The 144179-nt window shown below is 38.0% G+C and overlaps 5 protein-coding genes across 5 annotated transcripts in view; 3 read left to right on the top strand and 2 right to left on the bottom strand.

The window, feature by feature from the left end:
- LOC139719179 (paraneoplastic antigen Ma3-like) overlaps positions 1–495 on the bottom strand; it is a 1889-nt gene extending 1394 nt beyond the window's left edge. Inside the window, exon 1 of the mRNA XM_071630611.1 lies at positions 1–495. This exon is cut by the window's left edge and continues 1394 nt beyond it. Coding sequence (XP_071486712.1) covers positions 1–138 — 138 coding nt within the window. The 5' untranslated portion in view covers positions 139–495.
- Positions 496–13151: 12656 nt separating this feature from the next.
- LOC139719178 (translocon-associated protein subunit delta-like) lies at positions 13152–23216 on the top strand. Its single transcript, XM_071630610.1, has 6 exons — positions 13152–13231; positions 14149–14267; positions 14785–14856; positions 18621–18710; positions 19606–19668; positions 22238–23216. The coding sequence occupies exons 1-6, from the start codon at positions 13165–13167 to the stop codon at positions 22340–22342; spliced, it is 516 nt and encodes a 171-aa protein (XP_071486711.1). The 5' UTR covers positions 13152–13164; the 3' UTR covers positions 22343–23216.
- A 1876-nt stretch (positions 23217–25092) lies between these two features.
- Positions 25093–56226, top strand: LOC139719239 (sorting nexin-5-like). Its single transcript, XM_071630669.1, has 11 exons — positions 25093–25207; positions 29018–29143; positions 36404–36505; positions 39786–39879; positions 42458–42570; positions 44019–44208; positions 46275–46362; positions 49019–49145; positions 49636–49725; positions 53277–53342; positions 55299–56226. Exons 1-11 carry the CDS (start codon positions 25199–25201, stop codon positions 55437–55439), a joined length of 1146 nt encoding a protein of 381 aa, XP_071486770.1. The 5' UTR covers positions 25093–25198; the 3' UTR covers positions 55440–56226.
- Positions 56227–74307: 18081 nt separating this feature from the next.
- On the bottom strand, positions 74308–107527 carry LOC139719210 (telomere repeats-binding bouquet formation protein 1-like). Its single transcript, XM_071630640.1, has 12 exons — positions 107413–107527; positions 97025–97153; positions 92589–92720; positions 92400–92460; positions 84596–84720; positions 82018–82140; positions 81540–81698; positions 80352–80483; positions 78949–79074; positions 75353–75510; positions 74845–75000; positions 74308–74472 (listed from the first exon to the last, which is right to left on the bottom strand). Exons 1-12 carry the CDS (start codon positions 107525–107527, stop codon positions 74308–74310), a joined length of 1581 nt encoding a protein of 526 aa, XP_071486741.1.
- A 5615-nt stretch (positions 107528–113142) lies between these two features.
- LOC139719209 (uncharacterized) lies at positions 113143–116912 on the top strand. The gene is made up of 3 exons (XM_071630639.1): positions 113143–113937; positions 114715–114917; positions 115888–116912. The coding sequence occupies exons 1-3, from the start codon at positions 113285–113287 to the stop codon at positions 116910–116912; spliced, it is 1881 nt and encodes a 626-aa protein (XP_071486740.1). The 5' UTR covers positions 113143–113284.
- The last annotated feature ends 27267 nt before the right edge of the window (positions 116913–144179 follow it).

Genomic DNA, 144179 nt, shown 5'->3' with positions numbered 1-144179 from the left:
TAACTCTGACAGTGCCAGTGCAAACACTTCTGTTGGCACTGCCTTTACACCTGTTGCAAGTAGGAGGGCATTCTCTACTCTAATCTCCTCCTTCTTGCACCATTCCTGTCCAATCTGCTTTAAACTTTTACCTGCCATCGCTTTGTTTCCTGCACACGAGTGTTGGCTCTTTGGTACAATAGAACAAAAATGGTGAATGTAACAGTAACAATCAACAATAATAATCAAGACTCAGTTTCGCCGGTAACATGTGTCACCAAACAAATGCAATTATACAATTAAGAAAACAATTATAGCTCCCGGACAAGCCCCCAATTTATGTAACCCGAATGTTACACTCCCGAGTTCATAAATAAAGAATATCACACCTGGGATTAAGTTTTGACAAAATAATCCAATGACAAACTTTATTAGCTTGTTTGTTGTTCAACAAAGTACATCATTCAATTCAATTTGTTCACAGACGCAATTGTAACCTTTGTTACATAAGCATTATTAAATATTTGCCAGTGTATGACGATAATTCGACTCGTTGCTGTCTCTTTGTCTCTCTCGCCGGTTATCCTGTCGACGAGCCCAGAGCAGTCACAAACCAGTCGTACACGGTAGCTGGTGCAATGCTCAGTAGCTGTCAGTCACGCTGAACCAAGCAAAGGCGGGCCAAAGCTCTCATCCAAATATGTATCTAGTCAAAAGAGTTTATAGACACAGGGACTTTCCTAATATTGTCTCTGTCTAATCATTAATATTTCTTCAGGAGTATGGAAGTCCACTCCAATATCTGATCTGATACATTGCCTTTACATACTTGCCTCACAAACCTATATGAGCGCATTAGACAATACAGATACAAACTCCAATCATCAAATGTTTGTCAATTTATTTTGACACACAAGTGCTTACGGTCAGTGTAGCCTCTCGAACTTCAGTTTAACATTTCAACATTCTGAATATTATGCAACACTGCTGCCACAAATAAAGCTTTGATCTATCTGATCAACTGGCAGTATAGTTTCTTCTTCTGGGGTCGACAAATATTTGTGACTCCCATTCAAATCTCATAGTTTGAGTGGAAATGATGCTCCACGCACACAATGATTACAGTGAGCAGTTGTACACTTTACCACGCATGTGCAGTTAACATGTATACATTCTAAAAAGCATGAATATATAACTTTTTATATTCACAGTCGCACAACTATTCCCCACATAATTCTTTGCAAGGTCTTTCACTTCTAGTGACTAGTCCTCCCCCTCTAGAGTTAAACATTCCACATTTCAATAGTGCAGTGACCTCTGCCACTCACGGCTAACGGTCAGTGGTCATAAATCTGTCAGTCCAAACGAGGGGGGGGGGGTGCTGCAAATGTAGACCTCAATGTTTACGAGCATAGCCTCACTTTCTCTGAGTGTGAGGGTCTACAGGGCATTTCAATATGTATGCAATCAAACATCTGACTTCTAATGACTTCTAATTCCAAGTCAGTTTCCCAATTTTGTCTGTCTAGCAATGAACTTGAGTCTATGCAAAATCATGTCCATTCATAAAACATTCAAAGGGCAAATACATTGTAGTGCATTGTAATATTACATTGCCAAGTAATACACAAGCATCAATCATCGATCATCAATTTGCATACCATAATAATAACTTCGGAATTTATATACATGATATCAAAGTCTCTCAATACGCAATCTCCAAATCTATTGTTTAGAGTTCTTAATTAACAAACACTCTCCAATGCAATACACATTATGAAAAATACAATGACTTACCTAGTCAAAAGAGCCAACACTCGTTTTCACTACAAGCTGCTCCACACGGCAGTCAATGGATGTACGTGCCACAACCAGTTGTATCACAGGCACATAAAACTTGTATATAACAGTACAGCTGATGCTTGTAAGGTTTTACCAGTGTTTTGTGGTAAACCTCTCAGCAGACAATATATGTGTGAGAAAACTTTCTGGATCACACAGTCGATGTAACAAGCAAAGTGAATGCAGGCCTCAAAGCGCTGGCAGGAAGCAGATATGCCTATTTGCTCCAAAGCTATGGGCTTTTATACTTTTCTGTCTCTATGTAAAATGTTAATATTACAAACTTTCTCGAGAAAATCAGAAACTTCCAGGAAGTTAACTGACCAGCAGAAATTTCATTGGTTCATGTTTCTATGACATCATTCAAAGTCTGCCTCATTGGCTAGAGGTCACTCATTCCCCTTGACTTCCAGGAACATTACTGACGTACTGACCATCCACTTGGCCAGACAAAGTCTTAACATTGACCAAGGGCAGTAACGACAGGCTTTCCAGTCACTCTCAAGCCTTCTGGCTACAGGGCTTTAAAGTTGCACTCCTGTGACCTTGGTCACAGGAGCTGCTGCCTAACCAGCACAGCTATATAACACATTGTTTATACTTATGCAAACACTGATCTACTTAACATAGTAGACAAATCATACAGCATAAGTCATAAAAGCACTCATTTAGGATATAGAGACATAATTATATCTCATTTGCATAAATGATGTATTAAACATAACCACTGCACATACATATCTCTTATGCTGAAGTGCGTGGATCACACTTTGTTCTGAACACATGACATATCAAATAATAATCTTGCAAAAAGTCATATCCTTACAGCCATTGTATATAGCACAACAGTGTCTGTAATATAAAATGTAACACAGGTAGAGTATTTAAATCTATTAATGTATGGAGCTACTCTACTTTAAGGCACACGCAGAGCTAGCCTAAACCGTTCATCGGAAATGGGGGGGGGGGCAGAGAAATGGGAAGGGAAAGGAATAAGAGAGGACAGAATTTGGGCTAGACGTGCACTCTACGTCATTGTCACAGAAAATGTTGGTCTACAGTTAGAACCAGTCCACTCTGTATAGGCTTTGCCCATGGTAGGACACTGTCCCTAAATCCCAAAGCAACTACTACTTTGTCCTAGCAAGAATGACCTTCCTCTTCTGAGACATGGTCCTTTCGTTTCTCTTGATGTGCCTACACACCAACAAAAGGGAGGGGTGCTTAAAACAATATCCCTAGACTGGCTAGCTTGCTCCATCCTTGAGTTTTATTACACCTACATAGTCTAACACCAGCAGGGGCATTTCACAGGGCTTGACCAGTCTCAATACACACAGGCTTACCATTGGACATTGGCTACTGGGGTCAAAGGCTGGAGGGGGAATCTTAAGACTAATCTTGGGGGTTACTAGTGCACTGATCGAGGGGTTGTTGGAAAACAGGTGGGGTACGGACGTCAGAGGAGGGATAAATGGAGGAGGTGGTAATAACAGTGACCATGGGTCTTCCAAGGAAGTAGGAATCTAGTCTGACGACATTTCTGGAGAAATCTTAGTAACCCATAATTTTGGTGGGGTTACATCTATATTTATTCCCACTAAATATTCAATTTTATACAGTATTATTATGCTTGTGTTAAATCTACCTTTTGAGAGAGACATTTAAACCTAAGATAACTTTTCCCATTCATATATGGTCGCAACCCAGTCAAACCATGCTTATGCTTACAGTCTTCCTGAATCAAATGTAGGCTTGTAGCTGCCTTTTATGATTATCTTATAAAACCAATGTTTTATGATATGCCAGTGGCGGATCCAGAGGGGGGTGCACCGGGCGCGCGCCCCCTCTTTATATTTTGGTTAAAACAAAGGAAATAAAAAGTAAAAAGGGGGGGGGGGTGCTTGCGCCCCCCTTTAATTTTGCAAAGGCGCCTCCCCTTTACGGAATTCCTGCTAGATCCGCCCCTGTATGCTAGTATTTCATTGTATACTTATACTTTTGCTCCTTTAATTGTAATTGTAATTTTTGGATTTTGATGTTGTAAATGGTAAGATTTTATGCATATTTGCGTGTTTTATCGATTTGAAACAGTCCCACTTGTTTAAGGTAGCAGTATATTTTGATGTACATTACATTGAACAATTTGCCTATTAAAATGGTATCATTTAACTAAACTTATTGTATTAATTCTTACAATGAATATCATGAACGCTGTCTGTTAAGCAATCAAACAGAAAAAGCAAGCACACGAGGGTGTAGATAAGGGGCATTTCTCCTTCCACACGAAGGTGATTTAGGATTTTCAGACCTGAAATTCAGCTATCTGGTGGAAACGTTTGGCGCAAAAAAAAAAAAAAAAATAATGGAATAAATAGGGCTTTTTCAGGAAAGTGTTAAAATCACGGAATTTAGCTCTAATTCCGAGTGTGCATCATCTCTGTGTATGTACAAAGTCTAGTGAGGTAGAGCTTTGGGGGAGGGTGTGTGGGAGGGGGATTCCCCCTCCCGCTCGACGGAGCTTTTGCGTTATTAGAATTGAAATAAAGCGATCTGAAGCACAATTTTTGTGGAAATTGTCATTCCCCAAAGTGTACTAAGTCTAAAGACAGGACCAAGCAATAGGAGGGTGGCAAGATACCTCTCCCATATTCGAGGGATCTTTTTTCAGTTTTAGAACTGAAATTCAACAATCCGTCTTGTACACACTTTTGTTGGAATGTCTGGAAATTTGTCAATCAGAGAAGGTTGGAGGGGATAAGCCCTATTCCCCCCCCCCCCCGTCTAACACGAGGGAGATTCTGTATTTTCTGATTGCATTTAAAGGGATCGTATAGTTTTGGTTGAGACCTAATTTCAAGTTTCTAAAATTTTTTGGTGAGGTAATGAGAAACCTCTTATGAAATATGAAAGAGTATGTAATTCAACGTTTATTAGATGAAAACTGGTTTTGAAATGGCTGAGATATCCAAAACAGAGCGATTCTAATAAAGTGTGGGACCCACCTTTTATTAAGATCTCTTTGTTTTACCACGTTTTTGGATGTTTCAGTCTTTTCAAACCCGATTTTTATCAAATAAACTTTGAATTCCTCTTAAAAAAAAGGTATGCTCTGTAGCCTTACTATTTCATAAGTGTTTTCTTGATATCTCGCAAAAAAAGTTAAAAGTCCAATTCTCATCTCCACCAATACTGTACCATCCCTTTAAACGTTTTGGTGCACACATTTTGTGGCATAGGCCTATATTTGGAAAACTGTCTGTGTTCAAAGTGTATAGCCACAGTCTACTTGTATGCATGGGGCGGGGGGGGGGGGCGAGCAGGGAGAAGGCTATCACCACCCTTCCCTTATACGAGGGAGCTTTTGCCTTTTTAAAGTTGAAATTGAGATATCTCGTATACGCATATTTCATGGAATATTTGGGAAATTATATAAATACAACTGATCTGGTGGAACTGAGATAGGAAAGGGTTGATTAAAAGGGAATATTCCCCTTGTACATGAAGGAACTTTCGAGTTTTCGGAATATAAGTGATAAAAAGTGCACTCAGAACTATTCAGATTTTTTTTTTGTGTGTGTGGTAAATCTGAAAAGTGTACAAAAGCTAGGGAAAGGAACACAGAGGGGGAGGGTTAGAGAGAGATTTTGCATTTTTTTTTAATTGAAATTCAATGATCTGGTGCAAACTTTGAATGAAATATTGAAAAGATTATGATCTTGCTTGAGGAAAGGTTGAAAGGGAGACCCGCTTTATATACATGCATACAGTATATGCACGCAATCTTTTTTTTTTTTCCGCCTTCCAAATCCCCGGTCCAAATCTTGGGCGGGGGGGGGGGGGGGGGACCGCCCCCATCGCCCCCCCCCCTGACTACGCCGGTGGGGCCTATACATAGAAGTTATGGGGGAGGGTATGGGAGGGGGTAGCCCCTTTCCACACGACGGAGCTTTTGCATTTTTAGGATTGACATATTATAATGATCTGATGTGCACTTTTGTGGAATATTCAGAAAATTATCCATCCCCAAAGTGTGCAGAGACTAAATCAGTGGATAGGAACCGAGCGGGCGTGGGGGGGGGGGGGGGGGGGGGAGTAAATTAGAGGAGGATGAGGGAATTTTTAGATTTATTAGAATTGAAATAATACATGTACATCTGATGCACACTTAATGAAACATTTGGAAATCTGTCAATCCAAATCTGTACTAAGTTTATAGGAAAAGGACAGAACGGGAGAGGGGGTGGGACGGGGTATTCCCCTCCCACGCGAGAGAGATTTTGCATTTTCAGAATTGAAATTCAGCAATCTGGTGCACAATTTGGATAAGATATTTGGAAAAAATGCAAGAAAATTTTCCTCATTTCGGGAATTATTGGGGGACAAAATGACAGGTTTGCCCCCCCCCCCCGTCCTCCAGGATCGACGTCCCTGCATATGAGTGGGCTTTTGCATTCTTAGAATACAAATACAAATGAAAAGTTTTGATGGAATTCGGAAAGCTGTCAATCCCCAAAGTGTACTAATTAGTGTACTAAAGAAACCAAGCGGGGAAAGGGTTGATGGAAAGAAGATATCCCCTCCCACCCGCGGTGGATCTTTTGTGTTCTTTTTTTTTTGTTTTGTTATACTGAAGTGACAGACCTGGTGCATACTTAAGATGAAACATTTGGAAATCTGTCAATCTAAAAAGAAAAAAGGAAAATGACCGAAAGTGGGAGGGGGTATCCCCCTCCCACACGAGAGATTTTTTTTTTTTTTCATTTTCAGAATTAAAATTCTGCAATCCGGTGCACACTTGGATAAGATATTTGGACAGTTTTCTGTAAAAACGCAAGATAATTTTCCTCATTTCAGGAATCTTTGGGGATCAAAATGATATGTTTGCCCCTTCCCCCCATACCTTATGTCGATATTACTTTCTTCGCGAGCGAGCGAAGCGAGCGAGCGCTTGAGAAAATTATGTATACATTATCCTATAAGATAAAATACTGTTCAGCTCTGTTACCTCTCTGAAGATGGGCGTACGAACGTCATGCAATATGCCAAAATTGATACAATCACATTTCTGCTTCCTCCATTTTTTTTTTCAAATTTCAGGGGGGGGGGGGGAATGATTGTACAGGCCATCCCCCCTCCTCCATTTCGGGGGGGGGGGGGGGATGCATACCCCCACCCCCCCCCCCCCCCGATTGAATTTTACGCCCATGATTTCGTACAAGTGGATTTCGATTTTCTTGCAAAAAGTTAAAACCTAAATACTCATCTAAACCAGAACTGCACTATCCCTTAGAATTGTGACATTTACAAACACAAAAAAGGCCGTCAGATGCACGTTGCAAATTCATTTTATTTCTGCTTTGTTGTGTTTTGTGTGTGTGTGTGTGTGTGTGTGTGTGTGTGTGTGTTTCGTATCACAATAACATAGCTACAGGACTTTAAGGGCTGAAGTGTGGTACCCACCTTTTTTTTTAACTTCACAGCTTCACTTTTGCAAAAAGTTAAAACCTAAATACTCATCTAAACCAGAACTGCACTATCCCTTAGAATTGTGACATTTACAAACACAAAAAAGGCCGTCAGATGCACGTTGCAAATTCATTTTATTTCTGCTTTGTTGTGTTTTGTGTGTGTGTGTGTGTGTGTGTGTGTGTGTGTGTGTGTGTGTGTGTGTTTCGTATCACAATAACATAGCTACAGGACTTTAAGGGCTGAAGTGTGGTACCCACCTTTTTTTTTAACTTCACAGCGAACGCAACTACATGAACGGTCTACCTTTGTTCATTATAATTTCGCATCTTATCTGCATAAAATGCGCTTAGTATTATGGTTAAAGTCAAGAGTACTTCCTTCGTTGCATGTTTATGTTCTGAAAATGACAACAGGACTTGATGTCTAACGTTTTGCATCAGGTTTTTGAATCACTGATCGGGGTTTGATCGGTAGTTTATTGTGTCAATGAACATAAATTTTGTCAGATACGTTACCATTGTTTATTGATTACAGACAGGAACAAAGGAAAATTGAATGCATGTGTGTCATTTGCATAAATCTTTTCCAAATTCATTTTTAACGTCTTCCGTGTATCATATTGCAAAATTTCAGAACTATATCAGAAAAAAAAAAGTATTGTGGATTTTGTGCTTGTTTGGTTCTCATATTTCACGAACATCTCAACGTTTTATTGAAGAGTTATCTAATCTTCTATCTATGACGAGAACATTCTTTAATTACGTTTAGAAGTGCGGTGTTTTAACGAAAATAATCATATTGTGATGTTCTTACAAGTTAAAATGAATATATTGGCATGATTGGTGTTGGGTTTTAAATTGTATGCAAACAGAACGTCTGATGCGTCAAATACGTACACCGTTCTTCTTTCGATCCAAAATGTATTTAATCTGGCACAGATGTTACCTGGCATTTGTTATTTATGAAAAGTATAATAGGCCTACTTGTTCGTTTAGTTTCATACATAATCAATGAGATTATTGTTATAATTCAAATGCAGGTAAAAAGTTAACTTAGGGTAACATATTTTAAGCCGAAATATGTGTTATGTTCTTGATTTTTATTTAGCCTTCACTTTATAAATTACGATCATTTTTATTACAGATTAGATCAAGGTTGACTCAAAAGGCTAAGAATTTTTTCATGATGTTTGTTTATGTTTAAGCTTGTAGTTTTACATAAGCAGACATCAACAGTTTTCTAAGATGCTACCTCTGAAAGGATCTGAAATGTGCATGGTTTTAACATGCTAAAAAGGACTCTTCGTTTGGAAATGTTTCTAGAAACAATATGAGCTTTCAAAAATCACCCATTGACTGTTTTGTATTCCTTGAATAAGGTATTGAAGTTTCTGAATCGACAAGAATGAATGAAATCTTTGATGTTGAATTTTTGTCATTTGTACAACGGTAGGCCTAATTGCACACTTTTTCTGAGAATGGCCCTAGTTCGCCCAATTGTAGAATACAGTTCTCTTCTAGTGTCTGGGACCCATAGGTTGCCCTACACCAATTAAGAACACATTCAAGAGATTGGCAAGGTCCAAAGAAGGGCTGCTAGAACAACGGCGTAGCCAGGATTTCATCTTGGGGGGGGGGGGGGGGGCGGTTAGTCTGCGAGGGAGCGAAGCGACCGAGCCCGAGCGAGCGGAGCGAGCGAGGGGGGGGGGGGAGGGTGTGGGAGGGGGGTGTCCCCCCTCCCACGGTAAGAACTTTTTGCATTTGGATGTTGTAAATGGTGCAATTTGATGCATGTTTTTGCGCGTTTTATCGACGTGAAACAGTCCCACTTGTTTATGGTAGCAGTTTATTTTGATGTAGATTATTATTGAACAATTTGCCTATAAAATGGTATAATTTAGATACACTTCTTGTATTGATTCTTTTCACTGAATATCATGAACGCGACTGAACCCGAGCGAGCGGAGCGAGCGAGGGGGTAGGGGAGGGTGTGGGAGGGGGGTGTCCCCCCTCCCACAGTAAGAACTTTTTGCATTTTGATGTTGTAAATGATGCAATTTGATGCATGTTTTTGCGCGTTTTATCGACGTGAAACAGTCCCACTTGTTTATGGTAGCAGTTTATTTTGATGTAGATTATTATTGAACAATTGCCTATAAAATGGTATGATTTAGATACACTTCTTGTATTAATTCTTTTCACTGAATATCATGAACGCGACTGAACCCAAGCGAGCGGAGCGAGCGAGGGGGTAGGGGAGGGTGTGCGAGGGGGGTGTCCCCCTCCCACGGTAAGAACTTTTTGCATTTTGATGTTGCAAATGGTGCAATTTGATGCATGTTTTTGCGCGTTTTATCGACGTGAAACAGTCCCACTTGTTTAAGGTAGCAGTATATTTTAGTGTAGATTATTATTGAACAATCTGCCTATAAAATGGTATAATTCAAATACACTTCTTGTATTAATTCTTTTCACTGAATATTATGAACGCGACTGAACCCGAGCGAGCGGAGCGAGCGAGGGGGAGGGGAGGGTGTGGGAGGGGGGTGTCCCCCCTCCCACGGTAAGAACTTTTTGCATTTTGATTTTGCAAATGGTGCAATTTGATGCATGTTTTTGCGTGTTTCATCGACGTGAAACAGTCCCACTTGTTTAAGGTAGCAGTATATTTTAGTGTAGATTATTATTGAACAATTTGCCTATAAAATGGTATAATTTAGATACACTTGTTGTATTAATTCTCTTCACTGAATATCATGAACGCGAATGAACCCGAGCGAGCGGAGCGAGCGAGGGGGTAGGGGAGGGTGTGGCAGGGGGGTGTCCCCCCTCCCACGGCGAGAACTTTTTGCATTTTGATGTTGCAAATGGTGCAATTTGATGCATGTTTTTGCGCGTTTTATCGACGTGAAACAGTCCCACTTGTTTATGGTAGCAGTATATTTTAGTGTAGATTATTATTGAACAATTTGCCTATAAAATGGTATAATTTAGATACACTTGTTGTATTAATTCTCTTCACTGAATATCATGAACGCGACTGAACCCGAGCGAGCGGAGCGAGCGAGGGGGAGGGGAGGGTGTGGGAGGGGGGTGTGGGAGGGGGGTGTCCCCCCTCCCACAGTAAGAACTTTTTGCATTTTGATGTTGCAAATGGTGCAATATGATGCATGTTTTTGCGCGTTTTATCGACGTGAAACAGTCCCACTTGTTTAAGGTAGCAGTATATTTTAGTGTAGATTATTATTGAACAATTTGCCTATAAAATGGTATAATTCAAATACACTTCTTGTATTAATTCTTTTCACTGAATATTATGAACGCGACTGAACCCGAGCGAGCGGAGCGAGCGAGGGGGAGGGGAGGGTGTGCGAGGGGGGCGTCCCCCCTCCCACGGTAAGAACTTTTTGCATTTTGATGTTGCAAATGGTGCAATTTGATGCATGTTTTTGCGTGTTTTAACGAGTTGAAACAGTCCCGCTTGTTTAAGGTTGCAGTATATTTTAGTGTAGATTATTATTGAACAATTTGCCTATAAAATGGTATAATTTAGATACACTTGTTGTATTAATTCTCTTCACTGAATATCATGAACGCGACTGAACCCGAGCGAGCGGAGCGAGCGAGGGGGTAGGGGAGGGTGTGGGAGGGGGGTGTCCCCCCACCCACGGCGAGAACTTTTTGCATTTTGATGTTGCAAATGGTGCAATTTGATGCATGTTTTTGCGTGTTTTAACGAGTTGAAACAGTCCCACTTGTTTAAGGTTGCGGTATATTTTAGTGTAGATTATTATTGAACAATTTGCCTATAAAATGGTATAATTTAGATACACTAGTCTTCTTATATTAATTCTTACACTGAATATCATGAACGCTGTCTGTTCAGCAATCAAACAGAAAAAGCATGCACACGAGGGTGTAGATAGGGGCATATCCCCTGTGGGAGGGGGGGGGGGAGGGTGTGGGAGGGGGGTGGGGAGGTTGTCCCCCCTCCCACGATGAGAACTTTTTGCATTTTGATGTTGTAAATGGTGCAATTTGATGCATGTTTTTGCGTGTTTTATCGACTTGAAAGGGCACCACTTGTTTAAGGTAGCAGGATATTTTGATGTGGATTATTATTGAACAATTTGCCTATAAAGTGGTAGCATTTAGATAAACTTCTTATATTAATTCTTGCAATGAATTTCATGAACGCTGTCTGTTAAGCAATCAATCAGAAAAGACATGCACACGAGGATGTACATAAGGGATATTTCTCCTCCCACACGAAGGTGATTTTACATTTTCAGACCTGAAATTCAGCGATCTGGTGCAAACTTTTGATGCAATACTTGGAATTTTTTCAGCTCCCCCCCCCCAAAAAAAAAATAACGGAAATAATATGGGCTTTTTTTTCACGGAAGTGTTAATAGCAAAATCACGGCATTTAGCTCTTATTCCGCGTGTGCATGTGTGTATGTACAAAGTCTATAACAATTGTCTAATGAGGTAGAGGGGGAGGGTGTGGGAGGGGGATGGCCCCTCCCGCTCGACGGAGCTTTAGCGTTTTTAAAATTGAAATAAAACGATATGAAGCACACTCTTTGTGGGAAATTCGGAAATTGTCATTCCCCTATAAAGTGTACTAAGTGTATAGAGGGGACCAATCAATGGGAGGGTGGCAAGATACCCCTCCCATATTCGAGGGAGCTTTTTTTTTTTTATACTGAAATTCAACAATCTGGCGCACACTTCTGTTGGAATATCTGGAAATTTGTCAATCAGAGAAGTGCAAGTCTGTGGAAGGAGACATAACAGGATGATGTGGGAGGGGATAACCCCTATTCTCCCTCCTATACGAGGGAGATTCTGTATTTTCTGATTGCAAGTTAAACGTTTTGGTGTACACATTTTGTGGCATATATTGGGATAACTCATAGTGTAGCTATAGTCTACTTGTATGCACAGGGCGGGGGGGGGGGGCAATCAGGGAGAAAGCGTGGGAGAGTGCTATCCCCACCCTTCCCGTACGAGGGAGCTTTTGCCTTTTTAAAGTTGAAATTGAGAGACGGTGTATCTCGTATACACATTATTTGATGGAATATTTGGGAAATAATAAAAAAAAATGATCGGGGGAACTGAGAGAGGAAAGGGTTGATTAAAAGGGGATATCCCCCTTGTACATGAGGGAACTATTGATTTTTCGGAATGTAAGTGATAAGTCTTGTGCACTCAGAATTATTCAGATTCTCAAGGGGGGGGGGGCACCACCCCATCGCCCCCCCTTTTTTTTTTTTGCTATATACGCTCTTACTTAGACGGGAACTTTATGTAAGGGCGGAATCTTTGAAAATTCAAATTCATGGGTGTTGTGATTTTTTCCCCTATTTGTTTCCTTTTTTTCTTTTTTTCTTTTTTTTTTCACGAACCAAAAGTGTGTGTGTGTGTGTGTGTGTGGGGGGGGGGGGGGCTGCAGCCCCCCCCCCCCCCCCCCCCCGATTCCGCGGCCCCTGTTAGCGACACTTCTAAACTTCATTCAAGCAACCACTTTTTTTCCGCAACCAAGACTCAAGCTACAAGGACTAACAGAGCAATATCGCGCGCTCCCCATTTCCTCCTCGTTTGGTTCCATACAGAACGTTGAGGAGTATCTTGAAGAAGAAGAAATACTTATTATTACTCCAGTTCACATGGGTATTGTAATATCAAACACGTCTTTGAGCTGTCGGTGAGAACGCACCTTTTTCCAACGGTATTATCGCTTGCATTGCCATTGTTCATCGCCAGCTGCCCCACACCGCACCATGGCCATGCGACAATGAAATGGGAGGCGGTATGAACGTGCTCTGACAATTTTCTACGTGTCGCTTTGTGATCGCTTCCTTTCGCCATGGCTTTCCAGCGTGTGCTTATCGTCTGTGCATGTTTCATCGCCTTTGCACCTTTTTTCAGCCTTGGTATGTCATGGATTGGCAAAATTTATGTGACTTTAATATTTAAATCATATTTTGCAGGCCACCGGTTGTTGCACAAAAGTTATGTGTCTAAATTACGCTACACAAAAAGATTTGGTTCCAAATGCATGAATACAGCAGTACAGTAGTGAGCAAATGGTCCCATACGTTGATTTCAGTGTACGGTACGGAGTATGTGAATGTGACGACGGTTTAGAGTAGATTGACGTAGCTAGACCTAGTTTGACTAGGTTCTAGTTGTATTAGGACTAACGTTAGGAGTAGGAGAGTGGATCGTATCAAATTTTTTGTGGCTCTGAATTCCGTATTCGGAGGAGAATTTTTTCCCCAAAAAAATATCAAATGTCCGTTTCGCGTAATAATAAAAATAATAATTAATATCACTTAGGGCCTACTGTAATTAGTAAAGTTTACAGTCACAGATCTATCACACAGTATCTATCATCATCGCTACAATAAGCACAAGTAGTGAAGTACAACCGATCAGATTGCTAGAAATTGAACCACATCAGTCTCAGATTATTGGAAGTGGAAAGTGCAAAGTGTCCATTTCAACTACAATGTTTGAAGTTGTCTGTGGCATACACTAGGTCTATATTGATGTGTGTAGAAACCTTTTCTATTGCATGTTTAGAGTGAAGATGCCAAAGTCTAGTCTAGTAGTCTGTACTGGACGTCTGCTACAGTAGTGACACTGACAGTTACAATTGTAATGTATTGCGTATGCCCACGAGTAAATTCAAACTGGTAGTGATTGACTGTATTGTATCATCAATTTAAAAGAACTAGATCTAATTCTGATTTACAACAATCATGTTTGTCTAATGTCTACATTGTACATGATAAATTTGTTGAACCAAGGAAGTTACTGTGACCATTTCCTCTTGTTTAATTCATAGCTGAAAGTTGCATTGGTGCAAGCTCAACAAATCAAGTGTACACCACAACAGATGCAGCCCTGTCTTCAGAAACTGTGTTCCTGGTGGAATTTGGGCTTACCTGCAAAAATGGTGTTTCAGTAAGTAGACCCTACAAACGTGTATTTGTTAGTACAGATAGTGTAGTTTCTATCTTCTTGATGTAAGAAATGATGCAAATCTTCTGCAAGCCGTGGTCAGGTATATAAACTCAGGCTGTCTCGCTTTTCTTTTCCTTTTTTTTTTTCACCATGACCTAAGCCTTTATTGACCTTTTAGTCCTTAGTTGCATTGTGAAATGTAAAAGTTACTACATTTCAAGCTGTAGCTTTTTTACTTTGTCTTACCTTTTTATATCAAATGCAACTGTATGCATGCTAAACAATCCTTCATTATGAACAACATAGAGGACAACCAGACGATAAAGAATGAATCAACTTCATTTTGCATCTTTAAAAACAATAAAAACTGGTGAAGCAACTTCATATTTCAAACATACACATTGTAGCTATTGTGTAGCTGATTATTTGATGTTATTCAAAAGAACAATATTTGTTGTATATTTTATCTATGCTCCTCCCATTCTCCATCTATTATTGTCTGTGATGTGTTTTGCAGAATCTTTTCCTGTATGCAGAGGTGGAAGGAATGCAGCTGCCTGTATCTAAATCTGGTGACAACAAATATCAGGTAAAATATCATAATATCTCATTTGTCACATTTAAGGAGTTTGAAATGATTCCCACAACACAATACATTTAGCCCCTTACTTACTTGGATGTAGAAACGTAAAGTGTTGCTTATTTGCCCCTCCAGGTTTCACTATCCCTCTGATATGGGCTGTACTTTAGGGATGGCTGTTCCAGTGTTTCTCAAGGATAGTTTTGAATTGATTTACACTTGTTGCTCTGACAGCTGCGTCTGGCAAGGAGTTCCAGTTGTTACAACTGCGAACAGAGAAGGACTTGTGGCGTAACATATATCTGGATCTGGGTTTTCTGACTTTCATGCTGTGGCCTCTGGTTCTGGAGCTATCTACCAATTGGAAAAATTTGTGTACATCAAGGTGATCAATCCCGTTCATGATCTTATAGATTTGTAGAACCTCTGCTCTTTGTCTCCTGTATGCAAGAGTCTCCAAACCCAGGGCTTCCAGTCTGTCTGGATATTCCACATCGCAAAGATGTGGAAGTTGACGTGTGGCTCTTTGCTGTGCTTTCTCTAACAAATCCTCATCTTTTTTTGACATTGGACACCATACCGAGTTGCAATATTCTAGTGTGGGTCTGATGATAGACTTGTAGAGTTTTACCAGAGTATCTGTATTTACTCAAATGCCCAAGGGCAATTCCACAGTTAGGAGAACATGACATCAATAAAAGAAATGTCTTCATTTTAATCTTTGATATAGGTATCAACTAATTCCATGGATGTTCAGAAATCATAAAGGTTTTTCAAATTTAGTAGATGTTATTGTATCCCCCGAACAGAGTTCGGAGGATACTATGGATTTGGCCTCGTTGCGACGCGTCCGCTGTGTCCAGCGGGTCCGCCGCAGAGATTTTCTTTTGATCGCTCTACTGGCTGCAATTCTTCTTCGATCATCTTCAAATTTGGCATGAAGGTGTATTATGGTAAGACGAAGAAGCCTATTGTTTTTGGTGATGGCGCCCTTGCTTGTTCCGTCTTTATACATGAAAAGGTAAATTTAACAGGGTCTGCTTATGTGTCCGACGCTGGACTTGTTTCTCGACCAATTTTTTTCAAATTTGGTATGTAAATGTATCATAGTCAAATCTATACACCTATGCCTATTGATAATGCTGCCCTCACTGTTCCACCTTTTACAGGGTCAAAGGTCACCCTGATCATTTCAAAATTTGCAGAAGTGCTTATTTATGCAATAACTTGATTGTTAGTCAATGAATTTTATTCAGACTTGCTAAGGAGATGTGTGGGTGGTCATTCTACATGAAGGACACAACAGTTTGTGGTGATGGCGCCCTCAGTGTTCCGACTTGGATGCCAATGCACATTTTTTGTGTGTGCTCTAGATATCAACCACATTTCTTATCAGATTTTCTTCAAATTTGGCAAGAAGGTGCATTATAGTAAAATGAAGATGCCCATATTGTTTTTGATGTTGGCGCCCTCGCTTGTTCCGTCTTTATACATGAAAAGGTAAATTTAACGGGGTCTGCTTGTGTGTGCAACGCTGGCCTTGTTTCTTGACCGATTTTTTTCAAATTCGGTATGTAAATGTATCATAGTCAAATCTATACACCTACACCTATTGATAATGCTGCCCTCACTGTTCTACCTTTTACAGGGTCAAAGGTCACCCTGATCATGTCAAAATTGGCAGAAGTGCTTATATATATATGCAATAACTTGATTGTTACTCAATGAATTTTATTCAGACTTGCTAAGGAGATGTATGGGTGGTCATTCTGCATGAAGGACACAAGAGTTTGTGGTGGTGGCGCCCTCAGTGTTCCGACTTGGATGCCAATGCACATTTTTTGTGTGTGCTCTTTCAGCCACATTTCTTATCAGATTTTCTTCAAATTTGGCAAAAAGGTGCATTATAGTAAAATGAAGATGCCTATATTGTTTTTGGTGGTGGCGCCCTCGCTTGTTCCATCTTTATACATGAAAAGGTAAATTTAACGGGGTCTGCTTGTGTGTGCAACGCTGGCCTTGTTTCTGGACCGATTTATTTCAGATTCGGTATGTAAATGTATCATAGTCAAATCTATACACCTACACCTATTGATAATGCTGCCCTCACTGTTCCACCTTTTACAGGGTCAAAGGTCACCCTGATCATGTCAAAATTTGCAAAAATGCATGCTTATAATAGGCAATAACTTGATTGTTACTGGATTTTACTCAGACTTGCTAAAGAGGTGTATGGGTGGTCATTCTGCATGAAGGGCATAACAGTTTGTGGTGATGGCGCCCTCAGTGTTCCAACTTGGAGGCCATGTCACATTTCTTGTACATTACCTGTATATGCTGTATAAGCCACATTTCTTGTCGGATTTTATTCAAACTTGCTATGGAGGTTTATTGGGAGTTATTCTAGGTAACAAAAGTTTTCATTGCCAGCGCTCTCATTGTTAAAACTTTGATAGCATGACATGCCATATTCCTTGTATGTGCTATAGATATATACTAGCCTCATTTCTCATTGGATTTTATTGTATCCTGCGACAGTTGCCATATTATACAACATTCTGGCCTGAAAAGTGATCCAGATGGGGTATGGGACGGGTTCGGGGGATACATGTGCTCGATTGCGAGTGCTCTAGTTTGTTCTTTTCGTTGATTTTGCAAGATCTCAAACCATCATTTAAAATGTACGTGTGGGATTGGAGACAATCAAATTCACTTTAATGCAAATGACAGTGGATTCCTTTGATAGTTTTTCCTCCAAGTGTTGTTATTAAGGGGAAAAAGATGAATACATTATGTACATAATCGTGGAATTTCCCCAAGCTTGCTAGATTGTTAATATAGCAATGGTCTTATATGAATTCATAGATTGTTTTTCCTCTAAAAAGTGTTTAATTTTTTATGTTTCTGTCAAACATTGAACTCTGTGTGCCATACAGTGATAAGAACACTACCATTACATCCATCATCACTGTGTATATCTATTTGCAATATTCCCGTATTATCAAAGTGTGTTCACTGTGTATTTGATGCATCATGCGTTACCCTGGGATACCGTAGTACCCCGGGGTACCATGTTGTGTAGCGCCACCTCACGTCCACTCGAGGACAGCCGCAGAGAAATGCATGCACTGTGTGTGCGTGTACATAGTCATTCCCATGCCACTGCATGTCATACTATGCATGCACGGTACGCTGTGCTACCAATAGCGTGTGCTTCAGTGCAGTGCAGTGCAGTTCAGTGGCTAGCGCGCGCTAGCTCCAGCACCAAAATGATTTCCACTTTTTGGCAACCCAGGGTACAACCTTAAAAAAAAAATAATTCAACAAAATGGCTGATTTTTATTTGGTACCCCGGGATACCATTTATGTCATCATTTTCTACTCGTTAGCATTTTCATATATCACTTCTTGTTCATTGTTTTGTACAATCTTTTAACATGATTTATTTGACCTTGCATATGATTATTTCTTACAGCTCTTATCTTTTAATTTTGTATCTTTTTAATTATGTAGATATCACATCTTGTTTGTTTCTACATGTTCATTTCATACTCTCTCTTTTGTTGCTGTTGTATTATGTGATTTTTACTTGCAATATTTGCTATTTGTAACAGGGATCACTTGAAAAGCAGGCCCTTGGGCCCTGAACGTGACTACAATGTACTTTGTTCTCTCATTAGATATAACTGAGTAGATAAATAAATAAATGTCTAAGCTCTGTTACAACTTCAGTGGCCTGTCATATACCTACTCTGATCATTTGAAAATTGTAGGTGAGCTGGACTGAGGAACATAAAAAGGCTCCATCTGGAACCTACAATGTCCGCATTTATGACGAAGAAGGATTCAGTGCACTTAGGAAGGTATGGCATTGAATTTCCTTGTATTGAGAAATGCTGTGTGGTGTCGTGTAGAGCCAAATACATCATGTGCATATTTTCTTTTACCACATACAAGTTTCTCTCATTGTATTTGAAATTCTAAGAAGTCTTCCTTTTACAGAGGAATTTGGACCAGTTTGAAGCTAATCAGAAAAGACAGAAACACAATTTACAAGCACAAAATAAGAATTTGATTTGAAAAAAAAAAATATTACAAGTAAGCAAATTTTGAAATCTTATAGTTTCACTAACTTTTGCAGAACAGTTCCTGAACAGTTGATATGAATATGAGAGTTACATGTAGCTGATGATGTCATCACCTCACAATTTTCCGTTCATTGTGTGGAGGGGAAAAAATGGCAAAAAATTGAATTCTTGTGATAAGAAAGGGAAAAGCATAATGGTATTTTGTGACTGAATGATTTCAATGTAATGATTAGTCAGATATGTTAAGATTTGAAACTGGGGCAGGACTGCTCTGGAACATAAGATTTGAAATTACAAGATTTTACATACAAACTCTATGGCTTGTGAGAATTAGAAAAACTTCACAATTTCATAACTTCCCTAACTTTTATCCAATTTAACCAAAGTTTTTTCAGTTGTGTTTGTGAAATTTACTCTTTTTCAGACAAACTTTTAACTTGTATAATCCTTTTTTTTTAAAGCCAAAATTGAATTATGACAGTTTAATACCTATGAGTTATAAATATGATTTGACTATTGTGGTTCGAAAAATGATAACCATGCTAGATTACTAGTCAATGGATGCTTTCTGAGACTGCTGGCAATGATTTTGAAATTATGAGAAATGATTTGAAGAGTGTGTAAGATCTATCAGCAACTACAACAACAAAATTGTTGTTGTCATTCACAGGCACAAAGAGCAGGAGAAGAATCAAAAGTGAAGCCTCTTCTCACCATTCCAGCTGAGCACCCTGTAAGTATTGGCTTTACATTTGTATGTTCAAATAGGAAATGATCCAGTGTGATACATAGTGTGAATTTACAATGACCAGTGAGGTAAATGCATGTTTGCTTAGCATATATTTGTAAATGGTACAGGACCCAAACATCAACAACTGCCATTTCAAATGTCATTATCCTCTGATTTGCGAAAGAGTAGATATGACCATCTGTAGCATGTAATACCACAGAGTCTTCTTTAAGATGTTTGCCTGTAAAACTAGACTCTAAATAATCAATAAACTAATTTCAAACACATGTGTCCAAATTTTAAGGCAATTTCATCAATATGATATCTAGCTTTCTGTTGCTGGTGTGGTGGCAAAATAAGTGGAGAAATCTGTGTAGTCGTAATGGAAAAAAGAATTTAAAGCTGTGTGTAAGTACTGGCCCATACTTAAAACTCAAAATGAATACACAACTCCATTTGCATGTCATGAACAACTACTATACAACTTTCTAAGTGATTTGTCCTCCTGGAGTATAACTCTCTAAGGATATAACCAAAAGATAAACTACATGTATTAGAACAACAGAAGAAATGTATGCCAGATAATTGTTTCTCTATCTGGATGATGGTGCTAGCATATTTGCACTCTGTGTGTCAAGCATAGTGTTGAAGAGGAGAATAGTTTTTTTGTTTCGTTTTGTTGTTGTTGAAAGAAAGGAATCTTTCCTACTGTTTGCAAATTGACAATTACGTTCCACATAATTTTCCTCTTCCTCAACATGGAGAGGCTCCAGTTTGTCCCATTTCCATGATCATTGATATGTACCTGGACATGCAATATGTATTTTATAGGCATTTGAATACAAATAGATAGTGAAAAAATAAAAGTAAGATGTGTACATACTACTAGGTGTTTCAAAAAACATTTCCCACTTTTGATTCTTAATAATTCAAAAACTATATATCAGATAACACTGTCATTGATATGAGTGATAGCTGAATAGTGTACAATTTGATTGAAGGTGGTTTTAATATGAAAGCATAAATAAGTTTCATGAAATCCATGATTAATTTCACAGTTAGGATCCAGACTTTGCTCTATTTTCAACCCTCTGTACAAAATTTCACTTTCCACAGGGGTCAATGGGTGTGTATGGGAGTGTGTGGTTAACACCCTGACAATGGTCCTGAACAATGGCCAGGGTTTGAATGCTTCATTATTCATTCATGAGAAATTCCACTATCGCAACTAGTCTTTATTCAGCCTCTGGCAGTATCTGTGTAAAGTCAAACGCCTGTCGATACTGTCGTTGAGTTGCATCAGTGCTCTCCCTACTTCTGAAAAACAAAATTACAATGAATACCTTCTGTTCTATCGTAAACGTGGTGACAGGAAGTAAAGAAAATCAATTAGAGTATATTTACTCTTGTGTATATGGAGACTTAAATAAATCTACTCTGAAACAAATCGCCCCAATGATAAATGCTGCTGAACTCTTTACCAAAAATGATCTCTTTTATCGAAAAAGCAAACAAAAATATCAGACTATCAGTAGACAGTTGTATTAAAATGAGGAACTTTAGATCATTTATGCTTATTTATATCCCAAATTTAGTGATATGTGAAGCAAAATTTGAAAATGAGTGCCAGCTGAAATGAAATGTGGTGTTTACAAGCACTTTCCCGTGCATGAATTCAGACTAGCAGTGCCCAGGGGAATCCACATGAATTATTGATTAAGCATTCATGTGCCAGGGAGCGCCAGACTGACGCCTAGTCAACAGGTGGTTCAGGCATGTCCATTGTTCAGGGCCATTGTCAGCACACACTCACATACACATCATTGGTTCCTGGGCGAAGTTCAATTTTTGTACAGAGGGTTAAAATTTGACCAAAATCTGAAACCTTACTTCAAAATCAATCTTAGATTTAATGAAATTGATTTATGCTTTCACGTGCAAATCACCTTCAACCAAATTGTACACTATCTAGCTATTACTCATATCAATGACAATTTTATCGAATCAATAGTTTTTGAAATATTTATGATCAAAAGTGGGAAATGTTTTTTGAAACACCTAGTATAACTAAGTATCATAATGGGAATGGAGAGACTGTGCGTTTACTATAGTTTTCAAGTGTCACCAACTCCCTGAAAAAGAACCTGGGTTCACAGCACATTTATTAAAAAAAAATTTAATGTCGCTTTAGAATCATTCCTTGAAGAAAAAGCTTTGAAGAGTACATTCTACTACTGTGTGATATGAATTGTTAAGAAATTTAAGGATTTGCTTTTCCTGGAAGCATTTTCATAAATGTATTTTAACATTTCACATTAAGGTGTACAGTGGACTCCCGTTATAACGAAGTCCTCGGGACCGGCAGTTTTTTTCGATATATTGAAATTTTGTTATAACCGAACAAATAAACAATAAAAATATATAGAGCCGATAATGTTGCGGCCTGAATTTTTATTTTGTTGTAAACAGAATTTCGTTATAACCTTGTTCGTTATTATGGGAGTGCACCGTATATTGTTTGTACATAACTATATGTGACTTTTGAATTGTTTTTCCTAATTCCTGTTTCCAGGGTGTGTCCAAGGGACCATGGGTCAGCACTGAACTCGTTGCCACAGCAGTAGCAGGACTTGTTTGGTATACAGCATACAGTGCCAAGAAGAATATACAGTCATAACAGTGATGGAGAAACCGTAGATCCTCCCCTAACCCTCTTTCTAAAACAGATAGTCAACATAGCTTGCATAGGCTATCAGTAATTTCAAACATTGTCTCAGCAATACTAGGATTAGCAAGTATAGGGTGACATGAATTTGGATGATTGTGTTTAATGAGCATACCTCTTAAACTGGGTTTAGATTTTATGAAGTGTCAATTGTGACATCTATGTCATTTTGAGGTCAAGATAAAGAAAAGCCAATATTTGTTTGTAGTGAATGCTGACAGGTTATATTGGATTTTCATCTCTGTTAAAAAATGAGAATGTTATTTCTTCCGAAGAACTCAAGGCATTTTTGTGTATACGCTGTACACATATTTGAAGCCAACTAGGAAAAAATTAAACTTACTCTTGACCGTTGTAAGTTTGAAAGACATTTCAACATCATAAAGACATAATCATTACTAACTTGGTTGAAAAGTGAGAAATTCTCATTTGAATTGATCTAATACAAATGACAATTATATAAGAGTTACCTGATATCCAGATGGCAGACTTAAGTATTTTTTTTCCACATTTGACTGTATTGTATAAGATATCTCTGTCATACTTCTTGTTGAGCAACATCCCAAAAAACAGTGATTTATATAAAGTGGCTTCAAGAATTTAGAATGGCTTCCTCTCTTTTCAGGCACAATGTTCATACAATAAACACTAAATATGAATTATCCAAAAGTTTACTGTCATTCCTATGTACTGAGTGTAACTTTGAGAAGAAAGAACAATGAAATTCCCTTTGCTATGGAGTCCCCAAATATATGGCTATTTAAAGGTACGTGTGAAATGACAGGGTGCTTGAATAATATGTGTTGCAAAACATGAGTAGAATAGATGCACAAATGAAGAGGAAGGGAGTGGAATAAAAAAGTACTCCTGAAATTGGACATGTGCATTTATTTGTCTATTTCTAAATTATCAACAGTTGACTAACAGAATTTACAAACATAAAGGCACTGCAAAATATTATGGTAGCTACAGTTATCTCAACATTTAGACAAATCATGAAAGACTTGATATTTGATACCAGATATGTGTGTGTGTGTGTGTGTGTGTGTGTGTGTGTGTGTGTGTGTGTGTTTGTGAGTGCTTGGATCAGAGTAGCAAGATTTCATGCAAAACACTAATATCTCTCTGTATATTATTTTTATGTATTTTCCCTTGTTTTCTTATGGACATGGGTATGAGGGATTCATTTTTAGTAGGGCCTACATTATTTGTAAGAGATGAAACATAAAGGTGTGCATAGAAAGGAAATAGAGCCCTCTTCCACGTGTGCATGGGTGTGCACACTTGAAGATGTTGGCTCTCTTGGAAAGGCGAAATAGTTTGATGTAACTAGTTAAAGCACTCGGAAAGTACAGACCTCCACCAAGCAGCTCATTTCCACCCATGCACACATGTTGAAAATCCCCAAATTTCCCCAATATAGAAGCCTTTTGTTTTATTAACGTCATCAGTTTCTAGCTGTGCGACACCGAACAGAGCATGTGCTGTAGTGCATGTATGCAAACCTCAGATACGCGCAACTTGAACTCCCAAGTTCATTGACCCTATCTACCGAAAGAAAAGAAATCCTTCAAAAAGTTGCAAATATTCCTGGAACACTGCTTACATTTAATCATCTGTTCCTTGTGATATACACATACCTATACAGTGTACATGTATTTACAAGCAAAGACCTAAAACTGTCAAAAACAATGAAAATAAAAAACAAAAGTGGGACATAAATAGGATTCCAAAAATAGAGAAGGGAAGGGGAAAGGAAAAGAGAGGAGAGAGAGAGAGAGAAAAATGATCAACAAAAACAGATAGATAAAAAGAGTGAGCAGGAACAGAGGGAGAAAGAGGAGGGAGATAGAGAAGAACGAAGGCAAACAATGCTAAATCCTGATTTCAAGTTTCAACACAAAACATCGGCTCCTATCTCCATTTTATATCGCGGTATTAATGAGCAATGGGGAAGGCTCCCTATTAGGAGCAGTATAACAGCAAATGAAGTATTACTACTGGTACGTCCCAATGTACATACTTTTCATCTATGACAATAATATCCGTGTAAGATACATCAATATCAATTGATATTATCATGGGGGGAAATTACTTCAGGATGCAAATCATTTGAAAATGTGATGAAAGATGCAAAAGATGATGATTGCTCTTTCCTAGACGCCAATTTTTAACACATTCATGAGCTCCCTCCTCCCGTCTGGGCCCTGTCTTATAAAGCCTTCAAATCAATCACGAGTCCCCAAATCAATCGCATCTTGCATTGCAGCTCACAAGAAACTTGTGATTGATTTCTATCACAAGTCGTTATAAGACAGGCCCCTGAGCTAGCTATCAGGTAGAGGTGGCGCTCTACTGGTACTTCCCACGAAACAAGCTACACGATTGTACTGTCCAAAAGATACTGTGATTGTGTACGGTCGTGATATGTTTCGTTCAAAAGTGGGCAGTGGCCGCGATTACAGATAGCATGAACCACCCCCACGCATAACAGCCTACACACTGCAACAATACGCGCACACACGTTGTGCTTGCACTACAGAGGTGCACGAAACAAGTACAGCCGTAGCCATATCTTTCCGTACGTTCACCTGCTCACTGATCTATGGGTGTTCGGCACTCCATTGAAGTGTGTATGTTGCGCTGAATGCCTAGCGCATTGCCCTATGCCTGTGCCTATCTATCACCAATAGCCTCTTGACTTCATAGGACTGGTGTAAACACTTTCCGGAAGTTTACCATAAGAAGTCACACACACAGGTGTTTACTCTGCAAGCCAAAAGTCTGCACCAGTGCTGCTCAGCTGTCATGTCAACGGTAAGCTCTCTAATTTAATCGTAACTTACGTTTTCTAGTTACAAGTTATTTTGAGAGATGGGTCGCTAGGCTGTGCAAGTCCAAAATGAAATTGGAGTCTATAAAATTACCTTAGTGAAACCAGGGTCAAAGGGTATGATGGGCAGACTTCACTCAAACAAAGCTAACGTTTTTTAGGCATTTTTAAATAAATTGAAATTTGATAACACCCCTCAAACTGAAATGGCATGCCAAGGACTGGTCAGGGGCCCGGGGCCATGCCATACATTGTCATAGCCATGGCCCCAGCAAAACGGAGGAAAAAAAAAGAAGAGAAAAAAGATAATTTCGTACGATAATAGTCTAGGATCTAGGCCCCAACAAGTTAGGGGGGTAACTAACTGCGACAGCCGCCACACGCAGTGTGGCGGCTGCGCCGTGCTCCCATTCATATCTTCATGTTGAACAAACGGGTGCCTTTGCGGCGCTATATTTCCTTAATTTTTCAACAGAAACTACTAGGAATACTTACATGGGTCGATGAAACCTAAATGACTATCATCGGCGACTGTTTGATGCATTTCATTGCTTGTGATGCACAAAATGATGTCTTATAAGCAGCTCACCGATGTTCACAGAATTCACAATCACTTGCACAAGCGCACAGAATACTTGAACTAACATAAGCGAAACTGCGGGGAAGCCGCCAGGACCGCGCCTGGCGGCGCGGTCTCCGGGGCTAGGGGGGTAACCAAGTGGTAAACTGCGACCAGTTCTCCCACACCACAGTTTTAATTTTATAACTGTGTGAAGGAGCGCCCCGGGGTTATCTAGGCCGCTGAGGGGGTAGACCTCTGCCTCTGGCGCTGAAGTTATGAATAGATATAGATCTAACTGTAGATCTAACACGTTAGTTTCCACCTAACTATACAATACACAGCCCAGTCGCTATAGCCTAGTCGCGTCTAGCGACAGGGCTGTATTTGCACAGCGTACTAGAGTCTAACAGCGTCTGGTCGGGCTAGTTTTCGCCAGACTTAAACCCTGACCAGCCTGACAACTGTGTGAAGGAACAATGTAAAGGTTTGAATAGTGCTCTACATGCTCTACGTGCTCTACACAGTGCATCTACAGTACAAGTATGTATGAGTCCAGGAAATCTGCTCACGAGTATGAGGGGGGCTTAGTCTCACAAGGCACTCTCCTTCTCATGAGCACCTTTGTAGTAGGTAGGGTAAGGGTACCAGTATTCGGTCAGCTACCGGTATTCCGTCACTTATCACTTGCCACCAGCCAGTATTAGTAAGTTCAACTGTCACAACACACTCAAATCACATCAATTCACATACTTGCACACTCATTCACAACAGGAAACTCCTAGCCCCCTCCAAAAATCCGTCCAAAATTTCTAATTTTACCATCAAAAGTGCAGAATCGGCGCTACTTTCCAAAAGCGCGCGCGGATTGAATCCAATTATAAGAGTACGGGTTGCCGAAAAAGCGCTAAAAATCGAGAAATATGCTGTTCTCTCGGGGGATTTTTTGCTTATCACAAGCTTGGAGTGTGATGGTATCCTCAAAAACGCAAAAGAAAAGCAGAATTTCCTTACGTGCCGATACAGACTGTGTCTCAATGTACAAGGGTTGTATGCAAGTGCCGATTCCCCAGTATTCGGTCACCAACGGGCGCCGCAACGTCGCCGATGCAATTTTGCGCCAACAAGGTAGCACGCGGCGCATTTTTCACCTGCCTTGAACACGCATTGACTTTGAACGCGCATATTGCGTGACTGAATACTGGTCGCGGTGACCGTATTCTGGGGAATTTTCAAGGTGATATATTTTGGGATTTTGTGAAATTCTGTGTGATATTTAACTAAATGAAAATTGAGATTAAAGAAATTTGATATATTTCACATACATTGCTGTAGATATGATGTAGTATTATTTTAGTTTGAAAAATATTGCAAAAAAGCTTAAAGTGACCGAATACCGGGGTGTTACCCTACTCAAGAGGCTCCCTCCCAGCAGTGCTCATGAGACCTCCTCTTCACTTCTCATCCATCTCACATCTGATATAAAAAAATGGTTGCGGCAAGTTCACACTGTGATTTTTTGTTACACACACATGTCGCTATGTCCACTCTCCATAAATGATGAGAAGAAGAAAATTTCCGTCTAGTTTTGATTAAAAGAAAAAGGGCACACCTTTGACCACAGGGGCATGACGGCCAAAAGAAAAAGGGCAGGTAAATTTATGGCCTTGAGAATTACTCTAGGGGTCATCACGACCAACCAAAGAGGCAGGGATGGCCATGGCTGTCGATTGATTACAGCCCTGCAATTAGATTAAATTTTAAAGAGAAACTTCTTTATTTTTTGGTATTCCATACATACATGCACATACACAAAACATTAAACTTTGGGTAAAAGTTGCATTTGTAGGTGCCTATGTGTAGGTAATTAATGAGATTTTGCCTAGATGTGCCCAAATTCTATGGAAAGAACCATAAACTATGTACATCATGCATAGTTCAGTTGTATTGCAATACAGGTACCATATCGAATTTTGCAATAAAGCCACAAATATAAGGAGACGTCACTAATTTTCTCAGTGAACCATAACTGTGTGGTTTATGAATTGTAATGAAACTATTGTTCACATAATATTCAACAATACTAAATTGATATGGTTATACTGATTAACATTTTTACATTCTTAAGTGGATGTTTCTATCGCTGTATCAGATCCCTACCCTAACTCACATTTTAGAACTATTTTGAAGCACTAAACCTGTTTTTTTTTTTTTTTTTCCATCTGCACATTGTAAATAATGGCTTTAAAGTGTCCAAATACACTGGAAATCATAGTGTGTCCAGTCAGAAAACACAAACACAAACACAAACACACACATGCACACACACACACACCCAGAAACAGGCATAATTCACATGATAACCCCTGAAAGTATACACATTTCAATAAGTCAGATCATATCGCTAACAATTTGGCACTTGAGCGCTGCGCATGTAAGTTCTGCTCTGTAAGCGCCAGTACTGATGTGTGCACCTTCTAGCTATTCGTGTACGTTTTTATGAATCATATCCATGATCCATGATTCCATGTCGATCAGTCACTCACATGCATTGCATACATCACTATCATTCAAGACGTATTTGGAAAATATATCAATAGCGCCATTGTTCAATTGAAAGAATGGGGTGATTGACTAGTCCATTTCAAGTTGTTTTTGTTTGTGTGTACTCTTAAATTTATATTTAAGCCCCACTTAATAAAAATTGGAGGGACAAGAATTCTAATATTTTGCAGAGGTCATGCCTCAGGTAGATTCTACGTGATATTTTTATGCAAACATAATACTCGTTGTTGGTGAGTTTCTTCAATCTGTCTCCCTCTACAAATGGAATTTGTTAAGATCGCAACTGCTGATCTGTAAATTAACAAACATGTCGGAAAGCAGTACTTAGTTCGAGTCCCACTGGTTACTTTTTTTGCGACATGTCTATCAATTTACAGATCAGCAGTTGCGATCTTAACAAATTTCATTTGTAGAGGGAGACAGATTGAAGAGACTCACACCTGAACCTTCACCCAGCTGTGAAAAATATCACTTTCATATATATAATACTCAGGGTACGGTATAGGTGAACTTAAAGCCATTAATTTTTTTACATTTACCGGTATTTCCCAATGTCTTCTGTCCTTTTCATTGGCTCTACTTCTGTCTCATGTTAATTACGTTCTGTGATTCTTAATGTTTACATGCTTCTCTTTCTGTTTTGATTTAAACATCTTTTCATCAACACCAGGACAAACCAGTCGAAGAAAATGGGGATGGGCCTTCAGCAGTGCCATTTGAACCATGGTACCAAGTTACCATCAGTGATGCAACAAAGAATGGGGAAAACATCAACTTCAAAATCAAGACGCTTAAGGTACAAACTTCATCTCTGTTCTCTCATCTACAATGCCTGTACAACCTTTTTTTTCTCTTCCATTTTAAGCAAATTGTGGTAATGTTTTATAAGAGGGGTATTATATGTAGAGTGTGTGTCAAGCTGTGCTTCAGAATAGTATTATTATGCAAAATACTTTTTAGCCTTGATCCAGTGATGATGGGAAGATTCACTGAGAGTATGCCTACTCAGGGATTTAAAAGAGCAATAAAGGTGGATGAAAAGTTATTGTGTGAAAGCAGAACTTTAAAACCAGTAATCTCTGAAGAAATGTCAATTGAAAGTATAACATTGATCTGCCAACCCCAACCCCCCCCCCCCCAAAAAAAAAAATGTTTTCCCGACATGGCTTTCATCATGATGCATCACAAATTTTTCTCAAACTTGGTAGGCATTATTGCCAGCTTGGTGAAATATGTACACATGTGTAGGCCTACATACAATGTTTACTAATCTTTTTCTAAAGAACCATCTGGAGGTGATAAGCTACAGCCTGTAAGTAGTGCTATGTGAGCAAGTAGATTGGTGACTATACTGTAGGTTCAAGTTTATTCATTGCAGATCCAGGGATGGGTGGGGGATAGGGTATGGGGGTTAAGTTGGCCAAGATTTTTCACATTTGTCATTTTCTTCTTCAAAATGTTCAATACGTGTATGGTCACATTTGTCACCAAACTTGACAAGCATTATCATCAGGGTGACAGAATTTATAGAAATGGGCACCATGACCCCAGTGCCATTGAGGCCAGAACATCCCCCTCCCCAAAATCATAAAACCTATAACAAATAAAATACACAAATGAACACCATACCCCCTTGAGGCCCTCAAAGCTGCCCCCCAAAGTTTTCTTAAGACCTGTTCTCTGGTTATAGTGTGCTAGAATGCGTGGAAGGGGAACTTACGATAGTCGGGTGAGCATGGCATCTTTTGTATCGGGTCTTTTGTATCAATGGAAACCTCTTTTAATTTTTTTTTTTTTTTTTTTTTGGGGGGGGGAGGGGGCGAAGACAGATAAAAAGTGTAGAATCCCACACAATGTCAAGGAAGCTTCCTCTAAAGTTCTAATATTCAGTCCTTAGGACCAGTCTGTGTATTGAGCCTGACAGTACAGCTGTAGTTTGTATTTAAGCAGGTTTAGCATGTAGTTCATGACCACACTAGAGAGCAAGGCTTGAGTCTGGCAAAGAGGAAGTGACATCCCAGACACATTGTGTGGATACTTCCTCCCAGATTGACAACAGATGAGACTGGCTCCCATAGAGGGATAGAAACACCAAGTTTGGAAGTATGGTATTCCTAAAACATGCCTAAGGTTTGAAAAATCACCAGGATTATAAACATTATGAACTACACAAACATTTTCTGATCATGATGCATATCAATGCAGATGTATGTGCAAAAGAAAAAAAAGAAAATAGAAAAAAAAAGAAGAGAATACAGTGTAGAAGAGCAGGGAATAAAAGAATGCAGTAGGGCAATTCCGCGGTAACGGAATTACAAATCAGAGAATTTTGGCTCATATTCTTTCACCCTGTATACAGGATTGATTACTTTGCCTTCTCTTGATACATTTAAAAGATGCAGAGGTACTCACACTGTCACCCCAAATACAAATTTGTTAAATGTTCTCACTTGGTTGGTTACAAAGGAGGTCTATGTGTGATGGTAACGGAATTACCAGAGAATTTAGTCACAACTTCAACTCTGACTTTGGGAGTTGTTTCTCTGAAATCTATAACACATACACTGTAGGTTGTTGTCTGATTTCATCTTTGATTGTGTCGACTTCAATTCGGTTGTATTGTTTTTCAAATATTTCATCACATTTTCCAAGCAGCATGCTTTTTCCCTGTAAAGTCAGTGGTAACGGAATTACACAAATGGTAACGGAATTACTCCTTCTGAAATACACTGTGAAAAATACACATTCTTGGTACTCATTTATTCTGAAATGTCTTGATAAAGATTGTTTATGCCTTTAGCTATAATATAACCACTAAATAAGTACTCTCTAGCCTTTGACCTTGAACTGCTACAAGTGTATAGGTGCCAAATGAGTTTTTATTGTCAAAAAACATAAAATGTTCATGCTTACGACTGTGATTTGAAGTCGTAACTATGTCAATCAAGATCTCGTAACTTTTAAGTACCACATCCATCAAAATTTGTCTACTTTCAAGTTAAGAATTTCACACTCTGCAGGTAAATGACATCTAAGACACATGGTAACGGAATTACGCTAGAATAGCCCTACACAAGTACAATTCTATAAATCCAGTCAACAATACTCAAATTTTCTTGTATTTCTTTTGTTGATATCATGCAAGACAGATTTCTCTGTTTTCTTCTTCCTAAATATGCCAATAATTGACAATATGTGTGAATTACTTACAAGTATTCTACATAAATATTATGTGCACATGCATAAGAAAATAATAAAAAACTGTCCGGATTGACACTGAATTTAAATCTAAATCATAAAGTGCCAATTTACAGTGCAAGAGCACAGTGTGCAGCCCCATCATTGAACACAATGTTTAATATTAAGGATGAACACTAAAGATGCTTGAAACTTTTAATTTGTTAAGTGAAAAGATGCAGTTGTGGTTCAATGACAAATACAACAAATTACAATTCAATCATAAGTAGAAAAGAAAATTTTCTTATATGATTATGGTACTGCACCAGTGCTTAATCATTATTATCTATATGTTGTGGCATATATTAATCACTAAAAACTTGTGACATCTTAATAATAGCTGAAGTTGCCCCCTGGTATATAATGTAGTGCATAATTTGATAATTCCCTTACAGTGTAAGTCCTACTTAAGCCCACCAAAATAAGATGAACTAAACTAAAAGGAAATAGAAAACAGCAAAATAACTTTAACAAACTACAACTTTTTGAACCATTAGAGTGAGTCCACCAAATTCTGTTAATTCATAGAAAGGTAAGAGGGCCTCTTTTATCCATCTGCAGCTCACTGTGTAAGAGTTAGATGAATCAACCTGTGAATAATGTTAGTATTTACTTCTGACCACACAAAAATTTCCAAATGACGTCTTCAGAAACACAACAGTGATTTGATCACTGACTGTAATCATGACTTGGCCTATAATTTTCCTACAAGTTTCCTGTCTCTGTCTTTCTTCTTTGACTTTGTCTATTTTCTCATCCTGAGTGTTGCCATATATTTACTCACAAGAAGTGTGCATCTTCTCTTTTGCAGTAAGTTGTATTTTGACTGCCTGAAAGCAAATTATAAAATACACTGTAATGGCACTTGTATGAAAGGAAACTGGATTGTACAGCAAATGGTAACATGAAGAGTAAAGGTAGAAGCAGAAGCCCATTGACTTTAATATTTAAAATCTTCTTAGGATTGGAAAGTATAGGCCTAAATGTTACATTTTAGAGCTGTATCACAATTACTGACTGGGTAAATGTTCATCACAAATGGTGTTTTTGTCTTTATTCCTTTTAAAAAGAAAGGATTAAAGAACAAATTTCAAAGGGTAGCAGATGCTCTGTATCAAATGGGCATGAAAATCAAAATACATGTCTCTGTGGAGGAAAGATCTAAGAAACTAAATGAAAGAAGGTAATAGTCATACACTTACCATTACAGATAAAGGACTTGAGGATGAAAACAGGACATGTTCAATAAAAGGTCAGACTATCGACTTGGTGATAATACATGTAAAGCCTTTTATAGCATACAGAAAGATCAAAGGTGTCACATTCAGTGGGCATCCCGTGTCAAGTTATGACTTCTATCACATTGTGTATGATCCTTCTCTTAAATTCTTGATCTTTCGTCACAAAAATTATCCTGTTCATTTCTCTCTGTCAGTAGCAGTGCTCTCTTTTCCTTTTAAAGGAATTTTATGTCCTTCCTCTTCTTTGTAACCTTTGTTCAATTTATGCTGCATCACACCCATTCAATAGTCCCTCATCACTATACTTAGATTTTGTATGAAACCATGAGACTTTTTAGCAAGAAAATATACAAATTGATATCTCAGAATTCAGTATGATTTTTAAAATTTGAGAATGAGTATCTGTAGCAAACCTTATAAAGTTATCAGTTAGCACAGTCTCCATGTACACATGTAGTTGTTGTACATGAGAAAAGGTGAAGGAAGGGAGGAGACTTTCAGCACAAGAAGTCTTGTAGAGCGTGTACCCTGATGTCAGGACTCACTGTCAGAGGCATCCAGCTACACTGTATGCTGAGTCATGTCAGTGTATCCATACAATATTTCAACTTTCACTCCTTTACTGCCAATCACTAACACTGTTAAGCTCAGTAATAATGCCCTGAAGCTATTTCATGGACAGTTCACATACATATTGGCACGAAAGTAGGATATGTCATTCTCTTCCATATTAGATGTGCGTGTAATTCCGTTACCATGTAATTCCGTTACCACAATTACAGAAGAACTGAAGGAGATATTTCACAAAATGTTTTGTGACTTTTCAGGGAGTCACATGTAGAGAAAAAATTTACAAGGGGAGAAAAAATCAGTGATTAGTTTGTTCAGGAGAAAACTTTTTTCAATTTTATGGTAACGGAATTACGTCAATTTGTCAGTAGATTTTGAAAATTTCTCCAAAAAATATCATAATGAGAGTGACTGAATGCTTCATTAAATGTGATTGTTGAAGCATAGGAATAAAGATGTGGAAGTATGGATAAAGCAGAGAGATATTTAAGTTGTTTCATTTTAAATTTTCATTTAATATTGTAAGATTTTAGATAAATACAATAAATAGTCTTCCAACTTCAAAAGTGTGTACAACAAAAACGAGGAAAGTTATTGGTAAAGGTTTTTTTGTTTCCGTAAATACAACAATCCGTCTGTACGGGAAACTGAAATTTCTGAGCATTTACTTAACTTTGAATTTTGCTGTTTTTGCCCTTCCCATACGGAATTGCCCAGTACTTAGCTCTGCCCATGTATGAACAAAATTTGAATACAAAGTTTACAGATTATTGGCAAATTAAAAACAATGATGCATGTCTGCAATATACATGTGAACATGCATGTTTTTTGGATACTGTAAAAGTGGTTTCTTTCGCGTACAGATACTTTCCCGGTTTCCATCGGTGCCGACTTTTTCGCGTGTGTTTAAATTCGCGGTCGGCAAAATCTGTGAATTCACAGTCAGCAAAAACTGTTTCATTTTGCACATGAAAACCCAAACTATAATCCAATTATTCTTTTATTTATTAAATAGAAATTAAAATTAAATGCAGGCTTACCTGAAATCCCGTCTCTTGAATACTTTATAACATGCTTGTACCTACATTGTGCGGTATCGCTGTGTATGTGTTGACCATCAATACACTCAATGCGATAACTAGCAGCGAGTTCAAAATATTTCCTTGCGTGGTTAATTTCGCGCGACTTTTCAAAACATTTTCGCGTGATGTTAAATTCGCGGTTCAACCTTAAAGCGCGGAAAGCGCAAAAATAAAACCACCGCGAAAGAAACCACTTTTACAGTATTTATTTCCTTGAGGAAATTGAATTTGATCAATATTGTCTCAGTCTACACAATCAAGTACTATATTTTCACCCTGCATAATTGGTTATAGAAAACTGAAACTACACATTTGTAAATTAGATTATTATTTATTTTGATTTTCAATCCAGTTTTGTTACAATGCAAGAGCTTTTAAACAGTACACTGTCCAGTGTCGCCAGAGGCATTGTGTTTTTGGGTTGTCCGTCCGTCCATCTTTCCGTCCATAATCCATTAGTGGAGAGCGTAACTTTGAAATTTGGCATATGAATGAACATGTACCAGTGCACAAAGCTGCCCCATCAACTTTTTGGCATGCATACCCAAGGTTAAAGGTCAAGGCCAAATTCTAAAATTTGAGGGGGGGGGGGGGAGGGTTTGGTCCTAAGAACCAATCCACTGCTGGTGAAATACCTGATAGCCGGTCTACTGTACATTGAATGTACAATGTACATTCATGCTTGAGCTGCAGATGAGAGGATTTCAGGCAGTGTCTGAAAACATGTGCTGTTTGAAATTCCTTGTGTTGCTGAAAGCACACCGGTATACAGTGCATAAGACTTGTAAGTGATCTTGCCTATTTGAATAACCCTTTTATGAGTACATGTAATTTTTTAAACATAATTCTAAAAGTTGGAACCACAGTAATGACGTCCATGTTTGCATGAAGTGTGTACCTGGTATATGGTGCGCAGATGAAAGGCTATTAAGGTAGGACAGATGAGGGAATTAGGCCTGAATATTTTTGTTTTCACTGCGTTTCACCTCAACAGACTTTATCTGTACATATGAAAGTGCTGAGAGAAGAGATGTTAGGTTGTATGTCCACGTCTGCTCAACTTATCCTGAAATGCTTCCATCGTGAAGCAAAACTTTCCTTTACTAATACATGTAGTTTCAATTCGATGGAGACCTAATTAACTTAGCAAGACAGGTGGCTGCCATTAAAGGCAGATTTGACTGTACAGAGCTTTCATTGGATTCTCTTGTACAACTCAAAGTATCTTGGTGAGGAGCTCTGTGTTACAAAAACAACACCTAGATAGCAAAAAACTTAATGAACCTAAAACCAGTAGGAAACCAGGAATATTGGCATGGTACAGGCCTGGTATTATCATTGAGTAAACTTTAATTGCCAAACATGTATCAGTGAGCTGATATGCTGATTTAACTATTATTCAGTCGTTCTTTTAATTATGAGATAATGCTATTTCATAATAAATTTCATATTTACAATCACACTCAGAGTGCGTGTGCCTGTATCAATAGACAACAACAGCAACAACTGCAACAACAACAAACAAAGACTTGATATAAATCTATGTGCTGAATCCCACTAGTAGTAGTTTATTACCATCATTTGTTTCATGCCTATGGGTATGGGTATAGGATTGCTTCGTTGATACCCACCAGTTAGGCATACTCCATACATGTTTCATGCATGATGCACTCAGCACACTGAGATACAGTGTACTTGTACACATAATAGTAATTTAGATGTTTGTCAGTGAACTTATGTAAAATGCATTGACTTTAGTCGATGAACAAGTCATTAGTCTTTTTGTAAGCTCGGTCATTGAGATCAGGTATTTGAAGGCCATGGTAAGCCTGTATGTAAATGTATTTCATACATGTATGTTCCTGTGTTCCCCCTGAATATGAATGCAAAGTATTAAACACATATAAAATTTGTATTGAATGACAGCTTGAAGAAGACCAGACAGAGGTGACAGTGGAGAGGATCTATGAAGACTTTGAGTGGCTTCAGCATTGTCTCAGCACAGACAACGACATCGGTGGTATCATAGTGAGTACAACTAGTGGCTATACACTCTACCAGTCTCTCCTTTTATAGTCTGCAATCAAGTAATGACTCAGTGAATCATATTCCATGTTATGCAAGCTTTCTGATTATGTTTGAAACTAAATGCGAAGCTTATGAGGTTGTCCTTACATTACTCTCCAATCATTATTACTTTTTTATTTATTTATTTTTTCAGTGAGTAGAGTGAGTGACATACAACTAGATAGAGCATTAAAATCCCAAAGTTGCAGCTCAAGAACAAAAAAAGAGAAAAATCTTATTTCTTTCATTCTTCACAAAGCAGTTTTTCACAGTTTGTTCTAATACACTACAATACACTCCTGTGTTTATTTCTTTTTCTTTTTTTCTTGGAGGGGGGGGGGGGGTCCATTAAAAAAAAAATCCGCGTGTACTGAAAATGCAACCCACACATTTTAATTTGAACATTTGAAATCTATTCCTCCCGTGAATGATTCTGTAGATAAATCATCCTCAAGAGTCAACATAAATTTGCATTGAGAATTCTGTTTATCATCCCTTGTACACTGATCATATGCGGTTTGATTGCTGGAATGCATGTAATGGAGTTGATAATTAAGGAGTAGCCCTGCTGTTTGCAACCAGCACCTGTGATGTACAAATAGCATTGTTCACATACAGCTGATTCAAAACACAATTTCTAGCAATTTGTATGCTCCAAGACCTAATTCTTGCCAGCACAGAAAATGCCTGGTTTTCAGTTTATCATCAGAATATTAAATGTTTTGTTAGAGGATCATGTAATCACCAGTGACTGAATCTAAAGATTCCTTTGATAATTCAAGTTGAAAGATCCCTGAAAACCAACAGAAATTATGTGTGTCTATTGACAGTGTTTATGTCACATGGAGGGAATCAAGAGAGTTTTATTCTCCTTCAGTCTACACTACACTGTAAGGTACTTCCTGGTAGAGCCCCTTTAGAACCTCCAGCCTACCGGTATTTGATGACATAAATGGTATCACAGGGTACCAAATAAACATCAGCCATTTTGTAGAATTATTATTATTTTTTTTAAAGGTTGTACCCTGGGTGCCAAAAAGTGGAAATTATTTTGGTGCTGGAGCTAGCGCACTAGCCACTGCACTGCACTGCACTGAAGCACACGCTATATTGCCAGCACAGCATACCATGCATGCATAGTATCACATGCAGTGGCATGGGAATGACTGTAGATGCACACACAGTGCATGCATTTCTCTGCGGCTGTCCTCAAGTAGACGTGAGGTGGCGCTACACAACGTGGTACCCCGGGGTACTACGGTACCCTGGGGTAATGCGTGATGCATCATTTTTCGTGCCATTGTGACTTTGATATTACAAATGCTAGCTTGGTTTAAACATTGTCTTCTACTGGAAATGACAGTGTGTTGTACCATTCTAATATTGACGTTGTTACATTTTGGAAGAGATTGCTAAGAAGGTAGAATTGGAATATACACTTTGTAGGTAGAAAAATCTAATGAGCTCTGCCTTGATCGCTACGTACATCTTTATATGGGCTTTATAGCAATATAAGCACACACTACATTGAAAAAAAAGGCAAATGATACTGTGATACACAAATTTTCATACAGGAAGAAAACTGATAGTGATAGAAGAAACACTGATCTTTCTATCAAAGCCATTTTTCTGGCAGCATATAACACAAATGAAATATGAATTTAGACCACAAATGCAGGCACTCTTGGTCTACATTTTGGGAAACTGGTATGCCAAGTTTTCATAATATCAGTTGACGCCACGGGAAGCTGGTATACCAGGTTCCCATAAGGTACGGGTTAAGTCATAATGTCTTCCCACCAATAATGTTGACAGTTTTCAAAATGTCATGATATGGAGTGAGTATGATTGCTTCATTTTTAGAATGGCGTCAGAGCTTTGTAAGACTTTAGGCAATTCCAACAATTACAGTACATGTACACACATGATATGTTCATTTTACTCTTTTTAAAACCCATTGAGGACAGACTGATTTTGCTATAACACACATTTCTCATACACACCTCTCCAAGTATACTCGGGACTAGTCTTCAACCCTTGTCAGTAGATAGTGTACTGTGCATAGTACAATGTAGATCATACAGCCACTCTGTGTGGTTTGGCCTACCACATGATTCTGATGACAACCTTGGTGTTCAGGTCAACAAAAATAGGTTATGGGAGTGGAGTATACACACTGGTCAACCAATCAAAATTCTACATTGACATGGATAGGAGTTCACAAACAACAACAACAGCAACATTGACATGGATAAGAGTTCACAAAACTTGCTTTCATATGCCTGTTGAATGTCTGTGTCCACGTCACATGCTCTTAGTCCCAAGGATGTCTGTTTATTGTAAAGAGTCACCTCTATGCTTATCACCAGCATTATACATACATTTATGCAGTGTGGTGACACTTCTTGGTTTCATTTTCTTTTCTTTTCTTTTTTTGAGTCATTTCTTGGCAACAATCTAATTGCAAAACCAGATGTGATATGATTTGTCTTTTTCCACCATTTGTGGCATGTATTCAATGCCTTTGTCTCATGGGCATACAGTTGTGTACACATTGTATGTCTCATAACATTCTTCAGTGAATGTACCATGCAGAATTTACATTGAAACAAATGACTGTCACAACAGTGTCATTTCTCAAAATCTTTAGTTATAGCATTATCATCTGAGGGTAGAACATTTTTTTTTTTTTTTTTTTTTAAACGTGGAGTAATATGTTGTAGTATTTGGCAAATATCAGATTTTTAGGCTGGTTGCTAAATTACTGAATATTGAATCAAAATGAATTCACCTGAACATTTAAGGTAGAGCAGTGATTCAGTACAAGGGTGGATATACGCACCTATAATTTTTGTTATTATTTTACATTCTCCAGTTGCTAGAATTATACTACAGGAATTATAAAAAGATGAAGAATTCTTGAATTTATGAGCAAAATGTTTTTGTTAATAAAATGTTGATGTTTGAGCCTTTCTTACAAACGTGTGATAGGGAAGTGAAATGCCAGACATTTCAGCACTAAACTCATTTTCATTATCCAGTGTGCTATCACATACTTTTTTTTGGTTGGATTTTTATTATGTGATAATTGATAATCTTTTTCATAGAGAGTATGAAGAAAATCTAAATGAATATAATGGTAGCGGAAAATATGACTTTACAGCCAAAAGTTACACACTGTACGTAAATGATTGTGCGTGCTGATCTCACATGCTTGCTTGTGGTTACTCCCCATGTATAGATGCCACCTTTACCACCAAAACCTGTCGCTTCAGCTGCAGACACAGCTGCTAAGTCAAAAAAAGAACTTGGAGAAGAGAGCACAAAGATGAAAGGTTAGTTCATGTATATTGTACACTTGGGCAAAAATGACCATGTCACCAAGTAAAGTGGTGTAATTCCAAAAAAACAAAAATGTGCCAAATTACATTTGTGCGTGGCAGATCATGCTTTCTCGTCTATACCGTCATGATTTACCAAATATGCCTTTGCTATGTTCTCCGTGTCTAGTGTACACAACAAAGAAAACTAGATTTGATTCCACACCTCCACATGGCATTTAAGTTGGTTTGAACAGTGAATTCAGTATCATTTCCATCAAAATTGGGCATGAAATTTAAAAGTTAAGGCATTCTAAAGTTTCCCATGGTTTCAGAAAATCAGTGATATTAGTTACCACTATATCATACTATAAAACATGATATATTTGCGGCATGAATTTTTCGCGAATTGGAGCCGACTGCCTTTTTTGCGGCATTAAATTTTCGCGAACTGCCACCAGCATTCAATGCATATAGTGTAGACATGAACTTTCGCGTGCATTTTAATTTCGCGAATCTTGGCGCTCGCGAAATTCGCGAAATTAAAATGCACGACTCACAAGACTCACACTTTTTGGCTGATGCAACACAACGAAGCACAACACTGCCAAAACTATGTAGCTTTTTCTCTCATGTTGGCATAGTCCCCTGAATCGCGAGATCGACAAGAAGCTGTAAAAAAACTTGAAATTGGGCTCATTAGCATACTGCATAGGCCTGAATTGGGCTCATTAGCATACTTCATAGGCCTGAATTGGGCTCATTAGCATACTTCATAGGCCTGAATTGGGCTCATTAGCATACTGCATAGGCCTGAATTGGGCTCATTAGCATACTGCATAGGCCTAAATTGGGCTCATTAGCATACTTCATAGGCCTGGATTGGGCTCATTAGCATACTGCATAGGCCTAAATTGGGCTCATTAGCATACTGCATAGGCCTAAATTGGGCTCATTAGCATACTGAATAGGCCTGAATGGGGCTCATTAGCATACTGCATAGGCCTGAATTGGGCTCATTAGCATACTGCATAGGCCTGAATTGGGCTCATTAGCATACTTCGTAGGCCTGAATTGGGCTCATTAGCATACTTCATAGGCCTGATTTGGGCTCATTAGCATACTGCATAGGCCTGAATTGGGCTCATTAGCATACTACATAGGCCTGAATTGGGCTCATTAGCATACTGCATAGGCCTGAATTGGGCTCATTAGCATACTTCAAGGGCCTGAATTGGGCTCATTAGCATACTTCATAGGCCTGAATTGGGCTCATTAGCATACTGCATAGGCCTGAATTGGGCTCATTAGCATACTTCATAGGCCTGAATTGGGCTCATTAGCATACTGCATAGGCCTGAATTGGGCTCATTAGCAGACTGCATATATCTGGGGACTGTAATACGTACATAATGTATGTTGGCATGACAGTCTTGTGCAGAAAGTGAACAACCACTGAGGAAGTTTCCGTGGAGTTCTACAATAAAAAAAACCCCAAAACCCTGAACTAAAGTTAACCCATAAGCTTCGTTAATCAGAACTTAATCAGGACCTATTTAACTGAAAAAGTGAAGAATCAACATACCTGACAAGCTGATATTACAGACTCATACATACGTGTATGGTGAGAAAATTTGCTAATTACCACATCCTATTGCCATAAGAGAATGATTTAAAGTTAACAACTGCATTTCGAAGATTTGTACACGGGCAGATACGTATACACAGTACGCACTGTTAAAATCTGTGAAATTTGAGCAGATTTTTCCGATCACCATTGCATTGCACGCTGGCTTCAGTAGATGAGCCGTTACTAGTCAAGCCACGGTACATACGATATTGTACGAACTGTTGAGTTATTTCAGACTAAAAAACTACCTGTCGCTGGAAACTAAAAAGTGTATGATTTAGTTCACACTTTAGTTTGGGGTCATGGCAAAAACTGCTATCGGAATACTAAAAGTTAGGCCTCGCCTAAATTTTGCCAGTTAATTAGCTGCTAATCTGGACTATAGTCTCAGACTAACTTACACATTGTAGTCTGCACTATCAGAATGCCAGCCATTGCCTCTTTCAATTTTCTGCATGTTGATAGAAGTGTATGATTCTTTTAACATTCCATAACTTTACTTGATTGCCATGATTATAAGTTTGCCAGATTTGATTTTTTTTTAAATATTATGAAACTGATTTGTGGTAAGCAAAAATAGAGGCAAAGGGTGAGGAGTTATAGAAGGTAAATGCTTTGATGTCTTTGGAATTTAAGTTGGTAACCAGCAAACATTGTGTAGTGCACAAAGTAGGTTCATCAGACTTCGTTGTAATCATGAGAGAACAATATTAAAATGGACTGGATTTTAACCAGGTGCATTTCTCCGAGTGCCATTATGACCAAGCTTCAGGGGATGAACAAAGTGCATTTTTTAGAAAGTTTTTACTTTCATGGCACAGTATCCTTTGTGTAGCTGTGCAGTGCTTCAGATGTTTGTGTCTGTCTACAGCAATACCTCCAAAATTGAGACTGTGATGCTTGGTGAGCTCTAGACTCACTCCTCTCTTTCTTTCTTCCCCCTCCCCGCCCCGCCCCACCCAGGAGATGAGTTCCACAAAGATTGTCGTCACCTAGAGAAATATCTTCATTATGTGATAAGACACAACGTGCTGGGCAAAGATTCCACCTTGGCTAAATTTCTGACAGAGATTGAGGTAAGGTCTGTATAGTGCATGCCTTGGATGGTATTCAGCTAGGGATGAAACACACAATATATCTTCTCTCTGTAGTATGCATCACAGTATTTACAGTAAGTCTTTTGATAGGATTACCCCATTTACATCATTCACACATGCTGTGCTAATTAAGATACAGTGCTTACTGTTCCATCCCACGTCAGTTCATGCCGATTCTTTCCAAGTTGTCTAGTGACCAGTGAGATAATATATAGCAGATGATATTCACAAAGAAATTCTACAAATTATGTAAAGATGCTCCTATCTATATTTTATTAGAGAGAGAGAGAGAGAGAGAGAGGGGGGGGGGGGGGGTAGGTGATGATGAAGATGCCATGAGAAATGTATGACTAGGAGAAAGTGGTTTTAAGTGAGTGGATTCTAAAAAGGCAACACATCAGTTTAAAAGAAAAATATATAAAAAAGTAATAAATCCAGTGCTCAGCTTGTTTTCTGTAATCATGTGCGCAGATTTCCAGAAGCCAGGTAACTGTAATGGAATAATGAACATGACTTTATTAACCCTATTCTAACTGGGCTATGGTCAATTTGACCCCCCCTTCAGATCTCGGCCGCCGATCGCGCGATTGCCACAAAATTTTGCCTGAACATAGAGCGGGATTTCAACTACAAGATTACATGGTCATACATAAAAGTTTTGATTTTCTATTTTAGTAAATTAATTATGCAAATTTACGCCTGAAATCATATTTTCACCTATAACTCCATTAAAAAGACTGAATGATTGCTAAATTTTTTTGTAAGAGTTCCTCAAGACCCATTGAACAATTTTCTTGTAAAAAATAGCACAATCAAAATCAGTTTCTTTTGTTTTTTATTGTTTTGTTAATTTCTTATGTATTTCATTTTTTTTGACCTTTTGTTTTCTACTGTTCTTTGGCCAAAATTTGTTGCAGGCACCTTTTCAAGCTTATCTACATTGAAATTGATTAATTTCAATGGTTAAAATTTGAAATAATCTAATTCATATCAATTTAACCCAAAAACACAATTTGCATTGGATTTGCACACGATATCATGAATTTGAGCCATTTTCGGGTTGACGTGCATACGCAAAACAGTTACGTAACTTCAGAACGGTGTACCCGGACATCGCAAATTTGGTCTCAAAATATGCGGGAGACTTCAAAGAAAAAAAGTAATGAAATGATGCGGCAAAATCTTTGCGCGTTGCGGAATCGCGGGGGGGGGGGGGGGGGGGGGTCAAATTGACCCCCCCCCAGTTAGAATAGGGTTAAAGTAGACCTAAAAAAAAACACCAAAAAAACAAACAAACAAACAAACAAAATATAACAACAATATTTTCTGTGACCAGAAAGAGAAACTATTTGGAAAATGCAAAACAGTGTGTGTCACCTAATATTCACAGTTTCACATTTGCTCATATCCTATTATTTCTTGCACAGCCTCCAGTGAGGGCCAAGGTGAAGCGAGGCCTACTATCTAACCTGACACAGAAGATGTCTGAAGTGATGAAAGGTAGTCACCAAGATAGTGACACGGAGTTCCAGAAGGACAGGGATAGAGCCAACCAAGTGCTTCCTATCATGAAGGATCTCAGTAGAGTTTTCAAACTGAGAACAAATCACTTGCAGCGTGAGTTTGGAGTGCCTCTTCATCCAAATCATTCTCATTTTGCTTTGCAATGTGTTCATATTCATGCCAGGTTAATGTGAAATTCTGTATCTATGATAAGGATCTTACACACTTGCAGGAAGATTATTTCCAATATGGATATTAGACATGATTGATATATGTGACCCTTCATCACAAAACCATCAAAAAGTCACTAGGCATAGATTTTAAGTTAAGGGCAGATTCTGAAAGAGCAGACTCTAAGCTTTAAAATGATGTATAACTTATTACAAATAGACTCTCCTAACTTATCTCAATATTTGAAAGAAAGCGCACACTCTGAAATAGTGTGTATTGAAAAGAGGCTTTGACATTTAGGGTGTAGTCAAGGGCTTAATCTCACCAAGCTGTACTCTGTGCAATGAATTGGGCAAAAACAGGATGGGATGCAAAATTCTGTAGCAACCACATTTAAAGGCACATGGTCCCAGGGGTTTAGTCGAATGCGTACGTGGGCGCACGGTGCAAGTTTCCTATAGAGACCAACGCTATCGACTCCTCTTTAGCGCTTACGCTATGACCCATTTCCCCGAGTCCGAAGAAGTCCGATCCACTGTAGTCAGTGGTCCGATCACAGTTCGGCTCATGATTCGGCTGAGGGGAATGACAGCTGTAGCAAACTTCTTTTGTGATGTCATAATAAGAAGCACATATATGCACGCACCCTGGCATTACTACAGACTGCGTGATGCGCAGAGAAGACAACGAAGGCAACGTTACCTAGCAAGACCTACACGCTTTACTCTGGATGACAGCTCAACTTCAGCAATCTTCGTATCAATGATAACGGTGATCGGCAGTATCATCAACAGCGCCCTCTACACTACCGGGACTATGCGCCTTTAAGGGATTATCAAATAAACTGAAGTTTTACGCTATCCATGCGTAGTACTAACTTCCAAAGCAGTAGCATCAGCGTCTGTCAAAAGTTATCAAGAGTTGAAAGTGAAGAGTGTGTATTTTTTTTGTGTTTTTTAAAGAAATCAAAGGGGGCCTCTAAGACTTACCTAATATATATTCTAAAATTTTTCGAGAAAACAATGAAAAAAAAAATGTTCTTGGTTGTATGATCCCAAACTTAAGAATTATGCCGAATTGCTCTGACTTTCAGATAACATAAGAAACTAAAGATTGACTAGGTTGACCCATTTTATGTATTTTGAGTTTTCATATGAAATTAGGGCCTGCAAATTTTGTTGTTTTTGTGATGCATGGCCCTTTACAATGGGGTAAAAACTTGAGTTTGCAGTAGATCTGTCATGTTTGGTCCCTAATTACTCATATAAAGATAGATACAAGGTACTTGTGTGCTTCTGTTGATTAACATTTTGGGAAATATATTAAGTTTTTGTTATAAGTTTTGGTTATGTTCTTCAGATTGGTTCTTGAAAGGAGAGACATCTTAGATTGCTGATACACTGTGCTTTGTAATACGCCATGTATTACACTTTGTTTTGTAATACACCATGCATTGGACTGACATTATTTCCTTTTGGTCGAGTTTTGGCAATTCTAACTACTCAGATAGTCAAACTGTCTGAAACATTAATAGTGCAGAATGCTATTCCTTCCTTTTCAGAACTCCACCAAGAAAGCATACTGAACACATCTTTTCAGAACTCCACCAAGAAAGAATACTAAGAAGTTCTTTTCAGAATTACAACCCTACATGATGCACTGCCAACCATCAACCATCAGTTTCCTTTTTAATCTCCCTTTCATGTAGACATCCTTCTACAGGAATAAAAGCAATCGTATCTACATGTAGGTAAAATGTCAATCTTTGTGATTATCTTGTACTTGAATCAATGTGAAAATGATGAATTTTCACAATGATTCAACTACAAGCTAATCACAATGACATTTCAAGTTAAGGGACAAAATCTAAAGGAAAACAGAGGCCCTTTACTGTGTTTCTCAGTGATATTTACTGAACTGTTTTTGTGTGAAGCAGAAGCTCATTTTGTGATCTCAAGGCATTGCTCACTCTAATCTCTTTGGTCTTGCTTTCATTCCTCCATATACAGGATTATCTTCAGCACTTAACCACTTTTCTACAGCTTTGTGTCTTGTCAGCAGTGCAGAGAAAGATGAAAAGCTCATTGAAGGAACCCAGTGAGTGTATATCCCATACATTATTGGGGATTCAATATCTTATTCATTATTATTATTTTGTTTTTGTTTTTTAAGAGAGAGATAGTAAATAATGAAGTGGTTGCATTGGTTAAACACAGTATGGTAATGCATGCTCTCTGTTGGGATTGGCATATCCAGTGTTGCCAATATTCATTAATTTTGTTGTGCTATTATTCCATGCAGTTGGGGCAGTGTCCATGTAGCATCGTGATATCTAAAAAATACATTTCATCATAACTCAATATTAATTATGCTATACATTTATTGTTTGTAGGCTTTACATTTGCATTGAGGCCACACATTTTCCTGGAAATTTTGTGCCATTCAGACTCAATTTCGATGAAGTTATTAAACAATATGTAACAGTGTCCTGTAGCATCGTGACGTGTCCACATAGCATCGTGATATTTTAAAATTTGGTCCTAAGAGACAAATTATGGCAATTAGCTTGACCAAAATTTGATGCAATATGCATATTTACAAGATATGAATGAGATACTGTATGCGCCAATATTTTCGCGAAAATATCTGTACGCGAATCACGGTATCAGTGGCATTTTCGCATGTTGTTAAATTCGCGATTGATAGTAGTAGTAGGGTCTACTGCCAAGCCCGAGAAACACGTTCAAACACTTGCCAACGTACTCGTAACGTTTTTCCATTTGCATTGTGACTCCCAAACATGAAAATAGAAACGACACAGTAGAAGATTTATAAAATGAAATAATTACGGCATTCACAAGTACTCAGTACCTACCAAATGTTGCAACAATAGACGACAAAGTTTCAGAGCTGCGCTAGCGCTAGCGAAAGTTTTACGTGCATCCTATATACATGGCCCTGTCGCTGTACACAAGTGTTGCGCTAGCTAGCTACACCTAGCTGCGCATTGGCGTCTGCACGGCCCTGCGCACACGGCGTCTGGTCGGGCTACATGCATCCCTAGGCCTCACCCGTGTACCCAACCATGTCGAGCCGGTGTTCGTTCGCGTAGGGTAACGTAGCACGGAGATTGCACATTTTAATGCACGTTTAGCATCGTACTGCATTTCCACAATTGGTCGCTCCGTTGCGTACGTACTAGTAATATAGTATGTGTACGTACTGGCCGATGTAACAGCCGCGTTCTGGTCCGGCCAGCGTTGGATGCATTTTGTCATCAATTTGCACATAAGGTATGACGGGGTAATATTTTCGCGTGTCTTTAATTTCGCGATCAGCCCGAAGCTTGCGAAATTCGCGAAAATAAAACCCTCACGAAAATAACTGCGTATTTAGTAGCTAAATATCTAAAATTTCCCGTACACAGTTTTGATTTTAAAAGAAAATTACAAACTTTATCACGATGCTCTGCAGTGTCCTTTTTTGTGACATTTGGTGGACACCGCGTAGCATAGTGACACATTGTGTAATTTTCTTGTAAAAGTAAAACTGGAAAGGAGAGTTAAGATATTTAGCCATCTGACTAATCTAGTAATTATGCATATTATATCAAATTTTAGTCAAGCTAAGTGCATTAATTTGTCTTTTAGGACCAGATTTTAACTATCACAATGCTACATGGACACGTCTCGATGCTACAGGACACCGTTACATATCGTTTTAATAACTTCATCAAAATTGAGTCTGAATGGCACAAAATTTCTAGGTAAATGTATGGTCTCAATACAAATGTAAAGCCTATAAACAATAAATGTATAGCATAATTAGTATTGAGTTATGCTAAAATGTCACACTTTGTGCCCCAACTTCACGGAATTACCCCTATATATGAAGAGTTTTATTGCAAATTGAGCTGAGCGCCATGTTCAAACATTTCAAAGTATTAAAGTCCATCATCAGATAAAGCAAAACAAAACCTCTCCAGTAATACCTCACTTGTAACGTAGCAAGGAATATTTTGGAAGTTATGATTAAAAATATCCTGTATTTTCTTGTTATTTTCTTCTTTTTTAAGCAGCTTTAATCACAAATATCTCAATTTATCGAAAATAGAGTTGGCTTGTTTTGCAATAAGACCCTTCATATTAATATATATATATATATATATGTATATATATATATACATATTTTATATATATATATATATATATATGAAAGCATATGAATGTAAAATATTGGATTATTGTATTCTCTGTCAACTACTGATGTAATTCCTTGATATTATAATTTGTAAAGTATATAATGTCGGTTACCTCCAACTTTTGGCAATGTCAGAACATGCCTTTGAGGCTTGATGACTTTTTACTTCTTGATTGTAAATTATAAGAAATGATTGATACATATTGTAGCCATTTTATTTCTTCTTATATTTAAATCATACACGTGTTTCAAACAATTGTACAAGGCTTGGTAGATTCCCGCAGTCAATGAATTAATGATTATTCACTTCTTGGAAAAATTCAAACTAGAGTAGAAAATTCTCATGAGGCCCTGAAAACACCTAGCTGTGAAAATATTGCAGCTATTAATCACCAGTTTCAGTAAATCTACATAATATAGCCATCAGAAGTGATGGTACCCGTAGTGAAACATTGGCTTTATGTTGCTTCTACCAGTATGATTTTACCCTCTCCATTTGCTGTTATATTTGTCTAATTCTCTTTATCTCACACTGTCTCACTTCCTGTGTTAGGACACAGCTTTTGTTTGCTAGAGCAATGGAGCATTATGCTCACGCCGTGGATGTGTTCACTGCAAACCACGAGTCTTCGTTAGGATTTTTCCTTGATGTTTATGCAAGATATGCAGAAGCTGAAAAGGTATTGCTAACATGTGCTATTGTCTCTTTCATACCTGTAGATATGAATTTGAAGAGAATTGTTCATTAAATTTTGAATAAAGTAGAGTAATAATTCAATCATATGTCTTGATTAAAATTTGATAGGGAATTTGCAAAGTAAGAGACACTTGTTAGATACTAGTAGCAAAGACAAGCTTCATAATAAGTGATAATACTCACTGTGATATTGTAAGGAGTATCTGTATTTATGTTGTGGTAGCATAGAGAATTTATTTACATTTTTATGAGATCTTGACTTGCATTAGAACCAGAAGGTCAGTATATTTTTTTTATTCCAAGTTGCTGAATATATGCCTTTTTGTTTCCCTGATGTCTTTTGACAGTTATCACAAGATTTTGATTTGAATTGGACTAATGTCTGTACAGTAACATGTTCCATGTCTGCATTAGTGGTCACATAGCCTTCAATTGTACAAATACAGTTGTTGTTTTTTTTTCTCTATTGAAAGGAAATGTTGCACAGAAGAACAGTCAAACTTGTAGAGTTTGATAATGCAGTGAAGACACTGAACAAAGCCAACCCTCAGAAAAAAGCAGTGGTGAGTAAAGTCATTTACTTATTTCCCTTTTTCTTTAGACATGCAGTTGTACAATATTGTGCTCTTATTGAGGATCAAGAAATTAATTGGAGTACCTACACATTTGACATGCATCGTATTCATATCTTGCCACTGAGAAAAAAAAAAAGAACAACAAAACAACTGAACAGTCTTACAACTATAGAGCCTGTTGGGCTACACTGATGGCATATATGATACACAGTGTTTTATTGTACAAATGATGCACAAGTCTCAGTGAGTCAGTAGAAATTTCGTTCATAAGGTACTGTTCAACCCATGAGGTAAGTGGAGTGGATTTAGTCAAAGTACCATTGATAGTTACTGCATGCACACTATTTCTACTGATGCATGAAAAGACATGTGCATCATCTGTTGTATAGAACAGGGCCAGCAATCCGTTTTTGATCAAGTGACCTGATGGCAAAAGTAATGGATGCATTTCCTTTTGGCTTGCCATCAACTCAAACCACAAATCCAGTTCATACATGCACTTCCAGCCTTACATCCAGTATAGTATGCTGGATGCAAGGCTGGAAGTAATGGACAAATTTACTGAATAGACTGGATGCATGTATGCATATGATGCATTTTAATAATGATTTGTGTTTATCTGGTACCTTTCTTTTCAGAGAGTGTGCCAACTGTATAGTTACTAATCCATTTATAAGGGGATGGGGGAGGGGGTTAGCTGTAAACCCCTTTTTATACCCCCGCCAAACGAAGTTTGAAGGGGGTATATAGGAATCAGCGGACGGTCGGGCGGTCGGGCGGTCGGTCCGTTGCAAATCTTGCGTCGCGAACTACTTCCTCAGTTTTCAACCGATTCCCATAAAACTTGGCACAGATGTGTGCCTTGGGTTGTAGATGTCCAAGACGTATTTTTTGACAGTACCCAAAAGTACGTTGCCATGGTAACGGCATATTATGGGCAAAAATGGGTACAAATCTTGCGTCGCGAACTCCTCCCACAGTTTTTGATCAATTTTTATGAAATTAGGTACAGATGTTCATCTGAATATGTTAATGTGCAAGACACATATTTCCGCAGTGGCAAAAAGTGCGTTGCCATGGTAACGGCATGTTATTGGTAAAATATAGGGCAAAATGCTTCATGGCAAAACTGCTTCATCAGTGTTCTTCCAATTCTCATGGAATTCATATTGAATGTTTGTCTTAGGATATAGGTCAGCATGACACATTTCTTGACAGTGACAAAAAGTATGTTGCCATGGTAACAGCTCACATATTATGAGCCAAAATGATGGAAAATTTTGTGTTGCAAACTACTTCCTCAGTTTTTGCCCAATTTCCATGAAACTTGGTACAGATGTGTGCCTTTGGTTGTAGATGTGCAAGACGCATTTTTTGACAGTACCCGAAAGTACGTTGCCATGGTAATGGCATATTAATGGCAGAAGATCAAGGAAAGATCTTGCGGATTTAACTACTTCCTCAGTTTTTTGACCAAAGCTTATGAAATGTGGCACACACCTTGATCTTGGTGGGAAGATGTGGAAGACATATTTTTCGGACGTGTTGGAAGCTGCGTTGCCATGGTAACGGCATATTAATGGCAGAAGATCAAGGAAAGATCTTGCGGATTGAACTACTTCCTCTGTATTCGACTGAAGCTCATGAAATGTGGCACACACATTGGTCTTGGTGGGAAGATGTGCAAGACATATTTTTTGGATGTGTCGGAAGCTGCGTTGCCATGGTAACGGCATATTAATGGCGGAAGATCAAGGAAAGATCTTGTGGATTGAACTACTTCCTCAGTTTTTGACAAAAGCTTATGAAATGTGGCACACACAATAGTCTTGGTGGGAAGATGTGCAAGACATATTTTTCGGACGTGTCGGAAGCTGCGTTGCCATGGTAACGGCATTTAAATGGCAGAAGATCAAGGAAAGATCATTCCTTGGGTAAGACTGTCGTCACGGGGCGGGGGTATTAATCACCTTCAGTGATATTTCTAGTTAATATCTATAGTGAAAAGAATGCCAAACACTTCAAAGATGCATGAACAGGAAATCTTGAATCTAAAAATTTTTGTGCATGGTGTATTTTGCAATGAATGAGATGTAACTCCAATGTTGCATACATTTTAAATTGATCTCACATTTATCTTCCTTTCTGCCGGTGAGATAGGTCTTGATGTGAGTGTATTAGTGGTCTTAATTGCTGGCCTCTGTGCTGTAATTGTAAACCCCATAGGTAGTGGAGCCTGTAGTTGAGACCTATCTCTTACCCTACAGCTGCATTGTACCTACTAAGTTATGTACAATGTACAGTGCGTATATAACCCCCCCCCCCCCCCCCCCCCGCAAGATTTCATTTCAAATTTGTGAAGATTGTGGTAACTTTACACCAAAGTGAGTAGCTACATATTAGAACCACATATCTCCTCTTTCCAATGACATCTTATTTATTCATACACAGTCATGGATGGCTGAGTAATCATTCTTTTTGGACAATGGGTCAAATTGGACTTGGGACCAGGTTTAGACACTGCAAGAATCAATGCACCTTATTAGGAATTAACTTAACAAATGGAATAATGAAATTAATAATCGCAACTTACCATTGTCTTCTTTCGGATATCTCTTTTTAACATTACATCCCATGCCCCTCTACATGGCCACCATTCCTTTCCACACAGAGATTAGCTCTTTTCTCCATCTCACGCACAGCCCTGCGAATCATTGAGGCTTGGTGGCGTAGAGCTTCAAACTCATAAGTGATTCTTTGTCTCAGAGTTGCAATGTCAGGTGGAGGGGTAATGAACACTTTGCTCTTGAGATAACCCCAAAGAAAAAAGTCACAAGAAGTCAGATCCGGAGATCGTGGTGGCCACTTCATATCATGATACAAGGCAATCACCCGATTTCCAAATACCTCAGCCAATCTGTTTCTTACTGCAACTAGTCGATGGGCTGGTGCACCATCCTGTGCCCACCATAGGCGTCTGAACACACCCCTTTGTTGCACAGGAAAATTTTCCATTAATTCAGCAATCACATGTTCATTTAAAATTTGTAAGTATCCATTTCCGTTCATGTTGTTTTCAAAGAAGAAGGGCTCTAGGAGCAAACGGTTTCCACTAAGTCCAGCCCAGACATTCAGCTTTTCTCTCACCTGTCTGAACATTCAAAAAAAAAAAAAAAAAAAAAAAAAAGAGAATTGAAAAGGATTTATGCTGGTCTTACTAACTGAGACTTGGTCCCAAGTCCAATTTGACCCATTGTCCAAAAAGAATGATTACTCAACCATCCATGACCATGTAAGAATAAATAAAATATAACTGGAAAGAGGAGATGTGTGGCTTTAAGATGTTGCTACTCACTTTGGTGTAAAGTTAACACAATCTTCACAAATTTGAAATTGAATCTTTTTTTTCTTTTTTTTTTTTGATACGCACTGTATATGGGGATCTCAAAACCTGACTGGGAATGAAACTGTTGGACCTTCATTCTCAAATCAGTGCATTGCAATACATTGACCCTGTACAATGCCTCTTTGACACACAGGCTGAGGAAGTGAAGGATCAGAAAGAGAAGGATTTCCATGACATTTCAAGCATAGCCAGGAAAGAGGTACAGTATAGTATCCAAACACTTTCCCATCATATAATCAGTATGAAATATAATAATTTGTATGTGGGTTTCTGTTATGATCATGCCATTTACAGACATCATATCACACAATTTCAGGTAATTTTGTTTCCAAGTTGGTTTTGACTTTCACAGTCATCTAAGTTAATGATATGCAAGTGAATTTATCTAGTGCAATAAAGTGAGTTTTGATAATGATTTTGCATTTTCTTTTTCATCTTTCCAGTGTGTGTATATGTTGCTCAATTTCAAGTTTCTAATTTAGGAGAATACCAATGCACTTATATTTGGTCACTTGAGTAATATTGACTGGAATCTTACCAAACTTGGTCCAAGTATAAAGTATGGTGGGGCAATTACTTGATTAGATTTTGGGTGAAATCGGCTAAAGGCCAAAGGTCAAAGGTCAAGGTCAAATCATGAAGTTGTATTTGTTTACGTGATAACTCAGAGTGGATCAAGCAAATTTCACCAAACTTTGTCCGTGTATGATGTATGATGGGACAATTACTTGATTAGTTTTTGAGTGAAATTGGACAAAGGTCAAAGATCAAGGTCAAATGCTAAAATTTATCTGTTTACGTGATAACTGAAAACTGGATGAAGCAACTTTCACCAAACTTGGTCCAAGGATGACATATGATGGGCCATTAGTTGAGTAGCTTTGTAATGAAATTGGCAAGAGGTCAAAAGGTCAAGGTCAAGGTCAAATGGTAAAAATGTTGAGCACTATTTCCCCCATATCTATGCAATGCCCGAACGAAGGTATTTTCTTGAAACTTAGTGTAGACATGTACAACTGCATAAAGATCCTGCAGGGAGAGTTTCATGTCATAAGGTCAAAGGTCAAAAGGTCAAAGGTCAGGTGAAAATGTTACTATTTCACTTTTCTCGCAAATGGTTCAATGTATCTTCATGGAACTTGGTACATATGCATGTACTTACTGGCAGGGATTATCTAGGGAATTTAGGGTCATGGGTCAATAGTCATGGGTCAAAGGTCAAGGTCAACTCCTCAAAATTTCACTATTTCCCTCATATACTAGTATGCATTGCTTGCAGGATTATTTTTAAAACTTAATATATACATGTATTACCTAATGGAGATTCTCTGGGAAATTTCCTGCCAGAAGGGCAAAGGTCAAAAGTTAAGGGTCAAAGGCCAGGCAAAAATGTAAAAGAAAAAATGCTATTCTTTACTGTAATTACACTTTTTCTTCATACCTTGAAACTTACTCAATGCATAAACTTATAAAAGGGTCGGTCAAAAGTTGAGTAAAAATCCTAAATTCCCCAAATACATGTACTGCACTCTTAGACAATTATAGCAAACCTAGTTCAAGGAAAGTGAACATTCAAGACATTTCTGACAAACCTGTCATTTCAATATTTTGCCAGTTATGTGAAACTGTCATCACACATTGTGAAGACATTGTACTATACACCTATTGGGAGAATCATGCATTATGGCGGAGGCATACCAATACAATGTATTTCTAGTTTTGTTTTTTTATAACGATCAAAACATGGAATATTAGTTTGGCATTAAAAACTCTGCCCTAGATAACGATTTGGGTAGCTGTCTCACAATGTAACTATGAATTGCATAACCACTGTCTAGGCAGAATGCATTAAAGTGTTCATTTGATAGTCTGTTTTATCTAGGGGGGGGGGGCGTGGCGGAGGTGTTGAAAACCACAAGTCTATTTTGAGACTGACTGTAAATCACACAAAAAAACCTTGATTTGCTTTTATTCTGAACGTCACAGAGGGTGAATTGTATCAGGAGGTCACTCAATTTTGCTTCCTGAGGATTATTAAACTTTATTGTCTTGGCATGCTGTATTTCAGCTGAGTGTAGAGAAAAGACATAAAGACATAGACATGATGCTTTTTGTTTTTGTTGTGAAGCACTTCCGTCTTTTGTTTTTTCTACAGCTCCAAAACTACAACAGGCAACGGGTTGTGGAATTTCAGAAATCTCTTGTCGTATATGCAGAAGCCAACATAAAGACTGCACGGGATGCATACGCACTGCTGGCCAAAGATTTATCAGAGATGAAGCACATCACCTTATAAAGTTCATGAGATATTGGTAGGGAGTTGGTTGTGACCTTTCCCTATCTCTGCCATTCATCTTATGCCATGTTTATATGGTAACATGTTAGAGATGTTATTTTTGTAATGTTTCTCAGGCCAGATGTAGAGTGGTAGGCATCATAGATAAATTTCATCAACCTTCATGTAAGTTGGTCTTTATATGTACCTTGCCTTCCATTTGTATTAATTTTGGCGATGACAGCTCCTCTTCTCCTCATCTTTTCATTATGATCATTTATGTCATTTCATATCTATACTTTCATCATCATTCAATTTCATCAAATAAACCATCCTGTGTAGGATTACATGCAACTCTCATACCACTCTGGCCTCTGAAGCTTGAATTTTATGCTTAGTTTAAATGGTAAATACAGATAGTGTATACCATGGATGAAAAATACCCTGCCTACGGGCTGTTCAAACCAAAATTATTTTTTGTTGTCAAGTTCATAGGCAAGCATTACATCCAAGGACAGCAGAAGTAATGTGGAATGTCTAAATGTTCTGTCCTTACTGGAGAAATTTCACTGGACTTTTTTTTTCTTTTTTGAGTGCTGAAGATACATTGACTAATATATTCCATTTGGTAAACCTACCTAGCTGTAAAATTTATTCTCTTTGGCATATTGATATTGAGAGCAGATGAAAGTAACTTGATTTGAAGTGAATTTATAGAAGTATACTACTGGTGTATTGAATGTGCAGATGCTCCCATAGTGTGAATGATACAAAAGGTGACAGGAGACAGTTGCAGTTTCTCTTCAAATACACATCAGATATTGTAAGAGGCATTGTATTCTGAAGAGCTCATTTTTAGATGCAAGGTCATACAATCAGTGTCAAATATCATTAATTAGACCCTGATATTACAGTGTGTGACTCTTTTCTCTTAGGCTTACTAGATCAAAGAATAATTACAATTCAAAGTCACTAATTTCAAAGTTAAATAGAATACAAATTGTGAAGCTGCAAAATCAGGGAAAGTGTAACAGAAGAATGAATCCAGTTAGCTGAGGTATACTGAAAAAGTTAAATACAAGCAACGAACTTGTGAATCTTCAAACAGACCCTTGCTGTGTGTGCCACATTGAATGTAAGGTACTCTAAATTATAATCACGCAGAGTTTTCAGATTTTACAAATCGATTGCTGATACATCGGTGCGTAATTCACAGTAAGTACTAGTTTGAAGGGATACCTGTCACCGTATCCCACACACAAGAAAAAAGAAGAAAAAAAAAAAGGGAAAATGTTCCAGTAAATTCAATGATGGTGTAGGAGTGTAAGAATATTGGTAGATATGCAGTGTTAGGTATTACAAGATACGTTATATTATAAAATCCTTTATATATATACGGAACATATTTACATAAGAGGTTTTACTCTGGTATCCTGCCATTCTATCTTGTATTCACCAGACTGGATTGTGTGCTAGTGGAATGAAATGTACCTCTGAAGGATATTTTCTCAAATGGGAACACTAATAATGCCGTGGTTACGTGAATACTACTAGATATCTTATAAAGCAAGATGGAAACAAATTCTGTCTGTAGTGAGACATTTTGCTTATTCTCTCAACCAAAAGTTGAATTAGAGGCTATTGCAGTTATGGAGCAAGTCTTGTTTATGAACGTACATGTATTGATATTGAAAAGTTGATCAACCATACTTGGGTTATTTTTCAAAAGTTTGAGCTGTTGCATAATGTTGCTGAATGAAGTAATTCTTAACTTTGCAGGTGCTGTTGTTTTATGTACACTGTATGCTCTGAATATGCCCATATTGGATTAATCATTTGGCAGTCCTTGTTAGTACAATAAATAGAGGTAACCTATCGCGACTTTGATGCATTAAATACTGATATCTCCTTCAGTTATAGGAACTGTGACTGGCTGGCATCACTTCAACAGCAGTATAGCTCTCAATGTCAAACACTACTTGGCTGTAGTGGTGCACTTGTGCAAATTTATGTCAAATCCGTTCAAGGTTTCCAAGCATTGCTATGGTGGGAAATATTTTCCTGATGAAAATGAGTTGATATGTAATGTTTATCGGAACTTTTCTTGAACAAGAGTTTTAGGCAATTTCATGTAAAATACACATGTATAAAACTTTGGGTACCAATGATACCTCTGTTGTAGTCATTGCAATTTATGACATTTTATAGCTATTGTTATCACATGGTATTGCTCAACGTTTATATTCAGCAACACAAAATCCAATTTAGCAAGATGTTAAAAAGAGAATCTCTTGGTCTAAATTTATGGTATAGCAGTTTCTGAGTATCAACTTATATAGATCACACCAAGCATATAATTTTATGGTCTTAGCTTAATTCTGTAATCATACTCCACTCATGTTCAACTTTCCATTATTGTTTTTATTGTTTCATTTATTTGCTATTTTACTATAGAATCATTGTATCAACTCTCTCTCGTGGACATGTACATGTACCGTTTTTGTATAATGATGAATTCTTGGTATCACCAGTGCGCAGAGCAACGTTTGAGATGCATTATAGAATAGCTCAGGGGACAAACTTGCCCCAGTTTTGGCTGCATATGCACTCAGGTTACGTTTTGTCTTTATCCAGGAGTATTTTTGTTGAAAATTTCTTCACTTTCCGTCATGTGACCAGCACATTGAAGCCTTGCAGTAGTGAACCATGACTCTAGTGACCACAAATTAGCAAAAATTAGAACTTTCAACTCTTTTAAAGCTGAATTATAGCCAAGAAAAAAGGAGTAACAACGGAAAAACAGACAAATAACTCCATTGAATTGTATTGGAACTGCGATGTGCATGAGACATGGAAGCGACAATGGCACCGAGGAATCCCAGTGCATCTTCAGCATGCGCAGAAATTTTCTGCGCATTGGCGATACCGAGCATTGCATTCAGTGTACAGTGTTCTTGAATGTTATTATTCCACAGAGATGCCACATTTCCGGAAATTTCTGGAATTCCGGATTTTTCCAAAAAGAGGGAAGCTTTCCGGAATTTCTGGCAAGCTGGCAAAAAATCTGTATTTCTAGAATGCGTGAATAACTACTGAGATAATGCGCCTATTCGCTCTCTCCGTCTCTCTCGCTCGGCGACCTCCGTACGCAATACATGCAGCATGAAAGCAACGCTGTTTTTCTTTCAAAACATTTGCCAATTTGACGAGTGTCATCATTGATTCCAGAGTATAATTTTGGACCAAAAATTTATACTGACGTCAGTCACATCTATTTGGCTTTTTTTTGTTGATTTTTCTGTAGATGTTGATGTCACGTTTTCATAAACTTACTCTTTTAGGGTATAATAACAGTCTAAAGAAATACGGGAATGCAGGAGGAATTGTTTTAATACGACTCCTGTGTATTTAGAGATGTTGGTGTGAAAAATGACATTTGCTACAGCATTGTAGACTTATGAGGGTAACAGGTATGTTTCTCTGATTCTTATTTTTTTTTTTTTTTGGGGGGGGGGCATTTTTTTGAGAGGGAACTTGGCTTGTGTAATTTCTAGATGGTTGATCATGTCAAGTAAAGTGTGGACAAACAAGTTTTTGTGTCGTCAGACTTTGAACACCTAAAATGAGCATCACTAGCCTGGTTACGGGGACTAAATAATGATTCAAGTACTTTTTTGTTTTTTTTGACTGTGGTTGTGAGGCAGTAACCTTGTTTAAAACTTTGAACATAAGAAGCGTTGTTATGATTGAGTATTGCCACTAGGGATTAATAAGTGATCTATAACGCTAGTCTCACCAACAAACAGAAGTAGTAACTGTGCATGAATGGTGGTATAATCTTGCCCTGCCGACGTATCTTGTAGTCCTCTTGCATTCCAAGTAGCCATCAGTGTCCAGGGACCTCATTGTTTCCCCCTATCCTTTGCACAGCAATTTTCTTTCACCTAAAATTGTTAAACTTCTTGAATGTCTTGCATTTGCAGAACAGGTTATTTCTTCCTCTGACTTTAGAAGGTGTGCAAAGACCTGTCATAGACTCGTGCAAGTCAAGTCTCGGATTTCCTTGATTGTTTCAAATTTCTGTTGATGTGCAGGAGAATCGTATAAGAGACAGTGTTTTAAGAGAGGATATGTCAAACTACTCACATCTAGCAATCCTTTTGTTTCATCATGTTGATTTATGGCAGAAGTATTATGCAGATATTCCTCTCACATAGATTATTGAGTAGAAATATTTGAACCTAGAGTATGTGGAATTTTAAATTTTTGTTCTGCATTAAACCATCTTGCATTCAATTGTAGGTGAACCAGTATTACAGTACACAGATTTAGATACGATGATAAAGCTTCGCTATATTTTAAGACTCTTATGAAATGCCATCTAAGTCAAGCATGATTTGTAATTATTTAATCACGACTTGAAACCGCAGTAGCATTCTGTTCATGCCATCAAGTGAATTCAACTTTATAAATTTTATTATGATATTAGAATGATGCCTTTGTATTTGTGCAATTTCAAAATTGTTCATCGCACATCATTCCACCATCTTCTCATTTGAAGGGTATTGTGTATGACATATTTCATTCATTCCTTCATTGTGCAGTTATTAGTTTATATATGTATAGTATCTGAATATTTTACGTTTCTACATGAGGCTATACTTGTAGGTATAGACTATAAAAAACAGTGAATTAGCTTTAAATGCTAATTACATGTACACAATATGCTGATGGACTGAAGAGAATTTAGACATGTACACTGTACATGTATAATGTTGCAAAGATGTGGCGTAGCAAATTAGGCATTTCTGTTGATCATTGTGTGATGTCATTAATTGATATAAATGAATATATTCTATTACCCAAACAAATTGAAGTCAGGATGCCCAAGTGCTGGAAAGGGATAAAATGCAAGCTACACCTGTTGTAACTACACTTTGAATATCTGTGAAAGTTGCCTTACTATGAATAAATCTGCATCTGTAATGTTGTATTCATGCAAATTCAAGTCTTTTATTATGTTGTTTTTGCTTTTATTTCTTCTTTTCATTCTAAACCAAAGTGTCATTTGGCCTGTAAGTACAGTGCTCTCATGTTATAATGAACTCGGTTACAACGAAATTTTAGTTACAACGAAGTCAAAATTCGGGCTGCAACATTATCCACTCTATGTATTTTTATTGTTTATTTGTTTCGTTATAATGAAATTTCGATACAATAACAAAAGAAAATTGCCAGTCCTAAGGACTTTTTTATAATGGGAGTCCACTGTACTTCATGTCTGTGGCATCTCATGTGCATGATCTATAAAGGAAATGTTCATAGCGATAGAATATCCCCCAGCAGAGTGGCCAGAATAAGCTATGTCATGATTAAGTCTTTTTCGCTGTAAACACAGTTACGTATAACAAAATACAACAAAGTAAATATTCACTTCGAAAGATCATCATCTATATACAGTGTACAGTATAATCGCAACACATTTATGTACTTTATTGGTCAGCTATAATGAAATTTTGATTTAACGAAATAAAACCGCTGGTCCCGAGGACTTTGTTATATCGGGAGTGCACTGTATAGATAGATACTGTATCTGATAGAATATTGAGTTCATGGTGTGAGAACATCATGCATGTAAGAGTAAAAATGTCTGTGGATGAAAGCAAAATATTTTCAAAATTTCGGAACCACAATCATGTGTATGTTCACAATAAGAATACACGATGGCCCCATTTTGGGTCTGAGCAGAATGCAGTGTGGGAAAACAGCACTACAATTGTATTTGGGGAAAAAAGAACTCACTGTATGCATGTACATAGTCTTGAAAATATATTGAAGGCAAAACTGCCACAATTCTTATTTTTACTTTGTTGTAATAGGAATTTCGTTATGACCCTGTTCATTATAATGGGAGTGCACTGTACCAGGTACTACAGTCTTTGTTGAATGAGATTTTTTTTTCTTCTGCTATTTGAATAATGCAAAATTTGTTTCTACATACCACAGAATGATAGAAGTTAATCACAATATGAACTGCAAATATTTAAACTGTATTTATGCACGTTATACATAAACACACAAATTGTGTATTTATTTCTGTGTGCCCTTACGAGTAAAATGAGAGACTCAAAAGAGAAATTTATGGCGTAATATGCAGTTTTTCCATCGAACAAACTTTCAATAAAGTTGAAGTCTATTATGACAACACTTGCCAACAACTTGTAAAGAATGTTAATCTCACAGAAAAAAAAAAGATGTATAGGTATGTGAAATGTCATGTTTTCCCTAAATAGCTGCCAACCTAATAGTGTAAAAGAGGAAATTTTCAATAGTCGCACTCTGCCTGGCAAGATGAATTGAATGTTAGTTGAGCGGAATCTAAATCTAAAAAGTATTACATACAAATTATAATAGCACAAAATGTGTATGCAGTCATTTCTGTGCTAGTATCGTACATGTATTGCTTAATTAATGCATGCAATTTAATGCACAATTTAAACCACTGCAACAATGAAGGGATAATCAGATTAAGCTGAAATTCGGCAATCGTTATTAACACGTTATGTAAATGATTAACGTTAACTTTCACAGCAGTAGCATCATCCTATCCAAAGTTATTAGAGTTGAAAGTGAAGAGTATGGACACAGTTTTTAAGAAATGAAAAGGAGACTCTATATTAAAGACACACCTACACTATTCGGTATTCCTCCAAGAAGTGTTGGAAAAATACTGCTAAAAACTCAATTTCCTGTTTGTTTTATGACCCCAAACTTTGGTATAATGTAGAAGACTTGCTCTTTCAGAAAATATTTAAAACTCAAGATCGGCTGGGTTGACCCATTTCACCTAAATGTATTTTCAAGTTTTCACACAAAATCAGTGTGTGCAACTTTTTTTCTTTTTGTTTTTGTTTTGTGTTGTGATGCATGGTCACATAAAAAATGAAATGAAAAAATACAAGATTTGAATTTGTGGTTTAAATCAAATTTTGAAGCATGAATTGTCAGCTTTCATGCATCTCACATGGGGGTGGCTTGGAGGGGGAGGAAGGAAATCAATGTACATTACAAAAGTGTCTCAAGAATTCTACTTATACAATGCACTTGATTTTATGCTTCGAGTTTCACATAAATATGGAAGGATTACTGTGAGAATGTCAAAATGTCAAATGTCAAAATCAATCTTGCTATAAAGCCAACATATTTTCGATGCAATTGTAAGATCAGGCTGAAAAGACTTTCTGTACTATGTGTAGCAGAGTCAGTCACACACACACTCAGCACACATATACTGCATGTATACACACATATACTGGTATAAACAAATCTCAAAACACTGTCACAGTGTACATTGCAATTGATAAGCTAGAAAACATTATTCAGAATACTAAACTACAGCATGTAATTTGCCAAACTCATCTAAAGAATTCATTTTTGAAATACGTATGGGAATTACATAATACAAGTCAAATACAATGTAATATGTTACTTTTTAAAAAACAAATATGGTTATTATAATATTAAGCATTCCAGGCATCATAATACCACACACTGTAATATGTCAGAGTGCAGTTTGCGTACCAAAGTTGAAGTGTCAGAAATATGTCTCCTCATCTTTGTGATATATGACATATTATGGTACACATTAACATATGGCCCACCCACAATATCGAGCATTGATCATCTTCCATGAAATGATGGATTGACATACAATTGAATCAGATTTAGAAAGGGTATTAAACACAAAAATATCCACTGTACAATGGATAAAGACACACAACACATTATGTTGAGTATAATCTTGCAACTGAATAATACCCTGTATTGTAAAACTGGTGTATAGGGTGGTTACAACTGTACATAGGTAAAGTATATACAAATTTTTGTAGGCCTAATGACAAATACATTTGAGCTCATCAAGTTGAAAATTTAGCAAGTTTCTCATATGCATTCAAATGCATTTACGACACCAGGGTCCCGTTTTATCAATCTAGAGTTACCATTGATTGAAATCAATAAAAATGCTTTAAAAACAATACAGTACATAAAAAACAAAGCACAACACAAAGCGCTCGCACGGGCACAATGCATGCACAATGCAGCACAGAGTGTACACTGCCTGTGTTTGTATGTGTGTGGTGTGGTATCAATTTTATCTTTATCACCTACAGTACTGGAACAAAACACACATACTAGTATATGTTTGGACTAAAGGCAAGGCTTGTGCATATGCACATGAAAAAGACTACTAATGAAACTTGTAAAACTTACTGGGAATTTTCTCCACTCCTCAGTATAATATTTGATGTGTACTACAACAGAATTAGAACAAACAATCTCCATAGAGTGCTGACTAAACAGTCAGGATGGCACATTTACAAATTAAACCACAAGGTACTTGTACTTAGGTATAAGTTGCCAATAGCACATTCACTTGTGGATGGTGGTGGTCAGATGAGAATCAACCTTTCATCAGCTTGAATGCAACCACTGTATCTTTAAAAGTATAAATCTGAAGTCTAGAATCTCAAAGAAATATCCTCTTAGCAGAGAGGAATAACCACATACTGCAATCAATATTATACCAATCCCTAGCAATATAAATATAATACATTAAAGTTTCATGAAAAAAGAATGACATACATTGCATAAATATGGAACAGATTTGAAAACTGAAGTACTGGTCAATCTTTGCATGCACATAGGTACTGATTTTTGTGACACATTTAGAACAAAATGGCATTTTAAATGCTGCTTTCTACCCTTTTCTCTGATTTTTTTTTCCACCACATAAGGTTTCGATCACTGACACGTTATGTTTTTATTCACTGGTGCACTTAAGCTCTATGCAACATGTTGAGTTCATTGCTTTCAGATGATTTCAATCTCCACCAAAGAAATTAAATGAATGACTAGAAAATAAAATATATACAGGGCTTTTAGATCAACTCGCATATTGCTTCAATGTACATGTAAGTGACTTCAAAGTTTGCAGGCACATACACATAAATGCTGCAATCTTAAAAGTGAAAATTAATCTAGAAATCTACTCACTCCATTGTAAGGCTCTTTGGATAGATTGGGAAAACTCACAAAAGTCCTAGGTCATTTTTCTTCCTGTCAACATACTGTGTGATGGCCTGATCTAGTCTTCTGTGGTTCTTGCACAGCGCTGCCTGGTTTGTCCTGAGGCAAGGCATCAGAGTATGACTGTCAAGAAGAGGGCTACTTCTTGGTGGGGTACAGCCTAGAAAATTAACATGTCACATACAGAAGAGATTTTTGTTTTGTTTTTCCTTTTGTTTCCTTCCTCTCTATACATTTTTTGACCAAAGATGCCATTAAAGTGCCATGTATGTAATTAACGCAATAGACAGCTACACCAAGTCTTCAAATACTGATAAAACAAATTGATGAAACTAGAGCAATCGCACAGGAGACCCGTTCGAGCACATGTATCCCCCGAACCCGTCTCCCATACCCCATCTGGATTACTTTTTAGGCCAGAATGTTGTATAATATGGCAACTGTCACAGGATACAATAAAATCCGACAAGAAATGAGGCTGGTATCATAGCACATACAAGGAATATGACTTGTCATCCTATTAAAGTTTGAACAATGAGAGCGCTGGCAATGAAAACTTTTGTTACCTACAATGTAGAATAACTCTCCATAAACCCCCATAGCAAGTTCGAATAAAATCCGACAAGAAATGTGGCTGATAGAGCATGCACAAGAAATGTGACTGGAATCCAAGGTGGAGCACTGAGGGCACCACCACCACAAACTGTTGTGTCCTACATGTACATGTAGAATGACCATCTGTTCACCGATCCTTAGCAAGTCTGAATAAAATCCCATGAGAAATGAGGTTACATGTAGTATAGCACATACAAGAAATATGACATGGCATCCTTAAAAGTCGGAACAATGAGGGCGCTGTCAATGGAAACTTATGTTACCTAGAATAACTCCCCACAAACCTCCATAGCAAGTTTGAATAAAATCCGACAAGAAATGTGGCTTATAGAGCAATTATACAAGAAATGTGACATGGCCTCCAAGTCGGAACACTGAGGGCGCCATCAGCTGTTGTGTCCTTCATGTAGAATGACCACCCATACACCTCCTTAGCAAGTCTGAGTAAAATCCAGTGAGTAACAATCAAGCATTTTTGCAAATTTTGACATGATCAGGGTGACCTTTGATCATGTAGAAGGTGGAACAGTGAGGGCAGCATTATCAATAGGTATAGGTGTATAGATTTGACTATGATACATTTATTAGTGGAAAATTGAGCAAAGAAAATGGGATTCAAAATTGAGCAAAGAAAATGGGATTCCATAGAATCCCATTTTCTTTGCTCAATTTTCCACCAAATATTCATTTCTGGTCAGTTTTTCTGATTACGTTTGTTATGATACATTTACATACCGAGTTTGAAAAAAATCGGTCAAGAAACAAGGCCAGCATTGCACACACAAGCAGACCTTGTTAAATTTACCTTTTCATGTATAAAGACGGAACAAGCCAAGGCGCCACCACACAAAAAAAAAATAGCCATTTTCTTTCACTATAATGCATCTTTTTGCCAAATTTGAAGAAAATCTGATTAGAAATGTGGCTGATAGAGCGCAAACAAGAAATGTGACATGGCATCCAAGTCGGAACACTGAGGGCACCGTCACCACAAACTGCTGTGTTCTTCATGTAGAATGACCACCCATACACAGAACAAGCGAGGGCGACATCACCAAAAACAATAGGCATCTTTGTTTTACCATTTACACCTTCATGCCAAATTTGAAGATGATCTAAGAAGAACTGCAGCCAGTAGAGCACTCACAAGAAAATCTCTGCGGCGGACACAGACGAGGCGGTGCAACGAGGCCAAATCCATAGTATCCTCCGAACTCTGTTCGGGGGATACAATAAAGTGTTGAATGATCATCAGCAACTCTCATGATGTTTGTTTATGGGATATTGCATAAGTATTCCTCAATTACTTATCTACATATACATGTAGCCTCAAAAACTGATACACACTCTGAGGGAGATATACTGGCTTATCCTAGTAGTATGTCTTCATACACATGGTGATAATACCAGAGAGCAAGTTATACAACGCAATGTAATTATCACTCATGCGATGTTATCTACTCAAGATGTGAAAACATCACAGGTGAAGGGTGAGTATTTCTTATCATACTTCTTGTCATGATCAGTAGTAATGACAATAATGGTATTAAAGAGCATAATAATGAAAATAATAACAATACTGATAGTGATAATAATAATGAGAATCATAATGACATGTAAAATGATTCTAAAGACTGTACAGGTACACTGCCAAGAATACTAAACAGTACAGGATGAGCTGTTACCATGACATCATAATTTCTGCTATTTCTAAAAGCCCCATCTTGTATGACTCATATTACGCCACTTCTTTCAAATTTCTTCTGAACTCCTTTCAAACTGGAGAAGAATCTGCAATCTGTTAAGGTTCTCTTCTTGATGTCGGGACCACAGTTCATTGATGCCATGGAAAAACACTTATTGCTACTCTTGCAAATTTGTCCTGTACGACTTTGCATCAAGTTCAACAAGTGCCCTAAGATTTGAGGTTGAATCTGGTAGGCATTTTCCTGATTTTTTTTTCGACCATAATGCACTGTTACCACAGCAATGCACTTCTGCTACTCTTAATAAATTGTCCTGCACAAATTTTTGTCATGGCCATCATTTGTGCAACATTTCTTCTTAATCATATAAAATGCCATGCAACGTCACGTCTGCATAAAATAGCAATTTGTGAGTAGGATGGACCTAAATATATATATATATATATATATATATATATATAGTGTTTATCATTGTAAGTTCATTAACCTTTGACCTTCTTGGACCTCACATGTATTCAAACCTGACCAGCAATGTCAGGTTATGTACCTGCGGTATGAGTTTGATGGTCATAGCTCAAAGTTGTGGAAACTTTTACAAATATGGAAAAGCGATGCCTATGTCTTGTTGCCGCTACACAAGCAAGAAAAAACAAGAAATGTCGCTATGGCGACTGATGCCTCCACCATAATGCATGATTCTCCCAATAGGTGTATAGTACAATGTCTTCACAATGTGTGATGACAGTTTCACATAACTGGCAAAATGTTGAAATGACAGGTTTGTCAGAAATATCTTGAATGTTCACTTTCCTTGAACTGGGTTTGCTATAATTGTCCAAGAGTGCAGGAACACATATTTGGGGAATTGAGGATTTTTACTTGACTTCTGACCGACCCTTTTATAAGTTTGTGCATTGAGTAATTCTCAAGGTATGGAGAAAGAGTGTAACAGTACAAAATAGATTTTTTTTTTGCATTTAAACCGGGCCTTTGACCCTTAACCTTTGATCTTTGACCTTCTGGCTGGAAATTTCCCAGAGAATCTCCATTAGGAAATACATGTATACATCAAGTTTTGAAACTAATAATGCAAGAATTGCATATACTAGTATATGAGGGAAATAGTACAATTTTGAGGAGTTGACCTTGACCTTTGACCCCCTGACTATTGACCAATGACCCCTAAGTTCCCTAGATAATCCCTGCCAGTCAGTACATGCATATGTACCAAGTTCCATGAAAATACATTGAACCATTTGTGAGAAAAGTGAAATTGTAACATTTTCACCTCACCTTTGACCTTTTGACTTTTGACCTTATGACATGAAACTCTCTCTGGAGATTCTTTACGCAGTAGTACATGTCTACACTAAGTTTCAAGAAAATACCTTTGGGCATTGCATAGATATGGGGAAATAGCAACATTTTTAGCATTTGACCTTGACCTTTTGACCTTTGACCTCTTGCCAATTTCACTAAAATCTACTCAACTAATGGCCCAATCATACATCATCCTTGGACCAAGTTTGGTGAAAGCTGCTTCATCCAGTTTTGAGTTATCATGTAAACAGATAAATTTTAGGATTTGACCTTGATCTTTGACCTGTGACCTCTATCCGATTTCACTCAAAAACTAATCAAGTAATTGTCCCATCATACATCATACTCGGACAAAGTTTGGTGAAATTTGCTTTATCCAGTCTTTAGTTATCGCGTAAACAAATACAATTTCATCTGAGCTTGACCTTTGACCTTTGGCCTGAGCCGATTTCACCCAAAATCTCATCAAGTAATTGCCCTATCATATTCTATACTTGGACCAAGTTTGGTAAAATTCCAGTCAAAATTACTCAAGTTATTGCATAAACGGATGCGGATGGACGTACGGACAACCCAAAAACATAATGCCTCCGGCACCTCTTCGTGGCGGAGGCATAAAAAATGGGAGAATTTCAATCTGGAAGGCCTTTCCTTGATTTGAGGAGCGATAATGCACTGTTACAAAGGTAACACACTTTCTGGCACTCTTAGAAAAAAAATGGCAAATGCCATTTGTACCACATTTATTTTGAACCACAAATAAAATGGAGAAGTTCCATCCATAAGGTTTAGTATTCCTGGGTACGTAAGAGGTTTCTCATTATCTCACTTAGGAATGTTCAAAACATGAATCCCCACCTCAACCAGTACTGTAGAGTCCCTTTAAGAGTACACAAAAATGGAAAAGTGATGCCTATGCTTTGTTGCCGCTACGCAAGCAAGAAAAAAAACAAGGCAAGTGCCAAATTGTGTCTCGCCCATTCGCGTACAAGAAATTAATATTTTTCTAACTCCCAGAAGTTCATTGACCCGCCTATGACCTTTGACCTTGTGGTGACCTTCAACTCCCCAAGGGACATTTACCATCCAAGTTTGGTCACAAACGGACAAAGGGATCAAAAGTTATGAGCCACAATCGAAACGCACCCTAAAAATTTAACATTGGGCCCTAAAAGTTTGTTGACCCCTTTCTGTGACCTTTGACCTTGTGATGACCTTCACCTTCCCAAGGGACATCTACCATCCAAGTTTGGTCACAAACGGACAGAGGAATCAAAAGTTATGAGCCACAATCAAAACGCGCCCTAAAAACTTAACATTGGGCCCTAAAAGTTTGTTGACCCCTGTCTGTGACCTTTGACCTTATGATGACCTTCACCTCCCCAAGGGACATCTACCATCCAAGTTTGGTCACAAACGGACTTGGGGATCAAAAGTTACGAGCCACAATCGAAACGCGCCCTAAAAATGCATTGGGCCCTAAAGGTTCGTTGACCCCTGTCTGTGACCTTTGACCTTGTGATGACCTTCACATCCCCAAGGGACATCTACCATCCAAGTTTGGTCACAAATGGACAAAGGGATCAAAAGTTATGAGCCATAAACGCGCCATAAAAACTTAACATTGGGCCCTAAAAGTTTGTTGGCCCCTGTCTGTGACCTTTGACCTTGTGGTAACCTTCAACTTCCCAAGGGACATCTACCGTCTAAGTTTGGTCACAAACAGACAGACACATCAAAAGTTACGAGCCATAAACGAAACGCGCCCTAAAAACTTAACATTGGGCCCTAAAGTTCATTGACCTCTGCCTGTGACCTTTGACCTTAAGGTGCCCTTGATGTTTGGTAAAATGTGTAACTTTGTATAACCACTCTTCCCTCCAAGTTTGATTGAAATTGAAATCATCAGTAGAGAGTTTATATTCAAGTTTTTGTAGCGTTACGGACAGACGACGGACGGACGGACAGACGACGGACGGACGACGGACGGACAGACCCCGCAGGCGATCCCTCAGTCTCCCCACACCTCCCGTGGGCTCGACAAAAATGGGAGAATTTCAATCTGAAAGGCCTTTCCTTGATTTGAGGAGCGATAATGCACTGTTTCCATGGTAACACACTCTCTGTCATTTTAAGAAAAAAAAGGCAAATGCCATTTGTACCACATTTATTTTGAACCACAAATAAAATGGAGAAGTTCCATCCACAAGGCCAAGGCTTACTATTCCTGAGTACGGGGCCATGATGCACTGTTACCATGGCAATGTCATTTCTGCCACTCTTGCAAATTTGTACTGCACAAATTTGCCTCAAATTCAACACGTGTACCAAATTTGATATAATGCTGCTCAAAAACTGGAGAAATTACATCTGCAAGATTGATTTTTCCTCAATTTAGGAGGCCATAATGCACTGTTTCCATGGCAATGCACTTTTGCTACTAAATATTTGAGCTGCATAACTTGATATCACAATCATCATAGGTGCCACATTTCTTGTTACATAAAAACTGAAGAGGAATTTCAATTTACAAGATTTTTGCCTGATGTGGGACACAAAATGTATTGTTATCATGGCAATGCACTTTCTGGTACTCTAAAAAAAAAAAAAAATGTGTCTTGCATGATTGTACAACAAGCTTGTGTGTCAACTTCCTTGTGAATCGTTTAAGAACTGGAGAAGTAGTTCAATCCGTGTGCCTTTTACCCAATTCTGTGAAACATTCGTCCGCTACTCTGGAAAATGTATCTTGCACATTTTACATTGAGCTAGACATCATACATGTTGAAAAGGATTTTTTTTATAAATTCATTCCCCCTCTTATCTGACTTTGACACCATAAATGGTGTTACCATGGCAGTGCGCTTTCCTCCACTCTGGAAAAAAGTGTCTTCCATAAATTAGCTTTAAACTCATCAGATGCGCCAGATTTTGTTTGACTCACTTGAAAAAATTGGATTAGTTTGATCCACAAAATTTTGTATGACCCACAGAATTTTATATGGTTTGTACAGAATGCTGTTATCATGACATTGCATTTCTTGACACTCACAAAAAATGGTGTTTTGCACAATTACACATTACACTGATAACATGTTGAATTTCATTCAGTTGTTTTAAGAACAAGAGAAAAGTTTAATCCATAGCATTGGGTATGATTTTTATGAAAATTTTAGGTTCCATGGCAATGATTACTTGATACTGAAGACAAAGGTGTTTTTGACATCTACCTATAAGAGTGGTCACATTTGCAAAGGTTTAGCTTACTTATTGCTCAAGAACTGAGGCAGTACTTAATCTGAATGATTCTCGACATTTTGCAATGAACAGACCAACAAATTAACCCACTGTTTGGTGAACCTGAGCTCAGAGTAATTCCTAGATTCCAAGGTACTCCTTTAAACACTACATGTAGGCGAGTTATGAAAATGATTGGTTTTTTTAACTTACAATAGAAAGAACAAAAAAGATACTTACCCGGACAAAGAAAGGACGATTGAAATTGAAGCCATGTCCTCAACTCTGGAATAAGAGAGAAGACTGTGGTATTAGTATATACAGACATTTAGCGAAATGTATCTGATTTGGGATTCTCCAGAGAAAAGCAGGCATATGGATTAGAATCACCATGCACATGCTATAAAAATGTTATTACTATTCGTATCTTATGCCCTTAAATCCATATCCAATTGAATAGGATACAAATGGGAAAAAATTTTCATGTGGGTTTTGAAATATCTGCAGTCTCTCTATGCCATGCCACTGTGATTCCATGGTTGCAAGAATAGAGATAGGAAAATAGTCCCTTTGGTGCTTTGCTCCTAAAGTCTTCATATTTATTTCATTATGCTTACAGTTGGTTGACCCCCCCCCCCCCCCAAAAAAAAAAAAAGTGTACAGAAAACTCATTGCTATTGGTCTCATCACAGCATGTTATTTTCCTTTGAGCAACAAGATTCAAATGTTTGCTATCTTATGAACAAACAGAATGAATTATGAGGGTCCATATTTTCACCATTATATAATAACCAGCATATCAAAAACATGCTAACCACACTGTGTACTAGGTATTTTGCTGCTTTTCTTCACGAACTGGGACTTGTACAACTGCAAGAATAATTACCTCCACCAAGGGAGGAGGTTATGTTTTCATCAGTGTTGGTTTGTTGGTTTGTTTGTCCATGTGCAAAATAACTCAATGATGTTAGTTCAGTGTGCTTGATCACTATTTGGGAATAAATGTGCAGGGTCCATGTAAATGCACACGAGATATGCTGTATACTGACATCTTCCCAACATTAAATAGCACTTGTTTCGGTTATTCTAGCTAGGGAAAATACCGTGACATAAAGTGAAACATGAATTTTGGAAAAAGGAAAACAAATGGCATACTGAATGCCTGAGAGGAATGGAACGTTTCAAACTCTTACTTGGACAGGAACTGCGGCATAGTGATGACCCACTTCTGAATGCCCTGGAGCCATATAGTTTGCTGCATCTGATTTTGCCATGTACATAACGGACAGTGTAACACTTCTTACTCTTGATGTGCTTGGAAGAAGTACATTTATTGCCAGGGGAACATGACATTGCCAGCTGTCTATCATGTCCTGGTTCAGGTGATGCTTGTTCATTCTTGTTAACAGTGGCTTCATTGTCATCCAAATTGTGGTGCTCATCATACGTGTAGGTAAACATATTTAAGTTCTTCACTTTGAGTGGAGTTTTTTTCAGGATAACTTTTGGGACAAGTCTCAGTTTGGCTTCAATTTCAGCATCTATCTCTCCAGCAGCTGTTCTCTGAGTTGTCTTCTTTGGCTTTGCCTCAATCTTTTGCTTACATTCAAGTGTGGCAGTATCCCTACAGCTTACATCAGTGGCATTTGCAGGAAGGCACTCTACAACTTCCTCAGAATCATTTGGCTCTCCTGTCACTACATGGTTTTCAGCAGCAGCAGAAAACTGTGTGTGGGTACATTGTGTGATGTCATTGGTATTGTTTTCATGGCCAGTTGTTTTGGATGGTGAGATGCTGGACCGCTGGCATCTAATACTGTGCTTGGCTGGGTGAGAAAGATGCATGTCAAGTCGGCTTACAGCACTGTCAGCAATGGAAAGGGTGTCAGATGAGTTGTTACCATCCTCCTGATTCTCTGCTACTTGGCTGTGATAACTGGAAGACTGTCCAACACCAAGTCTTGCTGTCAATGCATTAGATTTAGTGACAAACTGTCCCTGACATATTGGGTTAAACTGGCTCTTAACAAAATCACGCTCTTGGACTTTGTTATAAAGACTGTTTTGCACTCTCTCTGTTGAATTGATGGGCAAAAATGGATGTGTCTCTTGATTCATGCATGAGTGTTTGGTGTGTTTCACAGCATCTTTTGTGGAATCATGTTGACTCTTCCGTTTTCTTCCTTGTAAGACTTGCTCCTTTTCTGATGAATCACAAACATTAACAAAGCCATGCACCAGCTGAAGAGGTAGGCATCTTGTCAACGGACGAGGTGGTACCTTAAAATTAAGGGACTCTGAGTTTTCTTGCACTGGCTGCGTTTGCTTGGGGAGGGACCTGTCTCTGGTATCACATGTCACCACCTTCACCTTCTTTGGGCAATGTCTTACATTAGTCTTGAATGTAGCAGCATTAGACATTGAAGGTTCTTCTCTTCCTGACGTACTGTCTGAAGCTGTCACTGATGAATCTATGAGAAATGCATAAGAAAATCACTTGCAATCCACGTTGCGTATTATATGACACTCTTTCCTCAAACAAACTCACTTGCGTATCTTTGAAGGCCTGGCAAGAGATACCTATTAAATCATTAACATTTGAATCAGATGTCTCATTCTCTCTCTCATGAAAATCAAATCATGAATAGCAATGAAAATCATATCACAAATAGCATATATCCATCAATGAGCCAGTCTGAGCAATTATCATGTCAAAAGCATTTTCAAGAATGATTCATAATATGTAAATTTTCCATCACAACACACTGTCAAGTGGTATGAGAAACATATTACTCAAACACAGGAGAATCACAAGTTTAACATGATTGCACTTACAGTAATTGACTGTCACTGATATAGATCGTCGAACAGAAAAGCCTGAGGTGTCCATTAATTACAACAAGCACAAGGGTCAGTGTTATGGCTCAAATACCTGATTTGTTTGCTGCTCCATCACTTCTGTTGATCTCCACCCCAGATGTTATTCCCATCAAACTCTTAATCTTCTGCTCCAGGACTTTCATCCTTTCTTGCAGCAAGGACAGACTTTGGTTGCCCTGATTATCAGTCTCATCAGGCTCTAAACATACCTGAAAGTATAGAGCCATGTAACATACCTGCGTAACACATCTGTGCCATCAGGGAAATGAAAGTAGCATATTTCCATTATAGGTGAACTATTCTATCATGATAATTTTCCTGATAAAGTCATAGCCCCTTGACGAATGCAAATTGCAAAATTTGTCAAGTATTCAACGGATCTTTCAAAATCTGTTTAAAGAGAGAAGAATTGCCTGAAATATAATTTTGAAAAGGGGAAAATTATAGATTTGCCACAAGTTTATACACCAGTGTCAATCTATCATTGCATATTTACAAAGACAGTTACAATCCTCATCTGCCCTTGATATTGTCTGAAACCTAGACACAGATAAACTGGTACAGTGTGTTTGATGACCAACTTTCAAAGCTCTAGGTTCCTTTGTCTGCATAACAGCATCCTCTGCATTGGCTTCCACATGCAGCTTTTGATCAGATCCATCACTGCTTTCTGGGTTTTCTACAGGTATCTGCAGGCTTGCATTTTCATCCTCTAGTCTTCTTCTCATTTGTCTTTCCTGAAGAATAAAGGAAGGGGGGAGGCATTTCTGTGAAATTTTGTATATAAATTTGTTTTCACCATGCCTGAGATGGTATACTGTATAACAATCTACAAATGATTAATCAAAATGAGCAGTTCAGGCTGTTATGCAAGATGACATGTATTGCTTTCGATACTCTATAGTACTTTAATTCCTAAATGCATAACATAAGCCTCATAATTCATATAGTATTCATATATTCTTAACATAATGTTTGTCCCTGTAAAGATACAAATGTACATGGAGAAAACCTTTCTGTGGAATTTGGAAATATTGCTAATATGTGTAAGTCATTGATTGATTGAATCTAATTTTCATCAGTTTTTACCTGCAAGAGTTCTTCCTGAAGACTGGCTATTTTCTCCTCAAGTATGCTCTTTTCCGTTTGTCTCACAGGTTTGACACCTTCTTCGCTGCACTCCTCATCTTTGTCCAACCTCCCATCATTTGTTTCACTCAAAGTCTTTTCCAACTCCAAGGCATTAACTTGAATAAGTGTATGTGAGAATTAATGCATGAACAGAATTGGCGAAGAGAGAAGCTCATATCAAGTGTGTTATACTTCAGTTCAGGCCCTACATATCACTGTCCATTTATGTGCAAATAATGATAACTGGGCTGTATGCTGCAAAGCATAATTTATTATTTTGGTTAGAATAAAAAACAACAACATGCAATATATTATTTATTGAATATTTTATATATATTATAATCAAACCTGTCTATAGTGACCACTGAAAAATCCCCCGAGAGAAAAGCCCTGTTAAAGACCCTGTATAGCGGCCACCTGTCAAACGCGGCCAGTGGCCACGAATTTTGTTTCCCGCGGAAGATTTTAACTGTCTATAGCTGCCACGTCCCTAGTCGTTATTCCCAACTGAAAAATATATTTTTACTAGAAATGTCGCTATGGCGACTGGTATGCCTCCGCCATAATGCATGATTCTCCTAATAGGTCTATAGTACATGTGGACAATGTGTGATTACATTTTCACAAAATTGGCAAAATATTAAAATGACATGTTTGTCACAAATGTATCGAATGTTCACCTTCCTTGACCTATGTTTAATTGGATGAATAGGAGAGCATGTATTTCGGGATTTAAGAACTTTAACTTCGACTTTGACCCTTGCATAAGTTTACGCACTTGAGTAATTGTCAAGGTATAAATTGTATGGAGAAAAAGTGCAACTTCTGTATTGAACAATAAATTGTTATCATTTTCATCTGGTCTTTGATTCATAAGAGAATCAATGTCAGGCAGAACATACATAAATATGTACTAAGTTTAAAGATAACTTGAGCCACTTCCGAGAAATGGAGAAAGAAGTAAGTTCAGCACTTTCACTTGATCTTTGACCTTTTGACCTTTGACCTTCTTGGCAAAAAAAAAGAGAAAATCCCAGAGAATCTCTAGTGGGTTATACATGCATACATCAAGTTTTTAAAAAAATAATCCTGCTGGCATTGCATAAATATAAGGAAAATAGTAAAATTTTGAAGTATTGCCCTTGACCTTTGACCCCTGAGCACATGAACCCCAAATTCCCTAGATAACCACTGCCAGTCAGTACATGCATATATACTTTGTTCCATAAAGATACCTTGAACAATTTCCAAGATACAGAAAAAAGTGCAATTTTAACATTTTACTTGACCTTTTGACCTTTGACCTTTTGACCTCATGACCCCAAACTTTCACCAGATAATCTTAATTGGGTAATACATGTATACATTAAGTTTCAAGAAAATATCTTCAGGCATTGCATAGATATGGGGGAAAAAGTGAAATTTTAAGCATTTGACCTTGACCTTTTGACCTTTGACCTTGAGCATGTGCGCCCAAAAGTTGATAGGCACAACTTCACCTCCTAATACACATACATGCCAAGTTTCATTAGGATACCTTAGAAGGTTTTGATAGTTACCCTGTCCACAAAATTCATTACGGACGGACGGAAGGACGGAAGGACGGACGGACGGACGGACGGAAGGACGGACGGACGGACAACCCGAAAACATAATGCCTCCGGCACCACTTCGTGGCGGAGGCATAATTACATATTTGTGGACATTTTTTTGTGTCTTTTTTTAAACTGCATATTTTTGTGTTTTTTTTTCGAAAAATACTCTAAAAATAGCATATTTTGTTCATATTTTTCAAAAAATACTCTGAAAATAGCATATTTAGGGGGTATTTTGGTCAAATTTGAAATACAATTGATATTTTTTCAGTATTTTTTTCAGCTTAATTATTAACAAATTTATAAACAAAGCATTAAAACATGCTCTAAAATTAAAGATGTGGTAAAATTGTGGTAAGTGAATTCAGTTGGTACAAATTGAAGTCAGTTGACATTTCAACTAGCAAACTATTATGTAGACCAGGTATGTACATGTATGTGCTCTTGTGTGTGTGCGTGTGTGTCAGTTTGTGTGTAAACAGTTTGTTGACACTTGAAAGCTATATTGTACCTGACTGTGCTTGCTTACCGGTTCATTCCAGATTAAAACCCATTTACCATAATACCAGTTGATTCCAGTTGGTTTCTACTGGTTTCTACTGGTCATGCATATTCATAAGCTATTCAAATTCTCTTGGAATGGAAATAGAAAAAATGGTTCAAATTGCTTTTACGATTACAATAAGCTTTGAACTATGTTAAAAAGTTTACTCAATATTATTGTTGTGTTATTCATAATTTCAACTTGTGTTATGAGGAGGCATTTACATTTTTCAATATCAAAAGTGTACTTACTTGGTAACCACGTCTTCAAGCATTATAACTAAATGGCCTATATAAATGAGTGTGATGTGTCTAGTACCAACTAGGTATACGATGTAGATACATCTGTAGGTTTATATAGGCTCTAAGACTAGCTGTAAGATTATGACTGTGAAAGGTTAATTTGGATATTGATAATGCCTTCACATATACCGTGTACATTCTATATGTGTTCTGGGATATGCTCAAACATCAACATAACTCAAGAAAATATTATTTATTCCGTCCAAACTCAAACATGTAAAACAAAAATATTTGAAAAATATATTTTTGCAGTATTTTTGTAGCCCAAAATCATAAAGGCATAAAAAAAAAAATAGCTAGAAAACATATTTTTAAAGTATTTACTTATTTTTTTTTGCTGTAGCAGCATGACGTGACCAAAAATATTCAAAAAATATATTTTTGACATACAATATTCGGTGTTCCAAAAATGTATTTCCAAAAATATATTTTTAAGGTATTTTTCTCACATTTTGCGAAAGTATATTTTTTTAATACAAAAATATCGTAGAAATATACTTTTGGGGTGATTTTTGAAATATTTTAACAATATTTTTGTGATATTTTTTTTTTCAAGCAGGGACAGACCCGACAGAGCCATAGCCAAGCCTATAATTCAGCATGTTTTTCTGCTTTGTAGCCGTGCCAGTCATTCATGGGCAACATTCAGTGATTGTCACCACTGCATTCATTACTCATTCAGTCATGCACCAGTGTTAAGCTTTCTTCATGACTTTACACACATATGCTACTGTGCAACCAGTGATAAACACCGGTATTGTCCAATGCATGAAACACAAATGTGCATATTTTATACACATACATGTACATGTAAGTACTTAAAGATGTATACAACAATGATACATGTACATGTAGGCTTGTATGCACACAAAGTTTGATAACGTGTCTATATAGGGATGACCACTCTTTTTGTTTCCCTTGGGTGGCCGCTATCAGACAGGTTTGACTGTACATAATATATATAATATACAAAACATAAATCTGAAGCAAATTAACATCAATGTTTTCATTATATCAATGTTTTGCTTTTCTGCCTAAAACATGTCCTTTTAGGTTGTATGGGTCAGCATTCATCTCACAATCAAAAGAAAAAGGTGTCTATTCAAGGCTTACCATCATTTACACAAGAGTGTAGAACCAAGGTTGCAGTCTTAATGCACTCTTCTTCCTGACTGGTCATCATAGTATTAAGCAGAAGTCTCAAGCCCTTGTTTTCCACTACTTGCCTCTGGCTTTCCTCTGCAAGTTGATAATATTAAATGGCTTCAGCACATTAACAATTACCACTACAATGGAACACAGTATGTACTAGGGGCTGATTTCACTGAGGACGTGAATGATTTGCCAAGGATGCGAATTTTGCAAAATAAAAATGGCAATATTTTCTGGGTTTTTTTTTTGCAGCTTTAATCACAAATATCTCAAATTAACAAGAATGGAGTTAACTCATTTTGCAAAAAAAACTTTTCAAACCCCCACGATGTTGGCAATCTTCTGCAAAAATTTGCATCCTTCAAAAATTATTTGCATGTTCTGTGATATCGGCCCTTTTATTACAAAATGTTGCCATAATGCAGTGTCGTTGTATATTGCTACAAATTACCCCTCTTTACCATGGGAGAACTACATATGACACGCACTGATGGTTAGATTCCCATGAATGTAAGGTTTGTCAACACATGTTGATTTAAAACTAATACTGCACTAGAAGTTGAATCATCAAAAAAAGAAGAAAAAAAAACCAAGAACAGCTATTTGACGTTGACTGCCGTGCAGTCAACAGATTGAAACACCTCAACTTCTCATGAATCACCCAAATCAACTGTCAATCTGTACTTATCTTTTGCTCCCATCAATATATCACAGTCAGGTATTTCAACATGATGTCGCAGCGTAAAATGCCAATTTCAGCCAAAGCTTGATTGAACAGCACCTCACACAGCATTTCTGGGCCAGGAATCAAGAAAGCTATTGAGCTGTGGGAAGCTTAGACAGACAGAAGAACCCCAAGCCATAATGCCTTCGGCGCATACACTGTACCTCTGGGCGCTCAAGCATTAAACACCAAGGTGGTACACTACTTGAAATTTGAGCACATTGCAAGCTCTGAATGTTAGAATAATGCGGAAATTGTATGTATACACAGAGGGCATATCACGAGCGCATAGCGCACACAATATTTTGTAACTTATTTCCAGTTGTGCTGCTTACGTTTGATATTCTGTGTTATGTTTTGCACACAAATTTTTGTAGTACCAATGGCAGTTTGATGTTCTCAAGTTTTGCACATACTACACTTTTCACATTTGACTACACTTTATTTTGAGAATGTTGCCTTTTCTTGAGAATGGTGCATAGCATGTTACTGGCTTTTGAGGATGTTGCACAAGAATTTGAGCATGTTCCCTTGACAGCATGCTCAAACTCCCTGTGGACCACCCTGTAGAACATGTTGTGAACACTGTGCTACTGAATGGAAAAAACAAACAAACAATAACAAACAATAATAACATTACCATTTGTTGCCACAAGGCAGCCAAGGGTGAGGATAACCTTTAGTTTGAGATCTTGATCAATCACATCAAGGGCAAGTAGCTGCAGCAAGAGTGGCACAACCTTCAGCTTAGATAAGGCTTGCAAATTACTGTCTGTAAATGACATATAACATAGTGTCTGTCACAATCCAAGTGTTGTTTTCCACGTACACAAAGAACTTTTTAATCACACTATTTTGTTACTTCAAGAACAGCATAGTACATGTATACTCTAGAAAAAAAAAGTATAGAAAGTCATCAATTTTAAAATGTTGAAGACATGCAGCAACTATACTTTACATAAGTTTGTATATTTTATCAGTTAACATGTATAATTAAGACCAGGAAATTTCAAGAAGCTACTAAGGATCAAATGTGACCCTGCACTACAAAACAAAGTCGCCAGACATGGATTTTTAGTTAAGGGCAGATTCTGAAAGACCAGACTTCAAGCTCTAAAATGATGTATAACTCAAATCAAATGGACTCCCCTAAATATCTTAATATTGGAAAGAAAGCACAAACTCCAGAAAAGTGTGAACTGAGAAAAGAGGCCCTGAAGCACATGGTCTATTCAAGCATTTAATCTTCACCAAGACCTGCTTCCTGGTGCAATGAATGGGACAAAAAAAGAAGAAAAAATGAAGATGAAAACCACCGGTTTAACCACAATGTTTTATTAAACAGTCTGTCCATGATAAATGCCAACTTTCAAAGCAGTAGTATCATCCTTATTAAGTTATTTGAGTTGAAAGTGAAGAGTGGGTACAGGTTTTTTTTTTAAAGAAATGAAAAGTGGAGTCTAAAGACACACTTAATCACACTATTCTAAAAATAAAGTGTTCGAGATAAACTGTTAAAATCACACTTTCTTGTTCATTTTATGATACCAAATTTTAGCATAATGTAGAAAATTTGATTTTTCAGATATAATAAACAAGTCAAGATAGACCAAATTGACCCTTTGCACCTATTTTCAGTCCTCACACAAAATCAATGCGTGCGACTTTTTGTACGTTTTGTGAAGCACGGTCACAAATGTTGCCCAAATTTAAAATCCTTCAAAAATAAAAAAAACACTCGGAAAAAATGTCACGGAAGTTAAAGAGTCAGAGCACAATGTCCGAATAGCAATGGCAAATTAGGTTCGTTGAAATTACATCATATTACCATTATCTGCAGTGGTTGAGTTGAGCATGCAGATCAAACTTGATGCTGACTGGATACTCTCCTTTTTGAGATCTGCCTTCATTTCCGCGATGATGCTCGTAAGCTTGTTAACACTGACATCCAGGCCACCCAACATGTGGAAGCGGTCTTGATTTACAGCTTTTCATCCAATGCATAATCGGAGACAAACAACATATTTTCCTTACATTTAGACTTTTGCCTACATCCATCATGAATTGTTTGTGTTTTTAAAACATGCTTTAAATAGCAATTCTCTGTATCGCAAATGCACAGAAAACTTCTGCGCATGCAAAAAATCTCTGTCACATGCACTGTGGGATTCCTCGGTGCCACAAGCACAAGGGAGCATAGCATTTAGCTTTTCAACGAGTATTACAACTTGCCCATAAGGACAAGGAAATTGTTATTTCCACTAGACAAGTCTAAAATTAATTCATATCATTCCCAATAGGCTTACCATTATTAGCTGTTAGGAGAGACATAAATGAGCACAGCAGCTGTAATACTGATGAATGCTGGGTGTGAGACAAGATGTATAACGCAGCTGGAATGGATGATGCACACTCGATCTGGTTTTCATCTGCAAATGCAAAAGCATTTTATATTGTTTTTTTTAAACCAGAGGCATTATATCAGGTAATTCTTAAGTGTTATCAGGCACAATTCATTTTACTGTCTGATTAGATGTACATGCAGCGTTCATATATTTTCAGCTGTTGCAAAGTTATAGTGGTAGTGATAAGTAATTACACAAGGATGGACACATAGATAATTCAAACAAATATGTCCCCCCCTTTCAATAGCCAGCAATTATGGAAATATTTTGAAACATGCTTACAATATTATGAATAAAAAATTGCACACCTTTTCATTCACGCACAACATCATTAAACATATTTTACATAAGCTGCAAAACTATACTATTCCCAACTGAACACCGGCAAATCCACACACTGTCATAGTTATTTCAAGGAGAATATATTTATGTTACATTGCAAACAAGTATCTTATTCAACATAGGCCTAATACCCATTGCATGGAGGTGCTTTTCTATCTTCTTATCTATGCATTATTACTGCCTATTGAGGATTTGAGCTGAGTCATGACATCTACCTTATCAAAGTGATAAACATCTCCCTTTTTTACCATCAGAGACGAAACATCTGTCACTTTGCAAGCACTTTAGAGACTTCATATATCTGTACATCTGTTTTGATCAATGTATAGTTTATTGAGGCAACAAGGCAAATGCCGAAATGACGGTGTCTTGCCCACAAATGTACAACACATTTGTAAAAATCTAACTGTGATTGTTATAGAAAGTGGGATCAATGCAAAGTGTTAGTACAACAAGAGCTTTGTAAAACAAGATATACAAAGAAAATGGCCCCCCCAAAGAACATGGAACAATATATTTCAATTTAATTGTGAAAATGTCATATATGACAACAATGGTGCACATACAATTTTACTGTTAGAACGAACATGATCGGAAAAAGAGAGAGAGAGGAAAAAAAATATTCTGTTAGGTATAAACACAGTCAAACGTAACATTGGCCCCTGAAAGTTTGTTGAAGCCCTGTCTGTGACCTTTGACCTTGTGGTGATCTCTAACTCCCCAAGATAAATCTACCACCAAAGTATGGTTGCAAACAGTCCTTACTGAGCAAAACAAGTTATAAGCCATAATAGAAACGCGCCGTAAAAAACTTAACATTGGCCCCTAAAAGTTTGTTGACCCCTGTTTGTGACCTTTGACCTTGTGGTGACCTTCAACTCCTCAAGGGAGACTTACCATTCAAGTTTGGTCACAAACGGACATAATCAAAAGTTATGAGCCATAATCGAAATGTGCCGTAAAAACTTAACATTGGCCCCTAAAAGTTTGTTGACCCTGTTTGTGACCTTTGACCTTGTGGTGACCTTCAACTCCTCAAAGGACACCTACCATCCAAGTTTGGTCACAAACAGACATACCAATCAAAAGTTATGAGCCATAATTGAAATGTGCCGTAAAAATTGGCCCCTTACAGTTCGTTGACCCCTGCCCATGACCTTTGACCTTAAGGTGACCTTCTTGTTTTGTAACATGTGTAACTTTGCATAAACACTCTTCACTCAAAATCTGATTGACATTGAAACACTCAGTGCAAAGTAATTTAAGTTTTTGTAGCGTTACGGACAGACGATGGACGGACGACGGACAGATGACGGACGGACACAGGACGGACAGACGCCGCAGGCGATCCCTTAGTCTCCCCTCACCTCCGGTTGGCTCAACAAAAACGACAAAAATGTGCACAGGAACATTTAGGACCAATGAAGTAGGTGTGCCTTTGAACATTAGGTATTGTTCATATGCAATTTTTTTTTGGCAATTATTTTGCTGGTAAGATGGTAGGACTACTCGTTCAGCTTGACCTGTAGAGAGCTTGTCATGTATCACAAATGTATACTGTAAACGTGGAAATTTTCGCGGTACATTAATTTTCGCGGATTTCGCGCTACGCTCGGCTAGCGCGAATTCAAAAACGCGCGAATATATCTTCACAATTTTCTACGCACATTTTGAACGGGATGAATTGTGTGCGCTTCATCGATGATACTGCTTATACGTAGTACAATGTACAGGCATGTTTACGCTACTAGTACTGTGCGAAGAGACGATACCCTAGATTGCTGTGTACTGTAGCATGCATGTGTGCACCGCACGCATCGATGCTACAGTCCCCCGTGACTACGGTACTAGAGTCACAGCTGTACTACGTATTTGAGTGCTTGTACTCGCAGTCGAGCCGCTCGCTACGTCGCTTGTCGTACGCTGGCATAGCAAGCTATGTAGCAGAGGCTTTGGATGAAAGCAGTGAATGTGTACTACAGTAAAGTAACCTGCTGCGGAGCGCGAATTTAAGAACCCGCGAATACGTTTTCGAGCCGCTCAGCGCGAAAAATTAATCGCGCGAAAATATTGACGTTTACAGTAGTGTATTAATGATGCTAATGAAGAGGCTTTCTTTGAACATCTTGCTTCTCACCATTCTGTGGATTGTTCACACAGCCACACAGTGTGCTTGCAACATCCTTCCACAGCTCTAAAGAATCATCATCTCCATCACACTTTGATGGTTTGTTGAATGGTAGTTGCAAACCTGGAAAATTCCTGTAACCAATGGTGATAAAAATATTATCAATCCTATCATATCCCTATTGGGTGCAATCAATCTTTTATCAAATACTACAATGCCACCACAAACCCTGAAGGGTGGATTCCTATAAAAAGAGGATCGTCTTTACTTCCCTGATAAAAACAGACTATACAATGAAGCAGTAGCTTTTTTGAGAGGATATTACAGGATCTGCATGGACACATACAAGTGTACATAGGCCCTAATGTCATACAGAGTAGTTGTGAGTGTAACAATGCTATTATTCCTTTTCAAAACTACTTGTGCATGAACAAATATGTTCTTGATAACATTTTTATTCTTCCTAGTCTTTCTAAAGTCATAGAAAGACTTGTTTATAACAGACTGTGTGATTTTTTGTTACAAAATGATATACTGAACCAAGACCAATATGGTTTCAGGAAATTTCACTCTACTGATATGGCACTAGCCCAGTTGTATGACAGAGTGTCGACTGCCTTAATTAGCAGAACAAAAACATGTCATTGGTGTGTTCATGGACCTAAGCAAGGCATTCGACACTCTTGACCACACTATCCTTTTACGCAAATTACATTGTTATGGAGTCGTGGCATTCCACTGGAATGGTTTGAAGATTATTTATCGAATAGACAGCAATACGTATACTATGAATCAGTAAACTCTAAAGTTTTACCTATGCATTGTGGCGTCCCACAAGGATCCATATTGGGACCACTACTATTTCTAGTGTATATAGATGATATTACAAATTCCTCTAAGTCACTGCAATATATTCTGTTCGCCGATGACACCAATGTATTTTGTTCCAATTCTGATTTTCCGTTGCTTTTAAGAACTCTTAATACTGAATTGCCGAAATTATCTACATGGTTTAAGAGCAATAGATTATCACTCAACTTAAAAAAGACAAATTTTATTCATTTTCATAATAAGAAGCATAAAAATGAAATGCGCCATTTGAATATAATGGTGGATGGTATATTATTGGAGCAAAAAGAAAGTGTCAAATTTCTTGGAATATATATCAGTGAAAATATGAAATGGAATGCTCATGTGCAATACATCTCAGATAAAGTGTCCCCTAACATTGGTATACTCTGTAAGCTTAAGTATTATGTCCCAAAGAATATTTTATTTACGGTTTATAATTCGTTGATATTGTCGAACATCTCATATTGTAACATTGTTTGGGCAACTGCGAAAAGTCACATTGACAGTATATTGCTTCTACAAAAGAAAGCTATATGCGAGTATATGTACCAATTCAGGTCATCGAGATCATTCAGATCCTTTGTTCATAGAATTAAAAACACTAAAGGTAAATGATATTAATTTTTTGCAAAATTCACTTTTCATGTTTCGTTTGTATAACGGTCAGTTGCCATCTTCTTTCTTCTCATTATTTCAGTTAAACAAGGATATACATTCTTATCCCACAAGGCAATCTGATAAATTTCATCTACAAAATCCTAAAACGGTGATGGCTCTGAAATCTATCAGACGCACTGGACCTGATATTTGGAACTCTCTTCCTTCAGAAATGTGAATTTTAAAGTCTATGTATTCTTTCAAGAAAGCTGTAAAGACAATGCTGCTCTCTGGATATCAGTGATCTTATAATGTCATTGCAATTGTATTGTATATGAAATTCCCTCGTAGAATTATCGCCGTTCAGAATTTATTGCGTAATATTATGTAACCGATCATGACCTGTAACTGTTCACCTGTACCTCGGTGAGAAAATACTTTGCCATGCTTTACTATTCAGTGATCCAGGTGATCTAACTTTGTGTATTAGCGAAAGCAGACAGACCTCTCCTCTCTCCTTTCTCCTATCCTATCTCTATGCAAGTCATGCCTCCCCTTATTTTCCTATATGTTATGTATTATGTACGAGGGCTGCATGCAAATCAAGCAATGCTTAAGCTGTAGCCCTTCACTGCATCACTGATTATGTTCTGTTGTACATTGTAAAGGCAATGAAGAAACTGTATTGCTGTACATTCTAAAGGTAATGAAGAAACTTACCTTGTTAGCAATTAATGTTTATGTATATCCATATGATATATGTGTGTGTATCTGCATGAGCAATGATGTAATGCAGGAACCAATAAAATAAAATCAAATCAAATCAAATCAAATCAAATAATGATGAAACTTCATTACACCAACATGACTTTCAAGGTAAGGATCTATCAAATGACTCATGAAATCTCCTCTTATTAGGCCCCCTAGGGCCATGCTACAGCCATTTGAGCATCTTTTTTCCCACTGGGGACAGTCTGTCACTGTGTTCTTTACTGCACTTACAGCAATTTTCATACTAAAAATCACCCTCTCTCTTTTTTTAATTTTTTATTTGAAGTTACAAAAACAGGAGGTCACCTACAAAAGCAATGAGTCGTTAGTTAGCTGTTTTCCTATAAACTGACTGTATTGATGACATTAGCTTTTTTTAGTATGCTCCAACTTGCTAAACTGAGATTGCCAAATTCCAATTATTTAAGTGAACGGTAAAACATACATACAATAGCATACAAAGTAATCAAAATTAATAAAACATGCTGATTGTAATCCTATTGTACTCAGGTAAATTTAGAATAGAACACATAACAATATCCCCCCCCCCCCAAGAAAAATAATATAAATATTCGGTAAAATCTTAATTTTGAGGATTTTTGCAAATCTGCCATTATAATCAAAGCATGTAATTCATACAGGGTGGAAATGAGTTACACACTGGGTTTGAATGGTTGTGATTTGAGACCCTGCGTCATAAAACCAAGAAAAAGTCGCCCCACATGGACTTTTAGTTAAGAGCAATTTCTGAAAGAAAAGCTTTAAAATGATGCAGAACTGAATTCAAATGGACTCTCATAATCTATAAAAGTCTACTAAGAAAAGAGGTTTTTAAGTACAGTCCCTGGTCTATTTAAGCGCTTATCTTATTGAGCTGTGCTTTGTGCAGTGATTGGGACAAAAAACAGGATGCAACACTTCATAGCAAAGACAATGGGCCGTATGTATAAAAACTAGCAATTCCTTGTGCTAGCCTTTTGCTACCTGAATCCGTATGCATAAAAACAAGCAATTGCTTCGATTTTCCAAGCTTTTGCTAGAAAAGCAAGCAAGCACATCAAGCAATTGCTTGGAGACCAAGCATTTGCTTAAAAACTTATGCATATAATGGACTTTTTGCTTGGCCAAAGTTGTGCAGGAGTGGTATATCTACAGAAATTTCTCCAAAGATGTTAAGAAACTTTATCGTTTTAACATGGGGAATATGTCTGGTGTTTAGAATACGAAATGTGATGAGAAACGGGTAGGGTGTCTGACATATGAGCCTGTATCTAGGATGTCTGATATCTGTGGAGAGCAAGGAGACCTCTCTCCATGTGCTATCTGGCAGATCTGGGCTGCTATAAAAAGCAGTTGGGGAAGTGATAACAATCAGCCAGAATGTGTGTGTGCGTCTGTGTGTGCATTTATGAGTGTCATTTTATAGCTCTTCTGCTATGTCAGGAAATGTTTCTGCACACAAGCGCCCTTTCAAATACATTCTTTCAAACCTTTTTAATTGTGTTAGCACGTACAGGTGCGACATCCCTTGTGTTGAAATTGCAAGTAATTGATTGTGCAGGGGAAGCAAAAGGTTTCAGTACAATTAGCAAAAGATTATGCATGTAATGGATCTTCGCAATTTCTTGAGCTTGATCTTAGCTTGACAAGCTTGTGCGTGTGCTTGAAGCAATTGCTAACTTTTATGCATAGGTCCTATGGCCCAATGAAGGGATTTAAGCTAAAATTGATCATGGACTATTAAACATACTGTAAAAGAAGATATTTTCGAGGCATGACATTTTCGCAAGTTGCCTCTAACATTCAATCCATATAGTGTAGACAAGAACTTTTGTGTGCATTTTAATTTTGCGAATCTTGCCTCTTGCGAAATTCGCGAAATTAAAATGCACGCGAACACTCCTCCTTTTACGGCATTCTATCCAGGAGGAATACCAAGTTTCAAAGCAGCATCATCATTTTTTCAAAAATTGCTGGAGTTGAAAGTGAAGTGTAAAGGCTTTTTAAGAAATGAAAGGGGGATTCTGAGACACACCTAATCACACTATTTAAAAAAATAGAAATGTCGCTATGGCGACTGATGCCTCCGCCATATAGATGCATGATTCTCCTAATAGGTGTATAGTACAATGTCTTCACAATGTGTGATGAAAGTTTCACATAAATGGCAAAATATTGAAATGACAGGTTTGTCAGAAATATCTTGAATGTTCACTTTCCTTGAACTGGGTTTGCTACAATTGTCTAAGAGTGCAGGTACACATATTTGGGGAATTGAGGATTTTTACTTGACTTCTGACCAACCCTTTTATAAGTTTATGCATTGAGTAATTCTCAAGGTATGAAAAAAGAGTGTAATTACAGTACAAAATATATATATATATATCATTTTTGCATTTAAACCTGGCCTTTGACCCTTAACCTTTGACCTTCTGGCTGGAAATTTCCCAGAGAATCTCCATTAGGTAATACATGTATATATATATATTAAGTTTTAAAACTAATAATGCAAGAATTGCATATACTAGTATGTGTGAGGGAAATAGTAAAATTTTGAGGTGACCTTGACCTTTGACCCACCTAACTATTGACCCATGACCCCTAAGTTCCCTAGATAATCCCTGCCAGTCAGAACATGCGTATGTACCAAGTTCCATGAAAATACATTGAACGTACCATTTGTGAGAAAAGTGAAATTGTAACATTTTCACCTAACCTTTGACCTATTGACCTTTGACCTTATGACATGAAACTCTCTCTGGAGAATCTCTATGCAGTAGTACATGTCTACACTAAGTTTCAAGAAAATACCTTTGGGCATTGCATAGATATTGGGGAAATAGCAACATTTTTAGCATTTGACCTTGACCTTTTGACCTCTTGCCAATGTCACTAAAATCCACTCAACTAATTGCCCCATCATACATCATCCTTGGACCAAGTTTGGTGAAAGCTGCTTCATCCAGTTTTGAGTTATCACGTAAACAGATAAATTTTAGGATTTGACCTTGATCTTTGACCTCTGTCCGATTTCACTAAAAAACTAATCAAGAAATTGTCCCATCATACATCATCCTCGGACAAAGTTTGGTGAAATTTGCTTGATCCAGTCTTGAGTTATCGCATAAACAAATACAATTTCATGATTTGACCTTGACCTGTGACCTTTGGCCGATTTCGCCCAAAATCTAATCAAGTTATTGCCCCATCATACTTTATACTTGGACCAAGTTTGTAAAATTCCAGTCAATATTACTCAAGTTATTGCACAAACGAATGCGGACGGACAACCCGAAAATATAATGCCTCCGGCTGGAGGCATAAAAAGTGTTCTACAAAAACTTCTCAAAGCACAATTTCCTGTTTGTTTTATGATCACAAACCTTAGATTTACATGGAATTGTATTTTCAGAAAATATGGAAAGCTTAAGATTGACTAGGTTGACTCGATTCACCTATTTTGAGTCCTCACACGAAATCAGTGCATGCGACTTTTTGCTGCATGGTCACATTTACTGTTCAACTGTCAGATTTTTATCAACACCTTTATTTCACAGATTTTTACCATACAACTAACTTTAGGGCTAATTTCTTTTTGAGTCTCTACATGCCAGGGCACTAAGCTTTTTAAAGGGATTGTACAGTTTTGGTTAAGACCCGACTACATATTTCTAACATTTTTTTGGTGAGATATTGAGAAATCTCTTGTGAAATCTGAAAGAACATGTCATTCTAAGAGGAATTCAAAGTTTGTATCAATTGATAAAAATGTTTCTGAATATAAAAACATAAGATGTGGAGTGCCCCAGGGATCGATCCTCGGGCCTATCTTATTTCTTTTGTATAAAATAAATGATTTGCCAAATGTTTCTAATATTTTACGATGTATTTCATTTGCCGATGACACAAGCATATTTTTGTCTCATGATGATATGGATTCTTTACAAGAGGTTTTTAAGAAGGAATTGCAATATCCACAAGTTGGCTACGAATTAATAAATTATTAATGTATCAAAAACTAATTTTATGATATTTACAAAGAAAAAATGTAGCATTGACACTGTATCTATTAACATGTGTGGTTCTCAAATCATGCAGGCTTCTTCACTGAAATTTCGGAGTTTTTGTAGACAATAAGTTGAATTAGTCTAATCATATCAATTATGTTTGTAATAAATTATCAAAAAATATTGGTGTAATGTATAAACTTAGTTTACTCCCGAAGTCTGTCTTGAATATAATTTTACCTTATTTGTATTATGGAATAACTGTTTGGGGTAATGCTCATGAATGTCATATTCAAAGACTTTTAGTGCTTCAAAAACGTGCAATACGAATTATTTCCCATGCCTCTTATCTTGCCCATACCCCACCACTTTTTTTATCCCTGAAAATATTGCAATTGAATGATATGTATAAATATCCAGTGGGGATTTTTATGTATTTATGTAAGAATCTTTTATTACCAAAAACTCTCTTGGATTTTTTCACATACAGTAATCAAATTCATAATTACAATACGCGAACCGCGAGTGATTTTCACCTACCTTTATCTCATACATCTTTTTATCAACGATCTCTTTTTTACAGTGGTCCTATTCTGTGGAATTCTCTCCCCTTTGTAATACGCAATGCTAACTCTTTGAATATATTTGAATCTGTTTATAAAAAATTCTCCTCAATGATTACAACCAAACTCATTTAAGTTAAGAGCATCAGTTTTTATCCTTTATGTTATGAGACATCAGGTATTTTGTTATTTGTCATTGTATGTTGATTGTCATGTCTTGGTCTTGTCCTGTTCTTATGTTTTACTTGATTCGAACACATTGGTAACAGAAATTTAACAAATGTTGAGGTCAGCCGAAAATAAGGGACATTTCCTTTCTGGCTGCTGCCTACCATAGCATTTCTTTTTTACACTGTTTAACTGATATGTTTGTAATTGTTTTCTAATGTTGTTGTATGTGTTTGTTTGTTTTTCAATATCTTCTTTGCTTTGGTGAAATAAAGAAACTTGAAACTTGAAACCTTTCATTTATTTGATGAAAATTGGTTTTGAAATGGCCATGATATCCACAACAGAGGGATCCTGATAAAAGGTGGGACCTGCCTTTTATCACCTAATTGCTTTGTTTCACTTTCTTTTTGGATGTCTCAGCCATTCTAAAACCGATTTTCATCAAATAAACTGTGAATTTCTCGTACAATAGTATGTTCTGTACTATTTCATAAGTGGTTTCTTGGTATCTCACAAAAAGTTAAAAGCCCAATAATCATCTCCACCAATATACCATCCCTTTGACTTGCTATTGAAGCTTTTTTCATCAGCATTCACTGAGCCTTTCCAACTTGACCTTATGGATAATCTAGCCAACTCCAGTGTACCAATAATGTCTCTGTCCAACAGATAGTCATGGCAACACACTGTACATCCGTACATTGTAGGAATAATGTGGATTAGGTAATCTCTATTCATTGATTCATCGACAATTACTTTCCAGACATTTGTGCCAACTGGCAAGTATAGTCCTGCAGCATATGTGCCAATCCGTGAACAAAGCATGGTAATTAATAAATCGTCCACACTAACCTGAAGAGCTGTAGAAGAGAGTCCAGGCAGTGAGTGGTTCTTACGAAGGCTTGTCCTTTGCCTTTGGGTTTCAGTGGAAAAATAGAAATGTGATATCATATTAGTATAGATGTCATATCACGAATGGAGTGCTACCCTGTGACAAACATTACATGAAACAGAAATTCAGTGGTGCAAATATGTGCTTACCATTGTTGGTGACAAGACACATGAGAAGAAAGATTGATGATCTCCTTAGTTTGACAGTTGCCTTCACACTGCTAAGCTGGCAGTAGAGGAAATTGAACATTGCCTCCGAGCAAAGTCTCGACTGAGAGAAAACTGCATGAAAGTACACAGAAAATGGACATGATTAAAACAAAACAGAGAAGTACTACATAAAATTGAAATATATATTTTGTAGTTTGCAATCTTTAGTTGGAAAATAAGTAGGCCCTATTTTACTTAAGGTTAAATGGGTCATTGATTCACACTACTGCAGGAACTAGACAAAAACATAAATAGTACCTTCCTTCCTTCCTCTTTACATAAAATGACAAAACACATTTTGTTTTTCTGTTTGTGGAAAGATTACATACAATGTTTGTAAAATCTTTGTAGACGACTTTAAATGGTAGCAAACTTATAGCCTGAGTACAGTAAAACCAGATACATATAAATTTTTGCGATTTGGAGGCGATGGCCTCTTTGGCATGAAATTTTCATATATTGCCACTGGCATTCAATATGTGACCCTGCACCTCAAAACAAACAAAAAGTCGCCAGACATGAATTTTTAGTTAAGACCATATTCTGAAAGAGCAGACTTTAAGCTTTAAAATGATGTATAACTCAAATCAAATGGACTCTCCTAACCTATCTAATGTAATAGTAAATGGATCTTGGGTTGATCAAACCCAAGTTAATAATAGTTTGCAGACTGATAATTTACTTGTTTCTTTTCAGTATCAAAAATTGAAACACGCCTTCCCTCATTTTTGGTTGCATAAACTACGTAATCAAAAAAATTGGATATGAAATGAATAGTCAACAGATGTTTGAAGTGTCAAGAAATAATGTTTCTGATATCCTTAGCAAAAAAGCTAAAATGTATTATACCAGTTTAAAAGAAAAGAAGATTTCAGAACCAAATATGATCATCATTTGGCAACGTAAACTTGACCTGCCTTATACATTTGACTGGGAGTCAGTATTTGCTTTTAAACTGTTGAAAGTGAAACTCAACAAGATAAAACAGTTTAATTTCAAAGTGATAAACAATATTGTACCTTTTAAGGATAATCTATTGAAATGGAAAATTACCACAAATGCACAGTGCAAATTCTGTAATGAAAATGAATCATTAATGCATAATTTGTTATATTGTCCGAGAATAAGAAACATCTGGGCAAGGACCAGTGACCTTATTTTTGAATGTTCAAGAAAAAACATTATCATAGATGAGAAAATCATAGTAATTGGGTATGAAATTTGTGAGAAAGATTATTTCTTTACCAACGCAATAATCAATTTCATGGAATATGCAATTTATAAGGTATATCTCATGGAAGAATACAGAAATCAGTGATTTACTGTATCCTTTATTGCAAAAGAATTCAAATGTGAGTTTCTGTTATATTGTAATGATATCTCTAAAAAAAGAAGTATTCGAGAAATCGATGATAAAATCCGTTATATACAGAATTTTCATTTGATGTAAATTGAACTATGACTACAATTGTCTTATGCTTGTATTGACTTATGCATGATTCTGAATAATTGATTTGAATAAAGTCCCTCAAATTGAGGACAAAAAAAAAAAAAATAAATAGTACCTTCCTTCCTTCCTCTTTACATAAAATGACAAAAAGCATTTTGTTTTTCTGTTTGTGGAAAGATTACATACAATGTTTGTAAAATCTTTGTAGACGACTTTAAATGGTAGCAAACTTATAGCCTGAGTACAGTAAAACCAGATACATATAAATTTTTGTGATTTGGAGGCGATGGCCTCTTTGGCATGAAATTTTCATATATTGCCACTGGCATTCAATATGTGACCCTGCACCTCAAAACAAACAAAAAGTCGCCAGACATGAATTTTTAGTTAAGACCATATTCTGAAAGAGCAGACTTTAAGCTTTAAAATGATGTATAACTCAAATCAAATGGACTCTCCTAACCTATCTAAATATTGGAAAGAAAGCACAAACTCAGGAAAAGTGTGAACTGAGAAAAGAGGCTCTGAAGTACAGAGTCTATTCAAGCGCTTAATCTTTACCAAACCGTGCTGGCTGTGCGATGAATGGGACAAAAAACAGGAAGTAAACCACCAGAGTAACAACAATGAAGAGATTATCAGATTAAAATGAAATTAAGCATGCCTCATTAACACATTCTGTCCATAATTAATGCCAACATTCAAAGCAGTAGCACTATCTTTTCAAAAGTTATAAGAGTTGAAAGTGAAGAGTGTGGACAAGGTTTTTCAGAAATGAAAAAGGGATTCTAAAGACACATCTAATCACGCTATTCTACCAAAAATGTTCGAGATAAACTGCAAAAAAAAAACCAACAAAACACACTTTCCTGCCCGTTCTATGATACCAAATTTTAGCATAATGTAAAAGAAGACCCGCTCTTTCAGAAAATATGAAAAAGTCAAGTTCGGCTAGGTTGAGCCATTTCACTTATTTTCAGTCCTCACGCAAAATCAGTGTGTGCGACTTTATGTTCGTTTTGAGGTGCACGGTCACATATGTAACGAGTAGACGGAAGTTTTGTGTGCATTTAACTTTCGTGAATCCAGGCTCCTCAGGAAATTTGTGAAAATGCCATTTATGCAAAAATGTCTGGTTTTATAGTATGTCAAGTTGTCACTGTGATGACTTCAATTTTTACTGTCATTTAAAGGGATTGTATAGTTTTGGTTGAGACCTAATTTCAGGTTTCTAACATTTTTTGGTGAGATAATAAGAAACCTCTTATGAAATATGAAAGAGCATGTAAATCCATGAGGAATTCAACATTTATTTGATGAACAGTGGTTTTGAAATGGCTGAGATATCCAAAATAGAGCGATCAAAGTGTGGGACCCACACTTTTTTACGATCGCTTTGTTTTACTTTGTTTTTTGATGTTTTAGCCATTCCAAACCCGATTTTCATCAAATAAACTTTGAAATCCTCTTTGAATGGTATGCTCTATACTATTTCATAAGTGTTTTCTCGGTATCCCGCAAAAGGTTAAAAGCCCAATTCTCATCTCCACCAATACTGTGCTATCCCTTTAATACTGTGTAACATTGACATAATACTCTGGTAGAAATACATGTATGTTGAAGAGAATAAAGCATTTTTAGCAAATTCTTAAGTTTTTTGCCAAGAAGCCCATTGAATAGTAAAGCTGGAATTTGTCATGTCATAGAGCCATCTTTGCTTTGGTGGAAACTGATAAATAAGGAGAAACATAATATTGAAAACTTTCGGTCATCTGCGAAACCGCGCTTCCACGCAAACGCTACAACACGTAAAACTGGTCAAAAATCGACGCATCTTTCCACAAAATCTGCCATAACTTTAAACTATCAAAGTAGCAAACTTGGGGCGCCCGGATTCTGAAAGTGGACACTTCAGGGATTATTTATGTGTATATATCATCACTGTAATATTTGTAGCAGTGACGCACTTTTGATCACAAAAGTACCTTATGAGTAGATTTGTCTATGGTGAACAGTCCAAATTTGACGAATTTGAGCATATTTTGCCATCTTGCAATTCTTCCACACGGGATATCTCGGGAACGGAAGGTCGCACGAACTTGGGGTGGACGGTTTCAGAAAGTAGAGATTCTGCCCATTTTTGTGATATAAGAATCTTGTTCATTGGTTGAGCAGTCCTGACGCACTTTTGCAGTAAAGTTAGACTACCCAGTCACAATTGCTGTCATAGGGAACGTGTACAATCTATACAGAACTATCACGTGACGAGACTACCAACGAAAAATTTGAGCCGTTGACCTTCACTGTGTGCCGTCGTCAGCAGTGTGAATTCCTGTGATTTCAAGCTTTTATTTCTTGCCAAATATCATTTTCAATCTAATATCCAGATACTTTTGTATGTGAGACATTATCTAGATATGTATAGCAGCCTTATGAACAACATAATTGTTAAGTGTAGGAGCAGAAACAACCAAATATATTCCACATTCCGTCTCATTTTTCGATGATGGCTCTAGTCGGACTGGTGCATTTCCTTTGGAGGTGGTAATAATGTAAGTAGTTGCAACGGTCGCTCGCGCTTGACACCTAGCTGCTGTCTGCAATCGGGTGCTTGTATACACATGTTGTACACAGGTACCGGTAATCAACTGAAATAATGTTGTAAAGGAATGATATGGTCCTAGACTATATCTCAACTGTAGATTTGACCCGATTTCTGTTGCCTACACACACAACACACTACGCGGGAAATTATCGTGAACATGATGTCCCTCCACGCACGGTGCTGACACCCCAATTGTAACGTGTCGACTAGCCACGCACCCCACACGCACTCACTTTCACCAGCATCTGCTTCCTTGGATTTTCTGCGTGAATTAGGGCAAGAGTTTTCAATATGGACATGATCTTGAACTACATCCATTACCATTTCTTTCAATAGCACATCCCAGTGTATACAAAGTGGCAACTTTGATATCATTGTCCTCTGCCGCACTCAGGATATTTACGATGTAAGTCAGTCCACCACATGTTCGGAGAAAATCCTGGGCCTCACCTTTAGGAGAATCAGATAAACAGTAAACTTTATGCATGATGTAGAAATCCATTCCACAAGTTCAATTCAAATGATTACAATACGGAAATTTACATATCATTTGTACAACTGTTGTTATGTTTGAATCTGTTAATATAACAAAAGGACTAGGAAATATTGCAAGACCATGAAATATTGCAAGACCATAGTGACCCTGCATCACATATGCAGTCAAAAATATTTAGTTAAACTAGCTGAACCATTACGAAATTGGTACTTGTTTAGAGAAGAAGCTACTATTGAATTTTATGGTATTAAATTTTCAGAGCTATGTGCATGTCAAGTTCTGTGGTATGATAGATCCATTCGTTCGAAATCTAAACCTTTCTTTTTTTACCCATCTTGGAACAGTACAAATATAATTATTTTATCTGATTTATTCAATCCACCCCTTTCTGGCCATAAACTTTTTGATGAAGTTATATTGGATTTTGGTATCCCTGTTACAGACAGGAGGAAATATAATTTTTTGATTAAGAATATACCAGAAGAATGGATGAAGAATTTCGACCCTGATATAGTGGGAGTTCATGAAACAATTGTTCATAAACTAGTGAACACTAAAAAAGTCCGCAAAAGTACGTACAACTTATTACTCGGTTCCCACACCCAGAACAAAAGATATGCCTTTTAGAGTGAAAATTTGCCTGTACCAGTAGCTACTGATTGGCAAAAAGTACACAATACTAATTTTTTTTTTTTGTACTATTGATACCAAACTGAGGTCTTTTTATTTCAAGATTTTTCACAAAGCTATTGCATTGAATGATTTTCTATTTAAGATTAAACGGAAGGAATCTCCTAACTGCTCCCTATGTGATAAAAGGGAGGAAACAATGGTTCATCTATTTCGTGAATGTGAAAAGTTTCCCCAATTTGGCAGGACCTCCTTGCCATAATTTCAAGGTATAACAGTTCTATCATTAATGTAACCAATTTTGAAAAACTTTTAGGATTTTGTAATGATAAATTTGTCTCATATTTATTTCTGTTAATGACATATAGTTGCAAGTTTGGTAATAGTCTCCCCAATACTGTAGCATTCAAGTCTTTTGTTAAAAAACAGAAGGAAATTGAATATTATATAGCAAAAAAAAAAAAAATAGAATAACTTCCCATTTCAAAAAATGGCATTTTGAGATTTAACTCCTCCATGCAATCCTCAGGCAATTGTAATGGACCAAGTACACGGAAAGCTTATTGGTGCCATATTTTGTTTTTCTGTATATACACATTTGTAGGCGCATGTAGTGTATGTACAATACATTTTACTAGTAACACTGCCATCTGTTGTCGATTCTGGCTCTTCAGGGGCGAATTCTGAGATGGTAGCCTTCTTTGGCATTGACGTGACCTGACCTCCCATGAACTGATAATGATTGATTTTAAACTTTACCTGCGGGTGTAGGGTTTGCAGGACATCTTACGGAGTAGATGGATTGGGCCAGGTCGGGTGGCGGGGTGATTTACATCTACATTTACATTTACAGGGTATGTGTGTGGGATGTGAGTTTATGTGTTGGGATGAGGATGTTTGGGGTGTGTGTGTGGGGGGGGGGGGAGGTGTAGTTGGTGTGGAAGTTCAAGTTATGTTTGGGTAATGTGGATCTCCGCGCCCCCTGGTTTTGCTTGTTCTAGTCTCTGCAATGCACACACTTTTTTCAGTTGCAGGGGAGGATGAAATTGTTAATTAGTCACCCATTAGTTTGTTTGTTTGTTTGTTTGTTTGTTTGTTTTATTCTCCTTTCCCATCTCGGAATTTCGCCCTTGAACAAGATGCGATTTGTATATTGTAACTTGATGTTCTGCCTTTTTTCCCCTTTTTTTCTTTTTTTTAACAATTAATCGACATTGTTCAGTGATTGTGTTATCTCAATCATGTTAATTACATATAAAAAAATAGTTAAGGGCAGATTCTGAAAGAGCAGATTCTATGCTTTAAAATGGTGCATCATGTATAAACTCAACTATAGAGCACGTACAGCTCGCACAGGAGACCTGTTCGAGCACATGTATCCCCCGAACCCGTCTCACATACCCCATCTGGATTACTTTTTAGGTCAGAATGTTGTATAATATGGCAACTGTCGTAGGATACAATAAAATCCAATGAGAAATTAGGCTAGTATATATAGCACATACAAGGAATATGACATATCATTCTATAAAAGTTTGAACAATGAGAGCGCTGTCAATGAAAACTTTTGTTACCTAGATAACCCCCCCAAAACCTCCATAGCAACTTGGAATAAAATGGGACAAGAAATGTGGCTTATAGAGCATATACAAGAAATGTGACATGGCCTCCAAGTCGGAACACTGAGGGTGCCGTCACCACAAACTGTTGTGTCTTTCATGTAGAATGACCACCAATACACCTCCTTTTAATAGCAAGTCTGAATAAAATCCGTTGAGTAACAATCAAGTTATTGCATAAATAAGCACTTTTGCAAATTTTGACATGAGCAGGGTGACCTTTGACCCTGTGAAAGGTGGAACAGTGAGGGCAGCATTATCAATAGGTATAGGTGTATAGATTTGACTGTGATACATTTGCATGCAAATGTATGCATACCAAATTTGACAAAAAAAAAATCGGTCAAGAAACAAGGTCAGCGTCGCACACACAAGCAGATCGACCCTGTTAAATTTACCTTTTCATGTATAAAGACGGAACAAGCAAGGGCGCCACCACCAAAAACAATAGGCATCTTTATTTCACTATACTGCACCTTTCTGCCAAATTTGAAGAAAATCTGATTAGAAATGTGGCTGATAGAGCGCACACAAGAAATGTGCATTGGCATCCAAGTCGGAATACTGAGGGCGCCGTCACCACAAACTGTCGTGACCTTCATGTAGAATGACCACCCATACACCTCCTTAGCAAGTCTGAATAAAATCTGTTGAGTAACAATCAAGTTATTGAATAAATAAGCACTTTTGCAAATTTTGACATGATCAGGGTGACCTTTGACCCTGTAAAAGGTGGAGCAGTGAGAGGCATAGGTGTATATAGATTTGACTATGATACATTTACATACCAAATTTGAAAAAAATTGGTTAAGAAACAAGGTCAGCATCGCACACACAAGCAGACCCTGTTAAATTTACTTTTTCATGTATGAAGACAGAACAAGCAAGGGCGCCATCACCAAAAACAATAGGCGTCTTTGTCAATTACCATAATACACCTTCATGCCAAATTTGAAGATGATCAAAGAAGAACTGCAGCCAGTAGAGCGCTCACAAGAAAATCTCTGCGGCGGACGTGGCGCAATGAGGCCAAATCCCTAGTATCCTCCGAACTCTGTTCGGGGCGATGCAAATTAAAATGGACTCTCCTTACCTATCTTAATACTGAAAAGAAAACACACTCTTAATACACTCAGCAAAAAAAGAAAGTAAACACTTTTTCAAGTTTATATTTCTCATAGAATTTTTGGCTAGATGTTGATGTATTATATACCATATGAAAGATTATTTAACTGGCTATCAGCTTGGTAAGTCAGTAAAGTTTGAAACTTTACGCATGAGTGAACACCTTTGTTTTTCTCTTCCAAGGCACGAAAGTAAAAATTGCAAAAATGAACATGTTTTCATTCATAAATGCTCTTCCATGTAACAGTAAGAACGAAAGAAAAATTTAACACAATAAGAAACATGAATTCAGTTGCAAATTATATCTATGATGTTTATAATATCAGTGAAGCCCAAAAGATCAATAAAGGGTAAAAATAATTAATATATAAAATAATTAATATATAATTCAAGTGAAACTAGAAATGTCGCTACAGCGACTGGTTATACCCCCGCCAAACAACATTTCATAAGCTTTGGTCAAAAAACTGAGGAAGTAGTTAAATCCGCAAGATCTTTCCTTGATCTTCTGCCATTAATATGCCGTTACCATGGCAACATATTTTCGGGTACTGTCGAAAAATGCGTCTTGCACATCTACAACCAAAGGCACACATCTGTACCAAGTTTCATGGAAATTGTGCAAAAACTGAGGAAGTAGTTTGCAACACAAAATTTTCCATCATTTTGGCTCATAATATGTGAGCTGTTACCATGGCAACATACTTTTTGTCACTGTCAAGAAATGTGTCATGCTGACCTATATCCTAAGACAAACATTCAACATGAATTCCATGAGAATTGGAAGAACACTGATGAAGCAGTTTTGCCATGAAGCATTTTGCCCTATATTTTACCAATAACATGCCGTTACCATGGCAACGCACTTTTTGCCACTGCGGAAATATGTGTCTTGCACATTAACATATTCAGATGAACATCTGTACCTAATTTCATAAAAATTGATCAAAAACTGTGGGAGGAGTTCGCGACGCAAGATTTGTACCCATTTTTGCCCATAATATGCCGTTACCATGGCAACGTACTTTTGGGTACTGTCAAAAAATACGTCTTGCACATCTACAACCCAAGGCACACATCTGTGCCAAGTTTTATGGGAATCGGTTGAAAACTGAGGAAGTAGTTCGCGACGCAAGATTTGCAACGGACCGACCGCCCGACCGCCCAACCGACCGCCCGACCGCCCGACCGTCCGCTGATTCCTATATACCCCCTTCAAACTTCGTTTGGCGGGGGTATAATGAGAGAATAAGCAATACTATCAAAAATGGTAGGATTTTGAATTGATTTCTAAAAATTAGGAAAATTGTAAATTATATTTGGTTCTTGAATTTGTCTCATAGATCTTAAATTACTAAATTGAATGAATTAAATAAAGATTATCGGTTTATTTCATCATGTTTTTGCCCTTACTCCCTATGTCATTTGAAGTTTGAGTTGATAGAAAATTCTTATTTCCCCCCTCAAATTCCCCACTTTGATTTTGTTTGACATTGTAGAGAGATAAAGGGAACGAAAACTTATTTTTGTTATTTCATTAATGTCTCTCATTGTGTTGAATTGGGCATTTGCAAACGAAAGACAATACATGTATGTCAATTTTTGCAATTTTTACTTTTGTGCCTTGGAGAACAAAAACGAATGTGTTCACTCATGCATAAAGTTTTGCTTAATATTGACCTACTAGGTTGATAGCCAATTAGATTACCTTTAATATGGTATATAATACATGGAATTTGATGAAAATCTTCTATCAAAATTATGAACTCGAAAAAGTGTTTACTTTCTTTTTTTGCTGAGTGTAGAAAGTGGTCAATAGCACAATCGGGGGAAAATGAAAAAATTTGGTGAAAATATAGCTGAAAATTTAGCTGAGTATACAAATTTTCATTTTATGTACAAAAAAAGTCAAAATTGTGAATTAAAATGCACATGAATTAGCATTTTAATCAGGAGTGTCAAATTACATTGTAATGACTAATATATTTTAAAAGATCATTAAAAAAGGAGATTTTTTTTTCTAATGAAATTGCTTTTATATACTCCTGAAAACTACCTCTTTCATTCACCACAAGCACATAACTGTGACATATTACATCACAAAATATGAATTAATGTCATACACTAATTAGAATGGATGCTCAACTTAGTAGGCATAACTTTGACTTCATATAAAACCACTTTCATATATATCTGATAATATTTCACTTTTGCCAAAGAGTTGATATGTGAAACTTTTAGAGAAAGATAACAAGCATTTATTGGCCATTATTACAAAGTTTTATGAAATTAGGGCTGATATGTGGGAAGATATGATGTTTTTCATCAAAAATTCATATTTAAAGTTTGACCGTCAGTATACGCATGTAGTGTTTGGATCCATTCTATGTGCAAACATATGAAGTAAGAAATATGAGATTTATGTTTACTTGAGCTGATATCCAAGCTGTGACACTCAAACAATGTTATGTCAGGCAAAAATAATATGTTTTTGCTACTGAAAGATGGAAAAGTATTGAAATATGAACACTACACACTCATCATATGACCTTGATGCAGTAGAGAGTGGGCCCAGATCAGTCTTCATTCTTCCTCACCATTTTATAAATATATGGAATATAAGTTCTCATTGCTCAAACTTGCTAAAATTTTCCCACAATGGACTACTACATAATATTATGTACAATTAATGGTTAAATAACCAAGAATATTGACTTCTTTGATTTTTATTCTTTCATGTTGTCAATTAAGGAATGTACCTCACTGAAAATACTAACAAAAGTGGCTGCACTTATTTTCATCAGCATTTGAAGATGGCTCAAAACGAAAAACTGGCTGAACTTTTATTTAATAGCAAACAGCACACCAAATTGTAGTGTGTCTTCAAGGGGGTGATTCATCAACGTTTGTCAGCGCTAAAAGTTGTCATCGCTGACAATCACCATAGTAACAATCAGTGACCAGAGCATCTCATCCAATCAAAACTAAGGATTTTGCTGAAATTGTGAATTCTGAACAGTTGTCAGCGCTGACAAACGTTGATGAAACACCCCCCCCCCAGTACTTCCAGAAAAAGCAGAAATATAAGATGTTTCTCCATGTATAGCTGCACAGCATGGGTTAAAAGGTCAGAAAGTCGTGTAAATTAGCCAGCATTACACTCCTACCATGAAAAGACTTCAGACCTCATAACTTTCCCCAGCAGAAAGAATACTGTTTTTGATTGCATGCAAGGAATGCCAAGAAAAAATCCAATAAGTTGATACCAAACACATAGGGGTAGTCTTAATGCTAGGAAAAAATCCAATAAGTTGATACCAAACACAAAGGGGTAGTCTTAAAATTCAGACCTCAAATCTTGATTTTACGTAAGTCGTAAAATGTGTTTTTTTTATGCATTACGTGGGTTTTGGGAGATTTTTTGGTAATTAATCTTCAGTTATTAAGTGACGGAGAGAAAATTACCAATTGCTTAACTATTCCACATGTGATCACTGATGTCTCAGCATTCTGCATGTGAATTTTGAAGTCATTTGGTGTATTCTTTTAGAAGTTACAACAGTTTAAAGTGAAAAAAACATTATTGCACAGCCTGATTGTGCTTAGGTTAAATCACCAAGTGTGAACTTTAGAAAAGAGGCTCCACAGTAACGGTCTACAGGTAATCAAGTGCTTTTACTAAAAGTGGATATTTTCGTGCGACTTATTTTTCACGCTTGACCGGGTGAGAAGAGTTTTGCGTGTTTTTAATTCCGCGGAATCAAGACATCTCGCACAGGAACATATGGCAATTAAGCAAAAATATTTGCGTGCTTTTATTTTCGCGCTAGTTTCTGATCGCGCAAAATGCACGAAAATTTCAGTAACTGTGCGATGAATGGGACAAGAAAACATGATGTTAACCACCAGAGCTTCAACAATGAAGAGATTATCAGAGTAAGTTAAAATTGAGCATGCTCTATTGACACATTCTGCCCATGATTAATGCAAACTTTCAAAACAGTAGCATTACTCTGTCAAAAGTTATAGAGGAAAGTGAATAGTGTGCAAAGAATTTTCAAGAAATGAAAAGGGCTCTCAATCACACTACACTACAAAGAATAAAAAGTTGTAGAAAAATGCTGAAAACACACTTTCCATTTCATTTTATGATCCTAAACTTACATACATGTCGGAATAATGTTGAAGAAGAATGGCTCTTTCATAAAAATATGAAAAACTCAAAATTGACTTGGCTGACCAGTTTCCCTTTTTTGAGTCCTCACTTAAAGTCAAGGGGTGCGACTTTTGGTTGGTTTTGTTATGACGGTCACAGAGAGAATCGCATGCAATGAATACCAATGGTAATGACAATTCATGTGAGAGTTGGAGGCTACTTCAAATTGTGAACTGTACAACATCTACTTCAACATGTTTACTGAGCACGTGAACAAAAACAAACTTTGTCCATTACGCAATATACATGCCAAGTTTCATTTGGACACCTCAATATAGGTACTAAGTTCTCTGTCCAAAAAATGAATTACAGATGAACAACTTGAAAACATAATTCTTCGGCAACACTTTGTGGCAGAGGCATGAAAAAAAAAAATCAAAATGACACTATACACAGACCTGTTGCAGCTAACAATGTGTGGCTGCAGCCGGCTTGTGTAGTGTCATTTTGAGGTCATTATTCTGCGAGACCATAACCCCTGGAAAGAGTGTATGAAATTGGAAATGTACATGTTACATAACAAAACATCTATTCAATGTCATAGCTAACTAAGGATAGAGCTAGTTTTCTTTTTCTTTGTTCCTTTATCAAAGGAACACACAACCCAAGAGCGATGGAATCGCCTGCCAGGACTCGTAGTAAGCACCGCCAACCAAACATTATTCCAAGGAGCTGCTTTGCCCATCCTCAGGGCAATGCAGCCTCCTGCTGGATCTGCCACTGTGTAAGAGGATCGACGCTGTTTTTACTCGCACCATGGAGGTAGCCTCCATGCTCGCACTGAGCACCTATACTCACATTTTATTGTATGATAGTGAGACATCTGTACATACACTGAATGACACCCCCTCACGACACACAGTTTGAGTTCATCCCAGTATACAATGTAGCTTCAAGGTATCAAGGTATCACTGGTTACACCCTATATGTGATGATCCCAAAATACAGTAAGGTCCATTGCACATACAGTGTACTTTTCTGAAATACTGTCAGCCATGATAATTTATTTACAGCTTAAAAATATATCATAACAAATGAATTTCACTGTGTGGTAGAAAATGTTCTAGTTTATCAGTGCTGATGTAATCACTTATAGTCTTTATGGCTACTGTGAAATAAGAAAACTGTTCAACAAAATTTTGACCTTTTAATACCCACAATATACTATCAGTACTCAAATCACGTTACAGAAAATTCGAAAGAAGATACTAGAATTATACAGTGAAAAACAGCATTAAAAGCACAAACAAGACAAGTTTGCTTTCACATTCCCGATGGACAATTAAAACTGATAAAATGTAGACATACAAGCTGTAGTTATTAGAAAATACCTTTTAAAGGTTTGATATCAGCACATTACACTGACACGATTTTACCCCCTAGCACCAGGGTTGTTGTTTTTTTTCCACTTATATCCCTCACTCATTGGAGCATAATGCATTATTTCCTCTGCCAAGAGTGGAGGTTAAATAATTTCATTGGCATTGGTTAGTTTGTTTGTATGTTTGTGTGCAAAGTAACTTAAAAAGTAGTAAACGGATTTACATGAAACCTGCAGGAAAGGTTGGAAATGAAACAAGTAATGAATGATTAGATTTTGGTAGTGATCTGGAAATTTATATTTAGTCAGGTAGGGTTAATGAACTTAGGAGCTCAAGCTGCGTGTATTTGAGGTTTGCTAGGGCGAGGTGCCGTGCAGCTGAAAGTTGATGACATAACAAAAGGCTTCTATACACTGTATTAAGAAAGTGGGCTACTTCAGCATTGATATCTATGGAATTCGAACAAGATCAGTGATGGAAAAACCTGCTTGGCGGAAGTTTATGCACTCTTAGAGTGCTTTTCTAGTTCTGCATTCATTTCCCTGAAAATCTGCTTTCAAATTCAACAGCAAAGACCATTGAAAACACATGAGATTCACAAATCATGTTCTGCACCGTTTAATTTCTTCAAAAGGCAGTATAGTTAGCAAAATCAAAATTTCACAATTGTGGCGAGATACATGTAGTGGGTTTGACCCATACAAAAATGGGATCTAAAGCTGACATAGCAACCATAACCAGGCATGGCAGGCTTATCAGGTTGTCCTGATATCATTCATGTATTACCCCTGTACGACTGCTTAATAAAGATCTTTCACTTAATGTACAGTTTGTTTAACTGGAAAGTTGGAGTTGCCTTCTGGTTTCAACTGCTACCAGCTGAAACCAGTTAAAACCAGTTAAAACCAGTAAAGACCAGTTAAAAATGCTTACTGGTTTCTACTGGTTTCTACTGGTTTTTCAACCTGGGTAAGGAGGAGCAGAAATGTAACATCAGACGTCAGGTCAAAAAACTGTTCAATCACCACTTTCATTTAGGTCAAGTTAGAGGTCAAGATACCCCTGGGTATATGGTTCAAACCTTAGAAATTTAGATCAACAGATCTTGTACTAGAACATCAGAAAATATTGTCTTAAGAAAAGGTCAATATGGCTGACCTTGGACATGTTTCTTTCAGATCTAGTACCAGAAATACAAGAGTTTCAAGTCTGACCTAGCTGCATGACTTATTGTGAGTTTTGTGATGCAAGATACATGTAGAACCCAGAAGGGAGTTTAAGTTCAGTATAAAGAGTCTTACTTGATCCAGAACAGAGTGATGCTATGGTCAGAAGAGTTTCCCTTTCTCTCCCGGGATCATCCTGACGATATTTCAAGCACTCAACCAGGCACTGCAAGTCAGTCTTCACAGACATTCTGCAATAGATATAATAAACACTATTTACCAAGTGAAAAAAATATAATAAAAACCAGATGCCAAAGAAGAAAGAAAACTCTATTTGTGACCGTGCATCACAAAACGAACAAAAAGTCGCACGCACTGATTATGTGTGAGGACTGAAAATACGTGAAATGGGTCCAACACAGCCAATATTGAGATTTGTATATTTTCTGAAAGAGCAAGTCTTCTTCTATATTATACTAAAGTTTGGGATAATAGGCCTAAAATGACAAGGAAATTGTGTTTTTAGCAGCTTTTTTCTTGAACAATCTTTGGTAGAACAGTGTGACGAGTTGTGTCTTATAGCATCCCCTTTTCATTTCCTATAAACCCTGTCCATACTCTTCACTTTCAACTCTACTAACTTTGGAAAAGATGATGCTACTGCTTTGAAAGTTGGCATTACTCATCTACAGAATGTGTTGATAAAGCATGCTCAGTTTCAACTTAATCTGATAATCCCTTCATTGTTGTTGCTACAGTGGTTTACACCCCACTTTTTGTTCCATTCATCGCACAGCTAGCACAGCTTGGTGAAGTTTATAGGCGCTTGAATAGACTCTGTACTTCAAAACCTGTTTTCTCAGTTTACACTATCCAGCATGTGTGCTTTCTTTCCAACATTAGGATAGGTTAGGAGAGTCCATTTGAATTAAGTTATACATCATTTTGAAGCTTAAAGTCTGCTCTTTCAGAACCTGTTCTTAACTGAAAATCCATGTCTGGCAACTTTTTGTTGGCTTTGTGATGGCTTTGTGATGCAGGGTCACATTTAGTCTAGGTCTAAGTAGACTGTCATAATAAGACTTAGAAACGGTCTAACATTTTGACTGATATGGAGTTCTAGTTAAGTTAGCACTTTAGCAGACCTGACCCAAGTGGCCCTAGAAATTTAGAGTCTTTACTCTAGATCTAGATGAGAAGTTCTAGACCCTATGCAGTATACGTACATACATGCTTTGTTAGTAATAGACCTGATGCCCAAGCGCTTCTTGCTCGACTATGATGTGCACAGTTATAGCAACCTTAACTATACATATTCACATGGCGTCTGGTCAGGCTATAGCAACCTGGGTCAACAGAATAGCACTGAGTGTCTCTGTATGATGAAACTAGAAATGTCGCTATGGCGACTGATGCCTCCGCCATAATACATGATTCTCCCAATAGGTGTATTGTACACTGTCTTCACAATGTGTGATGACAGTTTCACATAACTGGCAAAATATCGAAATAACAGGTTTGTCAGAAATATCTTGAATGTTCACTTTCCACAAACTGTGTTTGCTATAATTGTCTATTAAAGAGTGCAGGTACACATATTTGGGGAATCAAAAATTTTTACTTGACTTCTGACCGACCTTATTATAAGTTTATGCATTGAGTATAATTTTCAAGGTATGAAGAAAGAGTGTAATTACAGTACAAAATATATCTTTTTTTCATTTAAACCTGACCTTTGACCTTTGACCTTCTGGCTGGAAATTTCCAAGAGAATCTCCATTATGTATATGGATATTAGATTTTAAAACTAATAATGCAATCATTGCATATATACTAGTATATGAGGGATGTAACATTTTGAGGAGTTGACCTTGACCTTTGACCCCCTATTGACCCATGACCCCTAAATTCCCTAGATAATCCCTGCCAGTCCGTACATGCATATGTACCAAGTTCCATGAAGATACGTGAACTATTTGCGAGAAAAGTGATATTGCAACATTTTCACCTAACCTTTGACCTTTGACCTTATGACATGAAACTCTCTCTGAATAATCTTTACGCAGTAGTACATGTCTACACTAAGTTTCAAGAAACTGTGGGCATTGCATAGATATGGGGAACATAACATTTTTAGCATTTGACCTTGACCTTTTGACCTTTGACCTTTTGCCAATGTCACTAAAATCTACTCAACTAATTATCCCATCATACATCATCCTTGGACCAAGTTTGGTGAAAGCTGCTTCATCCAGTTTTGAGTTATCACGTAAACAGATAAATTTTAGGATTTGACCTTGATCTTTGACCTTTGAACTCTGTCCGATTTCACTGAAAAACTAATCAAGTAATTGTCCTATCATACATCATCCTCCAAGAAAGTTTGGTGAAATTTGCTCCATCCAGTCTTGAGTTATCGCGTAAACGGATACAATTTCATGATTTGACCTTGACCTTTAGCCGATTTCACCCAAAATCTAATCAAATCATTGCCCCATCATACTTCATACTTGGACCAAGTTTGGTAAAATTCCAGTAAACATTACTCAAGTTATCGCGTAAACGAAAGCGGACGTACGTACGTACGGACAACCCGAAAACATAATGCCTCCGGCACCACTTCGTGGCGGAGGCATAAAAAGAAGCAGAATAAGCACTTCCAAAAGTGTCCTATGTACCAGCAAACAGCTTATTCTCGAGTCTTGGCATATATGTTCCTTTATCTAATTCATACCTGGTGTGAATTTGCTCACGTCTAGTATACAGACAGCGTCTGGTTGGGCTAGCTCATTTCCAGATCATGAGATTATAATCACATGGGCATGGCCTTGAAAAGACGTTTTTCACTGAGTTAATTCACAGCCATACCCCCCCCCACCCCCCCCCCCCCGTTCCTTCCTTCAATTTTCAAAACAATTAGGCTATTGTTCACCGTTATAAAGCTTAGTTGTACTGTAGGCTCCTAGCCTAACGGTTAGGAGGCCAACATGTTAGGTTCTACCTAGAGGTCTAGTAGTAGGCCTAACGTTGTTAGCTGCGTTAGGGTGACTTACTTTACACCATTAATAGGTTAGGCAGGGGTTCTTCTGTGCTAGATCCACCACTGCGTTAATAGTGTGTTAGAATCCAACAGTAGGCTCCATTTAGAAACTTACGTTAGAATAAAGTTGTTAATGTTGTTGTAGACTTGCAGACCGACTTGCAGGTCTTGCAGGTCTTGCAGGTCTTGCAGGTCTATAGTACCGGTATCTGTCTCTTTGGCCCGAATTCACGAAGGTGGTCTAAATTTAAACCATGGTTTATGTATAATAATTTCTTCTGCGTAGTATGATTGACAGATTGCGTATGCTAACAGGCATCCAGTAAAAAAACGTGCATTCATGCGCGCATGTATTGGTACACCTATCATACTTAGTTTAAATCACGGTGGGCTTTTTATCTGATGTTGGCCCAATACTACAATAGGCAATGGTCAGCCCCCGTGACCATGCATCTCCCGGCCAACATACATCAAATAAGAAACCCACCGTGAAGAGACCTGTAGGTTCCAACTTGATCGTTATACTATAGTTCATCGGTCTATAGTCTAAACTCTAACCGTTAGAACTTAAAAAGTAGAACACCTAACCAGAACACACCAGCGCAGGCTCCCCATCCACTGACCCAGTCCTCATGTTCGAATCCCGCCCAGTGCTTGTACGTCCTTGGGCAAGATGTTTTTACCCACTGTGTCCCTCTCGACCCAGGTGTATAAATGGGTACCAGGCAACGCTAGGGTAATAATAATAGCAAGGCCCTCTGGTAGAGCAGTGGCAACACTGAAGAGGCTACCCTGGGTAAATAAGACCTTATTATTATTATTATTATTATTATCATGCTGACACACACGTCGTGATAAAAAAGTGCGGGGCGCCGGTACGCGGTGCAACTAACACGTTAGTTAGCGCCTGGCTGGCCCGTCTGCGGCCCGTCTCGTCTATCGTTAGATCTAACAGTAACGCTTTACACATATTTCTAGATCATTTAACGTTATAGTCCTAGCCCTAACTTAGACATCTAACTTTAACGTTAACGTTATACCTAACGACTGAATAACGTTAGATTCTTTGTCTTTAATCCAAGATCCTTGGAACATGTCAATTGTTATATCCTAGGATATTATGAGATTGTAACGTTAGAATCTTACTCTGTAACCGTTACTGCAATATTCCTGGCTTCCTAACTTGTTATTTGCTAACATCTTACATCCTGTTTTTTTAGAATTTCTAACTTTACTTATTTTTACCTAGTATTCTACGGTAAAGTAAAACCATTCTAAACTCTACGTAGATATAGATACCGTACGGTATAAGTATTTTAGATTCTAACGTTAGATTATAGGATCTGTCTAACAAGAACTATCAGTTAGGCCTCTCTAACGATCGTTGCATTTGGGCAGGCATGACGTCTGCAGCCCAGTCGCTGTACCACCACGGCGTCTGGTCGGGCTAGATAGCATGTCTGTATACCCTGGGGCGCTCCTTGTTCGGGGTCGTTCGGGCCGGCTGGTCACGGTACAGTTAGCGTCTGTTCACAAGCGCTCTAACTGTTAACTATAAACGACGTTACTAAGGACTTTTCCATTTAGTCTATTGTTAGGCAGGCTGTAGTTGTTGATCGTTTTAAAAAAAAAAGAATAAACCTTATAACAACATGAAACGCGTGAACTTACCGGATAGGCTAAGATTCAGGTAATTAGATCACATTTAACTTGATTACAGGATTACCGGTCCCCATGCAAACAAAGATCCTACGTTCCATCCATAGGCTATATAGGGCCTAGGATAGGGGATCGGATCGATCGCGACGAGATGAGAGAGGCTATTTATCAAGCTACCGCGCCGCGTGCGTGTCGATCATGGCGCCGCGCCGTGCGTTTGATATGCACGTACCATAGAGATGTATACTTTAGTATACATCTCTATGGCACGTACGTACCATTCCGTGCATGACTGCACTGCATGCATCAACAGACAAATGGGGCGAATCGCGCTATTAATCCCAATTCGATCGAATCCGATAATCCTTCCCTGCTACCGATATATCGATCATAGGGTTAGATAGGGCATCGAACTAAAGCAAGTTTTGGTGGCTGCGTATTTCCTGGGTGAACACGCATTCCACTATTCTCATGGTCGGACATCCGGGTATTTTGCGTGTCACGGGGTCATGGATAGCGGTGGAGTGAAAACAAACAGTCGCGTGAGCCTGGAGGGGTAACGCTGTACGTGTTTTCTGCCGGGGCGCCCCGCGAGCACAAGCTGTACTACTGTAGCTGTGCGGGCAGCAGGATTAGGCCCTAGACTAGGCCTACCCTAAATTAGGCCCTACCTTAAGCCTACTACAGTACTAACGTTATATAGGCCTATAGACCTACCTGAAGTTTCTATGAGGTACTAAGTAAACGTAGATATCGGGGTAGGGCCTACTCAATGAGGTTCTACAGCACATCTGGCCATTTTCGGGTCGTTGATCCAGAGTCCTGCCGCGATTTCATACGGGCACAGGTCCAGTCCGGCTGCCTTCAACTTGGCAAAATACCGGGATCCGACCGATCGATCGACAGGATCCAGATTTTTTGAATATTGCTGGCAAGACATGATGTATGTATCTCATGAATAAATGACAAAATGAATACCAGTAATGAAAAACAGTCCCCATGTCTGCGTAGAGTTGCACATAAAACGCGTCGCACATGCAGGCACAGCATGCAGTATGCGCATTATGCATAGCATATGCAGGCTTAGCGCGTGCAAGCTGTTTGTTTTCACTCCAGTCAACCGGAAGTGACGTGTAGCCGACCGCAAGAATAGACCGATTCGCAATCTCGGCGCGCATTGCATTGTGGGTTTATGTCAAAGGTCATTGGAGATAAACAAACTTATAATAATCGTAGTCTGCACTTGAATCGTACGTGTGTACAGTGACGATTAGAATTCAGAAATGAATATTTAACTATTTATCGAAAATGGAGGCAAATGGGACGGAAAATGAACGTCAGCTAACCTTGGAAGAAATCAAATTTTGGAAAGTGGACGCTTTAAAGGATTTTCTTCGCATAAGAGGACTAAAAACGACGGGTTTGAAAGCGGAGCTGCAAGCGTTAGTCTACAGCGCAGTGCGATTTGGATACAGTGTGAAACCAAGCGAAGTTGAAGAAGAACGATCGCGGTCAAAACAGTATGCAGAATTGTTGTTCATAAACGGAAAACAAATTCCAGATCCGTTGGCGGACCTGAAAGATGACTGGTTGCCAGAAAAAGAAGGAGTGAAGTTTTGGCCACCCGTTAGTTATTTTGAAATAGCCGAGTGGTTGTTAAGCGAGGCGCCCTGCCCCAGTGAAGCAAGTAAGATGGAACGGAAATCGCGTGGTACTAGACCAAAAACGTTGCAAGAAAGATTACTCTCAGACTACAAAGAGGGAAAGGCCTTCTCTTACTTCAACAGCAAGTGGCTCCACGAAATATTCTACCACCCAATTTCAGCGGAAAGTGAAGTTTCTGTGTTGAAAGCACAATGTACTCCCTCATTGGCAGTAAAAAACATACCTCACAGCGTGTGGGTTGCCATTGACAAGTCCTCCGGAAAAATCTACAGTGCCTACTGTAGTTGCTTTGCTGGGTAAGAATCACACAAATTATGCAATGATGTTGTTGCCAGATAAACTTGCACTTAGACTCTAGTAAATTGCTGAATAATAGTTAATACGAAGGTAGACTAGAGGTGTCTATATTGTTTGGGACTAGGTGACTTAGGTCTAGATCTATGTGCCGTACAAATGGGCATCTAAATGAACCGTTTGATTTAAAAACCCAAAATACTTACCTTGTCTCTTCTTGCGTCCAGTTGTGGAAAATTTAGGTTTTGATGAGCGCACTGTATTTTTTTCTCCTATCCAATTGAATAAGCAACTTACACACACTCCTGCAAACACCATGTAACTCTATGGCCAACACAAATTTCAGCACTGCCCTCTATCTGACAGATTGATTTATTTAATTTGGGGGGGGGGGGGGGGGTCCGCCAGTGCTAATCCCTCGAGTCGAGATCTAGCATATTTTAATAAAATATGAACAAGATCAGTGATCAGCATGATGTGAAGCACATCATCAAGATATAGAGTCTACATGTAACATGTATCCAATTGAAGGAGTGGGATGAAAAAAAGGATATTTTATCACTAGGGTGTACAGGACAATATTTTCCACAAGTTCGATAATGTTCATTTCTGTCTCCAACTATAGAAACTGCATGACACGTAAATTTGCACAGCTCATACCAATGGCTCCCCGACTGGGTAAGAGTAGGATGATACCTCCGTTTTGAAGTTTAAAACTATTATTATATTGTTGTCTATAAATGTTAATTACATTATGATTTGTATTCTACTTTCTACAGTCTGGGATCTTCATGCAACCATGTTGCTGCACTGGTTTTCAAGTTGGATCATGCCTTCATGACTGGAGTGTCGCAAAATCGACATCTACCATGCACATCGAAAGTCTGCAGTTGGAATGTGTACAGTGGGGGTGCAGCTGCAGTTCTTCATGGCAAGCCAGTGTGTGAGATGCAGTGGGTGAAACCAAGCTATGGAAACAAAAGTAAGCATACTTTACTTCCTATTTTCAATACCCCCCCCCCCTTTTTTTTCTTTTTTTTTTAATCATTACATTAATTCATCCATGGATTATGAGTAATGGTTAGGAGGGATGGCATATTTCCCGATCAGAATCTTATTTCCCACCTAATTGTCCGGGAAATATAAATTTCTCCCATTGACTTTCTATTGTTTGGACAGGGTTCGGGAAATATGACCAAAAGTGGAAAATATGCCAGTGCCTGATGCCTGATGGTTAGCATGATCAAGAATTGAGTTAGACCCCAAATTTATGATAAAGGAGAGGAGTAATAGAAGGTAACTTTTTTGTTTAGAATTGAATTATCTTTCTCCCTCGATAAATAGGCCAATATTTTGTTATTGTACATGTATATTAAAGGCATAGTTTAACAGTTTCTAGATTTAAAAAATCTGAGCTGCATGGTCCTACATGCTATCAGAGTATGTGATGGGGTGTAAAAATGCACCTGTGAAAAAATTAGGCTTCAATGTTATTATTTAGTGCTTCAAAAGAGTGAAAACCTAAAAGATCACCCCATAGACTACAGTACTGGAGTTATTATAGCTAGCGATAATAACTACAACTTTCATAGATATCTTGATAATGACTGGTTTTCTTTCATTATTTTTGCATTCTTGGCTGTTTTTTCATCCATCTGAACATGATTAGAGAGGTCAGGCTACACAGTTTTAGAATTTTTTAAATCGATCAGTTACGATGTTAAACAGTGGCTTTAAGCCGTGTGTTTTATCAAAAGAATTGGAAAACAAAAAACTACAATAAAGTATGAATCTAGGATGTAAATTTTTACTACTTGTTTAATAACTTCTGATATTTAATGAACTTTAAAAAAGTATATTTAGGTTGAAAGGCCTCTGAAGGAAATTATCAAAATTATTTATTATGTATTTTGGGGTTCAATGTTGATTCCATTTTTTTTTCTCTAATACAGGGAAACGCAAACAGCCAGTCAACACAGCAGTAAAGAGGCTATTCAACCCAATGGGAAGCAAGGCAATACCACCAGCAAGACAACTTGCGAATGCCATGTACCCAACTTGTGAGAGATCAACAGTATTTAAGTATTTACAGGATGAAGAAAGCCACAATGTGTCACCATCTGTGAACTACTCTCCTGAAGTAGACTTCAATCTGGGACAAGAGGTAGAAGTTGAAACAAAGAATTCAGTCGATCCCGACTGTCTGACAACTTTAGGTGGCAGGTATGAGACTGTAGAGTCGTTCCTGAATGGTTTGCCTACGTATACACAGGAGGAAGTTAATGTCGTGGAAGAACATACAAGAGGCCAAGCAGAAAATATACAGTGGGCAAAATTTCGTGCAGGAATGATAACAGCATCTAACTTGAAATCAGCCATTACAAGGCAAGCTACGCTCGATGATCCATGTTCTTCCAAAAGTCAGGACACAAAACCTATCATAGAAAGACTGATGGGTCGTTCTACTATTGATCGAAATTTACCGAATCTGAAGTATGGACGGATAATGGAGCCAATCGCAAGGAATGCATATGAAACAATCCAAAAAGAAAATGGCCACCAAAGTGTACAGGTAAAGGAGTGTGGTCTATTCGTCCATCCAATCAAGGTGTTTCTTGGAGCTTCACCTGATGGATTGGTTTCTTGTAAGTGCTGTGATGAGCCTGGAGTCCTAGAGATAAAGTGTCCTCGGACCATTGCCTTTGAGGAACCAACAGCTGAGAATCTCGACTATCTCACCATGGTAGATGGAGAAACAAAACTGAAAAACAATCACCAGTACTATTATCAAGTTCAGTGCCAAATGGGGATCACTGGACGCACGTGGTGTGACTTCTTTGTATACACCCAATCAGGATTCCATCTAGAACGCATTTTTTTTAATAGAGAAATGTGGAACAAAGCGATGGATGTGGCCGAGAAATTCTTCTGCCAACACATTGCCCCTGAACTTGTCAGTAAAAGCCATGAACCGTAGCATAGTGTGTGCAGCAACTGTATTGAATATTGACAGTACTATGAATGGAATATAACTTAAAATATCTGGAAAATATTTATCATTCACACTACCTTTTACCCCTTAACTCTTTATGCGTTACTTTAAGATTACTTAAAGAGTGATATCCAAGAAAATGAACTTAAATACTTTTCTGAGCACATTAACCCTCTCAGTACCAGACCTTGCAAACTCCATTGACTTACTAGACATCTACATGCCTATGGTAATGAGAGGGTTAATAGTGCATTGAATTGGTCCCCCAACAGACCCAGCACCTTGGGAGAAAGGTATTGATTTTTTCGATTGTTCATTCCCAGAACAATGAGCAGTACTTCCTGCCTTTGAATTTCATGACAATTGTGCAAAATTGCGAACGTAACGCATAAAGGGTTAATGGCAGACAGAGACATTTGCAGCCTAAAATGTGAGATTTCTTCGGTTATTTATGTCTTTCACATAAAGCAGTTATCAATCTAGAACCTTGAATTAGTACTTTGTAATATTTTGTCTGAGCTAGTTCAAGGGGACATGACAAAGTCTCATCATTTTAAATTTTATCTGGTTAAAATGTATATTGCGATATCAGGCGACACTAGTTGATTAGTTTTCATACTTTACAAATATTGTATTAAAGGTATGATTCTAAGATTTCACACACATTTTGAGAAGAGTTAACATTTATTCATGCAAAGTTTTGTGACTTTTCAAGGTGTATGAACATATCAGGTTTTAGGCTGCAAATGTCTCTATCTTTAAGATATTTTTGCTAGTATCATTAATTTTCTGATTTTATTCATAGATGAAATGAAAAGATACGTGAACTTGAAATATCGAGGTAATTTTATTGGTCGTAAGCATATTGTGAGTTTGCACTGTTCAAGGAAACAAAAATCGTCATTGCTATACCTGCTACTACATGTACATGTACTTACATACATGTACATGTACATCACTGGGAAATACCTGTGCCTTGCCTAAATGACTGCATACAGATTCACACTCTTTTCTCATAGATTATTAATATCAAAATGCAATTATGCTTGCCATTTTTTATGCTTCAAGAGTTATTCACAATGACCCTGATGAGAACGATGTATTTGCTTTAATATGGAATTTAATAGACGCTAGTCTGAGATATGGAATTTAAGAGATGCTACTCCGAATCTTCACACAACTCGAATAATCGTATAAGTCAAAGAAAAATTCTGGTTCAGATAGGTGTAAACCAGTATTTATTTTATTGTGTAAAGCAACATTTGTGAAAGGATTTTTTTCTTGTTCATTTGTATTCAATTTCAGCGAGGTTGACTGCACGTATTCGTGTACTGTTCTACCTCTCCCCCCCCCCCCCACCTCCCCCTTTTCTCACTTTTTTTTAGTGCTCTCTCAATCTCTCTCATGCATTCTTCACCCTCTCAACCCTTTCACTCTATTACTGCAGGCAGCTACTTATGACTTTAAAAGATAACTTGTGTAAGTACAGCACATAAGAATTTGAAGACTCAAATACAGGTGCATATTCATTACATGCATCTTTCTCTTTTAATGACATGGCCATATTAAAAAAAACATCTTTCAAATAGTTCTTTACATTCAAATTCATCATTCATGTAACCATTTTTAAAGGGAATTACTCAATGTGCAAGCACAAGTGATGGTGGGATAAACGTGACAAAACAAGTAGACTGGGAAAATCATGAGTGATCTATGAGGTTACATGTACATGTAATTTCTCTGCATTCTTGATAGCTGTTTCAATACAATGTCAGTATTACACCTACATGTACATGTAGGTAAATGTGTGTGTATTCTTCATTCTTAATTTATTTCCATCCAGTATCAGTACTAGACCTGTGTGCTCCCTAGATATAATTAAAGCAACAAACTTTAATGTACAAGACTAGTAGCCTGTAACAAAGTTTAAAACCTTTAAAATGATGGTAAAGGTTATCAGGTTTTTCATCAAATTGTAACTAAAGCCCACCGCGTACTATTGCCAAGATTCACCGGTCTTAAGACCAGAAGTGTGACGTCACAACCTTGTCAGTCTCCAGTCTTAAGACTCGGTCTTAAGACCAGTCTTAAGGATTTGACATGTCAAATTTTTTAAGACTGGCCATTGACCCACTGTGCAGAAAATGTATGCAATTTCATGTTACTTCATGGCTGAAGACCATCGTGTAGTGTTCAGCGGGCATTAAGGTTATGTGTTTTACTAAATTTTATCGGGTGTACTTATGTATACAGAAAAAGATCTACCTCCTCAATGTCTGAGCTTCAATGCATTGAAGACTGGCTCACTTCTAATAAAACAAAACACCTGAACATGTAACTGAATTACATTTTGTTTCATTTGTATAAATTTCTGTACAGACTCTCAGTAGTCATGGAATCACAAGATACATACATGTATTACCAAGTGCGGACCTAGAGCCAAAGATTATAATCATTATACAGGGAAACCCCGTTATAACGAGGTCCAAGGGACCGCCAATTTTTCCTCGTTATAACCGGTACCTCGTTATAAACGTATGCATTTTTGTACCATATATATGTGCAAATGAAAATGGGACCAGTAAAATCTCCTCGTTGAAAGCGATATCTCGCTATATCCGAGCTCGTTATAACGGGGTTTCCCTGTATACTGACATATAATGTACAATTAAGCCCCCCTCTTCCCCGTAGAACCGCGCCTGAATATTACAATAATTTTCAAACAAGTGTTCAGCATTACTCCCACGTGCCGAAGATTGTGACTTGGCCTTGAACCAGAACAGCCTGGTGGGCAAGTTCCTGCCCTGCATGCAGTAGATGGCAGGTTTGAATCCCACTTCCAGTTTTTTTGTGACTTGGTGACTTGCGATATTCATTACAGATCGAACATGCGACCTTCACCACATGAGAGTAATGCCGAAATTTGTTTAACAAATTACAGTTCACTCCTATTAAAGCTTCTTTATTTACTATACAGGGCGGCCCAGAAAAAAACGGCCTAACCTATTTTCCACGGATTGTTTTTGCAATGAATGGTATCAGTGGATAAGGTAACATCTGATTAGAAAAGTGACACCAAGATGAGCAAATTTGGTTGAGTAGTTTTCATTTTCTAGTACATTTTGTCAGGTAATGTCGAGCCCTAAAAATTTTCTCGTCGGCTAACCCTAAACTGAAAATAGTGGATATTTGAGCGTACCACAGTTGTTTAGGGTAATCTGATTCAGTTGATAAATTGTATTGACTAGAGACTACTCGTAAGAATTGATCAACTTAATCTGATTACTCTTTCTAGCTGTGGTACGCCCGGATTTCCACCATTTTCAGTTCAGGGGTAGCCGACAAGAGAACAATTCTAAGGCGTGACTTTGCCCCACACAATGTACTATTAAATGAAAACTGCTGAACCAAATTTTCTGATCTTGGTGTCATTTTTCTCAGAAGACGTTACCTCATCCACTGATACCATTCATTGCAAAAACAATCCGTGGGAAATAGGTTAGGCCATTTTTTCTGGGCCACCCTGTATAACAATTGGTCAAAGTTAAATGATAAACACATTAGAAACCATTTAGCACCTAAAAGCAATGTTAGGTGCATTACATCAACAGCACCTAAGACAATGTGAGATGAAATTTAGAATGGATTGAGCATTGATTCTATTACACAAGCCAGGATTTGGAATGAGTGGGGGCACAAAGAGCAAATATAAAATTGGCACAAAATGACAATTAGATTTAGCTATATTAGTGTACACATTCAATGTTTTGGTGAATTCAAAAATTTTTTACTTGATCTACAGAAAGTGCTGGATTTTGTCCCAAAACACAATTAAACCTACTAGTACTTGCAATCATTTTGTACAACATATTTTCATTTATAATTATGACAAATGGCAAAATATCACTATAGGACCCTACATGTAGTACATACAATACCTATATGGGAACAATTCAATATTTCCAAAGTTTTCGGTATTTTCTTTTGAAAATGATTTAACAAAGCATTAAAATTATTCACCCAGCACCACAAAATAGCACATTTATAAAAAAATTTGATTTCATTCAATTTTTGCAATTTACCATAACTATCTTGTGGCTTAAAATTACAGAAGGAGCGCGCATCAACTTTGTCCCCTGCCTGGATCCACCACTGTGTTGTTTTGCTGTCTCTTTCAAAGCACGAGAGGGGGGAAAAGGATATGAAAGAAAATATTTTCGAAGAAATACTTTGTAGTATATGTAATTTTTTTTTTTTAAGTACAAAAGCAGTAAGACATCACTTTGAAGAATTGAAACTTTACTCTGTTTTGGATATATATGTACATCTTTTCCATTACAATTTTTTTTCAGTTATTTGACCTCACAAAAATATTTTGAATCATAGTCATGACATAAAACTACCACAAAAGTTTGTAGTCCACCTGAACATCACTTAATAAGATCTGGTTGCAGATTAACTAGAGCTGCACATACAATCAATATATCATCTGCGCTGGGTACAAGTGTGAGAGGCATTGTGTTGTTTAAGATTTTAAAATCTTTCAAACGATTAATTGCTCTCTCCACATGAATTCTAAGATTGGCAATAACTTTTGTCTTTTGCACTTTACTCCTTGTCATCTGACGCTTGCCTTGTGCAGCTGGTGGTATTTCAAGCGTAGCATGGTGCAAGAGTAATTCTTCCTGTATTGGAAATCCCCTATCGGCCATTACAACATCATTTGGGTCTAGGAGGCTTAGAAACCCACTTTCTCTGAAGATTGCAACATCAGATGCTCTTCCTCCGTAGGCTTTTGACAAGAAGGAAATATGCCCATTTGGCGTGATCCCAACTAATACTTTAATGGTATTATGTTTCTTATAATCTGACCAAGTTGATGCCTGCAGGTCAAGTGATCGTGGCCTCTCAATGAATATTTCCGTGCAGTCAATTATGGATCTAATGTTCCGGCAGTGCTTCCTAAATTGTATGGGCATATTAAGAGAGATGGATGATCTGTTTGGCCACACAATCAGAGGTTTTAGGGTCATTGCAAGGAACCTTAACCAAGTTGTAATTATCTGGGAGCATGTGCTGGATACAATTCCAAACAGCAATGCTAGAAACTGGACAGTCAAGTCTAATCGAAGACGCATCAGAACAAGTAGAAATTCATCCTTGAGTTGCAATTTTCTCCTTGGACCAGATTTCTTTGGGGTACCCTTGAATGGACGGCCTTTCCTGCTACATTTAGCACTCTTCCAGTAGCTCATTGTCTTTGCATGAGGCTCTACAAATTTGTACATGTCCTCAAATGCTTGTTTGGAGCTGATACCTGTACAATGGTTAACATCTTTGTCAGTACTTATGTTCTCTGCACATATAAGTTTCTTTCTGCAGCTCTTTGGTCCTTTGTTTTCAGTTTGTCTTGAAATTAATTTGTGTTGTAACTCCTTGACTCTGTGTTCAAGAGAAATAATTTTTGCCTGTTTTTGGATGCAGCCTACACAATCACAACTAGGCTTGCAATCACACTTGTAAGTGTACCTGTGATCCTCTTCAACCTTCACTGAAGCAGCCATGCCAATAGATGGACTTGGTGTTGAAGATGTAGTGGGAGTACGGCAAACTCTTTTCCTAGATTTGGTTGGCTCTTCACGATCTCTTGGTGGTGCACGCTTTGGTGCTATTTGCGGTGAAAGTTTGTATCCAAGATGAAGTACAGGATCAGGATGCGCCAAGGTTGGTTTCCCATCCGGGAAATGTTTCGAACACACTCTATCATGAGGTTTGTTTATCCAGTTTTTACCAGTTGATTGATCCTTTTGGTTCATAAGCTTATTCCATCGCCTTCTGCCATCTTGATCTTGCTTCTCAGTGGGAAATGGGAAGAGATGAAATGGAGGATCACAATCACAACACCCTAGTCCATTGAAAGTTTGATGCTTGGAGCATTTTCCCTGCTTCCACTTATTCAGCTGATAAGATCCATTGCTACAGCCGACAACTGCACACAGCTTCATGGTGATTCGAGCTGAAGTGGAAGAAAAGGAAACAAAATAATTTACGATACTATCTATCCAAACCATCTTTATGTGTAAAAACTAAAATGTGCTGGCTCTACTGCCCAGCACACAAAAGTAGGCATAATTAATCATCTTCTAGGCCCAACTGAATTAATGCATAGCTAGTTGGGCATTGAACATGAAAGAAATATAACGATACACAAAAAAATATATAGCAATATAGACCAACATGTAAGGATTTTCGATAGTTACACCGGAAAGGGTTCTGTCAATTGAAAAAAAAATGAAGGAAGCAAAGACCAAAAAGTAGGTTGCATAAAGAAACAGTGCACAGTACCATGCCGGTGCTTGTCAAATCCACCACCACCATCCTGCGGAGAAGTTAGAACAATTGGAATTGTGAACCAAATCGACTGCTCCCCGCAGAATGGGGGAATCAGGCACTGTGCATGGTTATGCAATATTACTTGCAAGCCTCTTTCATGCTCTGACGCTAGACATAGATCTGATGACTCACTCTCCACAAATGTAAACAAGATGCTAAGACATACACGCACACCGTACACAATATTAAACATAACAACTTTACACTCACACCTTCAACATCTTTCTCACAGTGACAAAAAAATGTGCTCTCTCATCCAAAGACTCCCATTTAATTAAGGTTTTACAATAACATGTCATACTCATACTATAGGCTGAGTTTACACGTAGATCTATAGTCTTCTCTAGACCACTTCTACAAGTACAAGGTCAAATTACAAGTAATATGACCTTATACGGGCACGAACGTAAAATACAGTGGCATTTGTTTGAGTGCACACTCGTGTACAAAAGTCCCAAAACCGTACGGGATCATTTTGGTGACTATGGAATTAAAGTAGGTATAATTTTTTTTTCTTTTAACATTTGGATGTTACTGTTAGCTTATGTTTTCAGCACTTTCTGGATGTTTGATATTGATGTAAACTAACAATGAATTTGAATTTGCAAAAAGTAATTTAAAAGAGTAAATATTTGAAGCAAATATTCATGAAGAAAAGGTGGTGTCATTTACCATTACTGGGTATAGTAAGTGCTCTATGAGTGCTCTAGACCTAACAGTCTACATAACAATCAAATCGACAGAATTCAGAATTCAAACATAAGAGTATTTTTGTCAAAAATCCAATTAATGCAATCTCAAACATCAGTTCCTGGCCTGTACGTAACCATGAATAAATATTGCACCTGAAAACATATTCAACATTAGGCCTAGAAATCTATGCCATTTATAGAAGTTAGAACCTCATTCTTAACAACACTAACAGTCCCATCCATTATCTTTAATATGTGATGTTTTGTCTGAAAGCCACGTTATCCGGCCTACCTGTCCTAGCCTGGACCTAGCCCCGGGGACCGCGCCGCTTCGTGCGACGGCTGTCGCAGTTAGCCTGGACCTAGCCTGACCAGACACTGTGATTCGCGACAGCGCTGCGTGTAGTTAGCCTGGACCTAGTCTAAAACTGACTATGATTGAAGATCGTCTAAAATCTCACAACGCAAAAAAATAAAAAAAATAAAAAAAATAAAAAAAGAATACATGATTCATTAATATAGGAATATATAGATAAACAGATTATCAAAGGCCTAGAGTCAAGATTCACAGAATGTCGGCAAAAATTACCGTTCGTTGGTCCGCCAACATCCACAATGCATTCACGAATCACCTGTCGATTCGATCGCCCGGCCCGAGCCGCGCACGCATTGACTGTTTGGTTAATTTATCTCCAAACCCGATTTTCTCGCGCATGCGCAGTTACAACTGCGAAAAGGCTTATTTCGATGACCTATTCACCTACCGCCGCTAGCGGCGCTATAACGGTCGCCACAGAGCGGGTTGATAGATAGAGTTGCGACACTGGGGTACAAAGGTCACGTCAAATAGTTCCCCCTGGTCGTCGATGTCGACGAATTATTTCTACAGGGTTTTCACATAGGCGCGCAGTACCCGGACCCAGCGGCAGTGATACCATTGTTGCTTGCGACGGGAGTGTGACTTGTTGAGAAAAATGTCCTGTTTTTACGGCAATCATGTAAACTTAATGAAGTAGAGAAAGGAGTACTTACTGTCGAAGTCAAGGAAACGGATGCAAACAACCGGAAAGGATGAAATATTTTCAGAGTTGTTTTAACGCTCCTGGATGATGTTGATGGGCGAACGTCAAAGTGTAAGGACGGAAATATCATGTAGTCCCATTCCTTTACAATTGTTGTTGTAATTCAAAATCCCGGGCTGTGGGTCTTTACTTTTGTTATGACGACAAGGGGAAGCTATTTTGCACTCTCGCGCAAAACCCATGCGCGGAGCGCGTAACTCTACTTTGCGCGAGCCACGGAGCAAAATAACAATAAATGCATTGTTGCGTCATAATAGGGTACGCGGTTTTCTAAAGTCTTATCGACATCATACGACCAGGGGGAACTATTTTTAGGGATTGACCAATCAGCGCGAACTTCCGGTGTCGCAACTCTATCTATCAACCCGCTCTGGGTCGCCACAGAGCGGGTTGATAGATAGAGTTGCGACACTGGGGTACAAAGGTCACGTCAAATAGTTCCCCCTGGTCGTCGATGTCGACGAATTATTTCTACAGGGTTTTCACATAGGCGCGCAGTACCCCGGACCCAGCGGCAGTGTGAGATACCATTGTTGCTTGCGACGGGAGTGTGACTTGTTGAGAAAAATGTCGTGCTTTACGGCAATCATGTAAACTTAATGAAGTAGAGAAAGGAGTACTTGCCTGTCGAAGTCAAGGAAACGGTTGCAAACAACCAGTAAGGATGAAATATTTTCAAAGTGGTTTTAACGCTCCTGGATGATGTTGATGGGCGAACGTCAAAATGTAAGGACGGAAATATCATGTAGTCCCACTCCTTTACAATTGTTGTTGTAATTCAAAATCCCGGGTTGTGGGTCTTTATTGTTGTTATGACGACGAGGGAAAGCTATTTTGCACTCTCGCGCAAAACCCATGCGCGGAGCGCGTAACTCTACTTTGCGCGAGCCACGGAGCAAAATAACAATGAATGCATTGTTTGTGTCATAATAGGGTACGCGGTTTTCTAAGGTCTTATCGACATCATACGACCAGGGGGAACTATTTTGAGGGATTGACCAATCAGCAAGAACTTCCGGTGTCGCAACTCTATCTATCAACCCGCTCTGGGTCGCCATAACTGGGGGCCAAAGGGGGCTTCCAGCGAGCTAGCTACCCAGCGAGTTGCATTGCAGCTCAGCAGCCTAGCGTACCCATCGCGCATAGTTAGCCGGGCGCGGCCGCTGCGCCGCGGCCGGCGCCCGCTGGCGCCGCGCTAATATTGTGATTGTTTACTCACTGTGTGGAAAAGTCATTCAGCGGCTTTTAATGCCTTTCTTTTGGACAAATTGAGTAATTCAGACATATTGATCTACTTTGAAAGCTTCAAAGGAAGGATTAAAAAAAAACACATTGTGCAGTCGTTGGGTGCACAAATAACAGAAAAAATGGAAATGGAAGCTGCACGGCAGTGTGTGAAATTCAGACACCGCTCACGCATGCTAAATTGAGGCAAAATTAAAAACAATTAAGTGAAATACAACGGTATAAAAATGCACAGATTTTGAAACAAGCTATGTCTACTAGATTCTCTATTTAATTAGGTTATCACTGCATATTAGTAAAATATGTTGTTCATCTTAGAAGACAAGTTTAGATCAAAGAATTTGATAATTCATTGATTTTTTTTTCTTTTTTTATCCTTGGTGTCCTACAAAGTTAGAATACACTTCCTGGCTAGACTTTATTATTACGACAAACATTTACAGCCTACACTACAGCTAAATAAATGTTTCAAGATGCGTTGAATTCTTACCGGTATATTGTTTTCGCTTCTTCAATGTTCAGCACTGAATTGACCATAGGCCTATTCAATTTTGGCCTGGAACTCTGAATTTGACTTTTGATAAAGTGATACTTAGGAATAATTATTAAACCATGGATGGTGGCAAACATCCGTTTCATAATCATACTAAGAAAGTAGGATTTAAAAATCACTTTTGTAGATTACAATATAAGGCGTTTGCGTGACGTTATGCAAGGTTATTTAGACCTAAAACAGTAGAAGTTTTGGTTGTAGACATCAGGCGACGTAGTCGTAACTTAAGTTTAGGCATATACGGCCTAGAATCGCCTAACGTTAGATTTATATTCCGTTTGGTTTACTCACTTAGGCTTGCCTGAAGTTATTGGCAACCGAAAATGATATAGGGATGTAGGGTTCTAGAAGTCAATATGTCTAGATCTAGTCTGGACTCTTGCCTAGATTTCTAGACAAGATCTAACGTTGGACAGATTCTCCCCTGCTGGCCCGACACTCCCGAGTAAAGGCAAAAGACTGCCCTAAAAAGGTTAAGTTAACTGATAGCTTGCAATTTATTGCGCCATATCTAGCTCAAGATTCTTTTTCATTATTTGTATTTAATTATATCAGTTAACTTGTCAACAGCCTAGGCTTATTAGCAAGACGTCTGCTTGCGCCTAGCAATAATTCTCCCAAGCGGTTTTTATTCTATTGCAAGTCTTACACAAATGTGAATATACAGGGCTTACACGCGAGTACCCAAGTCATCGCCAAAGAAATAGAGTCTACAAACATTCACTGATCGTACCAATATTGACCTTGAAATTCAAGTTTTGGCTACAGCCATATGTCAGTCATCTACCCATTCGCTCATAGTCGGTATAAGTTGTTTGATTTTATTCATTCTTAATTAGCTAGCAAAAAAAAAAAATACCTAAGACTCTAGTAGTCACAAATCCAGATGCATCGATCGCTGCAAGCGCCAGAGATAGCTAGCTGGCCGGCTGGCGCCGGGCGGTAAAAGCACTGGCTGCCGCTGGCACCCTTGCCATGCACGCACGGCGCTTGCCAACCCAGCCTGTTTGGCCCCCAGTTATGGCGTCGCCCTAAGAGGGCGCACTTCCATGAACAGTCGCTTGAATCGGTCTATTAGTCAAGGCGCTAATTCCTGTACGGGCCTTAATTAAAGTGAAAACTAAGTTTCGGTAAGTGCTTGAGAACCCGTCTAGCACCATTTCATTTTCTCTTGCAATATATCGAAAGAGTCCACTAAGAAACTTACCTGGCTGACGCGGTTTGCCGGAATGATGAGTCGGTTTGGAGTATTTTGAGAAAAATAATAATACATTGTAGTAGGAAAACCGACTTTTATTCCAGAAGGCTCCAGACTAACTCGGTCTCGGGAAAAATTCGACCCTACTTCAGACAATTCACACACATTCTAATGGCCACTGCATAATACCAAATGAGGCCTAACTGAATGGACAGGAAAGTGCGTGCTAACGTAATCCTGTACAAAACAAAACAAAAATGACAGCGCGCGGTCCTCAGTTGCTGAGACGCGCGGTCTTTGGAGTTTTTGTTGTTGTTTATCAAGCGCCTTTGATTGTTTTAGAGGTGTTTGATAGGCGCACACTAATTTTGCATGCGCGCAAAAGAGGTTTTTGATGCGCGCGTTGTAACAACTCGGACCATTACTGCGAGTAGCCAGAACACGAAGCGCTAGTTTATACAGGCCGCTCCCATAGGACAACACTGCGCAATCAGAGGGACAACCATTACAACTCATCCCGCCGTCAAAGCGAAACCGAGTTATCCCCGAGTCCGAGTTTAGCCTGACCCCGTTCGGGTAAGTTCTGAGACTGAACCTTTTTGGTTAATATTTCGCATTTTCGTCGTTACCCATCGAATATCTTGTTATTACAGCGTTATTCCGCACATTTCCTAGGCATACGTTCACATTTGAGAGTGAAATTTGACAACTTTTGCAGGCGTACCAGAGCTTTGTTTGGGCTTTAAGGAGTTCGTTCAACCCACCCCGCAGAAAAGGTTTGACCACACACACAGAGTGGTAGATGGGACCTCCAGGAACACCCCCAGATAGTATGTGAGTCGAAATTGTGGTATCAATAAAATGTTACAGGCCATTTTTCATTGTTTTTAGTTGGCAAAAACGTAAAAAAGTCTGCGCGCCCCAAGACTACTAGACGCACCACTGGCACTTGCAGGAAGCTCTAGGGGATGTACAGTGCCAGTGGTGCGTGTAGTAGTCTTGGCGCAGACTTTTTTTTAGACCAAAAAAGGGTTTGTGCATGAAAACTGAAGACCCTATCACACCTTTCCGGGTAAGCTACGCCGGCTTGTAACGAGTATGGATTTTCCAGCAAGCAGGAATTTTTTCTGCGGGCGGAGAAGGATGTTGGCGAGTTCCGTACTTGCGTCTTACCTGGTAGATGCGTGCTACTTACCTGGTACTTGCGTGCAATCCGTGTGACCTGCGTGAAAGCTTCGAAATCGAATCGTTTTCAGTTACGAGCGACATACGGGCGACTGCAAAGTACCTGCGTGGGAGCTGCCTGCGAGGTGCTGCCACTTAGGGCCTCCTACTTGTGTTCTGCGTGTACCTCTGCGGGCAAACCGCGACTCACATGGAACAAGTTTCGAGCATGCTCAAGGCCTTGTCAAACCGTGCCTGGGGAAGCCTTATACGGGTTCACTTGCGGGGGAAAAAAAATGGCTACCCGGAATTCCTCGCAGATGGCCCGCACCTGACAGTACTCACCACGTATCTCGCCCGTAGTTGCCCGGAGGTGCGCACGCTAGTCCGATTTACCCGCAGCCAAGTTTTGAGCATGTCCATGCAAAACTTTTTTCCGAGTCGCGGGGATTGCCTGCAGAGGTCCACGCAGAACACAAGTAGCCCGTAGCTGCCTCAAACAGTCACAAGCAGTTGACCCGCTTGAAGTACATAAGTTGCCCGTAGATTTATGCAAATCAACCAAGCTTAAGTAGCACGGATTCAGCATGAAGGACACACGCGAAACTCGCCCAAACCTAACCTGAGCCTTTTCCGCCCGCAAAAAATCTTGGAATCAGACATCTGTCTCAAATATACCATCAGCATTTATGTTTGTACCACGCCAGTGTGCGATAAAAGTGAAAAAAAAAAAAATCTCGAGTGTAAATACTTTTTCGTGCTTTTCGTGGACTGTAAGTGCACGAAATTTGATTCATTCTGTCGATATAGGGTATCATTATTTGGATAACTTATGGTGATATTTCATAACCAAGTTCGAATCGTCAGTTCTTTGTTAAATACCAATTTCTTGTTAAGCCTGTTACTAGAGCTCACAGTGTGATTGACTTTCAGTACTTCGTTATACATTACAGTACAAGTTTTGTAACTTTTTTGTTCAACAATTTTATTTGTGGATCAGGGTATTTCCTAATGACATTTCGGGCTCAGATAACTTTCTATTTTCCACAGTCATTTATAAGTTTGCCACAACAAAGTAGGATAAAGTGAAAAAAAATATCTGGAATCCAGACACGTTTGTTTATTTTGCCTTACGTGCTCATCACCCATTGTAGGTCGGGTCTTAACCCTATAAACTGAAGCCTAAGCAATTTTGACCCCTTCCAGGCCCAAGGGGGGGGGGGGGGGGGGGGGCACATTGTGTCCCCCTACATAACTTCTTTATTATATGATGTATGACCGTCATATTTGGCACATGGGTAGAGCAACTCATGCTCTTCATGAGCCAACATTTCTCAAGGTTACCCACTGAGGGCGTTATTTCCCAAAATATAAAAAATACATAGAAAATATGCTAAAATCATGTTTTTCTTTCTATTTCTTTATCCCCCGTAAATATGTTTTTATTTTATATTAATCATTTTCATATTTACTACAAAGGAAGAGCAAGTCAACGTTCACTATTTGTTATGGTTGAAATTTCTCAAGGTCAACATGTGGGGGCGCAATTCATTACAATATAAAGAAATATATTACGTATTGCTTGGAATGGGTGCATATATTTGTATCACATTTAATATTTCCAAAATACTGAAATTTTAAGTTTACAGATTGATATTATGATAAACAAATGATATTCCAGGCAAAGCTTGTGTGAAGATAACACAAAATAAAAAGGTAATCTTTGAAAAGTGCTGTATTTTCGATTATTTCTATTATATCTATTGTTTGATGCCTATGTTATATAAAAAATAAAGGAAATAATAAGAAGACCATTTCAGGGTAATTCTCAACCATAATTACTTCACATTTCGGTCCTTTAGCAAACTATAGCCAAGAAAACCCCAATTTCATCCATAATTATATTGTTAACTGAAATTGAAACAAAAAAATCATACAAAATCTGACTAACATGGTTGTCAGTTTACGGTTGCCATAGCAACCAGGAATATCGGACATACCTAAATTATATATCAAAATGTTTGCAATAAGATTTTAGGAAAAGTCACCAAATTTGGTTGAAATCGGGTATAGGGTTTGAGGAGCGGCAAACGAAGATATGGTAGGGGGCACAATGTGCCCCCTCCCCCTTGGGCTTTATAGGGTTAAACTACCCACCTCAACACTACAAAATTAACCTAGATAAAATGGATAGGACCCCTAAGATTTTCCCTCATTCTCTCCTTAATAGCATTAATTCATTACTGCACGTTTTAATACAAATTTACATGTCATGACTTTTCATTGTATTTTTTCATTTTTAGCCCTAGCTTACCAACGAAAAAGTACGCTTTTAATTCCATTGATGGATAATACAGTGTACGTGTATATTCCTTCTTTAGAAGGAATTTATCTGCATTCTTGAATAAATTTCCTTTAAGAACAAGAACAATCAATTACTTTCTTCTGCTCTTTTCCAAGGTTGTTTCGAATAACCATTTCTCTGTAAATACTCTAAAAAGCTAATATTAGAATATCGTCGGCTTTGCTCTCTGTATTAACATAGATTTTGAAGGGAATTTTGTGTCCATACATTGCTGGAAACAACATTTGCCTGTATTACTTTGAAGTCAAATATGTGTTAAAAGTACGGTAGATGGTGCAATTATGCAGAATGACATGCTTATTGAGCTTTTTGAAACTATGGGCATTAGTTCTTAAGTATTGACAGCTGAATCCTGATTGGATATTACTGGTTGCCATGGCAACAGGATTTTTTTTTTACCATAATCAATAAAAATGTTTGTTTTAATTTCATCTATCTACAAAAAAAAAGAACTGAACGAAAAATACCAAAGTTTGCAACAGTTGGAGGCATTTTTGGGATTATCAATCACCTGTATACATCTGGTTACCATGGTAACCATGCACAATATTTTAACTTACAGTGTATCCCATTGTTTTGCTGACATCTCTAGCAACATGTATATATATAGTTTTACGGAGTTTTGAGGAATTTTTCATGAAATAACTGCAAAAAACTGTGATTATGTTGTAATTTTCAGTGCCAGCCGTCACCGACCCCAGTCTAGTTTCTAGTCGTTTTTATTTCGTTTTCATCTCTCCGATGCAGCTTGCGCATGTGTAGAAGCCCACTTTATTGTGCTAAGCCGAGCGAAGGCGCATACCAAGTGATTGCTACGCCCGAACGGTTCGGGGTCACAATCACTGGATATGCAACCTCACTCGGCTTGCTGCAACTCGGAAGAAATAAACATGAAATAAAAACGGTTAGAAACTAAACTACACTGACCCCAGCTAGTGAGTTTGCAGGCAAAAAACCTTGTTTGTCGAGGAAAAAGTCTGCGTGCGCTAAGACTACTACACGCACCACTGGCACTGGCGCCTGAAGCAGTGCTAGTGGTGCGTGTAGTAGTCTTGGCGTGCGCAGACTCTTTTTCAAACAATAAGGTCTTGTCGCAACTAAAATGGCCTGTGAAATTTTATTGATACCACAATTTCGAATCACATACTACCTAGGGGTGTTCCAGAGAGTCCAACCGACTACCCTATGCATTCAAACTTTTTCTTCGGGGTGGGTTGAACGAAGTCATTTTTTTTTGGGTCCCTGCGCCTGGACTATATGTTTTAGTTCGGTGAGATAGGGTTAGTAAACGACTGGTAGGGTTGCCTGGTTGAGGGGGTTTCATCACACCGGGCTTTGCGTAGAGTTGCGTGGAGTTGCGTAGCGACTACGCCGAGATTAGTTATACAGGGCTGGCGCGGCGCAGCCGTGGGGGCCGTGGGGGCTCGGGCCCCCACACTTTTTGTGCACCATACAAAGGAATACCTAAGGTGTCATCGCTTTGGGCCCCCACACTTTTTTCAAACCGGAAGTACGTAAGTGGCACTAAAATAGAAATAGATAGAGATCTTGAAGTATGGCGGCGGTAAGGTGATGTGTTTTCTCTGAAGACCTTTTCTTTTTTATAACACCCGGAAATGGAAGGGGAGAAAAAGTGAGCTGAGGACCTTTTTTTTTTTTTTTTTTTTTTGCTTGACAGCTGAAGAAACCCGGAAGTGGATGGGAGAGTTGAGCTGAGGACCCTTTTTTTTCTTTTTTTTTTTGCTTGTTAGCTCATGAAACCCGGAAGTGGGCCCCCACACTTTTGAGAACAGTGCGCCGGCCCTGTTATATTCATGAAAAATAATTATGCTGATATGCGCTGGACTGGCGCAGCTTCGGTGTAGGGTACCGGGTAGGGCTAGGGTTAGGGTTAGGGTTATAGTAGGGCAGATATATGTAGCAAAAATTGGTCGAAATTGGTCAATTCCATCTTTTTCACATATCTGCCCCACTATTAGGGTTAGGGTTAGGGTTAGGGTTAGGGTTTGGGTTAGGGTTAGGGTTAGAGGGTTAGGGGTTTCACACTTGGTGACCTCAGAACCCAAATTGGTAAGATAGATAGGCCTAGTAGAGATATAGATAATCCCAAAAATGTGAGATCTTAACTCTGCGAAGTCTTAGCTTCAGACCCTTCTAAAGTTACCATAGGTTTGTACATAAAAAACTATTTGAAAGCAGCTGGAAGCTAGACTAATATTAGTTAAGGTCTCAAACTTTACCAAAAGTATGTTCTTGTTCTAAGGTTTTATAGTTGTAAGTTTCAAAGTTTAACTCCATTCAGTCTTTGCTCGAGACGCTTCAATTACCTCGCATAGGTTTGTACATAGAAAATGTAAAAAAGCGGCTTGATGCAAGACTGGGGTTAGGGTTAGGGTTAGGGTTAGTGTTTAGGGTTAGGGTTGGGGTTAGGGTTGGGTTAGGGTTGGGTTAGGGTTAGGGTTAGGGTTAGGGTTGGGGTTAGGGTTAGGGGGAGGGTTAGGGTTAGAGTTAGGGTTAGGGTTAGGGGGAGGGCTAGGATTAGGGGGTTAGGGTTAGGGGGTTAGGGTTAGAGTTAGGGTTAGGGTTAGGGGGAGGGTTAGGATTAGGGGGGTTAGGGTTAGGGGGTTAGGGTTAGGGTTAGGGTTTGGGTTAGGGTTAGGGTTTGGGTTAGGGTTAGGGTAAGGGTTAGGGTTAGGGTTTAGGGTTTAGGGTTAGGGTTAGGGTTAGGGTTAGGGTTAGGGTTTGGGTTTCGGTTAGGGTTAGGGTTAGGGTTAGGGTTAGAGTTACGGGTATTCCGCAGTCAATGAAGTATATAGTTAAGAGTTGAAATTAATAGGGAAGATAGGTCTCATCAAGCCTAACATATTCCAAAAATTTCAGATCTTAACTCCCGATAGTTTTTGCTCCAGCCGTTTTTAAAGTTACCATTTCTTTTGTACATAAAAAATTCCAAAGCGTCTGGAAGAAAAACTAATTATACTTTAGGGTTAGGGTTAGGCTTAGGGTTAGGGTTAGGATTTGCTAGGGTTAGGGTTAGGGTTAGGGGTTAGGGTTAGGGTTAGGGTTAGGGTTAGAGTTACGGGTATTCCGCAGTATATGAAGTATATAGTTAAGAGTTGAAATTAATAGGGCAGATAGGTCTCATCAAGACTAAGATACTCCAAAAATTCAGATCTTAACTCCCGATAGTTTTTGCTCCAGCCGTTTTTAAAGTTACTATTTCTTTTGTACATAAAAAAATTCCAAAGCGTCTGGAAGAAAAACTAATTATAGCTAAGTGTTAGGGTTAGGGTTAGGGTTAGGGTTATTGTTTGCTAGGGTTAGGGTTAGGGTTAGGGTTAGGGTTAGGTTAGGGTTAGGGTTAGGGTTAGGGTTAGAGTTACGGGTATTCTGCAATATATGAAGTATATAGTTAAGAGTTGAAATTAAAGGGCAGATACGTCTAATCGAGACTAACATACCCCGAAAATTTCAGATCTTAACTCCCAGTAGTTTTTGCTGCAGCCGTTTTTAAACTTAGCATTTGTTTTGTACAGAAAAAAATTCAAAAACATCTGGAAGAAAAATGAATTATAGTTAAGGATTCATACTGTAATGAAATGTTAAGGCCGGTGGAATGTCCAACATATGGAAGTTTGAAAGTGTAAGTGTAATTAGTCTTCGCTCCAGGCGACTTTGAATTTTTTGATATATACTACATGTACAATATTTGAAAGGGCCTGGAAGGAAGACTGAACTTAGTTAAGCACTCATTCTTGTGAAAAAATTTAAGTTCGGTACAAAGTCCAAAATATAAAAGTTTCAAAGTCTAACTTGAAGTAGTCTTTACTTCAGCCGTTTTTTAAGTTACCGTATGTTTGTACATAGAAATATTTGAAAGGGTCTGGAAGGAGAACTAATTGTATTGAAGGACTGATACTTGACAAATATATTGAGACCGGTGGCAGGTCAAACATATTGGACTTTGAAATTTTAAGTCCAGTTAGTCTTCTCTCCAGGTGTCTTTGAAAATTTTCTTATGTACTATATAATATACAATATTTGAAAGCGCCTGGAGGGAAGACTAAAGTAAGTTAAGCACTCATACTTGAGAAAAAAACTTAAGATGGGAACAAAGTCCAAAATATGTAAGTTTCAAAGTCTTTCAAGTTATGTTAGGTTAGGGTTAGGGTTAGGATTTAGGGTTAGTGTTTTGGGTTTATGGTTTGGGTTTAGGGTTTAGGGTTTGGGTTTAGGGTTATGGTTATGGTTAGGGTTAGGGTTAGGGTTTAGGGTTAGAGTTTAGGGTTAGGGTGAGGGTTAGGGTTTAGGGTTTAGGGTTAGGGTTAGGGTTAGGGTTAGGGTTAAGGGTTAGGGTTAGGGTTAGGGTTAGGGTTAGGGTTTGGGTTTCGGTTAGGGTTAGGGTTAGGGTTAGGGTTAGGGTTAGAGTTACGGGTATTCCGCAGTCTATGAAGTATATAATTAAGAGTTGAAATTAATAGGGAAGATAGGTCTCATCAAGCCTAACATATTCCAAAAATTTCAGATCTTAACTCCCGATAGTTTTTGCTCCAGCTGTTTTTAAAGGTACCATTTCTTTTGTACATAAAAAAATTCCAAAGCGTCTTGAAGAAAAACTAATTATACTTTAGGGTTAGGGTTAGGCTTAGGGTTAGGGTTAGGATTTGCTAGGGTTAGGGTTAGGGTTAGGGTTAGGGGTTAGGGTGAGGGTTAGGGTTAGGGTTAGAGTTACGGGTATTCCGCAGTATATGAAGTATATAGTTAAGAGTTGAAATTAATAGGGTAGATAGGTCTCATCAAGACTAAGATACTCCAAAAATTGAGATCTTAACTCCCGATCGTTTTTGCTCCAGCCGTTTTTAAAGTTACTATTTCTTTTGTACATAAAAAAATTCCAAAGCGCCTGGAAGAAAAACTAATTATAGTTAAGGGTTAGGGTTAGGGTTAGGGTTAGGGTTAGGGTTTGCTAGGGTTAGGGTTAGGGTTAGGGTTAGGGTTAGGTTAGGGTTAGGGTTAGGGTTAGGGTTAGGGTTAGAGTTAGGATAGGGTTAGGGTTAGGGTTAGGGTTAGAGTTACGGGTATTCTGCAATATATGAAGTATATAGTTAAGAGTTGAAATTAAAAGGGCAGATACGTCTAATCGAGACTAACATACCCCGAAAATTTCAGATCTTAACTCCCAGTAGTTTTTGCTGCAGCCGTTTTTAAACTTAGCATTTGTTTTGCACAGAAAAAATTCAAAAACATCTGGAAGAAAAATTAATTATAGTTAAGGATTCATACTGTAATGAAATGTTAAGGCCGGTGGAATGTCCAACATATGGAAGTTTGAAAGTGTAAGTGTAATTAGTCTTCGCTCCAGGCGACTTTGAATTTTTTGATATATACTATATGTACAATATTTGAAAGGGCCTGGAAGGAAGACTGAACTTAGTTAAGCACTCATACTTGTGAAAAAATTTAAGTTCGGTACAAAGTCCAAAATATAAAAGTTTCAAAGTCTAACTTGAAGTAGTCTTTACTTCAGCCGTTTTTTAAGTTACCGTATATTTGTACATAGAAATATTTGAAAGGGTCTGGAAGGAGAACTAATTGTATTGAAGGACTGATACTTGACAAATATATTGAGACCGGTGGCAGGTCAAACATATTGGACTTTGAAATTTTAAGTCCAGTTAGTCTTCTCTCCAGGTGTCTTTGAAAATTTTCTTATGTACTATATAATATACAATATTTGAAAGCGCCTGGAGGGAAGACTAAAGTAAGTTAAGCACTCATACTTGAGAAAAAAACTTAAGATGGGAACAAAGTCCAAAATATATAAGTTTCAAAGTCTTTCAAGTTATGTTAGGTTAGGGTTAGGGTTAGGATTTAGGGTTAGCGTTTTGGGTTTATGGTTTGGGTTTAGGGTTTAGGGTTTGGGTTTAGGGTTATGGTTATGGTTAGGGTTAGGGTTTAGGGTTAGAGTTTAGGGTTAGGGTGAGGGTTAGGGTTTAGGGTTTAGGGTTAGGGTTAGGGTTAGGGTTAGGGTTAAGGGTTAGGGTTAGGGTTAGGGTTAGGGTTAGGGTTAGGGTTAGGGTTTGGGTTTTGGTTAGGGTTAGGGTTAGGGTTAGGGTTAGGGTTAGGGTAAGGGTTAGGGTTTGGGTTTCGGTTAGGGTTAGGGTTAGGGTTAGGGTTACGGTTAGAGTTACGGGTATTCCGCAGTCTATGAAGTATATAGTTAAGAGTTGAAATTAATAGGGAAGATAGGTCTCATCAAGCCTAACATATTCCAAAAATTTCAGATCTTAACTCCCGATAGTTTTTGCTCCAGCCGTTTTTAAAGTTACCATTTCTTTTGTACATAAAAAAATTCCAAAGCGTCTTGAAGAAAAACTAATTATACTTTAGGGTTAGGGTTAGGCTTAGGGTTAGGGTTAGGATTTGCTAGGGTTAGGGTTAGGGTTAGGGGTTAGGGTTAGGGTTAGGGTTAGAGTTACGGGTATTCCGCAGTATATGAAGTATATAGTTAAGAGTTGAAATTAATAGGGTAGATAGGTCTCATCAAGAATAAGATACTCCAAAAATTCAGATCTTAACTCCCGATAGTTTTTGCTCCAGCCGTTTTTAAAGTTACTATTTCTTTTGTACATAAAAAAATTCCAAAGCGTCTGGAAGAAAAACTAATTATAGTTAAGGGTTAGGATTAGGGTTAGGGTTAGGGTTAGGGTTTGCTAGGGTTAGGATAGGGTTAGGGTTAGGGTTAGGGTTAGGGTTAGGGTTAGAGTTACGGGTATTCTGCAATATATGAAGTATATAGTTAAGAGTTGAAATTAAAAGGGCAGATACGTCTAATCGAGAATAACATACCCCGAAAATTTCAGATCTTAACTCCCAGTAGTTTTTGCTGCATTTGTTTTTAAAGTTACTATTTCTTTTGTACATAAAAAAATTCCAAAGCGTCTGGAATAAAAACTAATTATAGTTAAGGGTTAGGATTAGGGTTAGGGTTAGGGTTAGGGTTTGCTAGGGTTAGGGTTAGGGTTAGGGTTAGGATAGGGTTAGGGTTAGGGTTAGGGTTAGGGTTAGAGTTACGGGTATTCTGCAATATATGAAGTATATAGTTAAGAGTTGAAATTAAAAGGGCAGATACGTCTAATCGAGACTAACATACCCCGAAAATTTCAGATCTTAACTCCCAGTAGTTTTTGCTGCAGCCGTTTTTAAACTTAGCATTTGTTTTGTACAGAAAAAAATTCAAAAACATCTGGAAGAAAAATGAATTATAGTTAAGGATTCATACTGTAATGAAATGTTAAGGCCGGTGGAATGTCCAACATATGGAAGTTTGAAAGTGTAAGTGTAATTGGTCTTCGCTCCAGGTGACTTTGAATTTTTTGATATATACTATATGTACAATATTTGAAAGGGCCTGGAAGGAAGACTGAACTTAGTTAAGCACTCATACTTGTGAGAAAATTTAAGTTCGGTACAAAGTCCAAAATATAAAAGTTTCAAAGTCTAACTTGAAGTAGTCTTTACTTCAGCCGTTTTTTAAGTTACCGTATGTTTGTACATAGAAATATTTGAAAGGGTCTGGAAGGAGAACTAATTGTATTGAAGGACTGATACTTGACAAATATATTGAGACCGGTGGCAGGTCAAACATATTGGACTTTGAAATTTTAAGTCCAGTTAGTCTTCTCTCCAGGTGTCTTTGAAAATTTTCTTATGTACTATATAATAGACAATATTTGAAAGCGCCTGGAGGGAAGACTAAAGTAAGTTAAGCACTCATACTTGAGAAAAAAAACTTAAGATGGGAACAAAGTCCAAAATATGTAAGTTTCAAAGTCTTTCAAGTTATGTTAGGTTAGGGTTAGGTTAGGATTTAGGGTTAGTGTTTTGGGTTTATGGTTTGGGTTTAGGGTTTAGGGTTTGGGTTTAGGGTTATGGTTAGGGTTAGGGTTAGGGTTTAGGGTTAGAGTTTAGGGTTAGGGTGAGGGTTAGGGTTAGGGTTAGGGTGAGGGTGAGGGTGAGGGTTAGGGTTAGGGTTAGGGTTAGGGTTAGGGTTAGGGTTAGGGTTAGGGTTAGGGTTAGGGTTAGAGTTAGGGGGTTTCACACTTGGTGACCTCAGAGTTAAGAACCCAAGTTAATAGGATATATAGACCTAGTAGAAATATAGATAATTCCAAAATATCAGATCTTAACTCCGCGTAGTGTTAGCTCCAGACCCTTCTAAAGTTACCATAAGTGTGTACATAAAAAGTATTTGAAAGCAGCTAGAAGCTAGACTAATGTTAGTTAAGGACTCAAACTTTCCCAAAGGTATGTTCCTCCTCTAAGGTCTAATATTTGATAGTTTCAAAGTTTAACTCCCTTTAGTGTTTGCTCCAGACGCTTTTGAAGTTTTCAATTGCCTCCCATAGGTTTGTATATAGAACATATATAAAAGCGGCTGGATGCAAGACTAATATTAGTTAAGGACTCAAACTTTTCCAAAAGTATATGACTGGCCCAAGGTTTATTATTTTGTAGTTTCAAAGTATAACTCCATTCAGTCTTAGCTCCAGACCCTTTTAAAAAGTCCAAAATCTCCATAGACTTTATACAGTGTACAAAGACTATGGACATTGGAAAATTTTCTAAGTCCAAAAACCCATAGACTTTGTACATGTGTACTAACATTACGGGGTTTTCTAACTGAATTTTTCTCACCCTTCCATAGAAATTTTACATGTTAGGGTTAGGTACATAGGTTTCTACATAATAAAAATATATGAAAGCGGCTGGATGCAAGACTATTATTAGTTAAGGACTCAAACTTTCCCAAAATTATGTGACTGGCCCAAGTTTTATTAGTTGTTAGTTTCGAAGTGTAAGTCTATTTAGTCTTAGCTCCAGACCCTTCTAAAGTTACCATATGTTTGTACATAGAAAATATATGAAAGCGGCTGGATTCAAGACTAATATTAGTTAAGGACTTAAACTTTCCCAAAAGTATGTGACTGGCCCAAGGTCTATTATTTGTTAGTTTCAAAGTCTAACTTTATTTAGTCTTAGCTCCAGACCTTTCTAAAGTTACCATAGGTTTGTACATAGAAAATATATGAAAGCGGCTGGATTGAAGACTAATATCAGTTAAGGACTCAAACTTTCCCAAAAGTATGTGACTGGCCCAAGGTCTATTATTTGGTAGTTTCAAATTTAATTTCAATTAGTCTTGCTTCCAGACGTCTTTAAAATTTCATGTACATTGGCTATGGAGAAGTCGAAAATTTTTTCGTCCAAAAACCCATAGACTTTGTACATGAAATTTGAAGGCGGCTTGAAGGAAGAATAATCGTTGTTAAGCATTCATATTTAAGGGAACTATTAGGTCATGAGTAAATTCTTTTATAATATGTGAATTTCACATTTTAATTCCAATTAGCCTTGCTTCCAGACGTCTATAAAATTTCTTTACATACCTCCCATCTGCTACTCAACAAAATGATAAATAAATACTTGCATTTTTCATTTGAACTTTAGAAACAATGATTAAATATGAATACTTACTCACAATGTCAATGATGGAGCCATCGGTCGCCACCTTCAGGATTGCAGTAACTCCTAGCATGTCCGCCTTCGGTTGGAACACCCTTTCTTGTTTACGAAGGGTGTGTTGTAACTCGCCATTCAACATTATCCATCATCCATCCGTCATCGTCAGGTCGAGGCCGGAGTGCAGCTTCGAGGTAGTTTAGACAACGTGGCGGTTTTACTTCCGTGAAATGGCTGAACTCGTTCTCACCCTATCGCATCCCATGTTCAATTAAGGCGAATACATAGTTGACTTCTCCTTCGGTCCCGATGACTCCCTAAAGAAATATGAGACACAAAAAATGGATTTGAATAAGTAGGATTAAAAATAAATTGTAATCATCGAAATAATCCAATTGAATCAATACAATCTGGTCAGTTTATCGCTTACTTCATCATACTTCGTCACGCTTCGTTATACTTTGTGATATTTTGACCTAATTCATTTTAAATTTGTGTCAATTTAGCAAAGATTTTTTCTTTTGTCTGATGCTATTTTACTGACGCAAAAGGGTAGTTAGGGATGGGATAACAATGTAGGTTGCAACATTTCAAGAACTCGCTTCTATCCATTCGCCAAACGCTCTCCAAAATTCGCCGTTTACCATGATCTGGTTGTGGTTGGTTTCTTTTATTACTTTTCCACCTTCTTCTGACGTGGTGCAGTGTGTTACCCAAATGTTGTCGAAACCAAGGCCCTCGGCTATATTGAATACAAACAGAAAAAGAAATAAGTGTAAAAAACGTGTAAACAACCATTAGAATTGTTTTTCCTATAGGTTTTTCACACATTTTCTCAGTTTGTTCCTTTGAATCTTTCTTTTTAGAAAATGTTGGAAAATAACTTTAAAGAATAATGTTAGTATGCACATGTATAAATTGCAATAATGCCCTCTTGTGGCAAGAAGAATATAGTTTCTACCTTCATATTGATATCAATAATTGTATTAATGTTCACCCCAAATACGTAATTTCATTTGAAAAAAAGTACAATATCATACATTACCCGTGCACGGCTTCTCAATCAGGAACTTTTGGATTCCCCCACTGAAGGCAGCCAAAGGGTAGTTAGTGAGGACATAATGCGTTCAGATGATGATGATGATTGCTGTCCCACAAAAAAAACTTCTGCTTAAACTGAACACTCATAACATTGTGATTTCCAATCAGGATGGCACTATCGATATCCCTGTTGATGTAGATTCCCGCCATGTTGGTTTGAAATACTCTGAAATACAATTTGAATTCCAATTATACTACTTCCAATTAGGATGAGACTTGGGTTTTGACTGGCTGATTGTGGCTGGGAATTGCCATACTTGTGCTGAGTCTGGCTGGGGAATTTCCATACTTTTATGCATTGACTATCATGTAAGAAGCACAGCTAGGACTTGTGATTTAATTTGAATGTAGCGCCAACTGTTAATACTTGAATTTCGCGCCAACTGTTAAGGCAGGAAACTGGCTGTCTGTGGGTACCATACATGTGCTGAGTCTGGCTGGGGAATTTCCATACGTGTATGTATTGGCTGTAAGCAGCACAACTAAGAATTGCGATTTAATTTGAATGTAGCGCCAACTGTTAATATTTGAATTTCGCGCCAACTGTTAAGGCGGGAAACTGGCTGTCTGTGGGTACCATACATGTGCTTAGTCTGGCTGGTGAATTTCCATACCTGTATGTATTGGCTATGTAAGCAGCACAACTAAGAATTGCGATTTAATTTGAAAGTAGCGGCAACTGTTAATATTTGAATTTCGCGCCAACTGTTAAGGCGGGAAACTGGCTGACTGTTGGTACCATACATGTACTGAGTCTGGCTGGGGAATTTCCATACCTGTATGTATTGGCTATGTAAGCAGCACAACTAAGAATTGCGATTTAATTTGAATGTAGCACCAACTGTTAATATTTGAATTTCGCGCCAACTGTTAAGGCGGGAAACTGGCTGACTGTGGGTACCATACATGTGCTGAGTCTGCCTGGGGAATTTCCATACATGTATGTATTGGCTGTTAGCAGCACAAAGTAATAATTGTGATTTAATTTGAATGTAGCGCCAACTGTTAATATTTGAATTTTGCGCCAACTTTTAAAGTGGAAAACTGCTTGACTGTGGTTGGGGGAATTCATGTACATGAGCTGAGCCTGGCTGTGCAATTATTTCCATTCGTGCTTGTATTGGCTATCTAAGCAGACAGCTAAGAGTTGTGATTTAATTTTTATGTAGTGCCAACTGTATAATTTCGCGCCAACTGCAGAGGAAGGAAACTAGGTTAGGGTTAGGGTTAGGCTTCGGTTAGGGTTGGGGTTAGGGTTTAGGGTTTAGGGTAAGGGATAGGGTAAGGGTTAGAGGGTTAGAGGGTTAGGGTAAGGGGTTAGGGGTTAGGGGTTAGGGTTAAGGGTTAGGGCTAGGGTTAGGGTAAGGGTTAGGTGTTAAGGGGGTTAGGGGGTTAGGGCTAGGGGGTAAAGGTTAGGGTTAGGGTTAGGGTAAGGGTTGGGTTAGGGGTAGGGTTAGGGTTGGGTTAGGGTTAGGGTTAGGGTTAGGGTTAGGGTTAGGGTTCGGGTTAGGGTTAGGGTTAGGGTAAGGGTTAGGGTTAGGGTTAGGGTTAGGGGGGGTTAGGGTTAGGGTTAGGGTTTGGTTAGGGTTTAGGGTTAGGGATAGGGCTAGGGTTAGGGTTAGGGTTAGGGTTAGGGTTTAGGGTTAGGGGTTAGGGTTAGGGTTAGGGGGTTAGGGTTAGGGGGTTAGGGTTAGGGTTATGGTTAGGGTTAGGGTTAGGGGTTAGGGTTAGGGGTTAGGGTTAGGGTGAGGGTTAGGGTTAGGGTTTGGGTTAGGGTTAGGGTTAGGGTTAGGGTGAGGGTTAGGGTTAGGGGGGTTAGGGTTAGGGGGTTAGGGTTAGGGTAAGGGTTAGGTTAGGGTTAGGGTTAGGGTTAGGGTTAGGGTTAGGGTTAGGGTTAGGGTTAGGGTTAGGGTTAGGGTTAGGGTTAGGGTTAGGGT

This window comes from Diadema antillarum, unplaced genomic scaffold (assembly GCF_040938485.1).
Source record: "Diadema antillarum isolate AM-2024a unplaced genomic scaffold, OU_Dant_1.0 scf00000107, whole genome shotgun sequence".
Lineage (NCBI taxonomy): Eukaryota > Metazoa > Echinodermata > Echinoidea > Diadematoida > Diadematidae > Diadema > Diadema antillarum.
The sequence above is the reverse complement of the archived record's forward strand: the minus strand, read 5'-3'. Positions and strand labels throughout refer to the sequence as shown.

Coding starts and splice junctions, on each gene's coding strand:
- LOC139719178 (XM_071630610.1), top strand. CDS start 13,165: ATGGCTTTCCAGCGTGTGCTTATCGTCTGTGCATGTTTCATCGCCTTT. Junction 13,232..14,148: donor TGCACCTTTTTTCAGCCTTG/GTATGTCATGGA, acceptor TTTAATTCATAG/CTGAAAGTTGCATTGGTGCA. Junction 14,857..18,620: donor CTGGTGACAACAAATATCAG/GTAAAATATCAT, acceptor TGAAAATTGTAG/GTGAGCTGGACTGAGGAACA.
- LOC139719239 (XM_071630669.1), top strand. Junction 46,363..49,018: donor AAGCTCATTGAAGGAACCCA/GTGAGTGTATAT, acceptor TTCCTGTGTTAG/GACACAGCTTTTGTTTGCTA. Junction 49,726..53,276: donor ACCCTCAGAAAAAAGCAGTG/GTGAGTAAAGTC, acceptor TTTGACACACAG/GCTGAGGAAGTGAAGGATCA.
- LOC139719210 (XM_071630640.1), bottom strand. CDS start 107,527: ATGTCTGTGAAGACTGACTTGCAGTGCCTGGTTGAGTGCTTGAAATAT. Junction 80,484..81,539: donor CTCAACCACTGCAGATAATG/GTAATATGATGT, acceptor TGTCATTTACAG/ACAGTAATTTGCAAGCCTTA. Junction 75,511..78,948: donor ACACTCTTGTGTAAATGATG/GTAAGCCTTGAA, acceptor CACTTATTCAAG/TTAATGCCTTGGAGTTGGAA.
- LOC139719209 (XM_071630639.1), top strand. CDS start 113,285: ATGGAGGCAAATGGGACGGAAAATGAACGTCAGCTAACCTTGGAAGAA. Junction 113,938..114,714: donor TACTGTAGTTGCTTTGCTGG/GTAAGAATCACA, acceptor TACTTTCTACAG/TCTGGGATCTTCATGCAACC. Junction 114,918..115,887: donor ACCAAGCTATGGAAACAAAA/GTAAGCATACTT, acceptor TCTCTAATACAG/GGAAACGCAAACAGCCAGTC.